The sequence below is a fragment of the Coregonus clupeaformis genome, chromosome 19, assembly GCF_020615455.1.
Source record: "Coregonus clupeaformis isolate EN_2021a chromosome 19, ASM2061545v1, whole genome shotgun sequence".
NCBI classification, from domain to species: Eukaryota; Metazoa; Chordata; class Actinopteri; order Salmoniformes; family Salmonidae; genus Coregonus; species Coregonus clupeaformis.
This window is the reverse complement of record NC_059210.1, coordinates 22,702,151-22,846,329: the sequence shown is the minus strand read 5'-3', so window position 1 is coordinate 22,846,329 and position 144,179 is coordinate 22,702,151. Positions and strand designations below refer to the sequence as shown.

The following is a 144,179-nucleotide window of genomic DNA, read 5'->3' as shown; positions in this document are numbered from 1 at the left end:
GCACCCTTGTGGGGCCCCAGTGTTGAGGATCAGTGAAGTGGAGATGTTGTTTCCTACCTTCACCACCTGGGGGCGGCCCGTCAGGAAGTCCAGGACCCAGTTGCACAGGGCGGGGTTCAGACCCAGGGCCTCGAGCTTAATGTTGAGCTTGGAGGATACTATGGTGTTGAATGCTGAGCTATAGTCAATGAACAGCATTCTTACATAGGTATTCATCTTGTCCAGATGGGATAGGGCAGTGTGCAGTGTGATGGCAATTGCAATATATCAATGAAGTATGAAGTAAAAAAGATTTTCCAGAAAGGAAAAAGCTAAAGAAATCGCTGACTAATTGTTGACAAAAATCTACTAATTGTGTTGATAAAATGTTGTTTTTCAATTTCTTTGAATCACAATATGCAATCAATTCAATTGACCCCAAAATACAAACTGCATTAAGTGCTTTGGGGTCAGTGGTCCACTCAGGTTACATTTGACATTCTGCAACAGCGCCAGTACAATGAGCTGGGGACAAACGTAGCTCTAAAATCATCTTGGTTATTTGTTCAATTTCTATTGCAAAATACTCACTCCACTTGTATCGAGGTAAGATATGTGTTTATCATATTGTGAAACCATAGGTGTGAAACGCAGTGAATGTAATATGTACAAATGCTACATTCTCATCATCGTTACCACCCTGATCCTGGCGACAGATGTTTACGCCGGCAGCGCGAGCCACTCGCTTATGTCTGGGCATTGTGCACCTGCTTTTGGTACAGTGCACGCGACTAGATGACGTGTTTTTAATATTATACACTCACTTGGCGACTAAATTCTTCAAATTGTAGCATTTTATATAAGCTTGCTAGAAAGCAAGTCTTTCAAAAAATATAGATGCTTCGTTGTTGGTTCAATTGCCTTCATGGCTGAAGAGGCTAAACTAGCTAGCTGGCTAGAATAGCTAGCATAGCAGTGATAGCATAGCCTGATAAAAAATATTATGGCGAATTTCGATTAATTGTTCAGCTACCTTCAAAGGTACACCTGCACTTGCATATCCAATGACTGCAATGAACCTATGCTAGTGTAGACTATTTTGAAACGTTATAAGCTTGAAAATGAATGACTGTCATGATATTATCTAATGACTACTGTATGTAATGATTTGGCATCAGGATGCTGTCTTTGCATTAATTGCCCTATAGATATCTATCTGTAAAAAACGTTTCAGTTGATATATGATGTATTCAATTGACATATTTTTTTCCCACAGATTTGAGTCAAATAAAATGTGCTCTTTCCAGTGAAATATATAATTTTGACTTCACCATCAATATGCTGGCCCGGAAAGGCCCACTACTACCAGATGGGTTCTTTCTGACCCGACTGGCAGAGAATGCCAACCAGCCCAACCTGTTCAAAACCAAGTCCCAACGGGCCAGGTTTATAACCAAGAATGGATCTTGTAATGTGGCCCACAAGAACATTCGCGAGCAGGTCAGGAACATTTAGAAAATGTCTACTTTTCTTGGCCAAAAATCAAGTGCCTCAGAGTAGGAATCACTCATCTAGGATCAGCCCCCCCGGAATCACTCATCTAGGATCAGCCCCCCCTGTCCATGTAATCTTATTCGTTGTGATCTAAAAGGCAAAACTGATCCTTAATGAGCACTCCTATTCTGAGATGCTTGATACATACGGCCCCCAGATCTCCATTCCACTATGATAGTAACCATCTCTAGAATGCAGGCGGAGGAAGCTGGTACTTGAGCATCATCTAACAAACCCTGTTTGATTTACATTTGATTTACAGTGGAGTTGTACCTGTAATATGGATCGTTATTTTCATCTCTTGGCGACCACAGGGCAGATTCCTTCAGGATGTCTTCACGACTATGGTGGACCTTAAATGGCATTACTCCCTCCTCATCTTCACCTCAGCCTTCCTCTGCTCATGGATGCTCTTTGCCATGATGTGGTGGCTCATGGCCTTTGCCCACGGTGACTTGGAACCCCGTGACCCAAACGGGGAGCCCGGGCCCGTGCCCTGTGTCACTGCCATTAACTCCTTCACCTCTGCCTTCCTCTTTTCCATCGAAGTGCAGGTAAGCGTCCACTTACCAAACGTTTTGACATTGGTTTAAAAAACATTTTTGCTGATAGTTTTGTACAAACATATCAAACTACACTTAATGGGACCATTAGAAAACGTTAGAAAAATAGGATAAATCCTTTTTGTGTCACATTAATGAAATTGTATTTGCTGCTGCACTGCACAATACAGTACAGTGTACACAGTATGTAGTCATTTATCTGATTTGACATATCCATCTGTCCTCCAGGTGACAATAGGTTTCGGGGGGCGAATGGTGACAGAGGAGTGTCCGCTGGCCATCATGGTGCTGATCGTCCAGAACATTCTCGGGCTGATTGTCAATGCTGTGATGCTTGGCTGTGTCTTCATGAAGACGGCTCAGGCCAACCGGCGAGCAGAGACCCTCATCTTCTCCCGGAACGCAGTGATCGCACCACGCCAAGGCCGGCCCACGTTTATGTTCCGCTTGGGTGACCTGCGAAAGAGCATGATCATCTCGGCCACTATTCAACTCCAGGTGATGCTCAGGGCCCAGTTTTTCTAAAGTTATCTATCTGGATTTCGCCAATCGGATAGGATTAAATGCATAGAAACAGAATGAATAGAACAGAAGTCCCCATTCACGTCAATGAGTCGTCCATTCTATTTAAATGCATTTAATCCTATCCGATAGCCAAAATCCAGATAGATAACTTTTTAAAAAACTGGGCCCAGGATATACAATAATTGGTAGGGCTGGGAATTGCCAGGGACCTCACGATACGATATTATCACGATACTTAGGTACCGATACGATATGTATTGTGATTCTCACGATTGTGCCTTCAGAAAGTATTCACACACCTTGACTTTTTCCACATTTTGTTGTGTTACAGCCTGAATTTAAAATTGATTACATTTAGATTTTGTGTCTCTGGCCTACACACAATACCCCATAATGTCAAAGTGGAATGATCTTTTTAGACATTTTTACAAATTAATACAAAATTAAAAGCTGAAATGTCTTGAGTCAATAAGTATTCAACCCCTTTATTATGGCAAGCCTAAATAAGTAAAGGAGTAAAAATTTGCTTAACAAGTCACATAATAATTGCATGGACTCACTCGGTGTGCAATAATAGTGTTTAACATGATTTCTGAATGACTACATACAGTGGGGAAAAAAAGTATTTAGTCAGCCACCAATTGTGCAAGTTCTCCCACTTAAAAAGATGAGAGAGGCCTGTAATTTTCATCATAGGTATACGTCAACTATGACAGACAAATTGAGATTTTTTTTTCCAGAAAATCACATTGTAGGATTTTTAATGAATTTCATTTTCAAATTATGGTGGAAAATAAGTATTTGGTCACCTACAAACAAGCAAGATTTCTGGCTCTCACAGACCTGTAACTTCTTCTTTAAGAGGCTCCTCTGTCCTCCACTCTTTACCTGTATTAATGGCACCTGTTTGAACTTGTTATCAGTATAAAAGACACCTGTCCACAACCTCAAACAGTCACACTCCAAACTCCACTATGGCCAAGACCAAAGAGCTGTCAAAGGACACCAGAAACAAAATTGTAGACCTGCACCAGGCTGGGAAGACTGAATCTGCAATAGGTAAGCAGCTTGGTTTGAAGAAATCAACTGTGGGAGCAATTATTAGGAAATGGAAGACATACAAAACCACTGATAATCTCCCTTGATCTGGGGCTCCACGCAAGATCTCACCCTGTGGGGTCAAAATTATCACAAGAACGGTGAGCAAAAATCCCAGAACCACACGGGGGGACCTAGTGAATGACCTGCAGAGAGCTGGGACCAAAGTAACAAAGCCTACCATCAGTAACACACTACGCCGCCAGGGACTCAAATCCTGCAGTGCGAGACGTGTCCCCCTGCTTAAGCCAGTACATGTCCAGGCCCGTCTGAAGTTTGCTAGAGTGCATTTGGATGATCCAGAAGAGGATTGGGAGAATGTCATATGGTCAGATGAAACCAAAATAGAACTTTTTGGTAAAAACTCAACTCGTCGTGTTTGGAGGACAAAGAATGCTGAGTTGCATCCAAAGAACACCATACCTACTGTGAAGCATGGGGGTGGAAACATCATGCTTTGGGGCTGTTTTTCTGCAAAGGGACCAGGACGACTGATCCGTGTAAAGGAAAGAATGAATGGGGCCATGTATCGTGAGATTTTGAGTGAAAACCTCCTTCACTCAGCAAGGGCATTGAAGATGAAACGTGGCTGGGTCTTTCAGCATGACAATGATCCCAAACACACCGCCCGGGCAATGAAGGAGTGGCTTCGTAAGAAGCATTTCAAGGTCTCCAGATCTCAACCCCATAGAAAATCTTTGGAGGGAGTTGAAAGTCCGTGTTGCCCAGCGACAGCCCCAAAACATCACTGCTCTAGAGGAGATCTGCATGGAGGAATGGGCCAAAATACCAGCAACAGTGTGTGAAAACCTTGTGAAGACATACAGAAAACGTTTGACCTGTGTCATTGCCAACAAAGGGTATATAACAAAGTATTCAGAAACTTTTGTTATTGACCAAATACTTATTTTCCACCATAATTTGCAAATAAATTCATTAAAAATCCTACAATGTGATTTTCTGGAGAAAAAAAATCTAATTTTGTCTGTCATAGTTGACGTGTCCCTATGATGAAAATTACAGGCCTCTCTCATCTTTTTAAGTGGGAGAACTTGCACAATTGGTGGCTGACTAAATACTTTTTTCCCCCACTGTAATCTCTGTACCCCACACTTAATATTATCTGTATGGTCCCTCAGTTGAGCAGTGAATTTCAAACACAGATTCAACCACAAAGACCAGGGAGGTTTCCCAATGCCTCGCAAAGAAGGGCACCTATTGGTAGATGGGTAAACATTTAAAAAAGCAGACATTGAATATCCCTTTGAGCATGGTGAAGTTATTAATTACACTTTGGATGGTGTATCAATACACCCAGTCACTACAAAGATACAGATATCCTTCCAAACTCAGTTGCCGGAGAGAAAGGAAACCACTCAGGGATTTCACCATGAGGCCAATGGTGACTTTAAAACAGTTACAGAGTTTAATGGCTGTGATAGGAGAAAACTGAGGATGGATCAACAACATTCTATTTACTCCACAATACTAACCTAACTGACAGAGGTCTGAGGTCTTGGCTGATTTCATTTGATTTTCCCATGATGTCAAGCAAAGAGGCACTGAGTTTTAAGGTAGGCCTTGAAATACATCCACAGGTACACCTCCAATTGACTAAAATGATGTCAATTAGCCTATCAGAAGCTTCTAATGCCATGACATCATTTTCTGGAATTTTCCAAGCTGTTTAAAGGCACAGTCAACTTAGTGTATGTAATTGGAAAAATTGTTGGAAAAATTGCTTGTGTCAATCACAAAGTAGATGTCCTAACCGACTTGCCAAAACTATAGTTTCTTAACAAGACATTTGTGGAGTGGTTGAAAAAAAAACGAGTTTTAATGACTCCAACCTAAGTGAATGTAAACTTCCGACTTCAACTATATGTGTGCTGCAGAGGGACAAGAGAGCCATGAGAAAACTATTTAAAAAGAAGATGGAGAACAATCTTTGAAGGGAACATACTGGTGTTTTGGTGCAGGTTCAGCCAACTAACGCAAAAATAATACTGCGATATTGTCAAACCGATACGATATATTGTCAAAAATAATATCCCGATATGGAACTATCATTTTTTCCCAGATCACTATTAATTGGGGCCTTCAGCGTAAATGTGAGGTGCTAGTTTTGGGTTCAAATGCAGTATGTTCATGTTCATGTTTACACTGTTATCACTGTGCAATAACCTCTTTAATCACAAAATGTACATTTATGGGTTATGTATGGTTATGAAAGTATGGTTTTAACAGATGACTGATGTCATGTGAAACCATTGAGGGGACTTGAGCTTCAGTGAGTGATGAGGAGCTCTCTAACATGTCCCCTCTTTCTCTCTCTCTGCCGGTGGCAGGTGATCCGCCGGACGGTCACCACTGAGGGTGAGGTGATCCCCGTCTGCCAGCTGGATATCCAGGTGGAGAATCCCCTTAGGAGCAACGGCATCTTCCTGGTGTCCCCTCTCATCATTAGCCACACCATAGAACGTGGCAGCCCACTCTATGAGGTCTCCGCCCAGTCCCTGGCCACAGAGGACATGGAGATCATCGTTATTCTTGAAGGTAGGATGGGAGGAGATTATGTGTAGTTCATAGGGATGTAACGATTCACCGATACGATTCACCGATACCGGTTCAAATGTTTAAGATCTAGTGCATAGGTCCCCAAACCGATTCAACTGCAGCATGAATTGTCAGAAAATCGATTCAAACGTTACGAACTGCTGTTTCACTAACTTTTATTACTCAGAAAATACCTCTAATCCTCTCCTTCAGTAGCCTATTTAACTAGTCAGATAACAACTGTGAACACATAGCGCAGCTGCTCGGGCCAACGAGAGCCTATCCCTGATCTAAAATGTGTATATCTGTGGTGCAGCTTCAGCATTCAAATGCGTGTAAAATGGCTTTTGCAATGTCAAATCATAGGCTTTATTAGTTGGGTGACAACCAATGTAATTTGTTACCAAATGTGCTGTAGAAAATGGTGTTTTACCGGCAGAGTTGTGTAGACTGGAGTGGACACAACTCAAGTCTTGCTGATTGCACACCTTCCTGCTGATTTGGGCTTTTCGATTGCCAGGTTCACCATAAGAAATAGTTTTGGTAGTTTTGTTTTAACACATTACACTCGTGGGAATTGGCCTACAGTGCATTCGGAAAGTATTCAGACCCCTTCCATTTTCCACATTTTGTTATGTTACAGCCTTATTCTAAAATGAATTAAATGAATTTGTTCCCTAATCAATATACAGACAATACCCCATAATGACAAAGCGAAAACAGGTTTTTTAGAAATGTTTGCAAATTTATTACAAATAAAAACAGAAATACCTTACTTGCATAAGTATTCAGACCCTTTGCTATGAGACTTGAAATAGAGCTCAGGTGCATCCTGTTTTCATTGATCATCCTTGATGTTTCTACAACTTGATTGGAGTCCATCTGTGGTAAATTCAATTGATTGGACATGATTTGGAAAGACATACACCTGTCTATATAAGGTCCCACAGTTGACAGCGCATGTCAGAGCAGAAACCAAGCCATGAGGTCGAAGGAATTGTCCGTAGAGCTCCGAGACAGGAATGTGTCGAGGCACAGATCTGGGGAAGGGTACCCAAAAACTGTCTGCAGCATTGAAGGTCCTCAAGAACACAGTGGACCTACATTATTCTTAAAAGGAAGATGTTTGGAACCACCAAGACTCTTCCTAGAGCTGGCCGCCCGGCCAAACTGAGCAATATGGGGAGAAGGGCCTTGGTCAGGGAGGTGACCAAGAACCCGATGGTCACTCTGACAGAGCTCCAGAGTTCCTCTGTGGAGATGGGAGAACCTTCCAGAAGGACAACAATCTCTGCAGCACTCCACCAATCAGGCCTTTATGGTAGAGTGGCCAGACGGAAGCCACTCCTCAGTAAAAGGCACATGACAGCCCACTTGGAGTTTGCCAAAAGGCACCTAAAGGACTCTCAGACCATGAGAAACAAGATTCTCTGGTCTGATGAAACCAAGATTGAACTATTTGGCCTGAACGCCAAGCGTCATGTCTGGAGAAAACCAGGCACCACTCATCACCTGGCCAATACCATCCCTACGGTGAAGCATAGTGGTGGCAGCATCATGCTGTGGGGATGTTTTTCAGTGGCAGAGACTGGGAGACTAGTCAATAATCAAGGGAAAGATGAACGGCGCAAAGTACAGAGAGATCCTTGACGAAAACCTGCTCCAGAGTGCTCAGGACCTCAGACTGGGGTGAAGGTTCACCTTCCAACAGGACAATGACCCTAAGCACACAGCCACGACAACGCAGGAGTGGCTTTGGGGCAAGTCTCTGAATGTCCTTGAGTGGCCCAGCCAGAACCCGGACTTGAACCCTATCTAACATCTCCTTTAGAGACCTGAAAATAGCTGTGCAGCGACGCTCCCCATCCAACCTGACAGAGCTTGAGAGGATCTGCAGAGAATAATGGGAGAAACTCCCCAAATACAGGTGTGCCAAGCTTGTAGCATCATACCCAAGAACACTCGAGGCTGTAATCGCTGCCAAAGGTGGTTCAACAAAGTACTTATACTTTAATTTCGTATAAATAAAAAAAAATAAAAAAAAACTGTTTTTACTTTGTCATTATGGGTTATTGTGTGTAGATTGATGAGAACCCCCCCATTTTAGAATAAGGCTGTAATGTAACAAAATGTGGAAAAAGTAAAGGGGTCTGAATACTGTATATGGATAGGGATAAATTGAAATGTTTCTTACAGAATAAATATGAAAAGCATATACATAAGCATGGTAGCAATTGAAAGGGAACAGTTTGGAGATTATGGGGAAATTATTAGACCAAAGTTGAGGACACAACCGTTTACCTGACACAAGACTGAATCCAAACATTACAGTGTTGATTTTATGTGGATTTTACATTTTCTGTACTTTTCGCTGCATTTATTAATAACGAAATCAGAAAATACTCTGAATACATTCAGTAACATGATAAGAATATTCCTGGGAAATGTGTGGTAGGTGCAACATAAGAAAAAAATGACAAGGGTTTGAGTGAGAGGTCTAACTGGTGTCTCCAAGTGGCCACACACCTCTCCAAAGTGTGTACAGTTCCTTAGTAATTTCAATGCACTTTTGTGACTCAAAGAAGAATCTTCAACTATAACCACGTTTCCATCCACAGTTTTTATGCTAGTAAAATCATACCGTATAAAACATAATCCTGAAAGCCGTGAGCTAAAAAGAAGGCAGCTATAAATAAGTATACCGACATAGAAGCTTTCAATTAAATACTGGTCGGACTCGGATCAGGGGAGCGATTTGGACAGTGGGTATTTCGACTCGGCCGACGAAGATTGCTTTCTAGAAGGATTGGATCCACTTTGAGATCTGTAAGTAAATTATTTTCATGACTTTATATAGCTCATTTACTATATGTATTTCGTTTTTAATAAATTGTCTGCTTTTTTTGCTTTGGATTTTTGCTTTGGATTTACATAGGCCTATGTAACAAGTAATTTCAATGTTATATAATTCCAAAGTAGTTATTGTCAATGTTTCATATTAGTTCACTGTTTGCTGTTCTGTTTCATCCTTGTAACTTTGGAGAGGCCCCTAAACTCTCATGGCCATTGTTTATTTGTGGTTCTCACCTCTGCCTTTGTCTCCAAAGTGTCACTGTTTGCAGTGTGTGCTTCATATCTATGTGAATCACTGTACAGATAAAGTTTAGGCTTGGTGTTTTTACTTTACAGTAAATACTTTACAGTAATGTCGTGTCTTACAACAATATATCCCTTTATTTTATTCACCACAGAGTGGAGGATGCAGAGCATTTGAATGATGACATTTGGGAGCCACTCCTCAAGGTCTTCACCCCCCACTGCTATGTCAATCACCCCATCTGATGGTTCTACATCCACTTTTCATTGACCTCTTGAAAAATAACATAGGGTCTTGTGGCACCATTCGTCCTAACAGAATCGGTTTCCCCAAGACCAAGGTAAACCACATGACAAAGACAGCGTAGAGGGGGACCATACATTGGATCAGGACTAACAAGCTGCTTTTTGTGAAATGGAAGGACACTAAGGAAGTAACCATGCTCACCACACAGCATAAGGCATTCAATAACAACTATGTGTCAAGGATGGTGAAAAAGGAAGAATGGAAAAACGAAGAATGTCCCCGTTTCTGTGAAGGACTACAATACCAGCATGGGGGGGTGTCGACCTATCTGATACTCTGATAGGCTACTACCAGGTCCTCCAAAAGACCAGGAAGTGGTATAAGACTTTTTTTTAAACCACTTTGTGGACATTGCTACAGTAAATGCTTTCATTCTCCACAAGCAGATGGCCAAAGCAAAAGGTCAAACCCCTCTCTCCCAGTTGGCCTTCCGAGAGCAGCTGGTTTTGGAAATGGCTGAATTGAGGGCCAAAAGCAACCTCACAAAACCCCCCACTCAAGGTGAGCGCCACTATCCAACTCACATGCCAAAAGACAAAAGATAGAACTGCAAGCATTGCACAAAACACGGGGGGAAAAAGGGTGAAATGCCAGATCTTCTCTCCGAAATGCCAGTTCGCTTTTTGTTTCGTGGCAGCGAGGGACTGCTTCAAAGACTATCACGACATGCACAAGCTATGTTGAAAGTGAAATCTAATCATCTACACCTGGGATGTAAAACGAACACGAATGCCATTTGTAAATAGTTCCGCTTATTTCTATTTTTGCACCTTTTTTAGCAAAGGACACGTGTGTAACCAAGTTTGTGTTTGATAAGACATTTTATATTTTCTAATGTATATCTGTTGCTTTTGATATTATTTATTTGTATGTGGGACCAATAAATTGGATATGCCTACGCTAAACGTTCAGGCACTTTGGAGAGGTTGAAAAAACACTTGGATATCCCCTATATGTCCCCCGACACCACCACAATGTTTGAGAGAGGTTGGTGTTATAGAAATTTAGTTTTTGTAGTGGACAATAACTTTCAGGCACATCCAGTGTGCAAAAACAGTGCAATTACCACATTCGGACACTTTGGAGAGGTTGAAAGGACACTTGAATGTACCCTGGATACCCCATAACACCACCAGAATGTTTGAGTGAGGTTGATATGGAAGAAATTGTGTTTTTATACTGAACAAATAGCATTTAGGGATTGCAAATATGTAATAGCACTGGAATGATCTAATTTACAGACATATGCCACTTTGGAGAGGTTTAGGGACACTTGGAAACGGTCCGTGACCACACCTGACACCACTTACTTAAACATCTGCCCATTTCTAGTTGTCAGGTCTATCAATCCCATTTTCTTCTGATATTGTTCACATGTTGTGGAAGCCATCTGATGTGTTTCCAGCTCTGGGAATCAATAATTCACTTATAGCTTGTCAATGAAAGATGACTTCCAAAATATATATATATTTTAAAATGGTTATTTTGTGTGTGCTTGATCTTGTGTATTCTGAACTATGTAACTCCTATCGATAATTTCCTCATAATCTACCAGATGTCTTTTCTCCAAATATACCAAGTTTTGGCATGTCAGAATCATGTAATTATGCATGAATAGCAGTTACTTTTTGGTATTACATTTAAGAGGTTAACCCGGAAGCCAGCCTCACCAATGTGTCGGAAGAAACACCGTCCAGCTGGCGACCGAAGTCAGCTTGCAGGCGCCAAGCCCGTCACAAAGAGTCGCTACAGCACGACGGGACAAGGAAATCCCGGCCGGCCAAACCCTCCCCTAACCCGGACGACGCTGGGCCAATTGTGCGCCGCCTCATTGGTCTCCCGGTCACGGCTGGCTGTGACACAGCCTGGGATCAAACCCAGGTCTGTAGTGACGCCTCAAGCACTGTGATGCGCAGCGGTCTAAGGCACTGCCACTCGAGAGGCCTGCCTAGTCACTTTTACCCCTACCTACATGTACATATTACCTCAATTACCTCGTACCCCTGCACATTGACTCAGTACTGGTACTCCTTGTATATAGCCTCGTTATTATTTTATTGTGTTACTATTTCCTTCGAAAATGCCTGTAACTTTATTTAGACATAGCCTATTTAAAACAAGTTGTTTTGTTTTTATTAGAATTTGATTCGAATTATAAACTGTATTTTTAGACCTTATCAATAGCCTAGTGAATTTAATCTAGTTTATTGACTACGTTTGGCATGTCCATGTCCAGACTGCAACTTATAAAAGGCTTCCCCCTATATCAGTGTGAATGCTATAGCCTATGTTTAACAATGTAATACCATATTGAAGCAATGCAATGAGAACAATGGGGACTGCAAACATGTTCAACATATTTAGAAAATATGGGGCAGGCTATTTAACCACCTAGGCTATTACGGACTAACATTCTAATTAGAGTTGATGACTACGCAATACATAAGACTGTAAAGACACAACTTGAAGCAACCACATATTTAGCCATAGAGCACATTCTGATTGGCCAGAGAGGGGCCAAGCTTCGACACACACTACTTGTTTATTCATCAAAACCCAGCCCTTTCGCACCACCGCCAGCTACTGCGGCCATAATTCCGGTTGTGAAAATAACTAAAATATTTCTGACACCACCAAACCTATAATGCTTCCGCCAGTGATAAGATTTACCATTGCGTTAGGTTTGTTAAAATAGAGCCCACAACCTTCAAGTGATAGTTCACTCCAAAATCAAAGTTTGTCAGATGTTTTCAGACCTCAAAGGTGGTCTACTGTAGCCCTTAAAATTCACGTTTTTTTTGGTATTCTATTTCATGTCCCCAGTATCACAAACGAATTTCAAACAAATAAATGATTTTTGAATTTCATTGAAAGTAATCAATAACTTGTGGTATTCTGATTTGTCAAAAACAAATGACCGATTTATTTTCTTTGTTGATTGACAGGTGTGGTGGAAACCACAGGTATCACCATGCAGGCGCGTACTTCCTACACCCCCGAGGAGATTCTGTGGGGCCGGCGTTTTGTTTCCATCATGACGGAGGAGGATGGCCGCTACTCAGTGGACTACTCGAAGTTCGGGAACACTGTCCCTGTGCGCATGCCCTCCCTCAGCGCCAAGGAGCTGGACCAGATACGAGGAGTGCAGGAGGGGGACGTGCCTGAAGGCCAGCTACAGGGCTGGGGATTGGTCAGGGCTGGCAGGGGAGGGTTCCGAAGAGGGGGCCGGACTTGTGATAGCAGCTCTGCCTCCCGGCCCTGGTATGCAGCACAGCCAGAGAAAGAGGAGCATGTGAAAGCAAAGGAGAAGAATGGGCAGAAGAAAACAGTTCAGCTAGAAGAGATTGGCCGAAAGATTGAGGTGGAAGGTCTGGGAGACTTTAGTGACAGAGAATAGTAAAATTGATGCGTGAAAATAAGGTACATGTATTGATATAATGCTCTAGTAAAATTATTACCTTTTGTTGTCATTTTATTTTTGTAGTTGTGTTGACTTAGGGCTTTATTCAGTCCACACCACGGAAGTTTAGTTTTACAGCTGATTGAAATTGAAAGGCAATGTTCCCGCTTTAGTTGGCTCAATCAGAAATTACCTTTAAATGTATATATGCGGGATCTGTAACACTTCAGCTTTAAAGATTGAACATTATTCAACAGTATTGGCATTCTTATTTTACCTTTTAACATAAATTAAGTTAAATTGTAAGAAAGCACATGTGTAGCCTCAAGGAGCTCATGATAATCACAATGGAGAGGATTCCCAGAAGCCTTTTTATAACCCACTGTATCCCACATAATACCACAGGATGTTTAAGATGTATTTATTTGTATTTATTGATAACCAATTTTTGATGTGAACATTATATTAAATGTTGTGCAAACAACTGGTGTAATAGCAACTTTCCCTACCCACATCCGTCCGACAAATTGTCATAAAAAAAAAAAAGATTAACTGTTTAAATAATTAAAAGGTGCACTTGGCCGTACTTTCAAAAGTGTGTCTTAAATTGCAGTGTGTTGATGGAGTATCCAATACTTTTGTTGCTTTTTTTTTTTTGCTAGCTAGTAAGCTAGTTGCTGGTTGGACGTTGTATTTCGAGGAAACTTAACAGTCCATTTAGGGCAGCTACAGGCTACTGTGGATAACCCCCTTGCTATTACAAACAGGGTTACAAAGAAACGTGAAACAGTCTCTTTCATATACCAGTAGGTCATTTTATTGGTTTGGGTGAGTCTTTTACAAGTGAGGATAAAACTGATTGACAATTTACAACTTTTAACATGGTTTAAAATGTTAAATGTTAATATTATTGAAACATTTCTTATCACAAAATGTAAAACACTGGGGAAATACATTTTCAATTAACATTTTTTTCCAGTCTTGACTTGGGTGAGTACGTGCCTAGGTCGGTGAATAGACTACTAGCATATCCCATCCCATCTGTGCAGCCTATCTTCGTGACTATTCTGCCTTCCAAGTAAAATTGATTAATCATCATGGTAAAATGAGGCTGTGGTAAGTGTACATAAAGTGGGAGGAAACCCTCCTTCAGACTACAGTAGCTAACACATTATTCATTATTACGGCCTCCTGTAGCTCAGTTGGTAGAGCATGGCGCTTGCAACGCCAGGGTTGTGGGTTCGATTCCCACGGGGGGCCAGTATGAAAAATGAAAATGTATGCACTCACTAACTAAGTCGCTCTGGATAAGAGCATCTGCTAAATGACAAAACAAAAAAAAATATTGGATGAACGAGGTTGTCTTAGCCTGATGCTTCTGAAGCTAATGGCCTAACCCAAATATGCACATAAAACTGTCAAGGATCAATTTACAACAACGAAAATAAATAAACATTTAGATTTCTATTTTGAGTGTTCCTCTAGGTTAGTTCACTGAAACAAAAGCATGTGAGAAAACAGGAAGACTGCAGCTAAGTCAGACATTGTTCATCCACAATTTAAACAACAAATTGAACTCGATCAACAATAACAACCTAAATTCATATCACTGACTGCAATCAATCTCCAGCTCCATTGACGGCTCTGCATGGCAGTTGGAGCTCACAGTGAGGACCACCAGAAGACCAACAGTGACCCCATCAAAGCGAAAACTGGCCATCTCGTGGCAAAAGTGGTACTACTGTTACACAGGTTGCTGTTGCAACACCGGTAGGTGAATCCGGAGACTGCAGGGAACATCTGGGACAGCCGAGAATTGTCACAGTCTGTGTATCTGATACACTGTCGAATTGTCTTCCCACCTAAACAGAATAAAACTGTTATTCAATCACAATCAAATACCGTAGACTGAAAATAGGAATATACTAAATGTGTATGAAAGTTTCAGCCAATGTCCTACAAATGGTGTAATCAGATTTCAATGTAAGATTTACCCATCCAAAAGCCTATAGCAAACATATTTACATTACATTTTAATCATATAAGACACTCTTATCCAAAATGACTTTAAAACACACCTCTTTCACTCAGAGATAAACAGGAATCTTCATAAGTGCAGTCTTGAACATTTTCGCAGCGCCCTGTGTAATCGGAACACTTGAAGCACCGAAGTGCACAGCCTAAAAAAAACAAATATTTTAGTGAGTAGGTTATTTGAAGTCAGAGATATTTTCAAACATCCAATTTATACATGAAGTTTGCATCGCTCTGAGAGTACAATTAAGTTTGCATGAATCCAAGGCAAGAAAACATTTGCAGTGATCTAAGAATTAAACTACAAACTGCTTTTTTTTTTCATGCCAACATATTAAACACATCAGAAACATATCATATATAACATGTCACAAAATGAAGCAATTCTTCGAATGAATGAGTTGTTTAGTATTCCTCATCTTTCACCAAAACATGTGATATAGTAAGTACAGTAGTAGTCAAACCTCATAAAGCAATTTAAAAGCGCACTACAGCCAAAGTGCACTTACCCAAATCGAGTATCCCAAAACAGACCACCAAGCATAGTCCAAGGGAGCGCTTCATTTTTGCTGCCTCGTAATGTCCCCTAAAATACAGTATTCTTAAGGAAAATGTGAAATCTGCAGACAAACTAGATCAAACACATGAATCATCAAGCTGTATCCTTCTTGTAGCAGTCAGTATGTAAAGTCTTAACCATTCCCAGATACCCTCCAAGAATACAAAGGGAATTAAGACAAAGGTTAAATTAAGTTGCTAACCAGGACACAATCAATACTCACACCTACTCTATTGATTAGCGTTATGCCTCCTCCAAGTTCAGCATGAAATGACCGGCAGCAGTCAGGCTGACCTATCTAATATGAAGACTTCTTTGTCCAGTACAAAGGGTCTCTGTCAAACTCTGCTCCTCCCCCAGTCCCCAGAGGAACTGTTTAATTCTGTCTTACTGGTTCTGGCATTCTTTCTATGGAGAATATTTCAACAAAACATGCACCCAGAATACAACAAAAATAAATGTATGTGCATTTTATTAATGTCATATCAAGACGTATTTTTCCTTTCCTTACTCTGCTTTTCAGGACAACCTATGAAAGGTTACCTACTTTAGCTGGAAAACAAACCTGTCTGTCAAAATACTAAAAAATTACTTCACTAATTCAAGTCCCTTGTGTTATTACAAATGTGTGATGCTCCCTCTAACACCAATGGAGCAAAGTCTAGGGCAACAGAGTACCCTGCACTATTAAGGAACTATTAAGTAACTGGTATGGAAGGTAGCCTACAAGCGATTGTCAACATTTCATATACATTTGCTGGAATATGGAGTGTTTCATATGATCTGCAAAATACCTATATACCTAAAATATTTTTAGAAATGGCATTGCCTGCCTAAAGTTGGATAGGGAACTACCAGTCACCGGGGATGACACACTGATTATTCAGACATCTTTTCAGCACGCCCAGCTGGTGTTTACAAAAGGCATACTGTGTCAGTGTCCATCTGTGTTCTGTATACAGACATCTAGAAGTCCAGTTCATGACCTCTCTATGGGTCTCGTGTGTAAGCATTTGTATGTGATTATCAGTTTGTGCTTTTGACAATATTGCATTGAGAACACTTTTTTCCTTCCAAGGGAACTGAAATAATTGTATGTGATTTATGCAATTAATGTAACAAATGGTTAGTCTTGCAGAATATAATGACTAATACAAGAAAGCCAGGCCATCTGCACTCTTTTGAGACAAAATGGACGTCATGACGACAAAATAATTGGCCCAGCCACTTATCGCTATAGATGGGCCTCAACAAAGACTACTTGATTGCCCTCTTGCTTGTAAGCATGTATACTATTCAACATGATGATGGGTTTATGTAAGACAAGAGCATTATTTTGTTAAATTACAATGAAATCGCTATAAAAAAATACATTATAAAACGATTTAAGAAATAATAAATCACTACTTCAGCTTAGTTTAGTTACCCATTGATTTCTGAACCTCACATGAGATTGAAACTAAACTAGCCAGACAAAGCTGAGCTTTGAGTACAATAAGAGTTTCTTAAAATACCATGGAAAATATTTTATTAAACAATTATTTGCGCCATATAGATATTCTTACAATGTAAATTACAGGGGGTCTATACATTTTCATATTTTCATGTATACATGTTATATGAATATATATGGATATACAGTGGGGGAAAAAAGTATTTAGTCAGCCACCAATTGTGCAAGTTCTCTCACTTAAAAAGATGAGAGAGGCCTGTAATTTTCATCATAGGTACACGTCAACTATGACAGACAAAATGAGGAAAAAAAATCCAGAAAATCACATTGTAGGATTTTTTATGAATTTATTTGCAAATTATGGTGGAAAATAAGTATTTGGTCACCTACAAACAAGCAAGATTTCTGGCTCTCACAGACCTGTAACTTCTTCTTTAAGAGGCTCCTCTGTCCTCCACTCGTTACCTGTATTAATGGCACCTGTTTGAACTTGTTATCAGTATAAAAGACACCTGTCCACAACCTCAAACAGTCACACTCCAAACTCCACTATGGCCAAGACCAAAGAGCTGTCAAAGGACACCAGAAACAAAATTGTAGACCTGCACCAGGCTGGGAAGACTGAATCTGTAATAGGTAAGCAGCTTGGTTTGAAGAAATCAACTGTGGGAGCAATTATTAGGAAATGGAAGACATACAAGACCACTGATAATCTCCCTCGATCTGGGGCTCCACGCAAGATCTCACCCCGTGGGGTCAAAATGATCACAAGAACGGTGAGCAAAAATCCCAGAACCACACGGGGGACCTAGTGAATGACCTGCAGAGAGCTGGGACCAAAGTAACAAAGCCTACCATCAGTAACACACTACGCCGCCAGGGACTCAAATCCTGCAGTGCCAGACGTGTCCCCCTGCTTAAGCCAGTACATGTCCAGGCCCGTCTGAAGTTTGCTAGAGTGCATTTGGATGATCCAGAAGAGGATTGGGAGAATGTCATATGGTCAGATGAAACTAAAATATAACTTTTTAAAAACTCAACTCGTCGTGTTTGGAGGACAAAGAATGCTGAGTTGCATCCAAAGAACACCATACCTACTGTGAAGCATGGGGGGTGGAAACATCATGCTTTGGGGCTGTTTTTCTGCAAAGGGACCAGGGCGACTGATCCGTGTAAAGGAAAGAATGAATGGGGCCATGTATCGTGAGATTTTGAGTGAAAACCTCCTTCCATCAGCAAGGGCATTGAAGATGAAACGTGGCTGGGTCTTTCAGCATGACAATGATCCCAAACACACCGCCCGGGCAACGAAGGAGTGGCTTCGTAAGAAGCATTTCAAGGTCCTGGAGTGGCCTAGCCAGTCTCCAGATCTCAACCCCATAGAAAATCTTTGGAGGGAGTTGAAAGTCTGTGTTGCCCAGTGACAGCCCCAAAACATCACTGCTCTAGAGGAGATCTGCATGGAGGAATGGGCAAAAATACCAGCAACAGTGTGTGAAAACCTTGTGAAGACTTACAGAAAACGTTTGACCTGTGTCATTGCCAACAAAGGGTATATAACAAAGTATTGAGAAACTTTTGTTATTGACCAAATACTTATTTTCCACCATAATTTGCAAATAAATTCATAAAAAATCCTACAATGTGATTTTCTGGATTTTTTTCTTTCTCATTTTGTCTGTCATAGTTGACGTGTACCTATGATGAAAATTACAGGCCTCTCTCATCTTTTTAAGTGGGAGAACTTGCACAATTGGTGGCTGACTAAATACTTTTTTTCCCCACTGTATGTACACATTATACTCATGTTTACAGACAGGTTTATATGTTTCCAGTGTTAAATGCATCCAAACAGGTACCACTTAATTGTGTTAGAGATTAATTAGTAACGTTTTACATTAAGTACCCTTTAATGGGGGTTGTGCACTGTAATCAACTACTACGGTTATTAATAACGGTACAGCGGCATCATGCACCTCAAAAATCTGAGAGGGCACAAAGTATGTGAGGACGGCTGGGGGGTGGTCCATAGGGGGGCTAGGCCCCCCCGTTTTTTTCCCTGCAATATGGAGCCATAATCATGATGCTTAATTAAATGTTTAAAAAAACATGTTTCTTTTTCTGCATATCTAAGCATACATCTTGAACGGTATGTATCCTTCTGACTTATGGTTATTATTTTTTAAAGAAAATAAATATGCTTCTCTGCAAAGATTGAAAGGAAAGTCTTATTCAGTACATTTAGTAAATGCTTGCTTTTCTAAAGTCTACCAACCTTGCCAGCAGGCATGCAAGCTAAGATAGTTAGACAAGCTAGCTACTCGAACTTCATTGATAGCCTGAAATGGCTTCTTGGTATCTAGTTATGAGGTTGGGAATCTATCTGTGCTAGCTAAAGGCAACCTCATAAAATTGCTAGGTGGCTAGTAGTATTACAGAAAAAAAAGTAATATCTTTTTGTATTAATTTTTCAACAGGACAAATCTGAGGGGGCACGTGCCCCTGTGCCCGCTATGGGCATGACACCTCTGGCGGCATAATCACACTATTTGACAAAATGACTATTCCAATCTGAATGAGTTATACACTGTATGTTTCTGATTTATCAATGATTGATGAACTACTGTTAATTAATAATGAATTGTTTTTAAACTATACTGAACAAAAATATAAAACGCAACATGCAACAATTTCAACGATATTACTGAGTTACAGTTCATATAAGGAAATCAGTCAATTTAAATAAATTCATTAGGCCCTAATCTATGGATTTCACATGACTGGGCAGGGGCGCAGCCATGGGTGGGCCTGGGAAGGCATAGGCCCACCCACTTGGGAGCCAGGCCCAGCCAATCAGAATGAGTTTTTACCCACAAAAGGGCTTTACTACAGACAGAAATACTCCTCAGCTTTATCAGCTATCCGGGAGCCTGGTCTCAGACCATCCCGCAGGCGAAGAAGCCGGATGTGGAGGTCCTGGGCTGGCGTGGTTACACGTGGTCTACAGTTGTGAGGCTGGTTGGACGTACTGCCAAATTCTCTAAAACGATGTTGGAGGCAGCTGGCTGATGGTAGAGAAATTAAGATTCAATTCTCTGGCAACAGCTCTGGTGGACATTCCTGCAGTCAGCATGCCAATTGCACGCTCCCTCAAAACTTGAGACATCTGTGGCATTGTGTTGTGTGATAAAACTGCACATTTTTGAGTGGCCTTTTGTCTCCAGCACAAGGTGCACCTGTGTAATGATCACACCGTTTAATCAGCTTATTGATATACCACACCTGTCAGGTGGATGGATTATCTTGGCAAAGGAGAAATGCTCACTAACAGGGATGTAAACAAATGTGTGCACAACATTTGAGAGAAATAAGCTTTTTGTGCGTATGGAACATTTCTGGGATCTTTTATTTCAGCTCATGAAACATGGGACCAACACTTTACATGTTGTGTTTATATTTTTGTTCATTATACATATAAACCCTTTACAACCCCCTTAAAGGGTACCTAAATGTGAAGTGTTACCGATTAAGGTAAATGTTTGTATTGTTAATTTATCCCTTTTCAAAAACAGAGTGATATAAGAGTGCAGGCATTTCAACCATTCAAAAGGAATCGTTAATTTTCCCCCTCAAAAATGTATAAGAAAGAAATACACTAATACTACAGTATAACTGATTGACTTTCATTTGGCTGCATACAATATTGTGCATACATTAAAACTACATTGTGTATATTACAATATATCAAATGGTAGGCTAAATGTAGATCTGGAATTTGAATTTTGGTACAAGCTCAGTTTGGAAAATCTGAAATAGATGACAGTATACATCTAGATGCACTAGGATCAATAACTTATTTTTCTTGGTTTTGGCTCATGAATTAACATGCACATTTGCTGTGGACCTACTCACAACCATTAACATAAAGTATACAGAAATATAAACATATAAGGTGCAAAACAATCATTTATAGAATAAGCAAAACTCTACATACCCAGACCTAAGCTAAGTAAAAAGATGATCGGCCAAGATAACACACAAAAAGCATTCCTCTGAATATTTGCATTGGGGTGGCAAATATTTTTGGTGCTGTGATTGCAGTTGTGAAGTGATTGTTGACAACTTTTCTCTCCCTCGCTCAACCCCTGTCCCATGAATTACACAGCTGCTTATCGTTAAGAGTCCAGACATTTACATGTACATTTTAGTCATTTAGCAGACGCTCTTATCCAGAGCGACTTACAGTTAAGTGAGTGCATACATTTTCATACTGGCCCCCCGTGGGAAACGAAACCACAACCCTGGCGCTGCAAGCGCCATGCTCTACCAACTGAGCTACAGGGGACATGAAGTAAACAGAGTAATGAAAGCAAAATGGTTTTTGTGACATTTCATAGCATACCTCATTGAGGTAATAGTCTATATATCCACCTAAAACACATATGAAGAATGCATGTTGTTACTTAAATTGGCATGTCATAATTTGAAGATTACAATCGTGGTGCATATACAGTACAACAACCATGCAAACAAGCAAGTGTGCGTACCACTTAAAATTATTACAGTAATTAAAAGGTGAAATCAGAGGCTTAAAGCAGTCTGGCTCAGACACGTTCACCATGAAGTGGTATGCCAGGCCGTCATTGTAAATAAGAATTTGTTCTTAATTATTTCGCCTGGATAAATAAAGGTTAAATAGATTTTAAAAGTATGCCTTTGAGTAATTTAATTGTTGACAATTTAAAACAATATTTTGAAACCAACCAAAATGTTCAATGTAATATCCAAAATGATGCTCAAAAAACTCACTTTCAATATACAAGCAAAAATATACTTTGCCTATTAATGCATGGCCACTTATTAACTTTATATAGTGAATATAAAGTATAATACATGTACAATTGTAATTACATTTTGAACAGTAAAGTCAAAAAGTCTTAGTCATGAACCAACATGAGAGAAATGATCCCATCAACCTTAGTTAACAGTTACTCATACAGTTCAGTTCATATAACACAGGTGCAAAGTTAGTGGTTTGTGGGATTTTCAACACATTTCACTCCACTTTAAATTAGCTGAGTTTCGGACAACTGATGAAGTATATTATCTCAAAAGTGTTTTCAAAAAGCAAAGCAAAGAAAGATATCATTATATTATGTCAACACATTCCAGTTTCCAAACCCTTCTGAAATCTAAACTTTGGCGTGTACGACAACAACTGTAGCAGCCACAAATAATATGCTAAATGCATTTTAGGGAAACTTTCTGTCCACTACTTAATTTGGCATTGTCATTAAGTAAATGATATAATAAGATGGGGATTATTTTTTCCCTCTAAATGGTTGTTGAATTTGGCCATAAGTCATATAATACATATTGCACTCGTTGTGAATAAATTGTAGTGACATATGTCTCTCAAAGCTGTCTTGCATACATGATTTGGCAGAAGTATTACTCAAAAATACTTAAGAATAGATGCAAGAAATGTAAAGTATAAACAATATATTGAAGAAACCTTTTGGCTAATTTATGGCTATGTAAGCCAACTTTAAGCATGTTCACCTTGCTAAACTAATATTATACTTTAATATAAAGCAATAAGGCCCGAGGTGTGGTATATGGTCAATATACCACACACCCGAGGTGCCTTATTGCTATTATAAACTTGTTACCAACATAATTAGAACAGTAAACAAGTAATTTTGCATCATACCCATGGTATATTGTCTGATATACCACACCTTTCAGCCAATCAGCATCCAAACTACCCGCTTTATAATGAATAATATAGGCCTACATTTGTTTAGGCAATTTAAAAAGAATACATTCCTCCCGATGGAATCTTTTAAGACCTATAAAAGCCACAATAGAAATATCAATCACCATAGCAGTATATACCTGTACAAAACAACATTTAAACAAACCATATAATCTCTTGTGACGATGTGTGGCATAGCACCTTGGTTAGTTGTGAACTTTCACTTTATCAAGACTTTATCAACTTGCAATATGCTCTTATGGCACAATCTCATTCAATGTCATATGAACCAAACATTTAATAAGCCAAACAAACATTTACATTATAGTAAATGTATAGAAATCAAAGACTTGTTTGAAAGAGAAATAATTTGCATTGTTACAAAAAACATATACTTTTGAGCTATTAACCTATGGCATTTCCCAAATAATGTGTTGCAGCAGATTTTAAAAGCCCCACTAAATGATAATGGTCATCTCGAACAACAGAGTTGATACCAGTGATCAGCACATGCTCTAAATAAGTGGTATATGTTATACATACTTTAAATTCAACACTCATACAAACTGATTGTTTTCACTAAGTCAACTTCGCTGATTTGCCGTCTTGCCTTTTAAGACCAGCTTTGCCTCCTGAGCTTGACATAAATGTGTGCTCAACAGAAGTACAACTCTACTAGCTATGTTTCCATTTTCTAAAGTGATGCTGATCAGGCCATTTTAGCAGCAGGGCCATTGCACACTTTTATGGCCAATCACATTATAGCCCAGATCACCCCTCCCCCTCCGGGATGGCTTTTGGAATAAAGTGAAGTAAAGCCCTGGCCCTCATCAGTCAAATATCAGGGTAGAACTCTGTGTTCACATCCATGCTGTGCAGAACATACTTTTGTTCATTAGCCGACATTCTAGTCAGCATGTCGGCTGAGAGTGAATAGCTGTTGCCAGACTTCTCTTCAAACCAGCTGTCCAATGGTCGCTTGCCATCGAAGTTTGCTATCGGCGGCCCGTTGACTGCAAGGGTCAGTAGGTCATTCATCTGGTCCAGCGTCAGCCTTGAGCGGTTGTTCTTGCGCACTTTCTGCAGGGACCCCCGGCCTTTGTCACAGCAGGCAGTGGAAGTGGGCAAGACCCTGACAACTTGGAGTATGCGGTTAAGCAGAGGGAAGCGCTGCTTGTGCCTGGAGATTTGACTGACCACCTCCTTGAAGCCATTCATGCTGTAGTAGTCGGCTTTGAGGTCCCTCCACTCCACCAGCAGGCTGCCCCGAGCGTCTGTTCTGTCCCGCGACGCCTCCCGGACAGCCGAGGGGATCGCTTCAAGGTGGTCAAAGATGAGCAGGATCTCTTCCTCCCCGAAGGCTCGTAGTTCATCCCTGTTGCGTGGCCAGGTGGTGAGGTCGAGCACACGGCACGCCTTGACCACCGTGCGGCTGTGCATGTCGAGTCGCTGGGACAAGATGCCCTGGCTCTTCTGGCAGATCTTTTCGCGGATGGATTGGAACTTGGACTCGGCGACGCGCAAGTTATTCAGGTCTACGCCATTGAAGCTTTCGCGGAAGTTCTCCTCAAACTCCTGCAGATACTCCCCAGGGCAGTCCACCAGCTGACCGATCTCATGGATGGCCTCTTCGATCTTGGCGTCTACCTGAGACACCAGCAGGTAGTCCCCCTGAAAGATGAAGGCCAGGCGCGAAAGGACAGCGATGACATCAAGGAGAAAGTATATTAGCTTGACAGACTGGTAATCCATGAGGAACTGAAGTAGGGTCAAGGCGATGGCTGCTGCATCTGCCCTCTGCGTTTGGCTGCTGATATCCTTGAGGTGTGCCACCACCTCCAGGTAATCTTTGATAAGGGCATTCAGGACGTTTGGCTCTCCTATAATCCAGCTGATGGCTCGAATATCTCCCAGGAACTCTGTCTCCTCAGACAGTGTGGGGGCGGTAGACCTGAGCTCGGCCATCATGCGAGGGGAGTACCGGTAGAAGCTCAGCAGCTGCTTCAGGTTGTTCTCAAGGTCCTCCAGGCAGGACAGCTCCTTCCCACTGATGGCATCCAGCACCTCCAGGTGAGGACGATGGATCATGACCGGCAAGCAGAGGATCCAGGGGAGTGTCTTCCGTACAGCAATGTACAGATTTGCTCTCAAACTGGAGGAGATGTTGGAGCCATCGACCCCCAGACCAGCCACCAGCATGTCCTGAAGCTTCAGACCAAGCACAGCAAAGGCCCGATCGATGGCCTGGAGGTAGCCATCCACACTGCTAACGCTCAGCCTCTGCAGGGAGAGGAACTCTGTGGCAGGGGGTCCTTCACTGGTGGTGAACTGCACATAGACGGCAACGGTGTCTGACAGCAAGTCATCATTTTGCCCGTCCATGATGACACTGAGGAAGGGCGACAGGCGTATCCTCTCCGCCAGATCTTCCTTAAGTGCCCTGGCGATATGGTGGATGAGGATCTGGCAGTCACCTTCGTTCATGTACTGGTCGACCACCTTGAGCTCGCACTTCTTGAGCAACTCAGCCAGCGCTCGCAGGTCTGAGAAGGGTCGGCCCTCCAGGGCCAGGTGGTAGGCAGCATTGAACAGCAGCATCATGTTACGACACATCTCCTCAGTCTTCTCTGGGTGCATGCGGAGCTTGTATAGCTGCAGGCACTTCTTGTGCAGGTTGCTTTGGCTGTGCAGCTTGATAGTGTGGATCTTGAACTGCTTGGAGCCAATGATGAAGGCGGAGGTGCGTGAGGACTGGACGGTGTACTGGCGGCAGACATGACACCACATCTCGTTGAGCGTTGGCGAGTAGCGCAGGAACCAGAACTTCTTGAGCCATTCCTGCTTGAAGCGGCGTATCCGTCGGCCAGGCCCAGCCAACAGCTTGGAGGAGTCGTCAGCAGCCACCATGAGGTCAGCAGTGATGGACTCATCTGCAGAGTCCACATCCTGATCATCCTCATCTAGCACCACAGGAATAGGGGTCATGGCCTCAGCTGCTGAAAATAATAGGATATAACATTAATATCATAAAAGACAACCTCAGCAATGCTATATATACTGTATCTGAATAGACAAATGTATTTTCATTCAACACCTAAGGAAAAAAATGAAGCTTTTCATCCTATTAAGGGAATTTAAATCAGATTAATATCATACCAAATCCACAGAATATCTGAAATTTCCAAAATGTGGCTAGAAATGAATCATTTAAATAATTTGTTTTAAAACTATGAAATGCCAATGATGCATGGTAATACTAACCACTGAAATGAACACATCAGTTTTTAATTCATTTAATGTGATTTGAATTTGAGACAAAGTAAAAAGACAAACATGTGCAAACACATTTTTATTTGAAATCCCCTGGAATATACAAAAAACAAACATTCACCACCGCAAAATCCAAAGCAAGAAATCACTGACATATTTCACACAGTTTCGCAAACCCTTTTGTGAGTTAATTCAATGTTAACTTAACTATTTGGGGTTTTTAATTCATTTTTAGTCTAACCAAAATAACAAAACATGCTTTTCTACTGATAATGATGAAAATTGTGATATGGGGGACTCAAATTTTTATTGAAGGTGAATATAGAATGTACAGAAAATGTCACATCTGAAATTCTGTGCTACAAAGCAGAGGTATAATCTCACCAAATAACCCATGCCACACTGCTCGATTTCTCTCTGTGACCTACCTTGGAGCTCATCTATTGGTGCCAGCTCAGAGTGGGGTGGTACCTCCACCTGCTCTCCTCCCCTCAGACGAATCACCTCTGCCTCCAGCTCCCGAATCCTCCTCTTCAGCTTCACACAGTTGGGGCAGAACGAGGTAGAAGGCTCCTCATGAATGTGACCAGGGTCGTCTTCGGAATCCTCCATCTTTAGACACCGAACATTAAAGCCCCCCTCTAGGTGCTCTGATGGGTGGAGGCCCAGACCAGCCACTTTGCATTTCTCGTGAGCCAGATAGGACTCCCCACTCTGGGAAGTGAGCGTGACGTGCTGAGCTCTGGTCCGCTTCATGGAGAAGGTGCTGTTCAGGGGGTTTTCCTGGCTCTTGGAGGCCTCCAGAGAGGCTTCAAGGACATCTTTAAAGATGAGGTCGATCTTTTTCTTCTTGGCCTGTGGTTGGCCATCCCCCTCCTCACTGGTGTGCTTGCTGAGGCTGCACCTGCCATGCAGAGCTGACCTGAGCACGGGTCCTTTGGTCTCCTCCTGGGCCTCGGATTTCTCAACAGTCAACAGCCCTGCAACACAACAGTGCAGAGTTAGCTGTGTAGAAGTACACCTGTGTATAATATAGCCAACTACTAGTACTATGATAATGGATGTGATAACATACAAAATACCAAGCAGAAAGAAAAGTAACCTCACATAAAGACAATGACTAATTCTCTATCCTATAACTAAACGTAACAGCATAAGAAAACGAGAACCTACTTTGCTTACCTGCAGAACCTATGCAGGTAAACGATCCAGAAAGTTTTTTCCTCTTGGAGAGTATTGTTGCTGGTTAAAAATGGCAACGGTTTAAACAACTGAATGGAAGTTTCAACCCTATAGAGATTGTTTTGAAATGCCGAAGGTCAAAGGAGATATGAATAAAATGTCAACTGAAATGATCCCGATGATGTCGCTTTTCATTTTATCAGACTGTATACACTACACGATTTTGCCACCCAAGGCACATTTTTATAATCAGAGTAAAATACTAAGAACGTAGGCTTGGATCTGGATGTAGGACATAGCTACTCACATAGCATGAGTGGGTCAACGGTGCACCAACTGGCTAGAGTAGACCTAATCCCCAATGCCAGATTATCAGAGACCTTTTGTCAAATAGCAGACGTTTTTCCCAATAGAGATTGTGTTTACTCATTTGTGATTTTTTTAACCTGCCCTAATCCATTCTTTAAAATACAGGCTGTTGGAGTACAGACAAACCAGTAGTGATTGTTCACGTGACTCGTTTCAGGAAACTAGGCATTTTGTCGCGGGTCACTACTACACAGGAGAGCTATTTGAACGTAAACTGTTTTTTGGCAGAAATGCCTTCGGGAACATGTGAATTTACATGTGCCTTAATAACAAACTTGTATGCCATCTGTAAATACGAATAAAATTACGAACCTGGTTGGTTTAGCCACAGAAAAAGACAGCAACTTTCCCGCTAGCCATGATTGGCTGAGATAATGAGTGGGCTGGACATGCCGAGAGATGAGTTCAGATTGGTCTGCCATATAGCACGCTTCTATCTATTTGAGCTGGTCAGTATGTGTAGGTAATCCTGTCTAACGCAGCTTTAAAAAAAAAGAATGTATTGCGTAGTAAAACTGCATAAGTGTTGCTCTCAACTTTCTGGAGGACCGAGTTTTGAAATCAGCGGAATTAGAGTATGATAGCTAAGGAGATTGAGAAAACACCGGTCTCCGGATTACATCTTCAAACTAAGGGCAACCATGGCATCCGTGAGGGTGACGCGTCCATCCATTATGTATACGGGTAAGATAGTCTTGGTAGCTACTAGTGGTTTCATTTCAAGTTAAAGTGTACTGTTGGCTAGCTAACGTTAGCTGGCTGGCTCGCTAGCTAACATTACGTGTATGATCTTATTATTCGTATCTCAGAGCCATTTGCTTTGCTAGTTATAGCTTAATGTTAGCTAGCTAACATTGAACCTGGTTAGTTAGCTACCTGCAGATTCATGCAGGGTAGTAACATCATGAGAATAGAATTATGGTTCATTGTTTAGCTAGCTACATGTCTTAACAAAAGACTCCACTATGCAAGTATCCATTTCAATAGAATGTCACTGCGACAACTGTTGATAGACGTAGCTGGTAAATTCGCTCTGGCTATCTACTCCGATTTCAGAGCACGGGTGAGATAGTCTAGCTAGCTACATTTTCAGATATTACACGTTTCTAATTTTGACAGAAAGTCGTTTTCATTTCAAGTTAAAGTGTACTGGTAGCTAGCAAGCTAACATTAGCTGGCTGGCTCGCTAGCTAACGTTATGTGTATGATCTTATTATTCGTATCTCTGAGCCATTTGCTTTGCTAGTTATAGTCTAATGTTAGCTAGCTAACATTGAACCTGGTTGGTTAGCTACCTACAGATTCATGCAGGGTAGTAACGCCATGAGTTGGGATTATGGTTAATTGTTTACCTAGCTAGCTAGCTACATGTCTTAACAAAAGACTCCACTATGCAAGTAACCATTTCGGGTGCGTTCGTAAATTCAGTCTGAGTATGCCAGAGCGCAGAATAACTGATGAATTTACGAACGCTCAACACCCGTTGAATATGGCCGGTGTCAATAAAAGTCTGCAAAGAAAATTGTAGCCAGCAGCACAGTTACAGTCACCAACGCTCTGGATAACATGAAAACAGCCTAACCAGCTTTGCTAGGGCGAGTAAAATGGTCAGTGGGGTGTTCTCAATTGTAACTGGAAGTAGCTAGCCAATGTTAGCCAGTTAGCTTGGGTGCTTGACTGCCGTTGTGAGGTCAGAACGCTCAGATCAACCCTACTCATCGACCAGAGCGTCCAGAGTGTGCTCCGAGAGCGAAACGAGATGGGTGGGGCTAAAGCTTAAGAGGGTGTGAACGATGCTGAATGGGTGTAGACAAAGAAGAGCTCTCCTGTAGGTACCAAAACATTCAAAGGCCATTTTCTCAGAAATGAGATGACAAGTTTATCAACTTTCAAAGCAGAAATACTTTCCCCATTGTTCCTCAAATGCAGTGTATGATATACCATTTTGTAGCTCTATGTCTCTGCTTTTATCCAATGTAAAAAAAAGACCGAATCAAGGCGGTCAGTCACAATATTGTCATGGATGTAAGGCATACCCCCTCAATTCGAGCCCTGGATGTAAAAGTCGAGCTTGCTGACCAAACTGGCCGCGTAGCGTGCACGAGCGTTGCAAAATAAATGAACACATACATGTTATTCAATCATTTCATCCAAAATCCTTGCGAGCGTCAACGGGTGTCTGCGTAGCCAGGGGCTACAGAGGGTCGTGCATACTGCCCAGTACATCACTGGGGCCAAGCTTCCTGCCATCCAGGACCTATATACTAGGCGGAAGGAGGAAGGCCCAAAAAATTGTCAAAGACTCCAGTCACCCAAGTCATAGACTGTTGTCTCTGCTACAGCACGGCAAGCGGTACCGGAGAGCCAAGTCTAGGTCCAAAAGGCTCCTTAACAGCTTCTACCCCCAAGCCATAAGACTGCTGAACAATTAATCAAATGGCCACCCGGACTATTTACACTGACCCCCCCTTAGTTTTTTACACTGCTGCTATTCGCTGTTTATTATCTATGCATAGTCACTCTACACAAACCTACATGTACAAATTACCTCGACTATCCTGTACCCCTGCACATTGACTCGGTACCGGTGCCTCCTGTATATAGCCTCGTTATTGTTATTTTATTGTGTTACTTTATTTTATTTAGTAAATATTTTCTTAACTCTATTTCTTGAACGGCATTGTTGGTTAAGGGCTTGTAAGTAAGCATTTCACGGCGCATACGACAAATAAAACTTTGATTTGAAATTTCTGTTTGCTGATGAGCTGGTGCCTTCAGCAGCACCTACAGTGAGGGAAAAAGGTATTTGATCCCCTGCTGATTTTGTACGTTTGCCCACTGACAAAGACATGATCAGTCTATAATTTTAATGGTAGGTTTATTTGAACAGTGAGAGACAGAATAACAACAACAAAATCCAGAAAAACAAAATTAATTTCCATTTTAATGAGGGAAATAAGTATTTGACCCCTCGACTAACTTGTACCCCCGCACATTGACTCGGTACCAGTACACCCTGTATATAGCGTCATTATTGTTATTTTATTGTGTTACTTTTTATTGTATTTTTTACTTTAGTTTATTTAGTAAATATTTTCTTAACTTTATTTATTGTACTGCATTGTTGGTTAGTGTCTACACGTGTTTTATTCAGCGCATGTGACAAATACAATTTGATTTTATTTGAAATAGAACTTGGTTCTATTTTAGACGATTGACGCGCTGCAAGTCCCCCTCTCCCATCTACTCATTGTTTTTTACAAGCATATAAGCCTTTCTATAAACTCGGGTACCAGTGAGCATTTCTTGTAGTGGACAACTGTTTGGAGCTGTTATAAAGTTATAAATTATAAACCTGTTTAAACCCTTTCTCATGCTTGGAGTCATCACAGATTTGGTAGAAATCATGTGACATAAAATGTTACCTTTCTTTCCTTACATTTATGATACCGCTGTTGGTCATATCATATACTAAGCATTTAACAATTGAATTACACATTGAACTTGATCCTGTAAAATTCCTGGATATTGCTGTCGGACTCTTTTGTATGGCGATCTCGGAAGTGCACTGTAACCTCGTAACATTTCGTATCTCCCTATATTACGGTGTGAAAAAGTTTTAATGGGCACACATATCCAAAAGAATGTATGGATTGCAAAATCAAATGCTTCTAACAGAAAGAGTAACTTTAACAAGATGAATCAAACCAAAATTTATACTTTCATTAATGGGGTTCTTCAATAATTATGCATAATAGTTGTTGGATGCGCATTTGATGTCTAGCTGTTTAGTTATGTGGGGAAATTATCATGCATAATTCAGGTTTCAGGAAAGGATTTTCTGAGTGACAGTCAAGTGATAAAGAGCTGGTGTGATACTGCACGCAATTGAACCGCCAAAGTGCGGAAATTAATGTTGATCTGTTTTTTTAAATGGCTTGTTTTTTGTGTGCATATAAAACCAAAAGAACTACTTGAGATTTTGATTTTCACATGTGGGTAAGTTAACCATTTATTTTTATTTATTTATTTTTAGTCATTTAGCAGACGCTCTTATCCAGAGCGACTTACATGCACGGCATTCCACATTTAAGTCCACAGCCAACACTTTGTGTCCTTTCAAAGTAGGAGTTAACCCTTCGCAGTGCCAAGATAAAGTACGATTTCTCAATTTCAGAATATGATTGTGTATAGACTGATTAATGAACTGCGGTTACTGTAAATGGTTAGCTGACTGATGCTTGTCAAACATCTCATTCTAAAATCATAGACAGTAATATGGAGTTGGTCCCCCCTTTGCTGCTATAACAGCCTCCACTCTTCTGGGAAGGCTTTTCCACTAGATGTTGGAACATTGCTTTGGGGAATTGTTTCCATTCAGCCAACAGAGTATTAGTGAGGTCGGGCAATTAAGCCCGGCTTGCAGTCTGCGTTCCAATTCATCCCAAAGGTGTTCGATGGGGTTGAGGTCTGGGCTCTGTGCAGGCAAGTCAAGTTCTTCCACACCGATCTTGACAAACCATTTCTGTATGGACCTCACTTTGTGCACGGGGGCATTGTCATGCTGAAACACGAAAGGGCCTTCCCCAAACTGTTTCCACAAAGTTGGAAGCACAGAATCGTCTAGAATGTCATTGTATGCTGTAGCGTTAAGTTTTCCATTCACTGGAATTAAGGGGCCTAGCACGAACCATGAAAAAACAGCCCCAGACCATTATTCCCCCTCCGCCAAACTTTACAGTTGGCACTATGCATTCGGGCAGGTAGCGTTCTCCTGGCATCCGCCAAACCCTGATTGTCCGTCTGCCAGATGGTGAAGCGTGATTCATCACTCCAGAAAACGTGTTTCCACTGCTCCAGAGTCCAATGGCGGCGAGCTTTACACCACTCCAGCTGACGCTTGGCATTGCGCATGGTGATCTTAGGCTTGTGTGCGGCTGCTCGGCCATAGAAACCCATTTCATGACGCTCCTGACGAACAGTTATTGTGCTGATGTTGCTTCCAGAGGCAGTTTGGAACTCGGTAGTGAGTGTTGCAACAGAGGACAGACAATTTTTACGCGCTTCAGCACTTGGCGGTCCTGTTCTGTGAGCTTGTGTGGCCTACCACTTCGCGGCTGAGCCATTGTTGCTCCTAGACGTTTCCACTTCACAATAACAGCACTTACAGTTGACCAGAGCAGCTCTAGCAGGGCAGAAATTTGACGAACTGACTTGTTGGAAAGGTCACATCCTATGACAGTGCTACGTTGAAAGTCACAGAGCTCTTCATTAAGGCCATTCTACTGCCAATGTTTGTCTATGGAGATTGCATGGCTGTGTGCTCGATTTAATACACCGGTCAGCAAAGGGTGTGGCTGAAATAGCCGAATCCACTAATTTGAAGGGGTGTCCGCATACTTTTCTATATATAGTGTATATCCTAGCTACCTAACCATTGGTAATCTTATTCAATGATGACTAGAGATATTATCCTAGCTATAGTTAGTCAGTGGTTGCACATCTAACTCGCTGGAATGAAACAAAGGTGTGAATAGTAGACATGTAAATAAAAAAAAGAAACGTCCTCTCACTGTCAACTGCGTTTATTTTCAGCAAACTTAACATGTGTAAATATTTGTATGAACATAACAAGATTCAACAGACATAAACTGAACAAGTTCCACAGACAGGTGACTAACAGAAATGGAATAATGTGTCCCTGAACAAATCAAAAGTAACACCAGCTGCATTAAGTACTGCAGTGTATCTCCTCATGGACTGCACCAGATTTGCCCGTTCTTGCTGTGAGATGTTACCCCACTCTTCCACTAAGGCACCTGCAAGTTCCCGGACACTTCTGGGGGTAATGGCCCTAGCCCTCACCCTCCGATCCAACAGGTCCCAGACGTGCTCAATAGTATTGAGATCCGGGCTCTTCGCTGGCCATGGCAGAACACTGACATTCCTGTCTTGCAGGAAATCATGCACAGAACGAGCAGTATGGCATTGTCATGCTGGAGGGTCATGTCAGGATGAGCCTGCAGGAAGGGTACCACATGAGGGAGGAGGATGTCTTCCCTGTAACGCACAGCGTTGAGATCGCCTGCAATGACAACAAGCTCAGTCCGATGATGCTGTGACACACCGCCCCGGACCATTATGGACCCTCCACCTCTAAATCGATCCCACTCCAGAGTACAGGCCTCGGTGTAACGCTCATTCCTTCGACGATAAACGCGAATCCGACCATCACCCCTGGTGAGACAAAACCGCGACTCGTCAGTGAAGAGCACTTTTTGCCAGTCCTGTCTGTTCCAGCGACGGTGGGTTTGTGCCCATAGGCGACGTTGTTGCCGGTGATGTCTGGTGAGGACCTGCCTTACAACAGGCCTACAAGCCCTCAGTCCAGCCTCTCTCAGCCTATTGCGGACAGTCTGAGCACTGATGGAGGGATTGTGTGTTCCTGGTGTAACTCGGGCAGTTGTTGTTGCCATCCTGTACCTGTCCCGCAGGTGTGATGTTCGGATGTACCGATCCTGTGCAGGTGTTGTTACACGTGGTCTGCCACTGCGAGGACGATCAGCTGTCCGTCCTGTCTCCCTGTAGCGCTGTCTTAGGCGTCTCACAGTACAGACATTGCAATTTATTGCCCTGGCCACATCTGCAGTCCTCATGCCTCCTTGCAGCATGCCTAAGGCACGTTCACGCAGATGAGCAGGGACCCTGGGCATCTGTCGTTTGGAGTCAGTAGAAAGGCCTCTTTAGTGTCCTAAGTTTTCACAACTGTGACCTTAATTGCCTACCGTCTGTAAGCTGTTAGTGTCTTAACGACCGTTCCACAGGTGCATGTTAATTAATTGTTTATGGTTCATTGAACAAGTATGGGAAACAGTGTTTAAACCCTTTACAATGAAGATCTGTGAAGTTATTTAGATTTTTACGAATTATCTTTGAAAGACAGGGTCCTGAAAAAGGGACGTTTCTTTTTTTTGCTGAGTTTATATCCTTTCAGTTTACAGCAGGTCTTCAACTACCCAGAACTGTCTGATCAGCCTGATAGGGTACAGAGGGTGTGTCCAGCTTACACCTATGCAAATCCATGTGGAATGAAACATCCAACCAATGCTGTAGGTCCACTAGAGAGTTGTGGGGTCCAGAAGCAACCCCCTACCCCTAGACACTTGAGGAGATCTGAGAGGATTGGACAGGAGTAAGCAATACCGCCAAAATTCCACCAACCCTTTCAGAGGGTAAGGTGGAGCTCTCACCATGTCACCACCCATCAATCCCTCTCAGATCTCCACAAGTGCCTAGACTCTGGGCGGTAGGGGCTAGGAGCCTACCACTTCTGGACAGGATATGGGTATTATGGCAGCGCAGTCAGTCAGTCTGGCACAGTCTTAAAATGTTAAAGGGGCAGTGCAGTTAAAAACGTAATGTAGCTTTTTTTTGGTATGATATTTCCACACACACGCTATCAGTAGGGCCGGGACGATATCAGTATCACAATATTTTTTCCATGGCAAAAATAAAAACACGAAACAGACCAAACTCTTTGGTCCTTTAAAAACCTGCTGTATGTAAAATAGTGTGCTATAGCTTGGAAAATAAATACATGTGACACTGGATGACAGCATGATGTTTGTTTTCAACATTAAGGCTGATTTCCTAAAGAAGTGAAACCCGCTAAATGTTTTGTTTCCTTGCCACGATGCTAACGAGTATCGCGATACTGGTATCGTCCCGGCCCTACTATGAGGTCGAAATAACTCTCTGAAATTGTGAAAATTATGATAATGCCCTTTTTGTGTAAGAGCTGTTTGGAAAACAATGCCTGGAATTTCAGGCTGTACATCACAATGTGATCTGATTATAATAGACCAATGACTGTTAATCTGGGTAAGGGGGTGGGCTTTAGACCATCTTATCAGCCAATCAGGGCTGTGTATGTAAATATCTTCAAATTTGTTTCCTAACGCCCATACGATCAGACTGAGCATTTCAAGAGCTGAAGGAGGCTCAGGGAAATAAATGATTAAAAATATTTTGTTATTTTCATTAAATAAACTGATTTATTAGATGATTTAAAAATGACAAAGACTGCATGGGGGCTTTAATAGCGGTCAAATACTTGCTTCCTCTGTCCTTGGGTGAATCTCAATTGCATTTCCTTGATTCGTTGCATCCGCTCTCCTGGTCTCCTTCTCAAAACCCATTGGATGAGGTCAGAGGTCCTTCCCCTTTCACCTTCTTATCCAATGGGTTTTGAGAAGGAGGCAAGGAGAGAGGAATCATGGAAATGCAATTGAGATTCTTCCCTTTGTTTCCCCCATTCCTCACCTTCCTCTCAAAGCACATTGGGAGAGAGGAGTGAAGGTTCATCCCCTCAGGCTTCAATGCACTTTCAAGGAGAGGCAAGGAGTGGAAGAAACAAGGACAGAGGAAGCAAGAATTTGATGGCTAGTTTTCAGACACACACACACAATACCTGAAGAGTTTACGGATTATATTGATTTCATTATTGGTTATTGTCAATGATTTTGTTGGCAAAAACACACTATATTTATTATGGTTTTATATTATTATATCAACTATTAAAACATAGAAATGCTGTTGTTTATCTTTTTCATTCTTCAGGAATGTTTAGCATGGTTATAAATGATAGAGAAGTTGACTAAAGCACAAAAAGACCTGGCAACAAGGCATGACAAAGAAACATGCGGTGTCCATGTTTCTTGTGACATTTTGAATTACATGTAGATGTTTTGTTGTTGCTACGTGGAGTTATGGTCTCATTATGCCTACCTAGACTTTTATTCCTGTAACTACACATGTGAAGCTGCAAGAAAATCATATTTAAATGTATATCAAATCATTTTGAAATGTTTACCCTGATGTCACACATTGGCCCCTTCATTAATAGAAAGACCATAATACACAAGTTGGTGATTGAAAGATGAACGAGGTCCACACTCCAGTCCAGTTGGTGGCGGTAATGCACCTCAAAGTTGGTTGCCAACAGCCATATAAAATCCACAGAAGAAGCAAGATGAACTAGGCGAGATTAATAAAAGAAAACTAACTAGGTTTCCCCTCTTTAATTGTCAGAGTAGAGAACACACGATTTTGTATGACTCAAAATGGGTAAAAATTCAACAAAGATCCAGCAAAAAAAGGACCATTGCATTTTAGATCAAATAACAACCCAAGGTTTTTCTCCAAAGTCAAATTAGCAAGCAACAGCAAGCTAGCTAGCTAAATGTCCATGAATGTTTCATCTGTGTTTTTGACCTGTCCTCGAATGTACAGTTGGTTCAGGTATTTTAACCTGCGTGTCATGAACAAGTCTGGTGTGGATAGACAAAATCAACATGCATACGATGGCGCACGCAGATGCACGCGTGGAGACGGTTTGGTCAGCATGTAGGAGTCAATAGCACCATCACGTGGTGAAGTTATAGAATCCCAGGATGCTCAAGGAGTGGATAATAACTGGCCTTCAATTGAGCTTTGAATTAGTGACATTTCATGTTTTGTAGTTTAAGAAAAGACTATTCAATGGGTGTTTAAATAATGGGTCAATGAACTGAGCTTGAGCATCGGATTAAATCATTGTACTGACCGAGACAGGATTTGCCTCCATCCAAGATTCAAATAGCAATGAAAAAGAAAAAAAATATTGTGCATTGTTTGAATTAGAAATCTCCCTCGATCCATACTAGCCGTCATAATCGCTCCAAAAGAAGTCAAATGGAACACAAACAACACTAGTTTTACTAGTGCTGGATATTTCTTTCACAAAGTCAGTCATTTTGAGCAGCGATATGAGAAGCAAATTGAAATACATTTCAGGGGGACGTCTCACCTGTGTCCAGGTTGTGGTCAATGCTGTCCTGCGAGACACTGTGCAGCCGTCTCATGTAGTCATCGCTGTACCACACACGGAGCTTCTCTCCTGCTGACAGCTGCCGACACACACGGAAATATATGTGTTCTCCATGCTGGAACGCAGTCATGTTCCTCTCATTCTCATCCGACGAATTACGTACATACCTGGTGGCAACAAAAATTCATGAATATCGTTCAGTCGCATAAGGCATTGATACAACATAGGTTGTAGCATCAATATGTTTTAAGCAATGCACATACAGTCAACCAATTCAATTATACCGGATCTTCACAACCCTCATATATGCTGTCCTCTCACATTCCTTGAATACTCATCACTGATGTCAAAGTATCACAGCTGATTAAATTAATCTGTCTCTGTTCAATTCTAATCTCAAAACTGAGAGGCTTATGTATGATCAACATATAAATTGTACCTCATCCAGTTGGCTTTAGTTTCATCACTGCCATCAATGGATTTGTATGTGTTGTTCTCATCAACGATCTAAGAGAGTAAGGAAGATAAAACACCAGCAGTAGCAGAATGGTGTGGTTGATGCTTTAGAATAGATGAGAGCTCAAGGATGAGATAAATTCTCTGGAGAAAGATAAGATCCCTGACATTTTTAACCCTTTATCACAAATGTATAACATGCAAAGTTGGTTTAGGACCACTGGTAACAATTTTATAATAACTTTAATGAATAAACATTAATGAAATTAATAAGCTATTATAAATGCTTATAAACATTGACAAATAATGAAATACTTATTTATTAATAGTTCATTAAAATGCTTATTCGTGAAAGTTACTGGACGACTTTCAGGCACTACATGCTGCGCCTAAGAGAGTGGGGATGATGCTCGACTCACCATCCAAGAGAAAAACCCTGAGGAATAGTCCTTAGACACCAGCTCCCCCTGATATGGGCCAAAGAGCGCCCCCTTGGGGATGCCCGCATCTATGCAGCACACATCCACCTCCTCCTCCTCCCGGACGAGCTCTATTCCCAAGGGCACTGTGAGGGCAGCCCGGTTGGGCACCCCCAGTGCCACTGGTGTGTCTGGCACAAAGACCGGAGGACCATGGTTGGGGCATTCCTCCAAGAAATACTCTTTGCACTCCTCACAGACTGTAAAAACAAAGTGGACATTGGGTATATCCATTTGAATTCAATCATTTTTTGACAGCATCCCTTTTATTTGAAAGACCATACAGAATCAGAACCGGGAACGAAAATGATCTACACTGTTCCAGAACAGAACCGTTATTTTAAAAGCATGGGAACCGATTAATAACGCTCTTTTACATTCCGGTTTCTCAGTCCCACAAAAAAACACAAAGCGCCTATGCAAAGCACTCTCTCTGTCAATCAGAAACTTCTTCCAGTGTCTAACTGCCAGCTGAAAATCTTTGCCAGTGTGTGTGTGCAGGCTACCTGGCCCTCCCCCGCCAAAGCATACCTGTAGCCTACTGATGTTACAAGCGTGATTCAGAAGATAGGGAGAGATTTTTTTTATTAGAGAAGAATGGATTAACTTTTTCAATGCTAGTTAGGGATACTATAGTTATCACATTTCACATTGGATTTATTAACTACAAAAAGGTAAGACGTGTTTTTAAATCTGGTGCTGCTCTGTACACACAAGCTTGTTAGCTAGTTTCTCTGGTCCAAAGTTAAGCCAACTCTGAAGTTCAAAGACATTCAAAGTTCTTCCATAGAAACCACTCCTCCGTAAGTATAATTCTGTTGGCCTAATTCAGATAATGCATGTCATCACAAGATGCCCAGCGCTTCAAGTCAAGCCTCCTCTTCCACCCTCTATCCCCTCTAAGCTGACCTTCTAGGGAGAGTTACAAAGAAAAAGCCATATCTCAGACTGGCCAATAAAAAGAAAAGATTAAGATGGGCACTGAGATATGGCTTTTTCTTTGCAACTCTGCCTAGAAGGTCAGCATCCCGGAGTCGCCTCTTCACTGTTGACATTGAGACTGGTGTTTTGCAGGTAATATTTAATTAAGCTGCCAGTTGAGGACCTGTGAGGCGCCTGTTTCTCAAACTAGACACTAATGTATTTGTCCTCTTGCTCAGTTGTGCACTGGGGCCTCCCACTCCTCTTTCTATTCTGGTTAGAGCCAGTTTGCACTGTTCTGTGAAGGGACTAGTACACAGCGTTGTACGAGATCTTCAGTTTCTTGGCAATTTCTCACATGGAATAGCCTTCATTTCTCAGAACAAGAATAGACTGACGAGTTTCAGAAGAAAGTTATTTGTTTCTGGCCATTTTGAGCTTGTAATCGAACCCACAATTGCTGATGCTTCAGGAAAAAAACTAGTCTCAAGAAGGCCAGTTTTATTGCTTCTTTAATCAGCACAACAGTTCTCAGCTGTGCTAACATAATTGCAAAAGGGTTTTCTAATGATCAATTAGACTTTTAAAATGATTAACTTGGATTAGCAAACACAACGTGCCATTGGAACACAGGACTGATGGTTGCTAATAATGGTCCTCTGTACGCCTATGTAGATATTCCATTTTAAAAGAATCAGCCGTTTCCAGCTACAATAGCCATTTACAACACTAACTATGTCTACACTGTATTTCTGATCACTTTGATGTTATTTTAATGGACAAAAAAAATGATTTTCTTTAGAAAAAAATGAAATTTGTAAATGACCCCAAACTTTTTAAAGGTAGTATATATATATATATATATATATATATACAGTTGAAGTCGGAAGTTTACCTACACTTAGGTTGGAGCCATTAAAACAAACATTAAACATTAAAATCGTTTGTTCACCATTCATTTTTCCCATAGGGGATTTTAGAAACACTTCAAATGGCTATCATAAAGAACTACAAATGCCATGATGATCTGGACAAGAATATCTGGGTTAACTATCTAATGTTTGCTAAATGTAGTAATGAATAAATTGGCTACATTTCTTTAAATGGACAATTCTGTCAACTGTACTGTGCAAGTTTTAAATAGACACAATATCTGTTAGCAAAGGCGTCAGCTAGAGATGACGTGCAGGAGCTTGCAGGGATTTGTAGTTTTGCATGATGTCTACTTTAATGCTAATTTGCATTTTCGAATCGGAGAGTAAATAGAGCCAAATATATTGATAATAGTCCGAGAGATTTACATGGTTATCAAAAGCCTACCCGAAACACAGCCCTTATTTTAAATGTTTCTAAAATCCCCTATGGGAAAAATTGATGGTGGAAAAACAATTGGAACCATTTCCCTGTTTGACCGCTAGGTTTTATGGGTATTATGACACCTCCACTGTGGGGCTCTATATGTGGCCTCTGTCATTGTGTTTTTGTATGCTCTGATGAAGGTCTGACAACTGAAAGCTCAGCCTAAATAAATGTAAAATTGTGCATCGATCCTGAGTGTGTGGAGATTCCTTTTCATTTCAATGTTTCTTTTTATCTCCTGCACCTCGGGATGTGTGACAGAGTCTCAAAAATGTTTTGCATTTGAAAGTTGACATTTCGATTGTAAGCTTTTAAAAGATATCAATCTCAAGTGTTTATATTTTCCAGTGATGAGTGATGAAGACATGGATGTCTCATGGTATTACATTTTACATTTAAGTCATTTAGCAGACTGGCCCCCCATGGGAATCGAACCCACAACCCTGGCGTTGCAAACGCCATGCTCTACCAACTGAGCTATACGGGTATGGTGGGGTATGCAAAATGGGTCAACATTGAGCACCTTTATCTCTTGAATGTTTTGGCATTCAGATCCAAAAAGGAACTTTCTGTGCACTCCTACGATGGGCAAAATATGTATGGAAGGTTTAAATCAAATCAAAAGGGTACTGTCAAAAAGTGATTGAATTAAAATGGCTTTACCTCATTACAATTATTACCCTATGGATCCCTTTCTGATGGGAGTATAAATCAATGTTCAGCATGAGAATTGTTGGAAAGATATGATGACACTTACACCAGAAGTCTACTTTTTGGTGGCTCTCACTGGCTCTGTGCTCGTGATCAACCTTGAGTTTCTTGCTTGGTTCCTCGGACTCACACTCGTCTTTGATTAGGCTGTGGTAAGACATCACATAGAGTACATAATTATTTATGATACACTACATTGGGTTGAAAAGTTTCTCTTCAACATTGCATGCAAAGAACAATGCAACACTGCATAACTGAATAGTAGTCAACTTGGTTGCTGCCTAATCCCAAAACCTTTATGAGCAACATGACAAGAAGTGGCTGTCAATGTCTGCATATCAATGGCGCATATTGTGTCATGATTGCAAGGTGTCCCAATATAAATATATTTTACAACTGTCCCGTTATCTGGTTTTAATGACCATTCTAGAATGCCCTTCTAGCCAATCAAAAACAAGTACTCAACAATGTGGTATAAGGGGAGTATAATGTACAGTTACTCTGTTGATGCTGATGTGAATGTACACTGAACAAAAATAAACGCAACATGTAAAGTGTTGGTCCCATGTTTCATGAGCTGAAATAAAAGATCCCAGAAATTTTCTAAATGCACTCAAAGCTTATTTCTCTCAAATTTGGTGCACAAATTTGTTTACATCCCTGTTAGTGAGCATTTCTCCTTTGCCAAAATAATCCATCCACCTGACAGGTGTGACATATCAAGAAGCTGATTAAACAGCATGATCATTACACCTTGTGCTGTGGACAATAAAAGGCCACTCTAAAATGTGCAGTTGTCACACAACACAATGCCACAGATGTTTCAGGTTTTGAGGGAGCGTGCAATTGGCATGCTGACTGCAGGAATGTCCATCAGAGCTGTTGCCAGAGAGTTGGCATTCCCCTGTAGCTCAGTTGGTAGAGCATGGCGCTTGCAACGCCAGGGTTGTGGGTTCGTTTCCCACGGGGGGCCAGTATGAAAATGTATGCACTCACTAACTGTAAGTCGCTCTGGATAAGAGCCTCTGCTAAATGACTAAAATGTAATGTAAATGTAGTTGAATGTTCATTTCTCTACCATAAGCCACCTCCAACGTTGTTTTAGAGAATTTGGCAGAACGTCCAACCGGCCTTACAACCGCAGACCACGTGTCTGGCATTGTGTGGGCGAGCGGTTTTCTGATGTCAAAGTTGTGAACAGAGTGCCCCACGGTGGCAGTGGTGTTATGGTATGGGCAGGCATAAGCGACGGATAACGAACACAATTGCATTTTATCGATGGCAATTTGAATGCACAAAAATACCGTGACAAGATCCTGAGGCCCATTTCTTTTAAGATATATGTGACCAACAGATGCATATCTATTCGCAGTCATGTGAAATGCATAGATTAAGGCATAATTTATTTATTTCAATTGACTGATTTCCTCATACTGTATGAACTGTAACTCAGTAAAATAAAAAAGAAATTGTTACGTTTATATTTTTGTTCAGTATCTATAAAATCAGTCAGGACATCTTGTTTGTCTGTGAGGCTGGAGGTTGGTGAGGAGCATCAGCCTACCTGGTGCTGCTGTTGGGCCCGGCTTCTGAGGACGGCTTGGTTTGATAGGCAGAGGATGCTGCCATTGTGGAGGGAAGTGGGCCCACTGAGTGCAAATTCAGTCCCACATAATTAATCTGCAAATAACACAAGGAAAAACATGGTGACCTACATACAAACCTCATACAAAGTATACAGTCAGAGCTCACCAGCTTAGTCCAAAAAACGGAAATGATTTACCTCTGCTTCCTTCAGCCATTCTTATGGGCAAAATGAATAGGGAAAGAATAGGGTTTTGGAATAAATGCAGAAAATAAGGTCTGAGGTTAACACATGTTTATGAGATCTTATACGTTTTGTTCTGAGATAATATCAGTCAGTTCACATGACCTTTATGAATTATGAAGCTACGTGCTTTGTGGTTGTTATACATAAATGCTTCAAAATTCACAAAAAGTGGCGTTAGTGGATGAAGATTCTCATAGAACAAGCCTCACACAGCAAATTAGCAATTAAAAATATGCGTTGACCAAATTCGAAACTCATTGACCTCCATTCAAATATTCCTCACTTGGTGGTGTATTTTTCGTGGACAGATTTTAGACAGAGTAAAGAGGCTTTCAAGACAACTGGTGCTGCGTTCAAAACAATTGGGAGCTCAGACTCGGAAAACTGATTTAAGACGTCAGTGCGTTCAAGACCCTGGCCACTCGGGAAAAAACGCGCTCCGACAAGGTAAAATCGTTTTAAATGGTCATCCATCTCTGAATTCCAAGTCGGGAACTCGGGCCTCTTTCTAGAGCTCCGACTTTCCGACCACGGGAACTCGGAAAAAAAACGAGGTCAAATCATGACGTCAGCGATCTTCAGGTCGGAGCTCTAGAAAGATGCCCGAATTTCCGACTTGGAATTCTGAGTTGGATGACCGTTCAAAACTATTTTTCCCTGTCGGATCTCGTTTTTTCACGAGTCCCCAGTTGTCTTATACTCACTGAAGTTGGATATCTCCGAGTTCCCAGTTAGTCGTTTTGAACGCGGCATATATATCCCAGCCCCCGTCCCCGCAGGGGGCCTTTTGGTAGGCTGTTATTGTAAATAAGAATTTGTTCTTAACTGACTTGCCTAGCTAAATAAAGGTTAAACAAAAATACCCTTTCGCTTCACCTCTTCCACTCTGACTCAATGCAATAGGGGAAACTAATTAACATCCAGTCTTTGAAAAAAAATAATATATATATATATATTTTTTAAATTAGTAAACAGTATTACATAATGCAAGCTGCACTCAAAGGCAAAAATCATTACAGACCAAGCAAATATGGTTACTCTGCAAACATCTCAAAAGGCAAAATGTGTATTCTGAGAACAACGCAACCGGGGCAATCTGGACATCAAACGTTCGAAGTGACCGTGAGAAACCCCTGTCCGATCCACACGGTTGTTGAGAATGCTCCTTCCGGCACAAATCCTCACTTCAAAATATTTCGGCAGCAAAAATTATTTCGGCAGCGAATCCAGTGCTGATTGGTCGGAAAGACTGCCGCTCTGAGGGGGCTCGAGTTCAGTGAGAAGAGACACGGAAAACAAACGGGGCTACAATGATTACAAAAAAAAAAAACTTACACTTATCGCCAAAGTTTGTTGTTCCTACACAATAACAAGGAAAAGCACAGCAACATGTATGCTATGTGACAGACTCCAGCTGTGTCTTGCACTGCGCTATTCCCAGATATTTCCTAGATTCCCGTCTGCAGGCAATTGGCAATTTGCCTAACGCTTTCGGAAGCCATTTTTCATTGGCCACATTGGCTAGTAAAACAGACTCACCTTCTACAGAATCTGCAGGGCTTCGGACGGTCTGCGATGAGCACGTTATCTCCCGACCCCAACTCAAGCCTCTGTAATCCCCGCCGTTGACGGACCGCCACTCTTTGATTTCACTAGTCCAGGGCAATGCAAAGTGTTTATTAGAAATAATTGCTACGAGAGTCAGCCGCTTCTCTCGGCTTTGACCACCATCTTTTTATTACAGGAAATGACATGCAAAACGGAAGAAAGCTACTTGAGTTCAGAGATGAGAGGCGCAGTACAAAAATATAAATATCTCAGGTGAAAAATTACTCACCTTTTGTGCAACGCGCATTGCTTGAGCTGCTGTCTGGCCCGTGAGAGAAACAACCTTGAGACGGAATGCTCACTAACTAAACTATAGAATTGTTCCAAGCTAAAAGTTAGTTTTACAGGGTACACGGAGAAACGGACCTCAATTATGTTTTCAAATAGCGCTGAAATCAATTTACAGTCTATGGCTGAAATAATTGGAAAATGTACACAATCAAAACAGACCTCATCATCAGTTCTCATGGACAATCACAAGACGAGATTGAAATGTATGTAGATTAAAGTAGAGTAAAACTAAAGTTTAACTAAAAAGTTTAAGTAAATAGTTAAATTGTAGAACAAAATAGAAAATGTAATTCTGCAGAAACTATTGTATTGACTATTCCCTCTCCCACTAGCCTAGGCAGCCGCTAGTGGGCGCTAGATCTAGCTCCCATTATTTTATTTTTTATTTTATTTCACATTTACATTTTAGTCATTTAGCAGACGCTCTTATCCAGAGCGACCTTTATTTAACCAGGTGAGAACAAGTTCTCATTTACAACTGCGACCTGGCCAAGATAAAGCAAAGCAGTGCGATAAAAACAACAGTTACATATGGAATAAACAAAACGTACAGTCAATAACACAATAGAACATCTATATAGTGTGTGTGCAAATGTAGTAAGTTATTTTAAATTTTAGTCATTTTAGCAGACGCTCTTATCCAGAGCGACTTACAGTTAGTGAGTGCATACATTTTTCATACTGGCCCCCCGTGGGAATCGAACCCACAACCCTGGCGTTGCAAGCGCCATGCTCTACCAACTGAGCTACAGTTATGGAGGTAAGGCAATAAATAGGCCATAGTGCAATATAATTACAATTTAGTATTAACACTGGAGTGATAGATGTGCAGAAGATGATGTGCAAATAGAGATACTGGGGTGCAAATGAGCAAAATAAATAACGTAAATACCAATATGGGGATGAGGTAGTTGGGTGGGCTTAATAACAGATGGGCTGTGTACAGGTTCAGTGATCGGTAAACTGCTCTGACAACTGATGATTAAAGTTAGTGAGGGAGATGTGTCTCCAGCTTCAGAGATTTTTGCAGTACGTTCCAGTCATTTGCAGCAGAGAACTGGAAGGAATGGCAGCCAAAGGTGTTGGCTTTGGGAATGACCAGTGAGATATACCTGCTGGAACGCATACTACGGGTGGGTGTTGCTATGGTGACCAGTGAGCTAAGATAATGCGGGGATTTGCCTAGAAGTGATTTATAGATGACCTGGAGCCAGTGGGTTTGGCGACGAATATGTAGTGAGGGCTAGCCAACGAGAGCGTACAGGTCACAATGGTGGGTAGTATATGGGGCTTTGGTGACAAAACGGATGGCACTGTGATAGACTACATCCAATTTGCTCAGTAGGATGTTGGAAGCTATTTTGTAAATGACATCGCCGAAGTCCAGGATCGGTAGGATAGTCAGTTTTACGAGGGCATGTTTAACAGCATGAGTGAAGGAGGCTTTGTTGCGAAATAGGAAGGTGGTTAGGCAACCACCAACCCTAACACACACACCAATGACAAGGCAGGTTGCTTTTGACAATTTATTAACAAAATAAAATAAATAAATACAAATTGATCAAATGCTCCTAATATCAACTTCTTCCCATGTTCCCTACAGTATTTCCTAAACACTGCATACAAATTATTAATCACAGAATTGGCTCAATACAGGAGAGAGGTAAGAAACCCAACGGACCACTCAATGTCAGGCGAACAAACAAAATATCTGTAACAGAAGATAAGTCAAATACACACTTTTAAAATTATGAAAAATACTAACAATTTGACAAATATTCAGTTGTGTAATTAACAATTTACACATAATTCAGCACACCAGGTGAACCTTTTCGTTTATTTGTATCGCTACAATGAATCATCTTTCACCAAATGGAAGCTTCTTTTTTTCCATGACACTTTTTGCACTCTTAAAAAAGAAACTCCTCCAATTGAATTTACAGTGGATGAGGTAAGAAGCTCAAGGTGTCACAACAGGGAAGTCACAACATATGAATGATGAGTATTATGGATTATGAAATGTATCAACAATACTAGAAGGCCACGATCATGACTTGGTATATCAAGAACAAAAAAAATCCAGACTATATTAAAAAGCCATTGACAGAATATAATGCACTTGTGAGAATTTACAAGTGAGCTACTCTACAGGATAATTCTGTGAAGATTCACTCTGGAATGAACGGGAAATGTCATTTTTATGCATAAAATAAACTCTACTTTCACTTTCAACCCACTAGCCAAATAACATACATCCGAGTGTGTCTCTGCTGCAAACTACTTTTTCCTTCACATCCGTGAACTTACGCACTATACTGAAGCAGAAATTAACATAGCCTCACTATGAACTGATATGTCTCAAATGCATAATGGCTTCCAAATATAAATGCACATTTGCAATATTCTTTGGGTATATTTGTTTTAGAGCTCGAGTACTTTAACAGAATATGTATTTAAAAATAAAAAAAATTACAGGACAACACACTCAACAATTTTAGACCACTTCCAACTATCCCACCCCATGCCCCGAACAATAACATTCAGCATGGTGCATTAGCGAAGGCAAACATTTTAGAGAAAATAATGGTCCTTGAGAAGAATGAGCCAAAAGACACTGCACTTTCATTACATCTTATATGTTTTTTCCTCAATTACACAGAGACTTCACAGTTCATGGCATTAAAATCCTCTGCCATTAGAGAATTCCAAATATAACACACTATTGCCAGAGATGCCACATCAAATGGTGTTAAAGACAATTTTCAATGTACTTCTATTGAGATGTCTATCTACTGTGTATACTATAGTTATGGCATCATGTATGAAAAAAGTATGAAAAATGTATGCACTCACTAACTGTAAGTTGCTCTGGATAAGAGCATCTGCTAAATGACTAAAATGTAAAAATGTAATGTTGCCAGAATGTAAAAAGAAAAGTGACTTTAATTTCACATAACCTTTAGAAAATAAACAGAAGGTTAATGCATATTAAAAAAGTTTGACAAACATTTGTATAAAAAAAACTTGCATAAGAAGGCATGCTTTCTGTTGGACTGATTGGAAAGATGGTGCTAAGGGGGTTTAAGAAGTCTATTCAATCAAGGTGCTGTTTTGTTTGTTCAAACACACACAGACCAAGGCTCAATTCATACAGTGCCTTGCAAAAGTATTCACCCCCCTTGGCATTTTTCCTATTTTGTTGCATTACAACCTGTAATTTAAATTGATTTTTATTTGGATTTCATGTAATGGACATACACAAAATAGTCCAAATTGGTGAAGTGAAAGGAAAAAAATTACTTGTTTAAAAAATGTCAAAAAAATACATAACGGAAAACTGGTGCGTGCATATGTATTCACCCCCTTTGCTATGAAGCCCCTAAATAAGATCTGGTGCAACCAATTACCTTCAGAAGTCACATAATTAGTTAAATAAAGTCCACCTGTGTGCAATCTAAGTGTCACATGATCTGTCACATGATCTCAGTATATATACACACCTGTTCTGAAAGGCCCCAGAGTCTGCAACACCACTAAGCAAGGGGCACCACCAAGCAAGCGGCACCATGAAGACCAAGGACCTCTCCAAACAGGTCAGGAACAAAGTTGTGGAGAAGTACAGATCAGGGTTGGGTTATAAAAAAATATCAGAAACTTTGAACATCTCACAGAGTACCATTAAATCCATTAATTCAAAATGGAAAGAATTTGGCACCACAACAAACCTGCCAAGAGAGGGCCGCCCACCAAAACTCACAGCCCAGGCAAGGAGGGCATTAATCAGAGGCAACAAAGAGACCAAAGATAACCCTGAAGGAGCTGCAAAGTTCCACAGCGGAGATTGGAGTATCTGTCCATAGGACCACTTTAAGCCGTACACTCCACAGAGCTGGGCTTTACAGAAGAGTGGCCAGAAAAAAGCCATTGCTTAAAGAAAGAAATATGCAAACACGTTTGGTGTTCGCCAAAAGGCATGTGGGAGACTCCTCAAACATATAGAAGAAGGTACTCTGGTCAGATGAGACTAAAATTGAGCTTTTTCGCCATCAAGGAAAACACTTTGTCTGGCGCAAACCCAACACCTCTCATCACCCCGTGAACACCATTCCCACAGTGAAGCATGGTGGTGGCAGCATCATGCTGTGGAGATGTTTTTCATCGGCAGGGACTGGGAAACTGGTCAGAATTGAAGGAATGCTGGATGGCGCTAAATACAGGGAAATTCTTGAGGGAAACCTGTTTCAGTCTTCCAGAGATTTGAGACTGGGACGGAGGTTCACCTTCCAGCAGGACAATGACCCTAAGCATACTGTTAAAGCAACACTCTAGTGGTTTAAGGGGAAACAATTAAATGTCTTGGAATGGCCTAGTCAAAGCCCAGACCTCAATCCAATTCAGAATCTGTGGAATGACTTAAAGATGGATGGGTTCCGCTGGTGTACAGCAAACTTGAAGGAGCGGGAGCAGTTTTGCCTTGAAGAATGGGCAAAAATACCAGTGGCTAGATGTGCCAAGCTTATAGAGACATACCCCAAGAGACTTGCAGCTGTAATTGCTGCAAAAGGTGGCTCTACAAAGTATTTACTTTGGGGGGAGGGGGGGGGGGGTGGGTGAATAGTTATACACGCTTCAGTTATTTCTTGTTTGTTTCACAAGAAAAAATATTTTTTTGCATTTTCAAAGTGGTAGGCATGTTGTGTAAATGAAATGATACAAAGCAATTTTAATTCCAGGTTGTAAGTCAACAAAATAGGAAAAATGCCAAGGGGGGTGAATATTTTCACAAGCCACTGTATGCCCTGATTTGATAAAACTTACAGCAAGACAAATACAAAAGAATGAGTAAGAAAAGCAAACGCTGCACAAGTGAACAAAAAGAGGACAAGTAATGATCACTGGCACTGTACTGACTGAGTTTTAATGCCGACTAGACTAGAATGCATTGGTAGAATCTCAACAATAGGGAGGTAAATTCAGAGTAAGAAGATATAATCCAGATTTCTATTTCATATTATAAACACATCACATCTTTTGGGGTGGAGGGGACCATATAAAAATAATACTGGGTGGGAATTCAACCAAAAGTGCATCACAACAAAACATATTATTCTAACAGTCACACCTGTTCCATTTTCTATACAAGATCTTGTGAATAATCCTCCACAAATATCGTACCAGTGCCTGTGACACTTGAACAAACTACTGAGTGGTGTACATTATGAACAAACCACAGATTTGCCCATGTTTTACAGGCGTTACCCAAAATAAACTGAATTCACCTTTTAAGAGATAACAAAAAATAAAATACATTTAAGGCAGCTGCTATACAGACTACTTGTAAAAAATAAAAATAAAACAGAATCCAATATAATTAAACAGTGAACCTCACATAGTTAACTTAAAGTCCAAAGTATTAGAATTACTTTTTTTTCATTATGCGGATTCAATTGTGCTCTATAATTCAGATACATATGTTTGCTGAAGATTCAGAGTTTTGTGGGTGGATATGAAATCACATGGGGATAACATAGGAGCTAGACCAGTGTGTTTGTGTAATAAGGTAATAATACAAGCCACAGTGCAAGTCAAGAGACAAACTATACTGTTGGAACAAAGGCACTCGAGGTACCTAAAAAGGGGGAAAGGTCAAGTTTCTCTGTAACATAAGTTCAGGCTTAACAAAGACAAAAACATATTAATGTGAAGTGGATGTCTGAATACTTTGTTCTATTCAAGGGACACAGTATGAAACATGTTTGACACCCAGCCAATCTATGTAGTGTTTTCTTGGTGAAGATATATCCTTAAGAGTACAGTGTGAGACTCAGAAGGCAAATAACCCCTTTCATTCAATCTATGAGAAAGCACAAGACAAGAAAGTATAGCCATTGCAGTTGATTGCATCTCTTGGTCAAACTCTTCCTGTTCAATTAAGATGGGTTTAAAAAACCACAAAAAAATTGACTTGTATAACAACTCATCATTTATCATGAGATTCTTTTTTAACATAGCTAAGAAATACAAATTGCAATGTTGAGAAAATTCGGTCCCTTGAATGTAGAATTTCTGGAATTTAAACTCCCTGTTTTCAAAACAGCAAACATTCTCCAAAGACATGTCGATTGGTCAAGGATTGAAGTCAACATGATATGTATGTTGCCGTCTGTGCACTCTACAATGCAACAGTATAGCATTAAAAAAACATTTTCATTTCAATTGAGAAGACATGACGCATGCTCTAAAAATATCTATCACAGGTCTCCTGAATGGTCCCAACCTCAAAAGTTGCTGAACAATTCATGAACAACTTGGTCGAAAACAAATGGGAAAAAACTGGATACTGGCCCCACAAATTATAAAACATTGGACAGATATGTTGATGTCGCATTAAAAAACAAATACCAGTGGAAGCACAAATCTATTGAGTATTTAGTGATAGGTTCGTTGGTTAGTTCTGTTATCCAAGCATGTTCCAACGGTAGGAGAGAGAGACCATTTCTGCTGCACAAGGCCTGTCTCACCCTCAAAGATAAATTGGATCATACAAAAATATTGGCAAGTTGGGGATAAATTACATGACAACAAACAAAATGCACTGTTTTGTTCCATATGTAACATACAAAAAAGCTTTTCAGCACTTATTTGTTATGCAGAAGCTTGTGCTTTAATCTCAGGATTTGTGGTATGTTCCTTACCACCACCAAAATGGGTTGATGCCCAGGAAATAAATATATTTTGATGAGATTGTTGAATAAGCACTCATGCTTATTTACCAGGTATTGCCAATTGCTGAGATGGTTTTGAATATTCCATTTCTTCCTTGATCTTTCCATACAGTTAGTGGACATGTCCCTGCTATATTTGGATACAATAGCATTTTGGCAGTTCAGAATTCAACAAAAACATACATTTCATAATATGCAAAGGTCACCTCTTTTTAAAAGATAGACTTGCATAAACTATGCCAGTTAAACACATTTAATAACAAACTGTTTTATGAAACAGAAATGCACTTATTTTTTAAGACTAGGAAGACCTGAATATCTTTTCCTATAAAAGAAGAAACACACCCCAGATAGATATTTTTGTGTGTTTGTTTTTGACATTGCAAGATTATTGCAATTTAACATTTAGCGCTCACAGTTGACACCGACTCACGAATGAAACTCAATCACTGCACTGGACCTACACCATTTTAAAACTTTAAGCTACCATGTGTGATCTGACTCCACTGTCTCTTGAGATGACTGTCTTTGTTACCTGGGTCTTCCTCAGCAAGGCCCTGGTCAGCAAGTTCTATTAGCAGTCTGCCTCATACTTCCAAACCACGTGGACGTAGCTTTTTCTTTGTTGCCTGAGGTGTTGTGTAAATGGGTCCATAGTTATTGGTCGGGTGAGAATGGGAAAGGGGAGGAAGGTATTGGGATAACTGAAGGCTCTCTTGTTTTACCTGTTTGATTTTCAATGACGCTCAACTGGTGCCTCAATGTTTCCCACTGTTAAATACTGATGCTTTAGAATTTTTCAAAGCCCTGTCCTCAGCTGTTTTGCCAATCTTTTGGTTTTATGTTTCTCTCAGTTAATGCCAGAGAAACACGTTCTCGGTTCAGCAGTCTTTGGAGATCTCTAACCTGCCTCCCCAGGAACAAAAGACAACCTAAAAAAACAACCCCCACGAGAGTTCTGAGGGCAGCTGTTGCAGGCACACAATGGTGTGATGTTATAAATTATCTTACTTTTACCATTACAACTATTATTTTCTATCCTTAAATTGGCATGACACTGGTACACAAACCACCCTTTCACCCATGTTTGGGGTATAATAGCCTACAGCATCCAAGAGCAATCTCAGACTCGGGCTGTAGATTTACTATTGACACAGTCTGACAATACATTGAAAACAAGTAACATTTATATAGATTGGCAACTTCAGGCACCTTTCAAAGGTGAAAGCAAAAGTCATTTTCTTATGTGGGAGTGGAGGGGGGTTGATCCAAGAGAGCATTACTCTTTATTGTCCAAACTGTCGAGAAGAGCTGGCAAAGATTTCTGGGAAGGTTCTGAGGTTTTGCTGTTGTTGGTGCTGCTGCCATCATCGTTTGTGTTCTCTTCCTGTTCCTCTTCTACCACCTCCTCTGTGCTGTTAGTGGTGGTGACCTTGTTCTCAGGGTTGGTGTTTGTGTTGTTAGTACAGCTTTCGTCCTTGTTGTTAGTACGGTTCTCGTCCTTGTTGTTAGTACAGCTCTCGTCCATGCCCGCGTCAGTACACACAAGGTCAGTGGTGCCATTGGTTGTGGCCACAGTAGAGTCCTCTGCGCTGACCACTGCTGTGGCTTTCGTCTCGGCCTCAGTCACTTCCTCAGCGTTGTTGACCTCAGCCACGGGTTCAACACTGCTGTCCACTGTAGCCACGGCGCTGAAACCGGCAACAGGCTCAGCGCTGACTCCTGATACCGTCTCGGTGGTAACATTAGCTACATCCTCCTCCTTTCCGGCTTCAACATCGCTGATGTCCTGTGCTGTGACCTTCACCACATCCACACACTGGATATTGACTTCTGCTACAGCCTCTGTGTTGACTGTGTCCACAGCATTTTCAGCTGGGACAACTGCATCCTTGGCCCTTGTGATGTCTTCTGTGATGGCACCAGTACCCTCGGTCTCCATGGTTAGACTGAAACTGAAAGCCTGAATGAGGCGGACCAGGTGTTTGACCTTCTCCAACGAAACTTGCATTTCTTTCTGTCGAGACAGGATGATGTTTTTGGTCTCCATGCATTTCTATTTGGAGGGGAGGAAACAGGGTTAAGTAATAATACATGAACACACTTAAATTAATCCAATAAAGTCACTATAAAAAGAACAGTTTCAAAATACTCTATAGACCATTATTTTACATCACTGCACTTTATGCACCTTATCTGGTGTCAAATGGATTCTTCATTTGCTTACACAAATATTTTGCTGTCAGATTAAGATTCCCAAAAACGAGTTCTAGCAGTATCTTTTATCATGTTGGTTCCTGACAGATCCACATTTGCTTGCTAACAAGCGAGATATCAAGCTAGCTTTGTCTCCATCTCTGCCAATTACTGAACTCTAACTTTATCACTACTAGTGCTGTTATTATAAATGTAAAGTTTTTAGAAATCAGCTACAGTATTAGGATAGCTAATTAACTGCAAACTGTAGGACTTTAGCCGATTAGCTAGCATTTGGCTATGTAGCTAGAAAGCTTTGTTAACAGTGTGCAAACTTATTTTTTTATGCAGTTCTATGAAAATGTAATTTAACGTCAGCCATCAGTATCACTGGGCATTATCTGTTTCCTCAAGAGTTATCATCACTAATCGAACGTAAGCCAGGAGAGCATCAGACAGGGATCCAAAAACGTAAAATGTTTTTCGCACGGAAACATGTGAAAAATCTGCATTAACTGCAAGAAAATGTGCATATTTTTAGAGTGGGGTTGTCATAATACCAACATTTTACTAACAATGTGATAACAGGCCAAGTAGTATCATGATACCACAGGGTTTGCCCCCACCCCCAGGATGCATGTTCCCGTTTTTGACATGTTCTGCACGTGTGCTGCACAAAGACCTGTCCCTGATATTCACACCTCTACTCAATACAACACATTGAATTTAACTTCACACTTTTTACTCTATAATACAACAGGTTACTGCAGAAAATAGATGATTCGCTATTATACAAAGGCCTACCTGTGATTGGGCAAAAGGAATGTAGTAAGGGATATAAATACATAATGATCTGCATTTTCATTGTGGCAGTAAGGGGAAAAGACACTAGGCCTATATGAAACCACACACACACACCCCCCTCCCAAAAGTTAGGCACCAAACAGAATTTAAGGAACACCAGAAAAATATATATTTTTTTAAAATTCAAATTTAGCTCTGAATTACATTGATTAGGCATATGCATCCTAAAGTTGAAGCAGCTCTTTCAGTAGGCTCTCTCAGTGGTTCACAACCTTTTTTGAACCGTGGCACATCTTGATGGGATAATTTTTTTAAATCTGTGGCACACCTGAAAATGTCCCTATTAAATGTATTGTGGTAATGACCTCCATCTCATCTGATACCGCAAATCATCTATTTTCTGTGACAAATTATTTTTATAGATTAATAATATAATAATAATCTGCCATTTACAGACGCTTTTATCCAAAGCGACTTAGCCATGTGCGCATACATTTTTACGTATGGGTGGTCCCGGGGATCGAACCCACTACCCTAGCGTTACAAGCGCCATGCTCTACCAATTGAGCTACAGAGGACCACCCTATTTTTATAGATTAAATATGGTTTATTTGAACTATTTTCATTGTTCCTTACTCATGATGATTAATTTGTGTGTACCCATTAAAGAGCATCCTGTGAATCCGCACTTTTACACCGGTAAAATAGGTATTTAGTTTAAAATGGTTTGGGCTAGAGACAACCGGTTTTCTGCATTGTAGAGGTGCAACCACAGACACAAAACCATGCTCCGTTTGTTTCTATGGCAGAGGCTGTGGTACACAGTTAAGCATAATCAGACTTGCCTGTGCTAATGGTTCTTACAGGCGAAGTAACATTTTACAAATTACTTTGCTCGTGATGCACGCCCCTAAAATGATACAAATAAAACAACAGCCTGAGCGCACCGGACTTGAAACAACGATACAGATGTAACCATGTGCCATTTAACGTATTATCTGAGCGCACTGGTGCTCCCAAGTCAAAATTCCATGTGCATTCCACAGGACACATTTAAATAAGTGTTCCAAAAAATCTAGATTAGGAAAGGTTTCTCTGTGCGCCTCTCTTTTATAGCTCAACGGTTGATACACTGCATCTGCACACTTTTCGTCAGCCCCCTACACAATTCACCTGGATTACCTATTTTGAGATCAAAACGGCGAATATCGCAGAAAAGACGAGTTTGCATCCCTGATCCGAGCAATATGGGTAGTTAAGTGAAATACCTAGCTCACACTATTATTACAGATCTCAGCCACTTCCGTCTTTTCCAGTATGGCCACCTGGAAACAACTCACTTAAAGGGGATCTGCTGTTACTATGGAGCTTACCGTTATAGAGTTGCTCAGTTGTTTGACCCCTTGTTCCAACTGCTCCCGTTCCAGTTTCAGCTCAGTACTCCACTTCATTAGCTTTTGTTTCTCCTCTTCTTTAGCTGTTAGGAAACAGAAACAACACACCGACAACAGTGAGATTTAAAAAGGCAATCTGGTTGTTTGAGATGCCAGTGACGGAACTGTTCCATCTACCACCGCTTCAGCTGAATGAAGCAGAACCACACATTTCATGTTTGTCGAGGCACAAGGTCTTTGGTGTGCTATTCCTACCTTCTTTATAGGCGATGTAGGAATGAACAATAGCCAATGTTCCCGGCCATTCAATTGCATCTTCTTTTTTCAATATCTGGAGAGAAGAGCACAGCTTTGTTGTATTGTGATTGTGAAGTCACGACATTACCTAGACATGGAAGAGAACATTGCTCTGGTCACCCTCTGGTGATGTCACGATGGACAAACAAACAAAATCAGATGGGAGTGTAAGATGCCATCATCCACTAACAAAATGAATGGGAAAGAATTACATAAAACAATACTGAATCATGTTGACGTTTGCAGTTCCTTCTTGAACAGTCATATCTTAATGTTGTCGTTTAGGAAAAAGGGCTAGCTGATGACAGCCTAAGGGGAAGATTACATTTCTGGATAACCTGTGGACAATTCTGTGCCAATTGGCCACTTTGAAAAGGCAACCCATTTTTCTGATCTAGACCACTGAACCACTGGACTGCTGGGCCAAGCCCCCCCTGATCAGTAGGTTGGGTGCTGTGTTTACCTGGTCTTGACATTTGGGACAGATCCACATGCCTTTAGGAATGGTTTTCAGGGGTGGGTCCAGGCAGTCCAGGTGATAGACACGTGAGCATGTGTCACACATGAGCAACTGGCCACTGCGTCTGCACACAGTGCAGAAATCCTCATGGATGTCTCCCTGTCAGGAAGAATTGCACCAATCAGTTTCACTGCCCGTCTAGGCCTGACCAATCAGGTGTGCAGAGGCAGGGCAGAAGGGAGGTGCCATGTTTGTTGATTTGAGGATTATCCAATCATATTAGGGTCTTTGTGGTGTTTTAGTGAGAACACTTAAAGCGCGACTGAAGACTGTCTATGTGGCGAGTCAGAAACATTTATTCTAGTGTCAAAATTGACTACAAAGTGTAAGATAATTTTGGTCATAAAGTCAGTCCTGTCCAAAACTGAGATTTGCGAGATAGTTAGGAAAAAAGGAATGAAGGGTATGTAACACTTTTCCTTGGGTTGCGTTTATTTAAATCCTGCCCACAGCACCCAAGTAATCATCAATTCGGAGCACAACGGCAAGCGACCCGATCGTAATGACCAAGAAATTTGGTTTGGATATCCCTATGGGGCTAGTCAGTAAATTGGACAATCCGAAACATTTCAATAGCTCCAAATTTCTATTAATAAAAAAACTCAAACCAACTATGAATTGTAAGACAAACTGATGTATCAGTTGACCAATATTGTTGGCTGATATTTACCTTTCACTGATGTAAACTCAGCAAAAAAAGAAACGTTCCTTTTTCATGACCCTGTCTTTCAAAGACAATTCATAAAAATCCAAAAAAACTTCACAGATCTTCATTGTAAAGGGTTTAAACACTGTTTCCCATGCTTGTTCAATGAACCATAAACAATTAATGAACATGCACTTGTGGAACGGTCGTTAAGACACTAACAGCTTACAGACGGTAGGCAATTAAGGTCACAGTTATGAAAACTTAGGACACTTAAGAGTCCTTTCTACTAACTCTGAAAAACACCAAAAGAAAGATGTCCAGGGTCCCTGCTCATCTGCGTGAACGTGCCTTAGGCATGCTGCAAGAAGGCATGAGGACTGCAGATGTGGCAAGGGCAATAAATTGCAATGTTCGTACTGTGAGACGCCTAAGACAGCGCTACAGGGAGACAGGACGGACAGCTGATCGTCCTCGCAGTGGAAAACCAATTGTAACAACACCTGCACAGGATCGTTACATTCAACCTGCGGGACAGGTTCAGGATGGCAACAACAACTGCCCGAGTTACACCAGGAATGCACAATCCCTCCATCAGTGCTCCAACTCTCCGCAATAGGCTGAGAGAGGCTGGACTGAGGGCTTGTAGGCCTGTTGTAATGCAGGTCCTCACCAGACATCACCGGCAACAACGTCGCCTATGGGCACAAACCCACCGTCGCTGGACCAGACAGGACTGGCAAAAAGTGCTCTTCACTGACGAGTCACAGTTTTGTCTCACCAGGGGTGATGGTCGGATTTGCGTTTATCGTTGAAGGAATGAGCGTTACACCAAGGCCTGTACTCTGGAGCGGGATCGATTTGGAGGTGGAGGGTCCATCATGGTCTGGGGCGGTGTGTCACAGCATCGGACTGAGCTTGTTGTCATTGCAGGCAATCTCAACCCTGTGCGTTACAGGGAAGACATCCTCCTCCCTCATGTGGTAACCTTCCTGCAGGCTCATCCTGACATGACCCTCCAGCATGTCAATGCCACCAGCCATACTGCTCGTTCTGTGCGTGATTTCCTGCAAGACAGGAATGTCAGTGTTCTGCCATGGCCAACGAAGAGCCCGGATCTCAATCCCATTGAGCACGTCTGGGACCTGTTGGATCGGAGGGTGAGGGCTAGGGCCATTCCCCCCCAGAAATGTCCGGGAACTTGCAGGTGCCTTGGTGGAAGAGTGGGGTAACATCTCACAGCAAGAACTGGCAAATCTGGTGCAGTCCATGAGGAGGAGATGCACTGCAGTACTTAATGCAGCTGGTGGCCACACCAGATACTGACTCCCTCCCCTTTGTTCAGGGACACATTATTCAATTTCTGTAGGTCACGTCTGTGGAACTTGTTCAGTTTATGTCTCAGTTGTTGAATCTTATGTTCATACAAATATTTACACATGTTAAGTTTGCTGAAAATAAACACAGTTGACAGTGAGAGGACGTTTCTTTTTTTGCTGAGTTTATTTGTATCTGCATTTAATCTACCGAAAAGGACCAATATAAAATGTGAAGAAAAAAGGCGTTCTTCATAGAATGTGACTTTTTTGGTGCATTTCCTTATATGTCCTGAACAGGGTGCTGTTTACATGGCTATAAGCCGATCTTGCCTTGGCTGGACACTATCACCCAATGCAACTATACCGGTCCGAGAGGAGAGTGAACTACTGTGAACTAACTGTTACTGCTTCTATGGTGAGTGCTGAGTAGATAGAAGCTTGCCAGCTCAATAAAGTGTAAAATGCGCACTGGTCACATACAGTGGCTTGCGAAAGTATTCCCACCCCTTGGCATTTTTCCTATTTTGTTGCTTTACAACCTGGAATTAAAATTGATTTTTTGGGGGTTTGTATCATTTCATTTACACAACATGCCTACCACTTTGAAGTTGCAAAATATTATTTCTTGTGAAACAAACACAAAAAAACAGAACTTGAGCATGCATAACTATTCACCCCCCCCAAAGTCAATACTTTGTAAAGCCACCTTTTGCAGCAATTACAGCTGCAAGTCTCTTGGGGTATGTCTCTATAAGCTTGGCACATCTAGCCACTGGGATTTTTGCCCATTCTTCAAGGCAAAACTGCTCCAGCTCCTTCAAGTTGGATGAGTTCCGCTGGTGTACAGCAATCTTTAAGTCATACCACAGATTCTCAATTGGATTGAGGTCTGGGCTTTGACTAGGCCATTCCAAGACATTTAAATGTTTCCCCTTAAACCACTCAAGTGTTGCTTTAGCAGTATGCTTAGGGTCATTGTCCTGCTGAAAGGTGAACCTCCGTCCCAGTCTCAAATCTCTGGAAGACTGAAACAGGTTTCCCTCAAGAATTTCCCTGTATTTAGCGCCATCCATCATTCCTTCAATTCTGACCAGTTTCCCAGTCCCTGCTGATGAAAAGCATCCCCACAACATGATGCTGCCACCACCATGCTTCACTGTGGGGATGGTGTTCTCGGGGTGATGAGGTGTTGGGTTTGCACCAGACATAGCGTTTTCCTTGATGGCCAAAAAGCTCGATTTTAGTCTCATCTGACCAGAGTACCTTCTTCCATATGTTTGGAGAGTCTCCCACATGCCTTTTGGCGAACACCAAACGTGTTTGCTTATTTTTTTCTTTAAGCAATGGCTTTTATCTGGCCACTCTTCCGTAAAGCCCAGCTCTGTGAAGTGTACGGCTTAAAGTGGTCCTTTGGACAGATACTCCAATCTCCGCTGTGGAGCTTTACAGCTCCTTCAGGGTTATCTTTGGTCTCTTTGTTGCCTCTCTGATTAATGCCCTCCTTTCCTGGTCCGTGAGTTTTGGTGGGCGGCCTTCTCTTGGCAGGTTTGTTGTGGTGCCATATTCTTTCCATTTTTTACAATGGATTTAATGGTGCTCCGTGGGATGTTCAAAGTTTCAGATATTTTTATATAACCCAACCCTGATCTGTACTTCTCCACAACTTCGTCCCTGACCTGTTTGGAGAGATCCTTGGTCTTCATGGTGCCGCTTGCTTGGTGGTGCCCCTTGCTTAGTGGTGTTGCAGACTCTGGGGCCTTTCAGAACAGGTGTATATATATATTGAGATCATGTGACAGATCATGTGACACTTAGATTGCACACAGGTGCACTTTATTTAACTAATTATGTGACTTCTGAAGGTAATTGGTTGCACCAGATCTTATTTAGGGGCTTCATAGCAAAGGGGGTGAATACATATGCACGCACCACTTTTCCGTTTATTTAATTTTTTTCATTTCACTTCACCAATTTGGACTATTTTGTGTATGTTGATTACATGAAATCCAAATAAAAATCCATTTAAATTACAGGTTGTAATGCAACAAAATAGGAAAAACGCCAAGGGGGATGAATACATTTGCAAGGCACTGTACTGTTACATGAAGTGTCATGTTGGGTGTCGTGACAATCAATGGATGCTATGCCCAAATATAAAGCAAGTGCCGTGCTAAGAACATTAAACTCTGTGGTAACGTTAAAGCCTTATGGTGTGCGAAATCTGGTGGGTTATATTACCTTTTTGCGAAGGGTATTCCTCAAGCTGTGTCATAATTAGTTTTTCAGAGGCACAAAAAATATAAACATAGCCGGTTACAAAGTAACGCTTCGTAGCTACGTTTTGATGCATGGGTTGTCACTTGTCAGGGACCGGTCTAAATTCACGTTTGCCACCCCCATCTAACCAGAGAGTACTTGACGCAATTCACTGAGGGTTAGTGCTATCAGGGATCCTTGGGATGTCCCCACGCTAAACCCTAACCATAGCCCCTACCCTACCCATAACCCTTACCTACCCTGAACCTTAACCCTTAAAGCTAATTTATGCTTGATCTGGAAGTGGTCAGGAGGCTCAGTACGGAGGGTATGACACAATTGCGGAACCTCCGGAGGCCAAATCGAGCTTGGTACGCCGATGCCATGCGTTTCCCAAATTTTATAACAATGCGCAGGGCTCCGCATAGCTCCGTGCAGCTCCGCATTGACATGGTTGGTTGATGGAAAATGGGGGCGGTACATCCTGTATAAACACCAACTCACTTTCTTGACAACAAACATGGAGAACTTTGACGAAAGGCTATCAATAAAAAATCTCTTTATGATACTTCGTGTAGGGGTTTCAAAGACACAAAAATGAGTTTGAACTCCTGGAAAGAGATCGGGGAGGTAATGGGGATAGATGCGGTAAAGAGGTCAATGGAATGCAGACAGTGGGGGGATAGAAGGATTGCCGCATATTGAACAAATCTGATCTAACAAAGTGGATATTTGTCATATCCGTATTGTAACAGGCCCACAATGTGGTTACTAAAATCCGATTTGGATACATTTGGCTGTTTTCACTGCATAACATTTAGAAGTTGTCCTTTTTCAGGTTTAGAAAAAGTGACTGCTAAATGCTAACTCCCATTCGTATAAGCTGGTAGCATAGATAGCATACAGAAATCGGTGGTGGTAGTCAAAGTAGTTGAATTGTAATGCAGTTGATTGATGACGATGACATGAACATGTATTGGAGTTGACATCCATACAAGCATTATACTCCGATTGTTTACCTCAACATAGTGTTAAATACACATATAAACAACAGCCTAAAGGTAGGCTAGTATTGCTGGGAGGCCATGGGGAGATTCAGGATGGAGATGCAGGTTGGAAAACTGTTTTAGTTCATCCTATCTTGGCCTATGTCAAGCACCGGGAAACAGACTCAAACATCTCAGAAGAGGTAAGGTCTTGTCTTTTCGTTTAGCCAGTTGTTTGTAATTAGCTGGATGGCTATAGAGATTAGCCTTGAATCACTGCAAGTGGTGCAGTGCAGACGCATTTATTGGATGCGTATGACAACAAAAAGTATGAATGCTCTGACTTCTTCGAAAGCCGCATCGCAGTAAATGCTGTACGGCCACTGCAATAGCCGGATTGACCACAGAGCCTTTTAATGTAACCATTTAAAATGTCAAATTCAATAGGGTAGGGACGTCCCAAGGATCCCAGATAGCAAGGACCGTTCACTGAGGCAACGCTTGGGGCGAGAGGCAGTGCTCTGCCAGCGGAAAATTTTGTGATTGATGTTTTTTCTTTCAAGTGACAACAACCAGAATTTAGTGGCTACAGCCCTACAAAATCGATGAAAACATAGCTAAATACCAATACATTGAAAATGTGTCCTAATTCGTTGTCTTCCAGCTGGCTAGCATGAGGCAGCTCAGTCGTCAGAGCATACGCAATTTTTTTGCTGGAATCAGTGTAGTTTATCCTCCTTTCACTAGAGTGTAACAGTTTTTCCATGAAAGCTTCCATTAATGTTCTTTCATCAAATTTAAGAAATCAGCTTTCTGAGTATCATTGTAGGGCTGTTTTACATACATAATTATTTTTTTATTTGTTTTATTCCAGCTATAATAATAACAACAATATCGGTAGATACACTCCATGGCCAAAAGTATCTGGACACCTGCTTGTCAAACATCTCATTCCAAAATCATGGGCATTATTAATATGGAGTTGGTCCCCCCTTTGCTGCTATAAACAGCCTTCATTCTTCTGGGAAGGCTTTCCACTAGGGACTTGCTTCCATTCAGCCAACAGAGTATTAGTGAGGTTGGGCACTGATGTTGGGTGATTAGGCCTGGCTCGCAGTCGGCGTTCCAATTCATCCCAAAGGTCTTCGATGGGGTTGAGGTCAGGGCTCTGTGCAGGCCAGTCAAGTTCCTCCACACCGATCTCGACAAACCATTTCTGTATGGACCTCGCATTGTGCACGGAGGCATTGTCATGCTGAAACAGGAACGTCTAGTATATCATTGTATGCTGTAGCATTAAGATTTCCCTTCACTGGAACTAAGGGGCCTAGCCCGAACCATTAAACACAGCCCCAGACCATTATTCCTCCTACACCAAACTTTACAGTTGGCACTATGCATTGGGGCAGGTAGCGTTCTCCTGGCATCCGCTAAACCCAGATTCGTCTGTCGTACTGCCAGATGGTGAAGCGTGATTCATCATTCCTGAGAGCGCCTTTCCACTGCTCCAGAGTCCAATGCCGGCGAGCTTTACACCACTCTAGCCGACGCTTGGCATTGCGCATGGTTTCCGCCATGGCTGCTCGGCCATGGAAACCCATTTCATGAAGCTCCCGACGAACAGTTCTTATGTTGACGTTGTTCCAGAGGCAGTTTGGAACTCTAGTGAGTGTTGCAACCGAGGACAGACGACTTTTACGCACTTCAGCACTCGCCGGTCCCGTTCTGTGAGCTTGTGTGGCCTACCATTTCACAGCTGAACCGTTGTTGCTCCTAGACAATAACACTTCACAATAACAGCACTTACAGTTGACCGGGGCAGCTCTAGCAGGGCAGAAATTTGATGAACTGACTTGTTGGAAAGGTGGCATCCTATGGTGCCACATTGAAAGTCACTGAGCTCTTCAGTAAGGCCATTGTACTGTCAATGTTTGTCTATGGAGATTGCATGGCTGTGTGCTCGATTGTATACACCTGTCAGCAACGGATGTGGCTGAAATTGCCAAATCCACTAATTTGAAGGGGTGTCCACATACTTTTTTATATATAGTGTATTTCGGTTATCTGTGAATATTTCCACTCTAAAATCGGATCCAAAACTCCCTCTAACAAATTGTAGAACTTCATATACAAGTATTTAAAGCATTTAAATGAGAACTAAAAGGTGTACAACATGAATTACAATATAATGTAATATATTGACGGTCCCCAACTAGCCCCACAGACAGGCTATTCAAAGTCAAATCAATTTTGCCACGGTTGCACACAGTCTGGCTGAAGCTAAATGGCTAAAGAAGTTGGCTAGCTTGCTAGCTAGCCTACTTCCAGACACAAGACTTGTTAGATTGTTTCAAATGATCTAGAACGGTGAGTGACTGTGTACTGTTTTGGCAGAGTGAATGTACAAACGCTTCCCAGCCAAGAGACACCCACATCAAAGCACGCCGCCAAGACCCAAATCTCGTTATCAGTCGCATTTCCTAATGAGGAAGATCGAAACCGTGGCTAAATAAGTTAGTTCAGCCCCCCTTTAAAAAGTGAACACTTAAGGAAGTAATGTGTGTAACCCCAACACTGAAATGGGTAAAGGCCATTCTAAAAAGCCACTGTGGATACCATTCTGCATTTCTTATAAAAAATTATAGTTTAACGTATGTAATAAACTGCAGTATATTTTTTATGTCATTTAAGAAGAGGATCTAAACTAACTGACCCTACTTAAAAAATTTGTAAATTATCAATTTGACAGACTATCACTTGTTCCTCTGAGAGTAGGGGGTACTGAATTTAAGGAGGGGTACTGTTCACTTTAATGCATAAAAACAATTAAATAAAAGATGGGATGAAGGATCAGACAGTAGGGAGTAAATCAATAAACAAGTGTCCGTACTTGTCTAGGTCTTTTGACGTGAAGGAACTGGGAGATTTGAACTCCACTTAAGTATTTGTGTGTGTGTGTGTGTGGGGGGGGGGTTATTTACAGCCTGTGGATAATACCACCGGTATAAAAAGGGAGGGGCGACAGTAGGTGAGGTAAGTAAGTAGGGATAGAGTCCCAAAGGTCCAGGCTCCTGTTCTGCTCTCTCCAGCTGCTACTTACATCCCCAGAGCTGGGGCTGGGCAGGGGGAGAGTGTGGTGGGGGTGGACATGGAAGGGGAAGCTCCCCCCTGTGTTGGGCCGCTCGGGGACCAGGGAGGCAGTGAGACAGCTGGAGGGGGAGGTTGGGGTGTGGCTGCCCAGTTCCGGAACACTGCTGTATTTGGGTGGGCGACCTGGGTGAAATGAGACAGACGAAAAACAAAAAAAGATGGAGGTGGGAGGGAAACAAACAAACAGTCTGTCCAACATACCTTTGACAGGCGGTCCTCGTTGGCTAGTGTGAAAAAGGGAATGGTGTTGAGTTGAGGGTGGAGGAGGAGAAGCACAGAGCGGAGTTAGTGCACTAAGAGACAGAAGCTACATGCAAGTGCGGTTCAAAAGAAGAAGCAGCGCAATACGTTGGCAGGGTGGAGGGAAGCTGACAGTTGAAGGGAGTGAGCGATCTCTCCCTATTCACTAGGACGTCTACAAATCAACCTCAAAAAGGGACAGTTCAAAGTGAAACACAGTTTGTCAGATGCTTTCATACAGCAAAAAGTGGTGTGTAAGTGCAATTGGATGGTGCCAATCTTTCCCATTTATTTGGGGTTGAGACCTACAGATTTCCTTGTGCTCGGATCAACAAAATTGACTCAGCTCCACTTGATGCATGAAAACATCTGACAAAGTTACATTTTGACATGAACTATTATCCCTCTAACCAAAACCCGGTTTTCACAAATGACAATTGGAAAAAGTCAAGGAATTTCTACAGTTAGGGATAAAGAAAAGGCAGTCTTCATAATGAAGTCTTCAAGGTCAGAATAGCAGTCTCTTAGTAAGTGTCCCTGCACGGGATTCGGCCAGCAAGCAAAGAGGTGTCAGCAGAAAAGTTTTGTGTGTGGTGTGTGAGAGAGACATTCACAGCATTTCGTACCATTTACATTAAGTAGATTAAAACATACAAGCATCAAATATAGGCTAGCTCAGTAATCTATACATCTATATGTCCCTGGGCATTGGAACAGGTGTATGTGCAGGTGTTTACAGCCTCCAGTGCTGACAGCTTGTTGAGTGGATACTGACCTCTCTTTCTGGTTCCCTGGTGGAGCGGAGTGTTTAGGTAGGTCACTGCACTCTTCTTCCTCTGCACGGCGTCGATAGGAATACATATGGGAGAATAAATCCAGCTTTGATTTGACTGCAAAGTCCATGTTGCTCACTCAAAAGGACACCCGTTTTCTTTTCATATGCTACACAGGGCCAGATAACTCTGAGTACATGCATTCAGATATTCACATGCAAGGAAAATGGTGCGTATTATGGTCGCATTTTAAAAAGCATGTGCACTGGCAGTCAACCTAATAAGAAACACATTGTGTACAGGGTTGGGTAGTAACAGATTACATCATATCAAATTTGATTTGTCACATGCGCCGAATACAACAGGTGTAGACCTTACCGTGAAACGCTTACTTACAAGCCCTTAACCAACAATGCAGTAGAAAAAATTGTGTTAAGAAAATATTTACTAAATAAACTAAAGTAAAAAAATTAAATCAAGAAAATGACATAACAATAACAAGGCTATATACAGGCGGTACCGGTAGAGTCAATGTGCGGGGGTACAGGTTAGTCGAGGTAATTTGTAAAGTGACTATGCATAGATAATAAACAGTGAGTAGCAGCAGTGTAAAAACAAAGGGGGGAATCAATGTAAATAGTCTGGGTGGCCATTTGATTAATTGTTCAGCAGTCTTATAGTTTGGGGGTAGAAGCTGTTAAGGAGCCTTATGGTCCTAGACTTAGCGCTCCGGTACCGCTTGAGAACAGTCTGTGACTTGGGTGACTGGAGTCTTTGACAATTTCTTGGGCCTTCCTCTGACACTGCCTAGTATATAGGTCCTGGGTGTCAGGAAGCTTGGCCCCAGTGATGTACTGGGCCATACGCACTACCTTCTGTAGTGCCTTACGGTCAGATGCCGAGCAGTTGCCATACCAGGCGGTGATGCAACCGGTCAGGATGCTCTTGATGGTGCAGCTGTATAACTTTTTGAGGATCTGGGGACCCATGCCAAATCTTTTCAGTCTCCTGAGGGGGAAAAGGCGTTGTCGTGCCCTCATCACAACTGTCTTGGTGTGTTTGGACCATGATAGTTCGTTGATGATGTGGACACCAAGGAACATGAAACTCTCGACCTGTCAGCAACGGGTGTGGCTGAAATAGCCAAATCCACTAATTTGAAGGGGTGTCCACATACTTTTGTATATATATAGTGTATTTCGGTTATCTGTGAATATTTCCACTAAAATCGGATCCAAAACGCCCTCTCTGCCAGGTCTCTGACCTCCTCCCTATAGGCTGTCTCATTGTTGTCGGTGATCAGCCCTACCACTGTTGTGTCGTCAGCAAACTTAAATGATGGTGTTGGAATCGTGCCTGGCCATGCAGTCATGGGTGAACAGGGAGTACAGGAGGGAACTGAGCACGCACCCCTGAGGGGCCCCAGTGTTGAGGATCAGCGTCACAGATGTGTTGTTGCCTACCCTTTCCACCTGGGGGCGGCCTGTCAGGAAGTCCAGGATCCAGTTGCAGAGGGAGGTGTTTAGTCCCAGGGTCCTTAGCTTAGTGATGAGCTTTGTGGGCACTATGGTGTTGAACGCTGAGCTGTAGTCAATGAACAGCATTCTCACATAGGTGTTCCTTTTGTCCAGGTGGAAAAGGACAGTGCGGAGTTCGATTGAGATTGCGTCATCTGTGGATCTGTTGGGGCGGTATGCGAATTGGAGTGGGTCTAGGGTTTCCGGCATGATGGTGTTGATGTGCGCCATGACCAGCCTTTCAAAGCACTTCAAGGCTACCGACGTGAGGGCTACGGGGCGGTAATCATTTAGGCAGGTTACCTTCGCTTTCTTGGGCACAGGGACTATGGTGGTCTGTTTGAAACATGTTGGTATTACAGACCTCAGTCAGGGAGAGGTTGAAAATGTCAGTGAAAACACTTACCAGTTAGTCTGCGCATGCTTTGAGTACACGTCCTGGTAATCCGTCTGGCCCCGCGGCTTTGTGAATGTTGACCTGTTTAAAAGGTCATGCTCACATCGGCTACGGCGAGCGTGATCACACAGTTGTCCGGAACAGCTGGTGCTCTCATGCATGCTTCAGTGTTGCTTGCCTCGAAGCGAGCATAAAAAGGCATTTAGCTCGTCTGGTAGGCTCGCGTCACTGGCAGCTCGCGGCTGGGTTTCCCTTTGTAGTCCGTAATATTTTTCAAGGCCTGCCACATTTGACGAGCGTCAGAGCCGGTGTAGTAGGATTCAATCTTAGTCCTGTATTGACGTTTGCCTGTTTGATGATTCGTCTGAGGGCATAGCTAGATTTCTTATAAGCGTCCGGTTTATTGTCCCACTCCTTGAAAGCGGCAACTCTAGCTTTTAGCTCGGTGCGGATGTTGCCTGTAATCCATGGCTTCTGGTTGGGAAATGTACGTACGGTCACTGTGGGGACGACGTCATCGATGCACTTATTGATGAAGCCGGTGACTGAGGTGGTATACTCCTCAATGCCATTGAATGAATACCGGAACATATTTCAGTCTGTGCTAGGAAAACAGTCCTGTAGCGTAGCATCCGCGTCATCTGACCACTTCCGTATTGAGCGAGTCACTGGTGCTTTAGTTGTTGCTTGTAAGCAGGAATCAGGAGGATAGAATTATGGTCAGATTTGCCAAATTGAGATTACGTTACCCAATTACAAATATGAAGTATGGAGTTTCTGTATCCCAATTTTTTCTGAATCCCAGTTTGCCCAGGCTAAAAATACGGATATTTCTGCACATGTGCAGGATAGTTTTCCACTGCCTACGTAGTTGCTGTGCTGAGTGCTCCGCTGCCGCTCTCCCCTCTTTGATTTCCTTTGTCTGGTCACTAGTATAGCCTACAAACTTCATGTTGTATACAAAACTGTTTGAACTACTGCATTCCATGCCTCAGTAAGCATAAGAACGATTTCATGTTTTTTTCAGGAGGGGAGTCGGCTACATGCAGCTATTTACATGTTTTACACAAAATACATTAAAATCGACATGTTCGTACAAAATGTGTTGTCACTGTTGCAAACATAAGCACGACAAACAGGCAGTCTAGCGATTTCATGTTCTTCTTAGCTGCCGACTTACATGCAGCTATTTACTCTCGCCACGATATCAACATATGGCATAACTATGGCACTGGGCGATGCAAAACGAACTTGACCATTCAGTCTCTTTTTACAGGTCCGGATACATGCTCGGCTGCCTAGAACGTTCGGCTGCCCAGAGGTGGAACGCAGCAAGACACAGACACGCAGTCTAATTAGCGATTGAATGTTTTTTCTTTATCATCATTGCAAATATTGGCTAAACTGCACAGGAGACAGACAGGCAGTCAAGTGGTGTTCTTTTTTCAGGAACTACGATATGGCAGTAACTATAAAGACTAGCCTACATCATCACACAAAATGCTGACTGTTTTGCTCCAAAGTGTAGGGACTGTGTCCTGCTTGTGCAACTGCAATATCAGTTACAACAGACAGACAGAAGGTTGTAGCCTTGATAATATATATGTTTTGGAATGTTCGTTCAAATTGCCTCAGGGTTTTTATTTCAGCTGTTCAGAAATATGAGGCAGAGACATAGGCTACATCATCATGGTTCAGAAGGTGAGTAAATAGCGAAACTCGAGGGGAGGTGGAGTGTGAGCAGCAGCTACAAATGTGTGTGTAAAATAACAGAATGTGATCCGGATCCTTAACATTAAGAAAGAGGTCTCTGGAGGGGCCGGCGAGGGCGTGGCGTGGGTGAAAACTCTATCCGTAGCCTATTAAGTAATTTATCAGCCTGGATTAAAAATGTTTAAGTGTCATCAGATTACAGTTACATTATTAAAAAGAGCTGATTACATTTGGGATTACTTCCTCTAATATCAAGAGGGAAAATGTATAATACTTCTCACATGCTCTCAAAGATGTTAATGTTGTTCTGCTGATCGCCCATCAAGAGTAGATGGCTTCTTTTGTATTCAAATAGATGAATGAAAAGGAAAGGCTTCTAAAACATTTACACCTGGCCCACTGGTCAGAGAGTCGTCTGGACTCCACAGAGTTCCTGCTTTGTAGCAGTGCACTTTCACTCTCTCTATTTGTCTGCTCCGTAGCAGGAGAGATTTTTTGTAATTTTTTAAAATGCTGAACACAATGGCAGCGAAACACTCTTGAAAGCAACCACTGTTGTTCCTGTAGAAGAGCCGAGGGTCCAAGCTTTCTGTAGGTCTTTAATAGATCCAACTCTTAACATCGAACATGTCGGCCATTTAAGGTGAGTGCATAGGCCTATTCATTCAATTTCTTACTGATATCAATTACACAGCTTAGTCTCCTATCAGTAACCTGAATATTAGGATATATAATTTAGAGTTAGCAATCTAGCTACCACTCCTCAGGTGGTGAATTAGCCCCAAACGAATTAGCCTGGGCTATTTGATATTAGTGCCCATGTAGACAAATTAATCTCTATTGAACAAAAAAATTATAAATCGGAAAATTCTGGAACCCCATTTTGACAGTCAAATAATGGCAACAAAATTCACGACAATCACAGAAAAAAATCTGGAATCATGCCTTCCTGCTTGGACATGTTAGATTAAACAATTAATTTCTTGAATCATACCATCTTAGTCTAGTACACTTCTTAATTAAGCATGTTGAATGATTTTACAAGATGATTTGGCTACACATTTTGTCTATTGCGTGACCACGCCACAAATTTTTGGTGCGACCCAATCATGGGCTGAAAACTTTAGTATGGAGCCCTGTGACAATGCTCTCACACATAGAATAAAGAACATGTGACTACTAGAACCTTTATGATCGCGCACATCCCAATTTGGAAATACTCATTTTAGGCTACTAAAACGTGCACGTTTTTAAAACGTCTGGGTGGTAGAAGTGAAAGTAATCAGATTACTTTACTCATTTGGATTACGCGAATGATTACTTTATTTTTCATGTAAGTAATCGGTAACGGATTACATTTTTCAAGTAATCCGCCCAACACGGATTGTGTAACAGTTGTAGTAATGTGTGGTTACACTATATAAAAAAAAAAAGATAAGTAGAAGAACAGACATACCTCGGGCTCAAACACAGCTCCACTGTACACCGGGTTCGCCGTTGTTCTTCGCTTACGCTCCTGCCTCCTGCTTTGAATTTCTATAAACAAAGAGCAGTATTTCAATACAGCCATTGCAGTATGAACTTCTAGGGAACGCAGGAGATTGTAGCAACTGGAATTTAATTCAGGCCTAACTGGCAGCACTTACCTTCCAAATGGTCATGGGTGACAAGTCCGAGGGCAACCATGAAGGCAAGTTTCTGGGGGAAACAATGAAAGGGTATTAGGACAACCCCCTACAAAAATGGTGCCCTGTGTGAGGAGAATTCCTAAAATCATCAACACACATACAAACAGTCCATTCGGAAAGTATTCAGACCCCTTTACTTTTTCCACACTTTGTTACATTACAGCCTTATTGTAAAATTGATGAAATAATTTTTTGCCCCTCAATCTACAAACAATACCCCATAATGACAAAGCGAAAACAGGTTTATATAATATTTTGCTAATTTGAAATACCTTATTTACAAAAGTATTCAGACCCTTTATTATGAGACTCGAAATTGAGCTCAGGTACATCCTGTTTCCATTGAGCATCCTTGAGATGTTTCTACAACTTGATTGGAGTCCACCTGTGGTAAATTCACCTGTGGTAAGTCCACCTGTCTATATAAAGGTCCCACAGTTGACAGTGCATGTCAGAGCAAAAACCAAGCCATGAGGTCGAAGGAATTGTCCGTAGAGCTCCGAGACAGGATTGCGTCGAGCACAGATCTGGAGAAGGGTACAAAAACATTTCTGCAGCATTGAAGGTCCCCAAGAACACAGTGGCCTCCATCATTCTTAAATTGAAGAAGTTTGGAACCACCAATACTCTTCCTAGAGCTGGCCTCCCGGCCAAACTGAGCAATTTGGGGAGAAGGGCCTTGGTCAGGGAGGTGACCAAGAACTCGATGGTCACTCTGACAGAGCTCCAGAGTTCCTCTGTGGAGATGGGAGAACCTTCCAGAAGGACAACCATCTCTGCAGCACTCCACCAAATCAGGCATTTATGGTAGAGTTGCCAGACGGAAGCTCCTCCTCAGTAAAAGGTACAAAATTACGTATTTACCTGATTTGTTTAATATTAATAGTTAACAATTATATGCTTAACAATAAGTAAGACATTTATATTCTACCAATGCTGTGCTTCTGAGAAAGGATGGTTCCTCTCTTCCACGTTCACTCCCTGCAGCTGGTCTGGGCATAACGTCAAGGACATGGTGCGACGACCTGTTATTGGTTCCAACCATCTGGGCTTCTGTTCAACTTGGTCACACGGCACAAGAGAAAGAGCCTCAGAGTGACCACAGTGTCTCAGTCTATCCTGTTCTTCTCATATATTTCAAGGACACAGCTGTGTGGAGATATGAGGTGAACAGAGGCTGGCTTGAACAGAGAGGAGTAATGGAACTAATGTTATCACTTGTTTGTGCGCTCCGATACACATAGCCACAAGAAGAAAACAAGGTAGCTTATGATGCCCTGATCTGAAGGGGAGGGGTGGAACCAGCCATGACTAAGCATTTTTAGGTCCACTATTTAAGACCTCAGCATTTCCTGTACTGTCGGGCTCTCTGCAACCACCTATGGGTGGTCGTTGACCAGCTCCATTATTGCAATAATTAATTCGATATCAAATAAAGATAAAATGACAAAGTCTCTCCTTATTGGTTAGAATTTCCACGACACAGCTCGCTTGGAGTTTGCCAAAGGGCACCTAAAGACTCTCAGACCATGAGAAACAAGATTCTCTGGTCTGATGAAACAAAGATTGAACTCTTTGGCCTGAATGCCAAGCGTCACGTCTGGAGGAAACCTGACACCATCCCTACAGTCAGGTCAAGACACTGGTGAGGACGACGAGTACGCAGAAGAGCTTCCCCGAGACGGTTTCTGACAATTATTTGGTTGTGGAAACCCAGTTTCATCAGCTGCCCGGTTGGCTGGTCTCAGACGATCCCGCACGTGAAGAAGCCGGATATGGAGGTCCTGGGCTGGCGTGGTTACATGTCGTCTGCGGTTGTGAGGCCGGTTGGATGTACTGCCAAATTCTCTAAAATGATGTTAGAGGCAGCTTATGGTAGAGAAATTAACATTCAATTATCTGGCAACAGCTCTGGTGGACATACCTGCAGTCAGCATGCCAATTGCACGCACCCTCAAAACTTGAGACATTTGTGGCATTGTGTTGTGTGACAAAACTGCACATTTTAGAGTTGCCTTTCTTCTCCAGCACAAGGTGCACCTGTGTAATGATCATGCTGTTTAATCAGCTTCTTGATATGCCACAACTGCATTATCTTGGCAAAGGAGAAAATCTCACTAACAGGGATTCACTAACAGGGATGTAAAGAAATTGGTGCCCCAAATTCTTAGAGAAATAAGCTTTTTGTGCATTTTCTGTGATTTTTTATTTCAGCTTATGAAACATGGGACCAACACTTTACCTGTTGCGTTTATATTTTTGTTCTGTATATATACACAGTGGCTTTTGTTGTGGTACAGCCTGAATTTTAAATTGATTATATTTAGATTTTTGGTCCCTGGCCTACATACAATACCCCATAATGTCAAAGTGAAATTGTAGTGTGTAATATTTTATTTTTATATATACACCTCACATGTGACTCATAATGAGACTATGAAATTAGCCCATTAAAATGTTGATCTGACTCCATAAAGATAAATAGCAACATGCAAGAACACTATAGTTGAGTTACAGTAATAGGCAATGAAGAAATGTCTGAGAACGGCATTTTAAACACAAGTGTATTTAATTACTATGTAAAATGAATGGATTCACATACAAAGCTTAAGTTACAAAGCATTATTCCAAGCATGGTCAGAGAGAGCGAGAGAGTAGCCAGCAGAACAGCCCACCACAGACGCGGACCACAACCTCAACACCACAATGGGACAGACAACCCCACCCCCACATATCCATTGAGGACACACAAAAGCCAGAGATTGTGCTCATTATTGACTCAAATGGCAAATACATTCAAGAGAATAAACTTTTTCCCAAACACAAAGTGGCTAAACTCTGGTGCCCAAACACTAGGCTGAGAGAGCTGTTGCTAGAGCTGTTGTCAGAGGACAGACTAGGGTCCCCCAGCCAAATCATAATTCACATGGGCACAAACGACCTGAGGGCCCAGCATGAAAGGGTGGCCACAGCACTCGAGGGAGTGATTGAACAAGCTTCTTCCACTTTTCCCAGGGGTCATCGCCACCCTGACACCATACAGCGAGTGAATGCAAGCATTTCCCAGGACTGTGCCTCTAAACCTAATGTCTACCTGGCCCACCACTCCACCCTGGACTTGAACAGCCTTTGCGACCAGGTCCACAGTCTTTGCAGCAAGGACCTCAACATGACAGTCACACATATGCCCAGGCCGTGAGCAGAGAAACAGGTCCAACCCTCATTATACACCTGCCCAAGCCCCATCCTGCGACCTAAGAGGCATGTATCAGATGCTCAACATGCTCTGCTCACACCTGCTGTAATGGTCTGAGCCTAATCCACATGAAAACAACACTAGACACTATGGAACACAAAGATTTTACTACCTCATCCTAGAATATACAAGGTCTGAGGTCATCTGAAGGTCATCTGCAGGAAGAGCAGGAACCCAGACATTGTCATCCCATCCTACAAGAAACATGGTATAGAGGAGACGGACCCACGGGTTGCCCTCTAGGTCACAAAGAGCTGGTAGTCCTAGCCACCAAACTACCAAGTGTGAAACAGGGAAGAGACTCAGGAGGTGCACTAATTTGTTATAGATCAGACATAACCCACTCTATTAAATTAGTCCAAACAGGAATATTTTACATCTGGCTAGAAATGAATAAGGAAATTATCTCAACAGAGAAAAATGTCCTCATGTGTGCTACCTACACTACCGGTCAAAAGTTTTACAACACCTACTCATTCAAGGGTTTTTCTTTATTTTGACTATTTTCTACAATGTATAATAATAGTGAAAACATCAAAACTATGAAATAACACATATGGAATCATGTAGTAACCAGAAAAGCATTAAACAAATCACAATATATTTTATATTTGAGATTCTTCAAAGTAGCCACGCTTTGCCTTGATGACAGCTTTGCACACTCTTGGCATTCTCTCAACCAGCTTCATGAGGTAGTCACCTGGAATGCATTTCAATTAACAGGTGTGCCTTCGTAATGTGTTTGAGCCAATCAGTTGTGTTGTGACAAGGTGGGGGGGGAACAGAAGATAGCCTTATTTGGTAAAAGTCCAAGAACAGCTCAAATAAGCAAAGAGAAACGACAGTCCATCATTACTTTAACACATGAAGGTCAGTCAATCCGGAAAATTTCAAGAACTTTTAAAGTTTAAATGCAGTCGCAAAAACCATCAAGCGCTATGATGAAACTGGTTCTCATGAGGACCGCCACAGGAATGGAAGACCCAGAGTTACAGAGGATAAGTTAATTAGTTACCAGCCTCAGAAATTGCAGCCCAAATAAATGCTTCACAGAGTTCAAGTAACATACACATCTCAACATCAACTTTTCAGAGGAGACTGTGTGAATCAGGTCTTCATTGTCGAATTGATGCAAAGAAACCACTACTAAAGGACACCAATAAGAAGAAGAGACTTGCTTGGGCCAAGAAACATGAGCAATGGACATTAGACCGGTGGAAATGTGTCCTTTGGTCTGGAGTCCAAATTTGAGATTTTTGGTTCCAACCGCCATGTCTTTGTGAGACGCGGTGTGGATGAACGGATGATCTCCGCATGTGTATTTCCCACCGTAAAGCATGGAGGAGGTGGTGTTATGGTGTGGGGGTGCTTTGCTGGTGACACAGTCTGTGATTTATTTAGAATTCAAGGCACACTTAACCAGCATGGCTACCACAGCATTCTGCAGCGATACGCCATCCCATCTGGTTTGGGCTTAGTGGGACTATCATTTGTTTTTCAACAGGACAATGACCCAATACACCTCCAGGCTGTGTAAGAGCTATTTTACCAAGAAGGAGAGTGATGGAGTGCTGCATCAGATGACCTGGCCTCCACAATCCCCCGACCTCAACCAAATTGAGATGTTTGGGATGTGTCAGACCGCAGAGTGAAGTAAAGGCAGCCAACAACTGCTCAGCATATGTGGGAACTCCTTCAAGACTTTTGAAAAAGCATTCCAGGTGAAGGTGGTTGAGAGAATGCCAAGAGTGTGTAAAGCGGTCATCAAGGCAAAGGGTGGCTATTTGTATATTTTGATTAGTTTTAAAAAAAAATGGTTACTACATGGTTCAATGTGTTATTTCATTATTTTCATGTCTTCACTATTATTTTACAATGTAGAAAATAGTAAAAATAAAGAAAAACCCTTGAATGAGTAGGTGTTCTAAAACGTATGACCGGTAGTGTATATCCCCCAAATAGAATCCCCATGCTTTAACGATGACATCTTCTCCATCCAAGCCCAGGGACAAGTACTAGTCTGCGGCAACAGAAATGCCAAAACAGGACAAGAACCTGACACTCTCTGCACACAGGGGGACAAACACCTACCTGGAGGTGACAGTATTCCCTCCCAAATATGTCCCCCTTGACAGGACTATGACAAAACAACCAACAAAACGGGTCACAACTCCTGCAGCTCTGTCACACGCTGGGTCTGTACAAAGTCAATGGTAGGCTTTGAGGAGACTCCTATGGTAGGTACACCTATAGCTCATCTCTTGGCAGTAGTACTGTAGACTACTTAATCACTGACCTCAACCCAGACTCTCTCAGAGCGTTCACAGTCAGCCCACTGATACCCCTCCTATCAGATCACAGCAAAATCACAATCTACTTGAACAGAGCAATACTCAAAGCCAAAGGAACTGCACAATATGAAGAAATGCTATAGATGGAAGGAAAGTAGTTTAGAAACCTACCAAAAAACTATTAGGCAACAACACATTCAATCCCTTTTAGACAACTTTCTGGACAAAACATTTCACTGTAATAGTGAAGGTGTAAACTTGGCAGTAAAAAGCCTAAAAAGTATATCTGACCTTTCAGCTTCCCTATCAAATCAAAAAATGTCAAGCAGACAACCTAACAAAATGTAAAACAATGACAAATGGTTTAATGAAGAATGCAAAAACCTAAGAAAGAAATTGAGAAACGTATCCAACCAAAAACAAAGAGACCCAGAAAACCTGAGCCTACGCCTTCACTATGGTGAAATCACTAAAACAATACAGAAATGCACTACGGTAAAAGGAACAGCACATCAGAAATCAGCTCAATGTAATTAAAGAATCCATAGAATCAAACCACTTCTGGGAAAATTGGAACACACTAAACAATAACACGAAGAGTTATCTATCCAAAACGGAGATGTATGGATAAACCACTTCTCCAATCTTTTTGGCTCTATAACAAAGAACAAACTGCAAAAACATATACATGATGAATTACAACTCTTAGAATAAGCTATTAACCTTTTCACATGTGAGTTTCAAATATCTAACGGTCACCCCAGCATGAGTTGTTTTATGCCCGTGATGTCAGAATGCACTCACTGTTCCAAAATGTGATTGTTACGCAACAGAACAGTTAACACACGCTGCCTGCTAATTATCTATAGGCTGTTTCAACTTGTCAATTTCATATTATCTTCTAACGAATTTAATTTTTTAACAACAATTTGAATTGAGGTTTCCGCCTCCTCATTAATTCACATAGAAGTAGCCCATTTCAGTGCTGAGGACAATTTATGTTTGAGGCTTTACTGAGCCGGACAAACTTCTCTCTTCAAGGAGAGCCCAAGCACGTCACCAATGTTTCCGCAGATCAAGTATGCAGACATTTGCACAGTCTTGCACGAACTGGCACATTGTCTGGCTGGTGCTCGCATTGCCTTCCTTGTTGTTTTCCTTACAAATAACAACTTTGGACATGTGTGCATTCCTATCAAAGTAAGTGCCTTATTTTCTGTATATCGTGTTGTCGTTTCTGTATGCATGCATGTATGTACAGTGAGGGAAACAAGTATTTGATCACCTGCTGATTTTGTATGTTTGCCCACTGACAAAGACATGATCAGTCTATAATTTTAATGGTAGGTTTATTTGAAAAGTGAGAGACAGAATAACAACAACAAAAATCCAGAAAAACGCATGTCAAAAATGTTATAAATTGATTTGTATTTTAATGAGGGAAATAAGTATTTGACCTCCTCTCAATCAGAAAGATTTCTGGCTCCCAGGTGTCTTTTACACAGGTAACAAGCTGAGATTAGGAGCACACTCTTAAAGGGAGTGCTCCTAATCTCAGCTTGTTACCTGTATAAAAAGACACCTGTCCACAGAAGCAATCAATCAATCAGATTCCAAACGCTCCTCCATGGCCAAGACCAAAGAGCTCTCCAAGGATGTCAGGGACAAGATTGTAGACCTACACAAGGCTGGAATGGGCTACAAGACCATCGCCAAGCAGCTTGGTGAGAAGGTGACAACAGTTGGTGCGATTATTCACAAATGGAAGAAACACAAAATAACTGTCAATCTCCCACGGCCTGGGGCTCCATGCAAGATCTCACCTCGTGGAGTTGCAATGATCATGAGAACGGGGAGGAATCAGCCCAGAACTACACGGGAGGATCTTGTCAATGATCTCAAGGCAGCTGGGACCATAGTCACCAAGACAACAATTGGTAACACACTACGCCGTGAAGGACTGAAATCCTGCAGCGCCCGCAAGGTCCCCCTGCTCAAGAAAGCACATATATAGGCCCGTCTGAAGTTTGCCAATGAACATCTGAATGATTCAGAGGAGAACTGGGTGAAAGTGTTGTGGTCAGATGAGACCAAAATCGAGCTCTTTGGCATCAACTCAACTCGCCGTGTTTGGAGGAGGAGGAATGCTGCCTATGACCCCAAGAACACCATCCCCACCGTCAAACATGGAGGTGGAAACATTATGCTTTGGGGGTGTTTTTCTGCTAAGGGGACAGGACAACTTCACCGCATCAAAGGGGCGATGGACGGGGCCATGTACCGTCAAATCTTGGGTGAGGACCTCCTTCCCTCAGCCAGGGCATTGAAAATGGGTCGTGGATGGGTATTCCAGCATGACAATGACCCAAAACACACAGCCTAGGCAACAAAGGAGTGGCTCAAGAAGAAGCACATTAAGGTCCTGGAGTGGCCTAGCCAGTCTCCAGACCTTAATCCCATAGAAAATCTGTGGAGGGAGCTGAAGGTTCGAGTTGCCAAACGTCAGGCTCGAAACCTTAATGACTTGGAGAAGATCTGCAAAGAGGAGTGGGACAAAATCCCTCCTGAAATGTGTGCAAACCTGGTGGCCAACTACAAGAAACGTCTGACCTCTGTGATTGGCAACAAGGGTTTTGCCACCATGTACTAAGTCATGTTTTGCAGAGGGGGCAAATACTTATTTCCCTCATTAAAATGCAAATCAATGTATAACATTTTTGACATGCGTTTTTCTGGATTTTGCTGTTGTTATTCTGTCTCTCACTGTTCAAATAAACCTTCCATTAAAATTATAGACTGATCATGTCTTTGTCAGTGGGCAAATGTACAAAATCAGCAGGGGATCAAATACTTTTTTCCCTCACTGTATGCATGTATGTACAGTGGGGAGAACAAGTATTTGATACACTGCCGATTTTGCAGGTTTTCCTACTTACAAAGCATATAGAGGTCTGTAATTTTTATCATAGGTACACTTCAACAGTGAGAGACGGAATCTAAAACAAAAATCCAGAAAATCACATTGTATGATTTTTAAATAATTAATTTGCATACTTGTTTTACAGTTTTATTCACGTTTTCAAGTACTGGTGACAAATAATGCATTCAGATTATTGCATAGATTGTAACGGACACCTATGACGTGTGCAAAATACTTTTTTTGAAGGTTCTACTGATTATAATGAGCTAATGCTAAGCTATTTGCCAGCTATGTTTGTTGACATTATACAATGTATTCTGGTTGTCACGTAAACATCTGTCAGACCAAAGATGTTATAATGAGGTGAAGGGTAAACTTCCGGAAGTGAATGATCGTAGACGACACACCCCCTTCAACATGCATTCTGCAAACAGACCAAACTCATCGTCTCCTCTTATCTTTGGTTGACACGAAAAAACAAAAACATGGCGGCGCGCACAAGCAATTATTTAGATCAATGGTGAGCTCACCCGTGATGTGATGAAGTATAAATAGTAATTGCTATTAGCTAATTCATATTGTGGTTTCTGACAGCCGAGAGTTATCTAAATATGACCGCTTGTGTTACGTCAATTTTTCCTCAGTTAGCACTAGGACTAATGTAGCCTACATTTTCTGGTTTGGATGATTGTGTATGCTGTCGCTATTTCTGTGAATGTCTGAACATTGCATCCAAAAATAAACTGGTCACATTCAGGACATAACTTTGTAAGGACTGTTTGTGCAAAATGTTTCTGTGAAAAAACAGTGTGGCTAGCTCAAATGCTGACTGTTGCGTCAATCGAAACTGGACGTTCTAAATAAGCGTTCTAATCATGTGTTTGATCGTACGCTGTAGGGACCACTGTATAATGATCACACCCGTTTGTTGGTACAGGACAAAATACAAACCCTCCAACCTAAAAAGGCAAGTGGTGTTGATAGTATCTTAAATGAAATGATAAAATACACAGACCACAAATTCCAATTGGCTATACTTAAACTCTTTAACATCATCCTCAGCTCTGGCATCTTTCCCAATATTTGGATCCAAGAATTGATCAGCCCATTCCACAAAAGTGTAGACAAATTTGACCCCAATATCTACCGTGGGATATGCATCAACAGCAACCTTGGGAAAATCCTCTGCATTAACAGCAGACTCGTACGTTTCCTCAGTAAAAACAATGTAATGAGCAAAAGTCAAAATTGGCTTTTTACCAAATGACCGTACGATAGACCACGTATTCACCCTGCACACCCTAATTGACAAACAAACAAACCAAAACAAAGGCAAAGTCTTCTCATGCTTTGTTGATTTCAAAAAAAGCTTGAGACTCAATTTGGCATGTGGGTCTGCTATACAAATTGATGGAAAGCGGTGTTGGGGAAAAACATACGACATTATAAAATCCATGCACACAAACAAGTGTGCAGTTCAAAATTGGCAAAACCCCCCACATTTCTTTCCACAGGGCCGTGGGGTGAGACAGGGATGCAGTTTGAGCCCCACCCTCTTCAACATATACTGTATATCAACGAATTGGTGAGGGCACCAGACCAGTCTGCAGAACCCGGCCTCACACTACTAGAATCTGAAGTCAAATTTCAGAAGTTAATGCGAGCAAGACAAAGGAGCTGATCGTGGACTACAGGAAAAGGCGGGACGAACAGGCCCCCATTAACATCGACGGGGCTGTAGTGCAGCGGGTCGAGAGTTTCAAGTTCCTTGGTGTCATCATCACCAATGAACTATCATGGTCCAAACACACCAAGACAGTCATGAAGAGGGCACGACAACACCTTTTCCCCCTCAGGAGACTGAAAAGATTTGGCATGGGTCCTCAGATCCTCAAAAAGTTCTACAGCTGCACTATCGAGAGCATCCTGACCGGTTGCATCACCGCCTGGTATGGCAACTGCTCGGCATCTGACCGTAAGGCGCTACAGAGGGTAGTGCGTACGGCCAAGTACATCACTGGGGCCAAGCTTCCTGACATCTAGGACCTGTATACTAGGCGGTGTCAGAGGAAGGCCCAAAAAATTGTCAAAGACTCCAGTCACCCAAGTCATAGACTGTTCTCTCTGCTAGCGCATGGCAAGCGGTACCGGAGCACTAAGTCTAGGACCAAAAGGCTCCTTAACAGCTTCAACCCCGAAGCCATAAGACTGCTGAACAATTAATCAAATGGCCACCCGGACTATTTACATTGACCCCCCCCCCTTTGTTTTTTACACTGCTGCTATTCGCTGTTTATTATCTATGCACAGTCACTCTACCCAAACCTATATGTACAAAATTACCTCGACTATCCTGTACCCCTGCACATTGACTCGGTACCGGTGCCTCCTGTATATAGCCTCGTTATTGTTATTTTATTGTGTTACTATATTTTATTTAGTAAATATTTTCTTAACTATATTTCTTGAACTGCATTGTTGGTTAAGGGCTTGTAAGTAAGCATTTCACGGCGCATACGACAAATAAAATCTGATTTGAAATCTCTGTTTGCTGATGATCTGGTGCCAAATGTATGACCATATTAAAAGACATCTTTTCCACAGATTACACAGAGAATTCAAAAACAAATCCTATTTTGATAAACTCCCATAGCTATTGGGTGAAGTACCACAGTGTGCCAATAAAGCAGCAATATTTGTGACCTGTTGCCACAAGAAAAGGGCAACCAGTGAAGAACAAACATCATTGTAAATACAACCCATATTTATGTTTATTTATTTTCCCTATTGTACTTAATATGCCATTTAGCAGACGCTTTTATCCAAAGTGACTTACAGTCATGCGTGCATACATATTTTTTGTGTATGGGTGGTCCCGGGGATCGAACCCACTACCTTGGCGTTACAAGCGCCATGCTCTACCAGCTGAGCTACAGAGGACCACAACTATTTGAACTATTTGCACTTCATTATAACACTGTACATTAGCCATAATATGACATTTGAAATGTCTCTATTCCTTTGAAACTTTTGTGAGTGTAATGGTTACTCTTAATTGTATGTTTATTTTACCTTTGTTTCTTATCTATTTCACTTGCTTTGGAGAGAGAATCTCACCGCAGCAAGTCAGGAACACAAGAGAGAGAGACAATGAATCTATGACCCTTTTATAACATCCGAGTTGTTTGGATTCGAAATCTAAGTTGTTGATCAATATAATTACTGTAAAGTTAACCTATCCAATAGGATATCAGACCTACAGTGCATTCGGAAAGTATTCAGACCCCTTGACTTTTTCCAAATTATGTTATGTTACAGCGTTATTCTAAAATTGATTAAAAGGTTTTTTCCCCCTCATCAACCTACACACAATACCACATAATGATCAAGCAAAAACAGGTTTAGACATGTGCAAATGTATATAAAAAAAAACTGAAATATGACATTTACATAAGTATTCAGACCCTTTACTCAGTACTTTGTTGAAGCATCTTTAGCAGCGATTAAAACATCAAGTATTTTGGGGTATGATGCTACAAGCTTGGCACACCTGTATTTGGGGAGTTTCTCCCATTCTTCTACGCAGACCCTCTCAAGCTCTGTCAGGTTGGATGGGGAGCATCGCTGCACAGCTATTTTCAGGTCTCTCCAGAGATGTTAGATCGGGTTCAAGTCCGGGCTCTGGCTGGGCCACTCAAGGACATTCTGAGACTTGTCCCGAAGCCAATCCTGCATTGTCTTGGCTGTGTGCTTAGGGTTGTTGTCCTGTTGGAAGGTGAACCTTCGCCCCAGTCTGAGGTCCTGAGCGCTCTAGAGACAGGTTTTCATCAAGGTTCTCTCTGTACTTTGCTCCGTTCATCTTTCCCTCGATCCCGACTAGTCTCCCAGTCCCTGCCGCTGAAAAACATCCCCACAGCATGATGCTGCCACCACCATGCTTCACTGTAGGGATGGTGCCAGGTTTCCTCCAGATGTGACGCTTGTCATTCAGGCCAAATTGTTCAATCTTGGTTTCATCAGACCAGAGAATCTTGTTTCTCATGGTCTGAGAGTCCTTTAGGTGCCTTGTGGCAAACTCCTATCTCCACAGAGGAACTCTGGATCTCTGTCAGTGACCATTGGGTTCTTGGTCACCTCCCTGACCAAAGCCTTTCTCCCCCGATTACTCAGTTTTGCAGAGCAGCCAGCTCTAGGAAGAGTCTTGGTGGTTCCAAACTTCATCCATTTAAGAATGATGGAGGCCACTGTGTTCTTCTTGACCTTCAGTGCTGCAGAAATGTTTTTGTACCCTTCCCCAGATCTGTGCCGACACAATCCTGTCTCGGAGCTCTAAGGACAATTCAATTGACCTCATGGCTTGGTTTTTGCTCTGACATGCACTGTCAACTGTGGGACCATATATAGACAGGTGTGTCCCTTTCCAAATCATGTCCAATCTATTGAATTCACCACAGGTGGACTCCAATCAAGTTGTAGAAACATCTCAAGGATGCTCAATGGAAACAGGATGCACACCCTGAGCTCAATTTTGAGTCTCATAGCAAAGGGTCTGAATACTTATGTAAAAAGGTATGTTTTTTTCTTTTTAATACATTTGCCACAATTTCTAAAAACCTATTGTTTTCGCTTCGTCATTATGCGGTATTGTGTGTAGATTGTCGAGGATTTGTATTTATTTAATCAATTTTAGAATAAGGCTGTAACGTAACAAAATGTGGAAAAAGTCAAGGGGTCTGAATACTTTCCGGAGGCACTGTATGTAAGTGTTTAACATGTTTTTGAATAACTACCTCAACTCTGTACCCCAAAAATACACTACATTAATAAAAGTATGTGGACACCTGCTCGTCAAACATCTCATTCCAAAATGATGGGCATTAATATGGAGTTGGTCCCCCCTTTTCTGCTATAACAGCCTCCACTCTTCTAGGATGGCATTCCACTAGATGATGGAACATTGCTGTGGAGACTTGCTTCCATTCAGCCAAAAGAGTATTAGTGAGGTCAGTCACTGATGTTGGGCGATTAGGCCTGGCTCGCAGTTGGCGTTCCAATTCATCCCAAAGGTGTTCGATGAGGTTGAGGTCAGGGCTCAAGTTCTTCCACACCGATTGACAAACCATTTCTGTATGGACCTCGCCTTGTGCAGGGGGGCATTGTCATGCTGAACCAAACTGTTGCCACAATGTTGGAAGCACAGAATCGTCTAGAATGTCAATGTCGTTGGACTGCCAGATGAAACGTGATTCATCACTCCAGAGAATGCGTTTCCACTGCTCCAGAGTCCAATGGCGGCGAGCTTTACACCACTCCAGCCGATGCTTGGCATTGCACATGTTGATCATAGGATTGTGTGCGGCTGCTCAGCCATTGAAACCCATTTCATGAAGCTCCCGATGAACAGTTATTGTGCTGACGTTGCTTCCAGAGGCAGTTTGGAACTCGGTAGTGAGTGTTGCAACCGAGGACATACTATTTTTACACGCTACATGCTTCACCACTCGGCGGTCCCGTTCTGTGAGCTTGTGTGGCCTACCACTTCGCGGCTGAGCCGTTGTTGCTCCTAGATGTTTCCACTTCACAATAACAGCACTTACAGTTGACCGGGGCAGCTCTAGCAGCGCAGAAATTTGACAAACTGACTTGTTGGAAAGGTCACATCCTATGACGTTGCCATGTTGAAAGTCACTGAGCTCTTCAGTAAGGCCATTATAATGCCAATGTCTGTCTATGGAGATTGCATGGCTGTGTGCTCGAATTTATACACCTTTCAGCAACGGGTGTGGCTGAAATAGCGGAATCCACTAATTTAAAGGGGTGTCCACATACTTTTGTATCTATAGTGTACAATTATTTGTAAGGTTCCTCAATTGAGCAGTGAACTTCAAATACAGATTGAACCACAAAGACCATTGCCTCGCAAAGAAGGGCACCTATTGGTAAAAATTGAATAGGCCTATCCCTTTCAGCATATTGAAGTTATTAATTCCACTTGGATAGTGACTGGGTGTATCAATACACCCTGTCACTACAAAGATACAGGCGTCCTTCCTAACTCCATTGCCGGATAGGAAGGAAATCGCTCAGGGATTTCACCATGAGGCCAATGGTGGCTTTAAAACAGTTACAAAGATGAATGGCTGTGACAGGAGAAAATTGAGGATGGGTCAACAACATTGTAGTTACTCCACAATACTAACCTAACTGACAGAGTGATAAGGAAGCCAGTACAGAATAAAAAATATTCCAAAACATGCATCCTGTTTGCAATAAGGTACTAAAGTAAAACGGATTAAAATGTGGCAAAGGAATTATCTTTATGTCCTGTATTCAAAGCATTATGTTTGGGAAAAAATCGAACACAACATCACTGAGCACCACTTCTCATATTTTCAAGCATGTTATGGGTATGCTTGTCATCAGAAATGAATAGGGAGTTTTTTTTATGATAAAAAGAAACAGGATAGAGCTAAGCAAAGGCAAAATCCTAGAGGAAAACCTGGTTCAGTCTGCTTTCCAACAGACACTGGGAGAAAGATTCACCTTTGACCAGGACAATAACCTAAAACACAAGGCCAAATATACACTGGAGTTGCTTACAAAGACGACATTGAATGTTCCTGAGTGGCCTAGTTTCAGTTTTGACTGAAATCGGGTTGAAAAATCTATGGCAAGACTTGAAAATGGCTGTATAGCAATGATCAACAACCAACTTGACAGAGCTCAAAGAATATTGTACAATCTAGGTGTGCAAAGCTCTTAGACTTACCCAGAAAGACTCACAACTGTAATCACTGTCAAAGGTGATTCTAACATACATTGACTCAAAGAATACTTATCAAGATAGTGTTTAATTTTGTATATATTTTTTGAAAATGTTATAATCTTTCTTCCACTTTGACAGAGTATTTTGTGTAGATCGTTGACAAAAAAATGACAAATCCATTTGAATCCCACTTTGTAACAACAAAATGTGGAAAAAGTCAAGCGGTGTGAATACTTTCTGAAGGCACTGTATCTATAAATTACTTGATATGTTTATACTGTATATTTGGCAGAGCCTGCCTCATTACAGAATGTTATCTGTGAAGGATTGTGTACAACTGAGGTTCTATCAGTAGGCTGATATTCACAAAAATTATTAGTTATACAGGTTTGACCCCAAGTTTACAATGAAGCATAAACGCTAACTCCAGTGTACCTGAGGATTGTCCTCTCTCTTCGTCCTGGGTGCTGGAGACAGAGGAGGGGTGCTGCTCGCCATCATTTTCTGCTCCAATCCCCTGTGAGCTTTAACAGCCTGGAAACAAGTGAGAGGGAAAACAAAGCTCTCAAATCACGAACCACCAAAGTAACATAGTTATAAGTGTAGAATGACTTCAATTCTGAAAGTCGCTTTCCCCATCCCCAATCTGTGGTACTGACCTTGGTGTCTGAGGCGAGGCTGCTGATCTGCAGTTTCTGCTTGGGGGTGGCGAGGCGCGCCGATGCCGGGGCCGTGATAACGATGCCTGTCACCGTGCCTGTGTGCTGGCCGCTTTTGGCGCCAGTGGAACCGCATGCCTGGCCGTTGACAATGCGCACCTGGTGGATGGGCCCGGCACTGGAGGGCAGTAAAGAGGAGCTCAGCTTGGTGGTCAGCATCACCGGGCCCCGCTGTAGCAGCTGGGGCGCCGCCATCATGGGCGGAGGGGGTGCCGGGGCGATTGGCACGTTGTTGTTGGGCGTGGCGGGCTTCGGCCGGACCTGAGTCGGGAGGATAGGGGTCAAAGATTAGTCGATAAGGAATTAAGTGTCATATTGGAGCTTAGGGGTCTTCATAAACGTGTGTAAAAGGGACTAACCAGGAAAAGGTCATGCCAATGTGGTGCTCTGAGATATCACTGACTGTAGATGGAGGCATACTACAGTCGCCAGTTAACTATGAACACTTAGGTAAGTAAGTAAAAGTGACACCACAGATGTGAGCAGTCATTCATTTTTAAAAGGAACACAAGCAAAACCAGCAAAAATACTGGTGACCTTGGTGGTTTTGCTGACGTTCCTTTTGGCTTTGCTGGTGTTCCTAATCCATACAAGCATAAATGTTTTGCAGGAGTCGACATGGCTTGTTAGAGTAGAGCCGCCTTGTTATTTCCTAGGAGTTCAATACACCATAGCCCACCACGTTTTAGTTGAACCCCCTGGTTGGATGGACTTTATGTGAGTCACGCTGGACCGGAATGCCTAAAGCGTGACTAAGAATGAGCCCACTGTTGAGGGATGCTGAGCTCCCAGTGGCATTACATTACCCAGGTTTAAAAATAGGTTATGGGCAATTCCATGGTAAACGAGTGATACAGAGACTCAGATTTTTCACTTCAAAATGTCAAACAAAAATCTATAATTGCAAATGTAATCCTTTAGACCCCAATACAATTCTAGAATGCTGCTGTAGATTGAGAATGTAAGATAAAGCAAATTCTCACATTTCAAAACAGACATAGCTCAAAAACAAAGAACAAATGACAATTACATGTTAACTTACACTAAACAAAAATATAAAAACGCAACATGCAACAATTTCAAAGATTTTACTGAGTTAGTTCATATAAGGAAATCAGTCAATTGAAATGAATTCATTAGGCCCTAATCTATGGATTTCACAGGACTGGGCTGTTGATTGTGGCCTGTGGAATGTTGTCCCACTCCTCTTCAATGGCTGTGCGAAGTTGCTGGATATTGGCAGGAACTGGAACACGCTGTCGTACATGTCGATCCAGAGCATCCCAAACATGCTCAATGGGTGACATGTCTGGTGAGTATGCAGGCCATGGAAGAACTGGGACATTTTCAGCTTCCAGTAATTGTGTACAGATCCTTGCGACATGGGGCCATACATTATCATGTTGAAACATGAGGTGATGGTGACGGATGAATGGCACGACAATGGGCCTCAGGATCTCGTCACGGTATCGGTGGCATTGTGTTGTGTGACAAAACTGCACATTTTAGAGTGACCTTTTATTGTCCCCAGCACAAGCTGCACCTGTCTAATGATCATGCTGTTCAATCAGCTTCTTGATATGCCACACAAAAAAAATCTAAATGCATCCACACAAAGTAGGCTATTGTATTGACAAATATTCTCACTTCTGTAACAATGTTAAAATGCAAACAACTATTCAGAGACTATTTCAAAATGTAGTTTACCTCTCTCAATAAGATTTAGTACAGACTGGGCATGAAAATGTTTTGAAATAGTAGCCTACTTTGACAACAATTCAGTGAATTGTATGTGGTGGCGGACAGGTTGATGTTAAACACCAGATTAAAAATAAAAAATACCACTTTTAAAAGCAACTCCAAAACCCTGTCACCGTCACTTCAGGCCCAGGCTGTGTGGTACAAGGGTGAATGGTGGGACTTGGGGCAGACGCACTCCATGGAAACGAAGGCTCCCCTCTCGGGTGTGCTCTCCCTCTTCCGCTCCCTCTGCTTCCTCCTCCTCTCCCTCCGCTTCCTCCTCTCCATGTTCCTCTCCCTCCACTCTCATCAACTATTGTTTATTTATTTAGGATGTTGAAAGAAAAAGATAACAAAGATGACACTGTGCAATTTAGCCAAACAGGTTTAGAATAATACCTTATCTATTTCGATGGGGGCATTGTTAGATGTTTGTCTTTGTAGGGAGGGAGTGAGATGATCAAGTGACAGCATTGTGAGCGAAGCACAATGTTGCCTCCAACTTTCGTTTTCTTGCCTGACAGACTAACTATAGAGTTTGCCAATGTTAGCTAGCTGATTATTTACGAAGCTGGGACAGTTATCAAATGAATTGCGTTGGTAGAAACAGGACAAAACAAGCAAGTTGTTAGCTGGCTATGTAAACAAATATCACTGCAACACAATATCATGAGCTCAACTGCGCGGGCATCTATCTTAACACGACAGCTAAGTTGTCAAATAATAGGAAAACGAGGCAATGTATAGCATATGAATATCTGCACCTAGCAAACATAATAAACCATGACCTAAGCCCAACAGATAAACACAAATTACTATATTCTCCATTTTGGTGGCTAGTTAGCTGGTCTGTATGGCTAGCTAATGAAAGTGATTGCTGAGGTTGACGCTTCCCAAGCGCAGCCCAAATTTACCGCCACACACAACTTTACTTGTCTGACAAACTAGCAAGCAGCTTCGGCCGTTTCCATATGAATTAAATCGGTAGAAACAAGACAAAACCACCAACTAGTTAGCTGACTATATACAGCTAAACACTGCAACTTTTTGCAACTCAACAATTTCCATGAGACAGAGAGCTATCATTCGAGCTCCTGCTACACTGCTGGTGTGCTCATTATGACAGGATTTGCTAATCTGAGCGCTATTCCCCAAATTCCACAGCATCAAACATCAACAACACCAAACATATCTGCCGTTTACTTATTTCACTCACCGAAACATCATCGCTTTCAAAGTGCAAGGACGTGTCCGAATCTGTATCACCAACCAACATAGATACAGCCTCTTCCACAATGAAAAGTCGTGGCCGCTCTGCGCCATCATTTTGAGTAATTAAGTGATTTTTTTATGACAGCATACCCCATTTCTGGTTTCTGGACAACAGCCACGCGAATACAATAACAGGTTGTTAGCAAGTACATTTTGCGATATTGACACAGACATTATTGTTAGAAAAACAAGACAGTTCGCAGCCACTATAGTCATTTAAAGAAAGACCGTTGACGGCCACTATGGGTTCTAAAGGGTTTTAAACAAACCATACAACTCTATGCACAATGACTACTTTTAATAATTTCCACAGAAAATTTTACAAAACACATTTATTTGAAGAACAGTGCAGACACAAAGTTTGGTAACAGAATGATGGCACAAACAGAACAAATCGTCATTCTGTTATCAAACTTTGCACCTGCACCAGGGTTTCTGTAAGCTGGCAAAATAACCAAAAGAAAATACAAAATCCCGATGCAAAATAATGCTTTTTATTAATTGATGGAAAAACCAGTCAATGTAAATACATTTGACCGTCATGCTTATCAGTCTATAGGTAAATTAGCATAAATTAGTGGAATTAAATTGCCCTGGAATTAAAGTGCCTTCAGAAAGTATTCATATTTTGTTGTGTTACAGCCTAAATTCAAAATTGATTAAATATATTTTTTTCTCTCACCCATCTACACACAATACCCCATAATGACGAAGAGAAAACATGTTTTTAGAAAAGTTTGCAAATGTATTTAAAAGGAAAACATTTGCATAAATATTCAATACATGTTAGAATCACCTTTGGCATCTATTACAGCTATGAATCTTTCTGGGTAACTCTAAGAGCTATGCACACCTGGATTGTACAATATTTGCACATTATTCTTTAAAAAATTCTCCAAGCTCTGTCAAGTTGGTTGTTGATCATTGCTAGACAGACATTTTAAGTCTTGCCATTTTTTACCTGATTCACGTCAAAACTGTAACTAGGCCACTAAGGAACATTCAATGTCGTCTAGGTAAGCAACTCCAGTGTACATTTGGCCTTGTGTTTTAGGTTATTGTCCTGCTGAAAGGTGAATCTGTCTCCCAGTGTCTGTTGGAAAGCAGACAACCAGGTTTTCCTGCTTAGCTCTATTCCATTTATTTTTATCCTAAAAAAACTCCCTAGTCCTTGCCAATGTAAGCATACCCATAACATGATGCAGCCACCACCATGCTTGAAAATATGAAGAGTGGTACTCCGTGATGTGTTGTGTTAGATTTGCTCCGAACATAATGCTTTGTATTCTGGACATAAAAGCTCATTTCTTTGCCACATTTTTTGCAGTTTTACTTTAGTGCCTTATTGCAAACAGGATGCATGTTTTGCAATATTTTTTATTCTGTACTGGCTTCCTTTTCACTCTGTCAGTTAGGTTAGTATTGTGGAGTAACTACACTGTTGTTGATCCATCCTCAGTTCTCCTATCACAGCCATTAAACTCTAACTGTTTTAAAGTTACCATTGGCCTCATGATGAAATCCCTGAGCGGTTTCCTTCCTTACATTTACATTTTAGTCATTTAGCAGATGCTCTTATCCAGAGCGACTTACAGTTAGTGAGTGCATACATGTTTTTTTACTGTTGTTTTTTATTTATTTTATACTGCCCCCCCCCGTGGGAATCGAACCCACAACCCTGCTGTTGCAAGCGCCATGCTCTACCAACTGAGCTACACAGGGCCTTCCTCTCCGGCAACGGAGTTAGGAAGGACGCCTGTATCTCTGTAGTGACTGGGTCTATTGATACACCATCCAAAGTCTAATTAATAACTTCACCATGCTCAAAGGGATATTCAATGTCTGCTTTTTATATTTTTTACCCATCTACCAATAGGTGCCCTTCTTTGCGAGGCATTGGAAAACCTCCCTGGTCTTTGTGGTTGAATCTGTGTTTGAAATTCACTGCTCGACTGAGTTACCTTACAGATAATTGTATGTGTGGGGTACAGAGATGAGGTAGTCATTCAAAAATCCTGTTAAACACTTATTGCATGCAACTTATGTGACTTAAGAATTGTTTTGGTCCTGAACTTATTTAGGCTTGCCATAACAAAGGGGTTGAATACTTATTGACAAGACATTTTAGCTTTTCATTTGTAATTAATTTGTAAAAATTCCTAAAAACATAATTCCACTTTTACGATATGGGGTACTGTGTGTAGGCAAGTGACACCTCAATTTAAAATTCAGACTATAACACAAAATGTGGAAAAGGTCAAGGGGTGTGAATACTTTCTGAAGGCACTTATTTATCCAACACAACGATCACACGCGCACAGCATATAGAGCCTATTTTGAGCTGGATTTCCCCTGCAGCTCCTCAGGCTGGTTGCTACAGGAGTAAAACGTGTGCTTTTATAAGCCCATTAATTGTGCAACAATTCTAAATGCAATTGCGTGTTAAAAACAGTTTTGGTGCACGATTACAAAGAGCATTTCTCAACTGGTAATTGAAGTGCGTTTCCCATTCACCATTCAAGTACCCAACACCTTACAATGTGAGCTAGAGGATTTTGAAAACATACTTAATTGTTTGAAACCTGAATGTTTTATTTCATATTAAGAGGCTTGCTTACCTTGCTTCAAAGTAGCCTATAGGCAAAATCCAACCATGGAAATGTGGAGGCAATTCTTTTATAAAGACTTTATAGGTGGCGTGTGAGTTTCAAGTTTGGGGAAGCTTACAATTGATCTTACCATTTCTACTGTTCTGTGTGCCAGTTATGATTTTCATATGCGCATTTTCCTTGAACAGTTTCATTTCAATAATAATGATTACCGAGGGGGGAGATCGTTGGAAAGATTTTTTTTAAATAGCTTACTGTGAGGAACTATAGTTAATATATTATCATTCGCAATGGATGTAAAAAAAAAAAAAAAACATCCTACATTTCCACGCAGTAGGCCAGGTACGTCTATGCGTTCTCAGGCGCACGCATTCCCTCAACATTATCATGACAGAGAAACCAGATATACTCATTGCTCACATTGAGCACTCCAAACAAAAGACAATGAAAAAAAACAGACAAATCTCATAAATGATGGTTATGAAATAAACCTAAACTTGTTTCTCATAAGTGTAGCAGGTTGTGAACGCTGCAAACATTTCCACTCCAAGAATGATAGATGATTGTAATTAATACCTGCATGAACATAAATTAATGTAACCAATTTACAGGGATTAACAGTACATTTACTACTGGTGACATATGTAATGGCGAATAGATTTTTTTTTTTTAATCAAAGGGCAAACAATTCACTCAAACAATGAATGCGCAAGAATTTGCGGGAGACAGCTGAGCCATTCTGGAGAGAGACTCACCTATATCTTCGCCACACACCCCTCCCCTTCTTCTTGTCTCAACATTTGTAATTATACTCAAGACACATTATATTCACACATATTTTAGATGCTTTTCACTGACAGCAGCAACTCAATAATCAGCTAGGCCTATTGCCACGCGCAATGGCCAAATTGCGGGGTTCCCCAATAGGCATAGGCCTACAATCTTGTGATTTGAAACAATCCACAGCTATTTTTTTTTAATAAGCTAATGATCCTCGATTCCTCTGTGGCAAAGTCATGCTTTCTGGTGAAATATTTTGAATGATTATATTTATTTCTGTATAGACAGGAGTAATTATATCATTTTGGCAAATGTATATCCATTTACTTCCCCATTGGTCCCACTGCTATGCCATTTCTCTCCTGTTCTATTGGTTTTCATATCAACTTTCTTTCATTGTCCAGAAGCCAAAGGAACAATCCTAGTTATATTAGCAACCCATCCTAGTTGTCGCATCTTTAGATTCCCCCTCTTTCTAAGTTTCTAACAGAGATTTTCATCTCTGTGACATATGGAACCACTATCAGGTGCGCTGTTTGGAATGGTATTTTCCCAGGTGAGTGGTTTAGAATGATATTTTCTGTCATTCTGAGCACCGTGGGTGGACACCCTAATGGGTTATGCACCCAATGCATATGGGTCCCGTAAATTTCTCAAATGGCCGGTAAATAATAATCTTTCCGGTCACGTTGTCTGGCGCCACATTTTCCTAACGGAAACCCTGATCTGCACTGTTCTTCAGGTAAATCTGTTTGTCAAATGTTGTGGAAATTGTTAAAAGTAGTCCTTGTACATCACGTTATCGAGTTGTATGGTTTGTTTAACTTAGCAATCATTGGTTTTTGTTTGACATACATTCTAAAGTGAAAAATCTGAGTCTCAGCATCACTCTGTTACCGTGGAATTATTCTTATCATACCAACAGCCAAAACACAACACATTCAGAAGCTGCTGGACAACAAGACATTTCACCATAAAGACAAAGACACACAACAGCAGCAAAGGAATGTATTAACACAGACAAACGCAACAATATAAGCACACATCACTCTGAAAGCAATAGAAGACAAGAGGAAAGGTTATGAAAAAATAAACGCAAAATAGCTTGGAGCCATGACTGGCTGCATTGGGTTCATATCCTTGTGTACACTGTCGCCCTCTAGTGACTGCTGAGTTAAAAGCCTAATGTCATGTGGCCACTCACACATTGGACTGTTTTGGTGGCAGAGAGGAAGAGGCAGAGCGAGAGGTTTTAATCTGCCCAAAATCTGTCCACGAAAATGTACATGTAATTGTATTTTTTATTTTAGTCATTTAGCAGACGCTCTTATCCAGAGCGACTAACAGTAGCGAGTGCATATATCCTCATACTAAAATAACCCCACGAAGTGAGGAATTTTTGTATGGGAGGTCAATGAGTGTCAAATTTGGTCAACCAAAAATGGAATTCCTAATTTGCTAACTGGCTTATTTGATTGAATATACGTTTTGTAATGGTTAGGTTGTTACAATGCACTGATATACGTGGACACACATGGCCTCCTCCCACCTGTCTTCCATATTTGAGGACATGTTTTTCCATTGTTAGAGCGGTCACTTCACTATCTTGTCAATATAATAGAAAATCTTTGTTGGTGGGGATTAAGGTTAGGGGGCGGGTCTTACTGGGACGCACCTGTGGTTGAAAGGTGGGTCGAGGCGTCAGTCTAGGAGGAGGGACAAACTGAGGAACTTTGATTGGCTGTGCTGAGGAGGGGGTGGTGGTGGCCTGCACCTGAGACAAAACCACAGCAAATACTGTATTCTCTCTACCTGAGCTGCAGACAACAATTATATCTAAACTCTTTGACTTCTGCAGGTAGTTTTACAGAGAGAAAGATTACTTTGTACCAAGCGCCACCACACACCACCGCCTCAAAGCACCTCCTCATTAAGAGACATGGTTTTCAATAAAAAAACATTCAATTTTGACCATGCATATTTCCATACACATCTACACAGGAAACACGTTCAACCCACTTTGCGCTAAGAGTCTTTGTAAGAGGCCGAAAAAAACATTTTGAATCTTTACTGCTTAATTTGAAAACACTTTGGGGTCACCACCAGTTATAAGAGAAGTGTTTGAAAGAGTTGAACTAGAAAGGATGACAATGATAGTACAGGAAGTGAATGACCCTTACCACAAGTGCATTCTTCGACACCAGTCGGACGGGCTCGAAACCCTGACTGGTCAATTTGCTAGCCACCTGAAGGTTCACTGGTGTGTTCTGGGAGTTGGAGTTGTCGGAACTAGGCTTGGAGGCGTGGCTGATGGCAGTGACCATGGCAACGGTGGCGGGGCGCTGCGCCACAACAGAGGAAGGCATGGTGGGAGTGGCAGCTTTCAGCACTACAGGTAGAGTCTTAGTGGGGATGACTGGGGTGACTGTCAGCGTCTTCTGACAGAGAGAGGAGAGAAAGAAGGAAATAGTTGATAAATCGGAGCGCAGAGAAAAATAGGAGAGAGAGTAATGAGATGGGGTTGAAAAGGGGAGTGGAAAAGTGAGAATGCTTAAGGTAGATACAACGAATGTGAACTAATGTGAAGCCTGGGGACTCAATACTAGGGCTAACTTCAATAAACCATTCCCTGGAGGGAGTTCCCTCCCTTTCTCCAATCCCCTACCCCACCCCCTCAACAGGACCCAGAGGAACAGGGCCTAGTCAGCGTTTCTACCGGCCAAGTCGTTTCCCATTGCCATCAAGGCAGACTTGGGCCAGAGGAGCGCCGCAGACGTACGCAGCTTTGATTATATCAAACGCCACAAGAAACCTGCCAGCTGAGCACTTCCCATCGCACTAAGAGCTAGAGATAAATCTACAGAGCCATGAATGACGTAGGTTTTAGGTTTTACAGCTGTGTCCGTCTAGTGGGGACCGGGGTTTGCAAGGTCTGAGAACAAAGCAGTACTGCCAAAAAGAACTGGCATCACTGAAGGACATCTCATACCGTAACTAATATCAGTACAAGGAACCATCCAGAATGTCAGACACTTTGACCAGGGGCCTCTGAGGAAGGTGTTTTTTAGGGTGATTCTTCACTCTCTCTCTCTCTATAGCAGGGGTATTCAACTGGGGGTCTGCGGCCACCTAAGGGTCCGCACAGGCACTGCGTCCGCGGAAATATTTTTAAAAGAAAAACATTTTTTGGAAAATGTTTTTATGAATACTGCTAGCAACAACAGAAAACACATTTTTAATTACATACCTACAGTAGAAGAGGAGAATATCTTCTAATGATGTCAACTTTATTTATTAACTCCTAATATTGAGCAAATTACACTCACTGGAGCCAATTACACTCACTGGAGTATCTGACATAGGTTTTGAAAAAGCACCTGCGAATAGGCTACCTGTGCGGCATGTGCCGCTGGTAAGCTTTCTTGACTTTGGGGGGGGGGGGGATTGAGTGTTACATAGGCGGATGCGGAGGATTGAGATGCATCCAATGCAAAATAAACATCTAGCTTAAACTGACAGATTTTTATGGGATTTTTGTATTATGCTAATTAGATTTCATCGGGGGCGCGGACATCGACTTTAGTGGGTTAACCAGCTAAACAACTGCTCTAAGTGAAAATGTGTTTGGAGTTACCTTTCTAGAAAACAGGCTGTTAGAGTTTACACTTCCTCTTCGAATTATAATGAGGGGAGGTCATTTTAAAATATGTTAATTACTTCTCCTTGCCATTATCATTCACCTAATGATAAGACAAGACGTGGGCCTTTTAGTTTTTTGCTAACGTATGATGGGGTTCCCTGGGTCGCCATTTTCCTAGGAGGGGGTCCCTGGGTCGCCATTTTCCTAGGAGGGGGTCCCTGGGCAAGAAAAGGGTGAAGACCCTTGCTCTATAGTAGTAAAACTTTGTGAACACTGACAAGTTGCAAAATTCCACAAACTTTCCCCAAAAATCCAAGGTCTCTCCATTGCAACATTCCACCAACTGGGATTACTGAAAACCTGGGAATTTTGGGAAAACTTCATGAATTTTGCAAACATTGTGTAGGCTACTGCAAAGTTACAACAAGCCTTTGTGCAACATAACAAGCAGCTGAGTTGAGATAAGGTCGACAGTGTCTGTGGACTACCTGCTGCAGGGCCTGGGTGTGTGTGGTCTGCTGTAGGGCCTGGGTGTGTGTGGTCTACCTGCTGCAGGGCCTGGGTGTGTGTGGTCTACCTGCTGCAGGGCCTGGGTGTGTGTGGTCTGCTGCAGGGCCTGGGTGTGTGTGGTCTACCTGCTGCAGGGCCTGGGTGTGTGTGGTCTGCTGTAGGGCCTGGGTGTGTGTGGTCTGCTGCAGGGCCTGGGTGTGTGTGGTCTACCTGCTGCAGGGCCTGGGTGTGTGTGGTCTGCTGTAGGGCCTGCAGAGTGGTGGAGGAGGGGATCTGGAGGACGTGTTTGTCTGCAGCCGGCACCTTCACTTCCGGCTCCTGTTTCACCAGCAGGTCCTTCCTCAGCTGCTCCACCACCTTTTTCTGGAGGACAGAAGGGGGGGGGGAGAGAGAGAGAGAGAGAGAGAGAGAGAGAGAGAGAGAGAGAGAGAGAGAGAGAGAGAGAGAGAGAGAGAGAGAGAGAGAGAGAGAGAGAGAGAGAGAGAGAGAGAGAGAGAGAGAGAGAGAGAGAGAGGGGGGAGAAGAGAGAGAGAGAGAGAGGGGGGGAGAGAGAGAGAGAGAGAGAGAGAGAGAGAGAGAGAGAGAGAGAGAGAGAGAGAGAGAGAGAGAGAGAGAGAGAGAGAGAGAGAGAGAGAGAGAGAGAGAGAGAGAGAGAGAGAGAGAGAGAGAGAGAATAAGGGTGTACAGGAAGAAGAGGGGAGAGAGAAGGGGGGGGTGAAGGAGAAGTGTAGAAGATGGGGAGAGGAGTGTGTCAAGAAGTCGCAGTGACTTGGTCTTTATAAGACTAAAACAAGATGAAGGGAGGCGGAGCGAATAAAACTCTACTTGAGTTAATTGTGTCAATGTTCCTCTAAATGTTCAGTAGCCATCTTTTTGGCCATGACTCCACCACTCACTCAAAATGTATTTGAGTAACTAAACAAGACTCTTTAACATTTGCAAACAATTGGATGTCAAATTAAATCACTGCACATTTAGAACTTTCTTTAGTTTCACGTTGACAAAGTTGGTTAATTCATGTTGAGAATACCGAAATGTGATGATGGTTCCTCGGCTTCAGATCAAACAGACTTCCATGACTTAAATTCGAGGGGACTCTGACCTTTCGCCTTGGCATCAACTGCAGTTCTCACAAGAGCAAATTAACCTCCACGACACTGCCAAGTCATTTCAATGGCTAATTCCGCTACTACGAAGACACATAATGCTCTTCCGGACAGGGAATTAGACCTGCTCTGAGGAAGGGTAGAGACTGGGGAGCAGAGGAGCAAGCAAGTATGAAATAAGTACTGTTGCATTGCACATTCATTCTTTCTGATAAATATTTACCCATGGAACCTGACTTAGGCCATTGAATATGCATTTACTGTGTAAAAATCAAGAAGTGCGCTGGCCTGGAGCAAGCAACCGCACCGTCCTTGGGGGGAAACTTGTACTTCCAGCTGCTTCTCTTTGCTCATCATATTATCCGCATAGAGATTTTGCACTTTTTTTCTGCATTTTGGAGGGTTTCCCTTGAAGAAAGGGAAGTGGGAGATTCAGCAAATCCCTTTGCTGCCTTTCATGCTTCAGGCTGTTGGCTGTTATTTTTCAGAGAGACATGGATTGGTGTTCTTGCCAAGAAGCCAATTTCCATGTTAATCAAGTCACTTAAGCAGCAGCCCAAAAAAAAAAAAAAAAAGGACGATTTACTGTGTGTTTATCCTTTTTATGGGACCTGGCAGGGGATAGCCCTAAATACTGTTAATCAAATAGGGTTATAGACCAAGTCTGACATCCATAGTTGGCCCTATTACCTCAACTGCAAGCAAGACAGACGTTGTAGGAGAATCTGGGTAAAGAGCATCTTTATGGTTGGTATAAATAGCCTACTAGCCCATCAAAGGGCAACCCTCAAAGATGCGATTGAAACGGGCTCGTCCTGTGGACACTTGAGAGCTACACTTGAGCTCTTAGTACTCTTTGTTAGGCCCCTCCATTTGGAGGGAGTCAGCCAGGAGCGCTCAGCTGAAGGCAGAGGGAGGGAGGTTCTTATATGCCCCTGGGAAGCAGGGAAAAAACGCATCACATGGGCCATACAGCACATACAGTGGCTTGCGAATGTATTCACCCCCCTTGGCATTTTTCCTATTTTGTTGCCTTACAACCTGGAATTAAAATGGATTTTTTGGGGGTTTGTATCATTTCATTTACACAACATGCGCTACCACTTTGAAGATGCAAAATAAAAAAAGTGTGAAACAAACAAGAAATAAGACAAAAAAAACTGAAAACCTGAGCGTGCATAACTATTCACCCCCCCAAAGTCAATACTTTGTAGAGCCACCTTTTGCAGCAATTACAGCTGCAAGTCTCTTGGGGTATGTCTCTATAAGCTTGGCACATCTAGCCACTGGGATTTTTGCCCATTCTTCAAGGCAAAACTGCTCCAGCTCCTTCAAGTTGGATGGGTTCCATTGGTGTACAGCAATCTTTAAGTCATACCACAGATTCTCAATTGGATTGACTAGGCCATTCCAATACATTTAAATGTTTCCCCTTAAACCACTCAAGTGTCACTTTAGCAGTATGCTTAGGGTCATTGTCCTGCTGGAAGGTGAACCTCCGTCCCAGTCTCAAATCTCTGGAAGACTGAAACAGGTTTCCCTCAAGAATTTCCCTGTATTTAGCGCCATCCAGCATTCCTTCAATTCTGACCAGTTTCCCAGTCCCTGCCGATGAAAAACATCTCCACAGCATGATGCTGCCACCACCATGCTTCACTGTGGGGATGGTCTTCTCAGGGTGATGAGGTGTTGGGTTTGCGCCAGACATAGCGTTTTCCTTGATGGCCAAAAAGCTCAATTTTAGTCTCATCTGACCAGAGTACCTTCTTCCATATGTTTGGGGCTTCTCCCACATGCCTTTTGGTGAACACTAAACGTGTTTGCTTATTTTTATCTGGCCACTTGTCCGTAAAGCTCAGCTCTGTGGAGTGTACGGCTTAAAGTGGTCCTATGGACAGATACTCCAATCTCCACTGTGGAGCTTTGCAGCTCCTTCAGGGTTATCTTTGGTCTCTTTGTTTCCTCTATGATTAATGCCCTCCTTGCCTGGTCCGTGAGTTTTGGTGGGTGGCCCTCTCTTGGCAGGTTTGTTGTGGTGCCATATTCTTTCCATTTTTTAATCATGGATTTAAAATGGTGCTCCGTGGGATGTTAAAATGTATGCACACATGACTGTAAGTCGCTTTGGAATTATATTATGTTCAAAGTTTCAGATATTTTTTTATAACCCAACCCCGATCTGTACTTCTCCACAACTTTGTCCCTGACCTGTTTGGAGAGCTCCTTGGTCTTCATGGTGCCGCTTGCTTGGTGGTGCCCCTTTGCCTAGTGGTGTTGCAGACTCTGGGGCCTTTCAGAACAGGTGTATATACACTGAGATCATGTGACAGATCATGTGACACTTAAAGTCTACCTGTGTGCAATCTAACTAATTATGTGACTTCTGAAGGTAATTGGTTGCACCAGATCTTATTTAGGGGCTTCATAGCAAAGAGGGTGAATACATATGCACGCACCACTTTTCCATTAATTATTTTTTAACTTTTTTGAAACAAGTAATTTTTTTTCATTTCACTTCACCAATTTGGACTATTTTGTGTATGTCCATTATATGAAATCCAAATAAAAATCCATTTAAATTACAGGTTGTAATGCAACAAAATAGGAAAAACGCCAAGGGGGATGAATACTTTTGCAAGGCACTGTATAAGCCTACTAGTCTGGCTTCTTCGGACATTGCCAATTCAGGGCTGCCTTTCTGTTTGCAGGCGATTTTTAATTTGGCGTCACTAAGACACGTGATGCCCAACTTCCAACAACACGTCTCCAGCTAGCGCTGATTGGAATATGTTGAGACTTTATTCGAAAAAGCATCAGCAACGTTGTACCCACGGTGAGGATTCGCTGCTTCCCCAATCAAAAGCCCAACAGCGAGGTTGGCGCTAAACTAATGAACAGGGCTACTGCACACAGAGCTGAGAGTTGTAGACAACCCTGATGCTACGGCCGACGACAGGAATAAGTACAAGAAGTCTCGCACTGACCTCCGCAGAGTCAGCAAACGAGCCAAAGGACAATATAGGAATCATATTACACAGGCTCCAACGACCGCTGCATGTGGCAGGGGCTACAGTCCATTACAGATTACAAAAGGAAGACCCAACCGTGATCTGCCCAACGATGCCTCTCTACCAGACAAACTCAATTCATTTTGTGTACGCTTTGACAACATCATCGAGCCGGGTGTGAGGGCCGTCACCAAACCAGAGGATTGGGTGATCTCGCTCTCTGAGGCCGACGTGAGAAGGGTCTTAAAATCAGGCCAACACCTGCAAGGCCACGTGCCCCGACGGTATTCCAGGGCGCGTTCTCAGAGCATGCGCAGAACAGCTGGCAGGCTTATTCACAGTAATTTTCAACCTCTCCTTGTCCCAGTCTGTAATCCCCACATGTATTAAGGTGACCAGAAACATTCCTGTTCCTAAGAACTCTTAAGGTTTCATGCCACAATGACTACCACCCTGTAGCACTCACTTCTGTAATCATGAAGTGCTTTGAGAGGCTGATTATGCACACTAACTCCATCCCAGCCACCCTAGACCCACTCCAATTTGCATTCCGCCCCAACAGATCCATAGACGATGCAAACTCAACTGCTCGCCACACTGCCCTCACCCACCTAGATAAAAGGAATATCTATGTGAGAATGCTGTTCATTGACTACAGCGCAGCGTTCAACACCATTATCCCCTCCAAGCTCGTCACCAGGCTTAGGACTCTGGGTCTGAACACCTCCCTCTGCAACTGGATCCTGGACTTCCTGATGGGCCGACCCCAGGTGGTGAGGTTAGGCAACATCACCTCCGCCACGTTGACCCTTAACACAGGGGCCCCACAGGGGTGTGTGCTTAGTCCCCTCCTGTACTCCCTGTTCACCCATGACTGCGTGGCTAAGCACGACTCCAACACCATCATCAAGTTTGCTGACGACACAACAGTGGTAGGACTGATCAACAGCGACGATGAGTCTGCCTACAGGGAGGTGGTCAGTGACCTGGCAGTCTGGTGCCGGAACAACAACCTGTCCTTCAACGTCAGCAAGACCAAGGAGCTGATCGTGGACTACAGGAAATGGAGAGGTGAGCACGCTCCCATCCATATCAACGGGGCGGCAGTGGAGCAGGTAGACAGCTTCAAGTTCCTCTGTGTCCAAATCACAAAATACTTAAAAATGGTCCAAACACACACACGCACAGCCGTGAAGGAGAGGCAACAGTGCCTTTTCCCCCTCAGGAGGTTGAAAGAGTTTGGCATGGGCCCTCACATCCTCAAAAAGGTTCTACAGCTGTACCATTGAGAGCATACTGACTGGCTGCAACACTGCTTGGTATGGCAATAACACCGCCCTCGATCGCATGGCACTACAGAGGGTTGAGTGGACAGCGCAGTACATCACTGGGGCCGAGCTCCCTGCCATCCAGGACCTCTATACCAGGACAGCCTAGTACACCACTGGGGCCGAGCTCCCTGCCATCCAGGACCTCTATACCAGGACAGCCTAGTACACCACTGGGGCCGAGCTCCCTGCCATCCAGGACCTCTATACCAGGACAGCCTAGTACACCACTGGGGCCGAGCTCCCTGCCATCCAGGACCTCTATACCAGGACAGCCTAGTACACCACTGGGGCCGAGCTCCCTGCCATCCAGGACCTCTATACCAGGACAGCCTAGTACACCACTGGGGCCGAGCTCCCTGCCATCCAGGACCTCTATACCAGGACAGCCTAGTACACCACTGGGGCCGAGCTCCCTGCCATCCAGGACCTCTATACCAGGACAGCCTAGTACACCACTGGGGCCGAGCTCCCTGCCATCCAGGACCTCTATACCAGGACAGCCTAGTACACCACTGGGGCCGAGCTCCCTGCCATCCAGGACCTCTATACAGTGAGGGAAAAAAGTATTTGATCCCCTGCTGATTTTGTACATTTGCCCACTGACAAAGAAATGATCAGTCTATAATTTTAATCGTAGGTTTATTTGAACAGTGAGAGACAGAATAACAACAAAATAATCCAGAAAAACGCATGTCAGAAATGTTATAAATTGATTTGCATTTTAATGAGGGAAATAAGTATTTGACCCCCTCTCAATCAGAAAGATTTCTGGCTCCCAGGTGTCTTTTATACAGGTAACGAGCTGAGATTAGGAGCACACTCTTAAAGGGAGTGCTCCTAATCTCAGCTTGTTACCTGTATAAAAGACACCTGTCCACAGAAGCAATCAATCAATCAGATTCCAAACTCTCCACCATGGCCAAGACCAAAGAGCTCTCCAAGGATGTCAGGGACAAGATTGTAGACCTACACAAGGCTGGAATGGGCTACAAGACCATCGCCAAGCAGCTTGGTGAGAAGGTGACAACAGTTGGTGCGATTATTCGCAAATGGAAGAAACACAAAATAACTGTCAATCTCCCTCGGCCTGGGGCTCCATGCAAGATCTCACCTCGTGGAGTTGCAATGATCATGAGAACGGTGAGGAATCAGCCCAGAACTACACAGGAGGATCTTGTCAATGATCTCAAAGCAGCTGGGACCATAGTCACCAAGAAAACAATTGGTAACACACTACGCCGTGAAGGACTGAAATCCTGCAGCGCCTGCAAGGTCCCCCTGCTCAAGAAAGCACATATACAGGCCCGTCTGAAGTTTGCCTATGAACATCTGAATGATTCAGAGGAGAATTGGGTGAAAGTGTTGTGGTCAGATGAGACCAAAATCAAGCTCTTTGGCATCAACTCAACTCGCCGTGTTTGGAGGAGGAGGAATGCTGCCTGTGACCCCAAGAACACCATCCCCACTGTCAAACATGGAGGTGGAAACATTATGCTTTGGGGGTGTTTTTCTGCTAAGGGGACAGGACAACTTCACCGCATCAAAGGGACGATGGACGGTGCCATGTACCGTCAAATCTTGGGTGAGAACCTCCTTCCCTCAGCCAGGGCATTGAAAATGGGTCGTGGATGGGTATTCCAGCATGACAATGACCCAAAACACACGGCCAAGGCAACAAAGGAGTGGCTCAAGAAGAAGCACATTAAGGTCCTGGAGTGGCCTAGCCAGTCTCCAGACCTTAATCCCATAGGAAATCTGTGGAGGGAGCTGAAGGTTCGAGTTGCCAAACGTCAGCCTCGAAACCTTAATGACTTGGAGAAGATCTGCAAAGAGGAGTCGGACAAAATCCCTCCTGAGATGTGTGCAAACCTGGTGGCCAACTACAAGAAACATCTGACCTCTGTGATTGCCAACAAGGGTTTTGCCACCAAGTACTAAGTCATGTTTTGCAGAGGGGTCAAATAATTATTTCCCTAATTAAAATGCAAATCTATTTATAACATTTTTGACATGCGTTTTCCTGGATTTTTGTGTTGTTATTCTCTCTCTCCCTGTTCAAATAAACCTACCATTAAAATTATAGACTGATCATGTCTTTGTCAGTGGGCAAACGCACAAAATCAGCAGGGGATCAAATACTTTTTTCCCCTCACTGTATCAGGCAGTGTGAAAAGAAGGCCCGGAAAATTGTTTCAGACTCCAACCTCCCAAGCCATAGAGTATTTTCTCTGCTGCCGCACGGCAAGAGGTACCGGTGCATCAAGTCTGACACCAACAGGCTCTTGAACAGCTTCTATCCCCAAGCAATACGACTGACAAATAGCTAACAAAATAGCTACATGGACTATCTGAGTTAACCTTGTATCTTTATTGAAATATTTGTAAAAAGTCAGTTCCAATACCATATTTACAATGTGCAGGGACACTGGAGTGATGGAGGTAGATACACTACATGACCAAAAGTATGTGGACAACTGCTCGACGAACATCTAATTCCAAAATCATGCGCATTAATATGGGTTTCGTCCCCCCTTTGCTGCTATAACAGCCTCCACTCTTCTGGGAAGGCTTTCCACTAGATGTTGGAACATTGCTGTGGGGACTTGCTTCCATTCAGCCACAAGAGTATTAGTGAGGTCTGGCACTGGTATTAGTATTAGTGAGGGCGCAGTCAGCGTTCAAATTCATCCCAAAGGCGTTCGATGGGGTTGAGATCAGGGCTCTGTGCAGGCTAGTCAAGTTCTTCCACACCAATCTCGACAAACCATTTCTGTATGGACCTCACACGGGGGCATTGTCATGCTAAAACAGGAAAGGGCCTTCCCCAAACTGTTGACACAAAGTTGGAAGCACAGAATCGTCTAGAAAGTAATTGTATGCTGTAGCGTTTTTATTTAATTAATTGAACCTTTATTTAACTAGGCAAGTCAGTTAAGAACAAATTCTTATTTACAATGACGGCCTACCAGTGTTAAGCTTTCCCTTCACTGGAACTAAGGGGCCTAGCCCGAACCATGAAAAACAGCCCCAAACCATTATTATTATTATTCCTCCTCCACCAAACTTTACAGTTGGCACTATGCATTGCGGCAGGTAGCGTTCTCCTGGCATCCGCCAAACCCAGACTAGTCCGTCGGATTGCCAAACGGTGTAGTGTGATTTATCACTCCAGAGAACGCGTTTCCACTGCTCCAGAGTCCAATGGCAGCAAGCTTTACACCACTCCAGCCAACGCTTGGCATTGCGCATGGTGATCTTGGGCTGTGTGTGTGGCTGCTCGGTCATGGAAACCCATTTCATGAAGCTCCCGACAAACAGTTATTGTGCTGACGTTGCTTCCAGAGGCAGTTTGGAACTCGATAGCGAGTGTTGCAACATTGGACAGACGATTTTTACGTGCTTCAGCATTCGGCAGTCCTGTTTTGTGAGCTTGTGTGGCCTACCACTTCACGGCTGAGCCGTTGTTGCTCCTAGACTTTTCCACTTCACAATAACAGCACTTACAGTTGACCGGGGCAGCTCTAGCAGGGCAGAAATCTGATGAACTGACTTGTCTAACAACACCGCTATAAGGTGGCATCCTATTATGTTGCCACGTTGAAATTCACTGAGCTCTTCAGTAAAGCCATTCTACTGTCAATGTTTGTCTATGGAGATTGCACAGCTGTGTGCTTGATTTTATACACCTGTCAGCAACGGGTGTTGCTGACATAGCGGAATCCACTAATTTGAAGGGGTGTCCACATACTTTTGTATTTACAGTACAAGTCAAAAGTTTGGAAACACCTACTCATTCAAGGGTTTTTATTTTTTACATTGTAGAATAATAGTGAAGACATAGAAACGATGAAATAACACATATGGAATCATATAGTAACCAAAAAAGTGTTCAACAAAACATATATTTTAGATTTTTCAAAATAGCCACCCTTTGCCTTGATGACAGCATTGCACACTCTTGGCATTCTCTAAACCTGCTTCACCTGGAATGCATTTTTCAAGAGTCTTGAAGGAGTTCCCACATATGCTGAGCACTTGTTGGCTGCTTTTCCTTCACTCTGCGGTCCAACTCATCCCAAACCATCTCAATTGGGTTGAGGTTGGGTGATTGTGGAGGCCAGGTCATCTGATGCAGCACTCCATCACTCTCCTTCTTGGTCAAATAGCCCTTACACAGCCTGGAAGTGTATTTTGATTCATTGTCCTGTTGAAAAACAAATGATAGTCCCACTAAGCGCAAACCAGATGGGATGGCGTATCGCTGCAGAATGCTGTGGTAGCCATGCTGGTTAAGTGTGCTTTGAATTCTAAATAAATCACAGACAGACAGCGTCACCAGCAAAGCACCCCCACACCATCACACCTCCATGCTTCACGGTGGGAACCACACATGCAGAGATCATCCGTTCACCTACTCTGCATCTCACAAAGACACAACGGTTGGAACCAAAAATCTCACATTTGGACTCATCAGACCAAAAGGACAGATTTCCACCGGTCTAATGTCCATTGCTCGTGTTTCTTGGCCCAAGCAAGTCTCTTCTTCTTATTGGTGTCCTTTAGTAGTGGTTTATTTGCAGCAATTCATCCATGAAGGCCTGATTCATGGAGTCTCCTCTGAACAGTTGATGTTGAGATTTGTCTGTTACTTGAACTCTGTGAAGCATTTATTTGGGCTGCAATCTGAAGTGCAGTTAACTCTAATGAACTTATCCTCTGCAGCATAGGTAACTCTGGGTCTTCCTTTCCTGTGGCGGTCCTCATGAGAGCCAGTTTCATCATAGCACTTGATGGTTTTTGCGACTGCACTTGAAGAAACGTTCAAAGTTCTTGAAATGTTCCGTATTGACTGACCTTCATGTCTTAAAGTAATGGACTGTCGTTTCTATTTGCTTATTTGAGCTGTTCTTGCCATAATAGGGCTATCTTCTGTATACCACCGCTACCCTGCAAAGCTGTCATCAAGGCAAAGGGTGGCTACTTTGAAGAATCTCAAATATATTTTGATTTGTTGAACACTTTTTTGGTTATTACATGATTCCACATGTATTTCATAGTTTTGATGTCGTCACTATTATTCTACAATGTAGAAAATAGTAAAAATAAAGAAAAACCCTGTAATGAGTAGGTGTGTACACCAGGTCAAGGCTTCTTGCATGCATGGCTTTGAGATGTAAGTTAACAATAATTCACTTTGGATTTTTTTTTGGGAATTGCCATATCAGCCATAACTTTGATGTTGCTTTTCTTCCACCCAAGCCTTATACACCTGAGCAGGAAGAAGAGACGAGTAGTAACAACTGGCTCTTAATGATGAAGTCCCCAGTCTAGATTGAAGATCATAATTAGTTAATTAGTTTGAATCAATTGTGTTGAGGCTTGGCTGGAGAAAAATCGTGTATACAGTAGCTCTCTAAGAACAGTTGGCCATCCATTTAAAAGGTAGATTTAGTTGGCCTAAGTCCCAGTTTATGCTAGCTACATTTTTTGTTTATATAGCATTTATTCAAGGCAGAAACCTTATTTCCTTGCTAAGGCAACTTCGTAACAGATAACCCCGTTTTTCCAAAGCCCATTAGCTGCCGAGTCTACCTTTTAAGATGGCAAAATATAAAATGTTTTCAGTAATTGTTATTCGAACGGTTATTACAGAGACCATGGTCATTTGGCTGGCCAATTACCATCATCCAAAATTCCATGACCGTCACAGCCCTAGTAGCTAGTTAGCTGTAAAATTGCCTAAACAAACTGCACTATCAATTTAGGAGTCTACAATCTCACCATGTTCAACCTGCAGATTCGCAACGGCCATGGAACGGCACCATGCAATGCACCCTGGTCTGAAGAGACATAACAATAGGAGAAATATGGTGGAACCTCTTAAATTACATATTTCTAGAGGTAGGAATATTGCAAAAATATGATCAACGGCTCATCCGCGAGAAGACATCCTCCCGCGTTATGACATCGGTCAGTATTTAAATGGCATATATGGTAAGACGTTTTCGTGATCTAAAAGTTGTATTCCTATTAACTTCAAATCATATGTTTTTATATGTCGTTTTTACATCAGCAGATGTCACAAAGTGCTTATACAGAAACCCAGCCTAAAACCCCAAAGAGCAAGCAATGCAGATGTAGAAGCACTGTGGCTAGGAAAAACTCCCTAGAAAGGCAGTGTAGTGAGAGCGGCTTTATCACAATGCTAAGTCATACCGGCTACATTTCTGAGCTCATATACACATGAAAACATAAAATGACCCTGGGAATCGATAGAACATCGCTCAGAGATGCCTAAAGATTAAATAACATTCAAAATGGGTGAATATTCCTTTAAAAGACAAACTGTTAACATTTAAACATGTATGATTAATTTGTGGGTTTCGTCGAATATGATGTTAAAGGTCCAATACAGCCGTTATTTATCTCAATATCAAATCGTTTCTGGGTAGCAATTACGTACTGAAAACTAGCTGTTATTGGTCTATTAGCGCAGACAAAAACGCCATCCCACCAAAACAGGCTGAGATTTCAGGCGGTCTTTTAAAACAGCTCTTAAACTAAAAAGAGCATTATCAATAGTTTCCACATTATTATTCCAACTTCAGTGTGGAAATATATATAACACACAGGGAAATCTCGTTTTTGACACTACTGGGCCTTTAAAATAAACAAATGAATAAAAGGACCAACTAGTTACACATTTGAATTTTCATTTTTAAATCTCCTGTTTATCAAATGCATGGCATGCGTCTGCGCTCATATAGGGCAACCTGGGATATCCTTGTGTTGTGTCAGCAGGGTGTCCTGAAATACCTGCTTCTCGCTAAGCGCTGTGATCTTAGCCTGAAGTTCGTGGAGCTGCTTCTTCAGATCAGCATTCTGCAAAGGAACGCAAAGCTCTTTTTAGGGCACTTTCATTCCAAACTCAAGCAATTCACATCCAGGTTCACTTGAAAAGGCAATTTGGTTCATTTAAACCTGACCAACGATTTCCAACTGAATTTGAATACTTTTGTCACATTCGCTACACTGATGTTTCACATGCACATACATCTCCAAATGAATTGAATCTTATCAGTAAGAAATGTATATTGGGCAGCAGGTAGCCTAGCAGTTAAGAGCGTTGGAATCGATCCTCGACCCGACAAGGTTAAAAATCTGTCCATGTGCCCTTGATCAAGGCACCCTAATTGCCCCTGTAAATCGCTCTGGATAAGAGCGTCTGCTAAATGACTAAAACGTAAATGTATTGTATCAAACTATCCAGGTGTCAAAATGCCATTTGTTCGCAGCATTTCCACGTCTACTAATAGCAAAAACAATTATTAATGAAAAATGTCTTTACCTGTGGGTCCTGTTTCATTTGGGCGACTAGTTTCTGTAGAAGAAAGGATATAAATGTCAGTAGGATAACAAATGCATTCAGGGACATTCCACCAGACTCTACTACAGCCTGTGGACGGTGACACCTACAGGCACTGCATTGAACCCAGTGCATCTTCATCATGAAGTGCTTCGAGAGACTAGTCAAAGACCACATCAACTCCTCCCTTCCCGACACACTCGACCCTCTCCAATTCGCCTACCGCCCCGACAGATCCACAGACGACACAATCGCCATTGCACAGCACACTGCCTTCACCCATCGGGACAAAAGGAATGCATGTGAGGATGCTGTTCATTGACTACAGATCAGCCTTCACACGATAGTGCCCTCTAAGCTCAATACAAAGCTCAAAAGCCCTGGGAATGAACTCCTTCATATGGACTTCCTGACGGGCAATCCCCAGGTGGTGAAGGTAGGCAACATTACCTCCTCCACACTGATCTTCAACCTGGGGGCCCCACAAGGGTGCGTCCTCAGTCCCCTCCTGTACACTCAGACTGTGTGGTCTCACACAGTTCCAACTCCATCTTCAAGTTCTCTGATGACACGACAGTAGTAGGCCTGATTGCCAAAAACTTTGAGACGCCCTACAGAAAGGAGGTAGGCACTATGACTCCGTGGTGCCAGGTAAACCACCTCTCGCTCAACATCAGCAAAACAAAGGATCGGATTGTGGACTTCAGGAGGAACTAGGCTGGGCACGCCCCCATCCTCATCAACGGCGCCGCTGTGGAGACGGTCAAAAACTTCCAAGTTCCACCCCGAGGAGCTGAAATGGTCAAACCACACGTACACCGTGGTGAAGAAGGCACGACAGCGACTCTTCAACCTCAGGATGCTAAAGAGATTTGGCCTGTCCCCGAGGGCCCTCACAGTGTTCTACAGGAGCACCATCGAGAGCATACTGTTACGGCAACTCCACCGCTACCATCCGCCTATGGACATTTATCATTGTTACAGTTGTAAATATGTATATATATTATTATTACTTGTATTATTATTGTTTCATTCACTTCTCTTTTTGACCTGCACTGTTGGTTGGAGCTCAGAGCTTAAGAACTTCACTGTACCCTGCAATTACATCTGCGACCCTGTGCATGTGACTAATACATTTATCTAATCTAATCCTGCCCCATACCTAATTGTGACAGTGGCCATCATTCAGTTTGAGCAGGCATAATAGTTAAATATATGACTTCTTACATAAGAATTACATACCCATTCACTTTACATATTTACATCCAATTACATAAAGAAAATGCAGATATTCAAATTGCCTCCTCATCCCGCAGAGAACAATTAACACAAACGGATTAAAAACAAACAAAAATACATTTACAAAACTGTGTGGATAAGGGCTGTAATAAAAAACGACATATAAAACTAACCCCACATGCCAAGGTCACCCCAGACCTTCATAAACTGGGTGCTAAACTCTGGCTCCTATCGCTGTGAGGTGATTGGGGACATTACTAAGCAGGGGACCTTACTTAGCTGGCCTATCAAAGCGCTGATTCCAGGTCTACTCTACGTGGCTGACCACTCCTCTGGGAGATGCCTGTTCAATGTGCTGAGTGTGGTTATGGGACTTTAGGGACTGAGCTCACTATAAGATGCTGACCTGCTAGTTGCTCAACAGCAAGGAGGCTGAAGACCTGGCCTGCATCCCAAATGGCACCCTATGGGCCCTGGTTAAAAGCAGTGAATAGGGTGTCATTTGGGACGCATCCCTTATCATAGCACATACAGAGGAGAGAACCTCCATTACACTCATGCTTACTCACTAACGAACATGGAATTCAAATGGATGCCTGAAGTTGAAACATAGGAGCAAATCCTAACTTCCACTTGAGTCAAATTTGAACCTAGTCATGCATTGACGTCAATGGGAGACTAAGTGAAAATTCAGCTTAAGTGGAAGTTTGGAATTGCCCCATAATGCAATGGTCTTCGGTGGATCTTCTCAATAGCACTCTTCATAATAGTGGTGACCCTCAACATTTGACAGTTAGCCCAGTTGATTAGAAGTATTTTGTTATCATTTGCAGGCTTAACAAAGAGCCTGAACACAGAGCAGATGAACAACAGAAGAAGAAGAAAAAAAAAAACCGGAACACCTTGGGATGTTTTCCTCCTACCTGATGGACTTGTATTTCCATTTTCAGGGCCTCCTGTAATGTTTGTAGTTCCATCATTGAGCCAGTCAGTGTGCCAATCAGTCCGGGGAAACGTTCAGCCTGTGTACAGAGAGAGGGGGAATGGGGAACACATTAAAATAAATCCCCTTTAATTCTCACAATTACTACGTTTTGTTAGATGGTGAATATCTGTAAGAGTTGAATCAGTGGTTTCAAGCTTGCAGTAATAGCAACCAGAAATGATTAAACATTTCCAATCAGGGTCCAATGTTAACTTATTTTCTCAATGGCCCGAATGGGCCAGTTGTCCAGAAATCTACTGGCCCGAACAAAATGTATACTGGTCCAGACATGGTGTAGTTTTTAAAGGCACTGGGCTTATATAGGCATGCTTTCTCTCTATATTCAGCTATTAAAGACATGCTCCGGAACTTTGGTGACTAGTAAGTATTTTTTGGGGCTGGATGTGTCAATGTGTACTTTATATATGCATAATCTATGAGAAGAATTACTGTCCTACCTCCATTAGCCACGAAATCCCTAGTTTGAAAGCGACTGTTTACTTGAACCATTTCCCCTACATTTTCCCCCATGTGGGCCAGCCCCCTAGCAATTAGAGTTCCTGCCATTTGAATGACCGCTAGCAAGATGCACACACAGCAGAGCGTGAGAGAGCAATGACATGATGCATATATCTGCACATTCAGTATGTGATGTAGTATGCCATTTTCTGGGACCACTTTTGGCTTGTGAGCGCTACTTTCACCACTACTAAAAAGTATACAAAAAGGTACCAGATAATCTCTAATAGGCTACATTTGGTTACTATGACGTGTATAACAAAACTGTGTAATATAATTTAGAAATGTAAGTCATTACTCTATTCTTTAGAATGCCATTTTATTAATTGCATTCATATTTGTTTCTATAGTATGCCATTTTACATCTCAAAAAAGGACACGGTGTTGAAAAGAGATAGACCTGGCTAGAGTAGGCTAGCCAAGACAAATGTTAGGTGTCTTATTGTAGTGCTCTTTGTAGACTATCAATAGTAGCCAGCATATTGCAAGTATGTTCACTATTGAAGGTTTACTTTTGTAAATCACTTTCCCTAGCTAAAATAAATCAGCTCAGCAAGTAGATTGATGGGTGCTTCTTTTTGCTCTGGACAGCTTGCGTGTGCTGTGTGAAGGCATCAATTCATGTACAGTCGTGGTCAAAAGTTTTGAGAATGACACAAATACTAATTTTCACAAGGTCTGCTGCCTCAGTTTTGATGATGGCAATTTTGCATATACTCGAGAATGTCATGAAGAGTGATCAGATGAATTTCCATGAAAATGAACTTAATCCCCCAAAAACATTTCCACTGCATTTCAGCCCTGCCACAAAAGGACCAGCTGCCATCATGTCAGTGATTACCTCATTAACACAGGTGAGAGTGTTGACGAGGACAAGGCTGGAGATCACGCTGTCATGCTGATTGAGTTAGAATAACAGACTGGAAGCTTTAAAAGGAGGGTGGTGCTTGAAATCAATGTTCTTCCTCTGTTAACCATGGTTACCTGCAAGGAAACGCGTGCCGCCATCATTGCTTTGCACAAAAAGGGCTTCACAGGCAAGGATATTGCTGCTAGTAAGATTGCACCTAAATCAACCATTTATCGGATCATCAAGAACTTCAAGGGAGAGAGGTCCAATTGTTGTGAAGAAGGCGTCAGGGCGCCCAAGAAAGTCCAGCAAGCGCCAGGACCGTCTCCTAAAGTTGATTCAGCTGCGGGATCGGGGAACCACCAGTGCAGAGCTTGTTCAGGAATGGCAGCAGGCAGGTGTGAGTGCATCTGCACGCATAGTGAGGCAAAGACATTTGGAGGATGGCCTGGTGTCAAGAAGGGCAGCAAAGAAGCCACTTCTCTCCAGGAAAAACATCAGGGACAGACTAATATTCTGCAAAAGGTACAGGGATTGGACTGCTGAGGACTGGGGTAAAGTCATTTTCTCTGATGAATCCCCTTTCCGATTGTTTGGGCATCCGGAAAACACCTTGTCCAGAGAAGACAAGGTGAGCGCTACCATCAGTCCTGTGTCATGCCAACAGTAAAGCATTCTGAGACCATTCATGTGTGGGGTTGCTTCTCAGCCAAGGGAGTGGGCTCACTCCCATTTTTGCCTAAGAACACAGCCATGAATAAAGAATGGTACCAACACATCCTCCGAGAGCAACTTCTCCCAACCATCCAAGAACAGTTTGGTGATGACCAATGCCTTTTCCAGCATGATGGAGCACCTTGCCATAAGGCAAGAGTGATAACTAAGTGGCTCGGGGAACAAAACATCGACATTTTGGGTCCATGGCCAGGAAACTCCCCAGACCTTAATGCCATTGAGAACTTGTGGTCGATCCTCAAGAGGCAGGTGGACAAACAAAAACCCAGAAATTCTGACAAACTCCAAACATTGATTATACAAGAATGGGCTGCCATCAGTTAGGATGTGGTCCAGAAGTTAATTGACAGCATACCAGGGCGGATTGCAGACGTCTTGAAAAAGAAGGGTCAACACTGCAAATATTGAATCTTTGCATAAACTTAATGTAATTGTCAATAAAAGCCTTTGACACTTATGGAATGCTTGTAATTATACTTCAGTATACCATAGTAACATCTGACAAAAACACTGAAGCGGCGAACTTTGTGAAGATCAATACTTGTCATTCTCAAAACTTTTGACCATGACTGTACTGCTCGAGAAGTTGTGACTCGCAGGAGCGTGGTGGTGCTTGAATGAATGGCCAATCATATTACTCAAATATAAATAGCATGACTTTTCAGCGTGTAGTCTTCAATGGTAGACTGCGACAGAGCAGGTAAATGTTGAATGCAAAAATGCACGGAGAAGTTGACCAGGCCAGTAATGTCGGACCCGGTTTCCAATATTGTCACACAATCCATGATAGCAACCATTTTGTTGGCAATATGTGGACAGTTCAAACAATTACACTGTCCCCATCTGACTCTGAACATACAGTGGGGAAAAAAAGTATTTAGTCAGCCACCAATTGTGCAAGTTCTCCCACTTAAAAAGATGAGAGAGGCCTGTAATTTTCATCATAGGTACACGTCAACTATGACAGACAAAATGAGGAAAAAACATCCAGAAAATCACATTGTAGGATTTGTAATGAATTTATTTGCAAATTATGGTGGAAAATAAGTATTTGGTCAATAACAAAAGTTTCTCAATACTTTGTTATATACCCTTTGTTGGCAATGACACAGGTCAAACGTTTTCTGTAAGTCTTCACAAGGTTTTCACACACTGTTGCTGGTATTTTGGCCCATTCCTCCATGCAGATCTCCTCTAGAGCAGTGATGTTTTGGGGCTGTCACTGGGCAACACAGACTTTCAACTCCCTTCAAAGATTTTCTATGGGGTTGAGATCTGGAGACTGGCTAGGCCACTCCAGGACCTGGAAATGCTTCATACGAAGCCACTCCTTCGTTGCCCGGGCGGTGTGTTTGGGATCATTGTCATGCTGAAAGACCCAGCCACATTTCATCTTCAATGCCCTTGCTGATGGAAGGAGGTTTTCACTCAAAATCTCACGATACATGGCCCCATTCATTCTTTCCTTTACACGGATCAGTCGTCCTGGTCCCTTTGCAGAAAAACAGCCCCAAAGCATGATGCTTCCACCCCCATGCTTCACAGTAGGTATGGTGTTCTTTGGATGCAACTCAGCATTCTTTGTCCTCCAAACACGACGAGTTCAGTTTTTACCAAAAAGTTCTATTTTGGTTTCATCTGACCATATGATATTCTCCCAATCCTCTTCTGGATCATCCAAATGCACTCTAGCAAACTTCAGACAGGCCTGGACATGTACTGGCTTAAGCAGGGGGACATGTCTGGCACTGCAGGATTTGAGTCCCTGGCGGCGTAGTGTGTTACTGATGGTAGGCTTTGTTACTTTGGTCCCAGCTCTCTGCAGGTCATTCACTAGGTCCCCCCGTGTGGTTCTGGGATTTTTGCTCACCGTTCTTGTGATCATTTTGACCCCACGGGGTGAGATCTTGCGTGGAGCCCCAGATCGAGGGAGATTATCAGTGGTCTTGTATGTCTTCCATTTCCTAATAATTGCTCCCACAGCTGCTTACCTATTGCAGATTCAGTCTTCCCAGCCTGGTGCAGGTCTACAATTTTGTTTCTGGTGTCTTTTGACAGCTCTTTGGTCTTGGCCATAGTGGAGTTTGGGGTGTGACTGTTTGAGGTTGTGGACAGGTGTCTTTTATACTGATAACAAGTTCAAACAGGTGCCATTAATACAGGTAACGAGTGGAGGACAGAGGAGCCTCTTGAAGAAGTTACAGGTCTGTGAGAGCCAGAAATCTTGCTTGTTTGTAGGTAACCAAATACTTATTTTCCACCATAATTTGCAAATAAATTCATTAAAAATCCTACAATGTGATTTTCTGGATTTTTTTCCCTCAATTTGTCTGTCATAGTTGACGTGTACCTATGATGAAAATTACAGGCCTCTCATCTTTTTAAGTGGGAGAACTTGCACAATTGGTGGCTGACTAAATACTTTTTTCCCCCACTGTAATACTCAGTAGGTGGTAATAACAACTTGGTTTTATACTTAACAGTCTACATCATAGAGAATCATGTCCATTGAGTACATTGCATTACATAAGTCCAGAAGGGAATACATCCTGGTAACAAAGCAAGGTTATGAGTCAAACGGCCTGAAACAACAGCTATTCACTTTTTGTTTGAGTCTTTTAGGATATTCATCACCATAGCCTTGGATGTACAAAAACCAGAATGAAGTAACCTTGTGAATGTTAAAAGGGAATGAGCTAATTAACTCCATCTCTTACCTTCACACCGTCTCCAGGTTGAATACCATCCAATTGAAGCATTAAAGAGCCGCTGCACGCAAAACAGAAAACTACAAAGTTACTGACTTTTTACAATTCACATTTCAGTAACAAAACAAAATGGGTTGTCTATTAGGTTACACGGTTTCCAAAAGAAAACAAAAACTAGCCTCTCTTATTGGATAAGTCCAATAAATTATTTCTGTGTTGAAGTCCATTTTTCAAAGAGGGTAGCCTATGACGTAACGTTATGATTATAACCAGGGGTTGCATTAGCTTTCAGAAATCTGTATTTTCAAAACACAGACCATCAAAAAACCTGTTATAAACCATTAAACCTGCATTTTATATTGAAAGTAGAGTGATAAGGGGCGTGCAACTATAGCTTTTCTTCAAACAAAACACATTAGCGCAACACATTCGGCATCTTTTTCATCAGATGACAACAGAAGTGCAACACTTTTTGGCTACCAGCATTAAGTACATTTGCTTAAAATAAAAAATAACAATTTGTTGCAAAAATGTAGCCAGCTACATTTCCTAATGTTTTGCTTGAAGTTAATCTTGCATTTTAACCTGCCACTTGAGAAAAACTACACCAGAGGAAAGTACCGGAGAAAAGTAGCCTACACAGTCAGAGTGCTGTCTGGTGATCCAATGATGAGAGCAAAGACATTTCATCCGAGCAGAGAACTGCAACTGAAGCACGAAATTAGTCCTTTTACATTCATGATTTGGAGCGAACCCTGACTGAAGCCGAGCAGAATTTACAATAAGAAGCATTTTAGATCTGCGTTTACAAAACGCAGCAAGATATAAACGCAGAAATCATTTTTCCTTTTCTACGTGATAAACGCATTATCCTGCGTTAACGTGACCCCTGCTATAACTACTGTTCCCTGAAGGAGGGAAACGAGCTACAACACAACTATGGGGAGTCACACTCTCGCGACTTCGATTGAAGAATTAGAATCATGCCTGACAAGGCCAATGAAATCCACACATCGCTTGAAGCCCTGCCTTTCACAGGTGATAACCCTGAGGCTCGGATTCATTCTTTCAATTCAGTACCGCTCCTCACCGAGCCCAAAACCGGGCGGCGCCAAACAGGTGTTGTACCTCGTTTCCCTCCTTCAGGGAACAGTAGTTAGTCATAACGTTACATTCCCTTTCAGTCGGTACAACACAACTATGGGGAAATGGAATCCCGCCTCAAGCCGGCCCCAACAAAAACCAAATGAAATGGCCCATGGCAGACCATCCAGACAAGATGCGGTAGTCTGGGTATTGGGCACACTGCACGATGCCTAATGACCCTCTCCTGTCCCAGCTGTAAGCACACTGTAGGCTACACTGAGAGCAGTGACATCCAAGCGATAAAACCTCACAAAATAAAGTGTGTGGTGATGCCCAACACGACGCAGCACAAATATCCCCTACAGTCAACCCTTTAAATAGCACCCAAGACGCTGCCAGACCCCTTGGTGGAGTGGGCGTGTTTCTGTAGCCATAGGCGGTGCGTGAGTTTCAAGTTAGGGGAAGCTAATTTTCAACATAAAAATTCAGCTTTATAATAAGGCATTCCATGCATCATCGCATTTGCAAACTTATGTAAGATAGCCTACTATTCCTAATGTGATGAATAGATTGGAGTCATAATTTAGGCTAATAATACAACTCAATCACTGTTTGCAAAAAAATACTGCATAGTGGCGTAGAGTGGGCATAGGCTATATCAGATATGTTTCTTGGCCTTTTATAAACACAATTCATGCAATTCTACTACACTTTATGGGACTGATAGAAATCACATTTAGATCACAGTAATTCATATTAACAGAACATGCAAGTTGAGGGTGCAATGATGTGCGGTCCTTCTTAAAGAATTCTGATAGACAGTTATTCTAACGTCTTCAAAGTGCCTACATTTACTTTTCCTCAGCGAACAAGACGAGTAACGAACAGCAAAATCACTAGCCTTTGTCAATCTACTATCCCCCATAGTAGAAAAGTTCACATATTCTATTGGTCAGCTTGCCGTGAAAGAAATAGCCTATTCTAAACAGACTCTGGGACAGTTGTGGGACAATAGATCGCAAATTCGTACAACCAGTAGGCCTAGGCTACATTTAAAAAAAAACTGGAAAAGCAAATGAGTCTGATGCAACAGATCAGCTTAAAATGTTGATAAACTATTATTTCTTCACATTATAAGTGCAGCAATGCACACAAGGCAGTAGGCTACCCGCGAATGTTCGTTCCATAATGCAATTAGCGGGAAAACACACAGATGTCAAAAGCACACTGTACATGCGAGCGGTTTCATGTGACAGAGATGAAAATATCCATTTGAAACAGATGAGATTACATTAGAAAGAGGGAAGATCTTATATGCAACAACTAGCATGGGCTGCCAATATGACTAGGATTGTGCCTTTGCTAACATTTCTAAAAACCTGTTTTTGCTTTGTCATTATGGTGTATTGTGTGTAGATTGAGGGAAAAAAAACAATTTAAATCAATTTTAGAATAAGGCTGTAATGTAACAAAATGTGGAAAAAGTCAAGGGGTCTGAATACTTTCCGAATGCACTGTACATAACGAATATACTGTACACGCGCCAATTTAATTACACTAGATTTAGCAAATTAACCTATAGACAGATAACCATCTTGTGGTGCTTTCAAGACAACTGGGAACTCTGAAAAATACGAGGTCAAATCATGACGTCAGTGATCTTCAGGTTCCCCAGTTGGAATTCCGAGTTGGATGACCGTTCAAAAATATTTTTCCCAGTCGGAGCTTGTTTTTTCCCCAGTTCCCAGTGGTCTTGAACACACTGAAGTCGGAGATTTCCGAGTTCCCAGTTGTTTTTAACGCGGCAACGGAAGGCAGGCTTCATCAGCCCGTCACACACCACTTTGCAATGAGCTGGAGGCATTTTGAAAATATATACCTAATTGTTTGAAACCTGAACGTTTTAATATATGAGGCATGTCTTACCTTGCTTCAAAGTCGCCTATTAGATCTCCTCTCTAACGGATATTTTCATCTCGTCACATGAAACTGCAATGCTCTTTTGACAAGTGTTTTCCTGCCAATTGCATTATGGAACGAACATTTGCACGTAGCCTACTGCATTGCTGCACTTATAATGTGAAGAAATAATAGTTTGTCAACATTTTCAGCTAAAAGTTCTGATCTGTTGCATCAGACTCATTGCTTTTTAACGTTGTTTTTTTAATGTAGCCTTACTGGTTGTATGAATTTGGGTTCTATCGTCCCACAACTGTCTGTTTGGAATAAGCTACTTCTTTCTCGACAAGCTGACCAATAGCATAGGTAGCCTAAACTTTTCTACTATAGTCGATTGACATAAGCTAGTGATTTTGCTGTTCGTTACTCGTCTTGTTGACTGAAGAAAAGTAAACGTGGACAGTTATTCTAACAAGTTCAAAGTGCACATCAGAATTCGGTAAGAAGGACTGCACATCTTTGCATCCTCGACTTACATGTTCTGTTAATATACATTACCATATTTTAAATGTGATTTCTGTAAATCTGAGCACCGTGGGTGGACGCCATAATCAGATTATGCACCTTATGCATATGGGTGGGTAAATTAAAATGTTGCCTGTCAAATTTAATTATATTTACTTTAGGGGAAGCTTAGCTTATGGGACGCGCTGCCTATGTCTGTAGCACACTTGTGATGGCCACTGGATTGATGCAAATAATTAAAATTCTGCCAGGTAGGCATAGGCTACTTTGTAGTTACCTTTTAATTGCAATTCCATCTACCCGAAGACAGTTAGGCTATCATTAGCATATCCAACAGCTACACAAAGTGACAGACATATAGGCCCTACACACACACACACACAGACAGGGGCATTCCTGTGCTGTGGTTTCCTCTTCAGAAAGTTGGTTTATTTTTGGGTCAATATCACATTACGGTTTGAATAAATCATGATAATAAAAAAAACTAATCGTGAACCAAAAACAAATGTGACCATGTACATTATTTTCACTGGCACCTTTGCGACCAATTCTAAATGTGTGTCGCACTGCCAAGTCAAACAAACCCTGTGAGAGACGCTGCTTAGAGAGCACCCTGGCACGAGCTGGATTAGCAAAACAGACAAAACGTTGGTCACATAACCAGATATCTCGGGTCCGTTCAATGCGGAAAGCTTGTTCTGGACACAGAAGCAAAAGGAGGTGGTGAAAAAGGAAATAGCTCAAAAGCTAAAGACCTGAAGGACATGAACATGACTCAACGTCACCTTCAAGTTGACTGGTGCGAACTGAGTACAGGAAGGGTGTACGGTCGACAACACGTTTAGCCAAGGCCAATGCCACGAGCAAGGAGGTTTTGTAGGAGAGGATCTTCAGATCAACAGACTCCAGTGGTTCAAAAGGGGGCCTCAAAAAGCGCATCCAAATCCAAAGCTAAATCCCAAGTAGGCACAATAGGTTTAGAAACTGGTGGCGCACACCTTTTAGGAACCGCACCGACAATGCACAAGCCCTGGCGTGGCGCCATCAATTCCCACATAACACACTGAAATAGCTGTCATGTACACTTTCAAAATGGAGAATGAATGACCCTGCTCATTAAAGTGTCCCCCAGAGCATTCTTAAAAAGGAATAATTCCTTTATTTTGGCACCAAAGCACCAACGCCTGCCACTTATACAACCCTCCCTCGCGGACGAATAGTTCTGATCACATTCCGAGGTAAAACTTCATCCACAAGATTGGACCGCTCAGTGGCCAAGCCCACAAATCTCCAGCCAAGGGTGCTAAACCTGTCCGTGAGCCTGGGATAACCGATCTCTGTGCAGCGGGAGTTGCCACAGGACCACGCCCAATAGGCGGACGATCTCCACGAACCAAGGTTGCTTGGGCCAACGGGGAGCCACAAAAATCAACGACAAGCCCTCCAGACGCACTCTCCCCAACGTCGATCAGTTTAATCAACGTTTAATCAGCTTCATGGGGGGACATGCATAAAGGAGGGTCAAACACAGGCGCAGGCACTGACAAAATCGCACTGTGTGACCCAGACGAAATTTGGCTAAGCAGAGCCCGGACACCCTCTGTAGGGATAGAAAAGCTTGACAGGCGAGTGAGTCTAGCTCGAGATCCAGAAGCGGAAAGCACTGAGATGGAGTGAGACAGCCCTTTTTCTGGTTTCTTATTAAGCTTAGAGACAATACAGGACAGTAGCATGGATGTGTGTAACACTGCTTGTTCCCTTGACTCCGCTGCCACCAGCCAATCCACTGTAATAGCCGGCGGCTATTCTGAATTTGTAGACTGAGGTGCCTGTTGGGGGCACATAGGTCTAGAAGGGGACGCAAAGTCCAGTCCCTTTTCGGAACCAGCCGTCCTGGATCTCCGACATAGGAACCACACGGATTGCATGCTTCTGGAGAAGGGAGGATATTTCCTCCCTCAAAACGGGTGCAGAGGCCTCAGGAACAGTCGACGTGATAACGCAGCAGAAGGGCGGGGAACGCATAACACATTTTAGCCCATACCCCGACGTCACTGCTCGCATTGGTCGGAAAAGACAGCAAACCTCCCGTGAAGTGCCATCTGAAGGGGCGAGATGCCACATTGTGGACTGGGAGAGAGTGGTTATTTTTCATTTCCACCACTCTTCACAACCGTGTGTCTGGACGTGGAGAAGGGACACTTAATTGAACACAATGCGGGAGACAACACATGACATCAATTAACACTGTGGAACTTGGAGCTGAAACTGTTCACGTGCCAAGGTTTGCCTAAAGCCTACTCTGGGTACAAGGGCTCTGGCGATCATTGACGTACCCCGATTGGCAGTGTCACTTGGGGGTACTGTTGTCACAACAAACCTCACTGAATTTAGGCGGTAAGATGAGTTCTGGTAACCATCTGGCACCCAGCGCTGGACCGCATGCAAAATAGACTTTATCATGGAGATTACCCTACCGACCAGTCATAGATACAGGCGACAAAGCGCCTTGTAACCTAGCTGACAGGTCTAAAAAAACCGGACCCCTTCTGTGGTAACAGATAGGGGCGATTCGTTTTGAATGTAATTACCAGGAATGAAAAGCATTTTGGGGTGGGATGTGGGATAATAGCATGATCAGGTCAAGACCCTAGTAAGGACGACGAGCAAGCAGATGAGCTTCCCTGAGATGGTTTTTGACAGTTTGTGCAGAGGTTCTTCGTTTGTGCAAACCCACAGTTCCATCAGCTGTCTGGGTGGCTGGTCTCATACGATCCCGCAGGTGAAGAAGCTGGATGTGGAGGTCCTGGGCTGGCGTGGTTACACGTGGTCTGCGGTTGTGAGGCCAGTTAGACGTACTGCCAAATTCTCTAAAACAACGTTGGAGGCAGCTTATGGTAAAGAAATGAACATAAAATTCTGGCAACAGCTCTGGTGGACATTCCTGCAGGCAGCATGCCAATTGTACGCTCACTCAAAACTTGAGACATCTGTGGCATTGTGTTGTGTGATAAAACTGCACATTTTAGAGTGGCCTTTTATTGTCCCCAGCACAAGGTGCACCTGTGTAATTATCATGCCGTTTAATCAGCTTCTTGATATGCCACACCTGTCAGGTGGATGGATTATCTTGGCAAAGGAGAAATGCTCACTAACAGGGATGTAAACAAATTTGTGCAAAACATTTCAGAGAAATAATCTTTGCTTATGGAACATTTCGGGGATCTTTTATTTCAGCTCTTGAAACATGGGACCAACACTTTACATGTTGCGTTTATATTTTTGTTCGGTGTACAATAAACATAACATTTATTATCATCATCCAGTAGAACTGTAAAAAGTGAGAAAATTTGAGCTTTGGAAACAAGTGCTTTCATAAATGCATGGCGCGGGCCTCGTTTCAAAGGTGCATTGTAAAATAAGCTTACTCTCAATTAACCAGCCTTAACGAATTTTGTTTATTTACATATTGAATTTTATTGTCCATCATCAATTTAATAATTTCTTCATTTTGTGGCTGCCTAGAGTGGACTTTTTCCACTGCTGTGGTGCTGAATCACAGCAGAAATGGGGAGTGGGGCAGGCCGGCCCTGGAGTTCGTAGACAGACATGTTTTGTTATTTATTAGGCCTAATTAAAATGTTCATGCCTAAGCTAAATTAAATTAGAGAGGCCTAGATTGTATTTGAAAACAGCTGTGTTTTGTTATTGATTAATTAAAATGTTCATACAAATAGCCTATTGGACAGGTCATTGGCAAATTATATTATACAAATATACTTAGAAGTTATGTTTATTTCTGTGTAGGCGACTTCTTCAAGGCAATTTTGCAAATTTTTGTTTGATATTCATTTATGATTTATAGCAGGGATGAAGACGCAACAGGCAATGTTTTGCTTTTCAATAAACCCTGTCACGTTGGTATAAGAACATCATTCTACTTTATTACAACTTTACAGGCTCATTTCTATTTTGTTAAGATGAATTACAATAATATAAATGTGATTTTGAGCACCGTGGGTGGACACCCTTATGTGATATGTATATCCGGTAAATTTCTCAAATGTTTCCGTAAATCAAAATCTTGCCGGTCACATTGTCCGGAGCCAAATGTTCCTAACCGAAAACCTGACCAAGAGGACCGAATGAAAGGGAACTTGTGTTTACGCCAACTGCCCCCCTGACAGATCTAAAGGGACTTTAATTATGATATGCATCTGTGTAAAGTTCATTGATTCAAAGGCCCAGAGTATTACTATGCCAAAGGGACGGCACTTTAAATCCTGCATGACCGCCTCGGTTTATGGATCTGCGGGCAACGTCAAAGAAAGCCAATAATTCCGTCTTCCTCTGAATTGGGATTTTTGTTCTCAGCATGCACAAGAGTAAATAAAACAACTTGGAAATGACATTCGCAGGGCACTGACTTAAAGCCAAGTTCACAAAAGCATCCATTTGGCTGGTTCCATTGCTCAACCATTAATAGACAGTGAGAACCAGGAAACCAGCGAGTCTGTCCGAGGCGATGTTACAGCCGTCCAGTCCGATTGATTTCCGGGCCAAGGATGTGAGCCAAGAGAACAATTACAACGGGAGCTGTTGCAGTACTCACCACCTGGCAGAGTGACTGGTCTCCAATCTCTCCCGACTCCCTGCAAGACAGGACAAGCAGAACCCATTAGGCGTACATGAGATTCCCCACCACCACAAATGGGACTTTCAGCATGTTTAAGTCACCCCAATGTTGGAAAACCACCAGAGCAACCAAGCCAAAGTCACTTGTAAGGTGACAGTACTACAGCGATGTCATACTGAAGTCTGTCATGTTAAACATGAGTGGACAACCTGCAGTACAATTCGCAACCAAACGTGGTTTGACGAAACATGAATTCTCATGTATGGTTGTGGTAATCATAACAGACAGTAATAGCAGGTATAACAGTCAGTCGGTAGCAGTGGGTCACAATACTAGCCCTTGGCCCCTTTCGGTTTCCCTACTTCTGATTTAAACCACCTGTACAATCCAGTACCCATGCTTCCTAATGACACAGATTGGTTTGAAAGCTACTAGTGTGAAACATAATCAGGAAATCTCACTTAGTTCATTAGGTGGGCTACAGTTACTTTACATGGAAGCATTTTCTTTCATGAATAGAGGTTGATTTTATGCAGATAAAAGAGCTGAGTAAGTAACAGTGTATGTGTAATTTAAAGCTTGAGTCACTTCATAAAAATTCCAGTGGCCATTCTACAGCATGGAGCCATCCTACAGACCAACAGCAGAACAGAAGAGTTAAAAAAAACATTACTTGGCTTACAATTAGATGTATGATTTCGCCTATCAAATTTCGCTTTCACACGATCTAGGTAATCTGAACTTCATCTAATGGGTTAGTTTACAAGACCATTTAAACAGGTAGCCTATATCAGAGTAACGGCATGCGGTTCAGTCTAGTAATTAACCTGCCGAGGTGAAACGCACAGAACGACAGCCACCTCATCTCCTATCCTGTCCTGTCAGTGCCAACAGATCAACCTCGCTCTCTCCCATTCAACACTATTTCACTTCATTAACGCTAGAAATAGAAGATTACAATCTCACAGTATTGTTTTATGGTTTGAGGTTATTTTTAAAACCAGCATAGGGGATTGATCTAAATACACACTCACAGGCCTAGGCCTACATACACCCACACATAAAGGGACAATCCACTTTTGTTCAGTTCTGTGAAGCGTAAGGATTTGGAACCTTTATGATGCTTTGATGAGGACCTCATCGCACTTCTCCTAGTTAAATAAGGCTACTACCTTTATAATAGACTGTCCTGCATAGACACATGACCTTACACAAACATCCTAAATGGCCCTCACTTTGGCCATTTTAAAGTATTTTTGGGGGCAAACACAGTAGGCTACATTTTCCATAATGATTAATATGGCGTGCAGTCTATAAAATTACTCCATGAGCATATTGATTCGTTTTCATAACATAACGGGCCCAAACTCATCTTTAGCACTACTTGGCCCTATGCACAATGCCATGCAACCAGTTGCATTGTCTTTCTCTGTCTGAAATGGATACCAGTGACTTCTATTAGTCTTGTTTTAATACCATTATCTAGGAAGACTGCTTTCAAGGCGCAGTCTCTTTGGATCTGAATAAGTTAGGTAGCTAGCTGGTTAGGTAAAGTTCAGGCACCATCACATACCATTGAACGCTAGGCCTAGGTAAGATATGTAGCAAATAGCAATTTACCTAAGACATTTGAAATGATGGGTTTCGAATTGTAATGTTTTCATACTGAGCTAATATGTTATTATATACTATTTTATACTAACAGTATTTCAGCGTCAACAAAACAAGTGTTTCATAACTTTCATTTATAAGAGTACAAACAGCTAGCCATCTTGCGCTGTTCAGCCGCTTCGCGCACGTTTAATTCGACTTCGTTAGCCAGGTAGCTAGAAATTGCTTATTACATAGCTAGTTGGTGCAAACTAGAGAGAACAACATCACGTTGTTAGCCAATGGGATCGAGTCAGACTTCATTAGTTAACTTTCACGGTTTAAAACTCGTTTCAAAATCAGATATCACTAACTACAATAGATATACATTGACATCCTCGTCAACTAGCTAACGTTAGCTAGCCTCTTCGCAAGCTAAAATAACCGGCTAGTACAGGTCGAGCTTTCAAAGCAGCCAGTCACTAGAGCAAGCTAGCTCGCTCGCTACATAAGCCACATAAAACTGTCTACGCTAACTGTACGTTAGAAAACATGCTAGCTGTCAATATAGGTAGCTAAGTAATTATATAATGAAATAAACACCGGTAGCATAACAGTATGAACAATATTTTTAGGGATAGCTTCAAATATAGAATTTGACTAAATTATCACAAATAGGCACGCGCTAGTGGTTACAAGTTAAAATCAACCCTTTTCTAGCTAGCCATGTCCGCTGCCCTCCAATAGCAGTGCACTTCGCTAGCTAGAGTATCATCCAACTCCTATCATAAGAAATAGCTATGAACAAAAACGGTATCCTTCAAACGGTCCTGCCTATAATAACACACGACGAATTACGGGTATAGGGATCAAATGCATGTGAAAACAATGAAAGTTTCTTAACAATGGAAATGAAACTTCAAATAATAATAAAAGATCCCAACGTGCACTTACCCTCCACTCTACCCACTTTAGCAGCAGCAGTCCTCCTCTCCTCAGAAATGAATTAAATAAATATTTACAAACAACCCAATACCTCTCCACCGAATCTCCGATACAATGATGTAAATATTCAAATACCCTCCATTGATTAGAGTCTGAGATCTCCGTAGTCTTTTTTTATTTGTTTAAATAAAATTTGTCCAAAAAAGAGAGAAATTGAGATACAAAACAAGAACTCTTCTTCAATCTCATTCACCACAGCCTGAGCACAACAGTTATCAATGCGCTCAAGAGAAGGGAGAAGAAGGGGGTAGGTCAACTATTTCTTAAATGTGATAATTGTAGCCGTTGTACCCCAAATCGATTAATTCATTAACAGTATATTGTACAAGTTATTAATTTTGAGACGATGTTCGTGACAAGGTGAAACGAAAATGTGTTTGAAAAGCGAACTATTTTTTTGTCACGGTGCTGCGAATTTATTTCACTTTGCCTAAGGAACAGGGGTACTATGCCTTTCATTGCCTAGGGAAAAAACCCGGATGTAAAGTCGGTGAAACTCATCTGAAGAGAAGTAGCACTCGGTTCATAGAAATACACGGAGCAATTTGTTGCTGCTTGGACTTGCCACGGTCCCAATCCTGCGCATTTACCCTCATTGTCGATTGAGGAAAAAGCAGCACTTACTTTCGTCTCTTTTTAATAGCCTGCTAATCTGCATTCATTTTCAGCGTTAAAGTGGCGCTCGACGTAATAAAACGGTTATGCCAAGTATTAAAAATGTATGCGGAACCGCTGCTTATGATTTATGGTGACGGTTGCTGTGAATATGAGACGTGGGCAAGCGGCCCTTTACAAGTGCGCCATGTTTTTATTATAATTTGAGAATAGTTCTTTATGATACAGTGCCTTCAGAAAGTATTCACACCCTTTTACTTTTTCTACATTTTCTTGTGTTACACCCTGAATATAAAATTGATTAAATTGAGTTTTTTGTAACTGGCCTACACACAATACCCCATAATGTCAAAGTGGATTTATGTTTTTAGAAATATTTACAAATTAACACAGCATTACTCTGTTATTCCGAGATGAGCTAAAGCTGCAGCAAGAGGGGAGAAATGGTCTACAATGCTGGCCATATCACTATTTTAGACGTTTCTGAAGTGATATTTGTAAGACCATGAGACATCCCGAAAATCAGTCTTCTCACAAAAACGTCTGTAGCGTCCAAACGATGGTGTTCTCCGTTTTGCTCTACAAACCCCACAAGTGTCACGGGACTTGTCTGAAGGGTATTATGGAAGTATGGAGGTAGTTTTGAATATGCTGTTTTCATTAACATTTTGTTGGCTTTATAATCGTGATAGAAATGTAACTAGCTTAGCTAGCTAGTTAGTTATACATACAGTTGAAGTCGGAAGTTTACATACACCTGTCACGCCCTGACCTTGAGAACCTTGTTATTCTCTAGTTAGTTTGGTCAGGGTGTGAATGTTGACATATCTACTTTATATATTTCTATGTTGGACGGGTGTGGTTCCCAATTAGAGGCCTACCTGGACCCTCCCCTATTGAGTCAGGTTTTTGCGGCCAGAGTCCGCACCTTTGGGGGGGTACTGTCACGCCCTGACCTTGAGAACCCTGTTATTCTCTAGTTAGTTTGGTCAGGGTGTGAATGTTGACATATCTATGTTATATATTTCTATGTTGGCCGGGTGTGGTTCCCAATCAGAGGCAGCTGTTGTTCGTTGTCTCTGATTGGGGATCATACTTAGGCAGCCATTTTGCCTACCTATGTTGTGGGATCTCTTTTTGTTTAGGCTTGTTGCTGTTAGCATTTAGAACTTCACGGTCAGTTGCGTTTGTTATTTTGTCAAGTGTTTATTTAATAAATTAAACATGTACGCATACCACGCTGCGCCTTGGTCCGACCATTTATACAACGAACGTGACAACACCTTAGCAAATTACATTTGAACTCAGTTTTTCACTATTCCTGACATTTAATCTTAGTAAAAATTCCCTGTTTTAGGTCAGTTAGGATCACCACTTTATTTTAAGAATGTGAAATGTCAGAATAATAGTAGAGAGAATTATTTATTTCAGCTTTTATTTATTTCATCACATTTCCAGTGGGTCAGAAGTTTACATACACTCAATTAGTATTTGGTAGCATTGCCTTTAAAATGATTAACTTGGGTCAAATGTTTCAGATAGCCTTCCACAAGCTTCCCACAATAAGTTGGGTGAATTTTGGCCCATTCCTCCTGACAGAGCTGGTGTAACTGAATCAGGTTTGTAAGCCTCCTTGCTCGCACATGCTTTTTAAGTTCTGCCCACACATTTTCTATAGGATTGAGGTGATGGCCACTCCAATACCTTGACTTTGTTGTCCTTAAGCCATTTTGCCACAACTTTGGAAGTATGCTTGAGTTCATTGTCCATTTGGAAGACCCATTTGCGACCAAGCTTTAACGTACTGACTGATGTCTTGAGATGTTGCTTCAATATATCCACATAATTTTCCTTCGTCATGATGCCATCTATTTTGTGAATTGCACCAGTCCCTCCTGCAACAAAGCACCCCCACAGCATGATGCTGCCACCCCCGTTCTTCACGTTGGGATGGTGTTATTCGGCTTGCAAGCCTTCCGCCTTTTCTTCCAAACATAACGATGGTCATTATGGCCAAATAGTTATATTTTTTGTTTCATCAGACCATAGGACATTTCTCCAAAAAGTACGATCTTTGCCCCTATGTGCAGTTGCAAACTGTAGTCTGGCTTTTTTATGGCTGTTCTGGAGCAGTGGCTTCTTCCTTGCTGAGCGGCCTTTCAAGTTATGTCGATATAGGACTCGTTTTACTGTGGATATAGATACTTTTGTACCTGTTTCCTGCAGCATCTTCACAAGGTCCTTTGCTGTTGTTCTGGTATTGATTTGCACTTTTCGCACCAAAGTATGTTCATCTCTCCGCTATACCTCGGCCACCTTCCACCGAGATGCGGAAGGCTGCCATATGCGGTTGAGGTGGATTGAGACGCAGCCCATGCAAAAAGACGTATCTCTAGCTTAAACTGACGGATTTTGATGGGGATTTATTCATTGTGTTACTTAGATTGCGTCAATAGACTCTAGGGGATATTATTGACCTAAAAGGTTAGCTGTGTTAGCCCAATCGCTAGCTTATCCAGGATCAGTGATACATAGAGCAACCATGTACTGTCTATCTATGGGAACAACTGCAGTCATTTTGCAAGCAACATTGCTAAAATGAATTAAACTAAATAAAATGAACCTCATAAAATGTTACCTGTAATGCTTATCTCCAGTAGCCTGATTGTCATCTCCTTATTTTCACACTGTACCTAACTTACAAGGGTTGGATTTGCACTAAACCGTTTTATAAGTCAGCACTTAAAAGGCATGTAAAAAATCTGGTATATGGTTTACTTCATATACATTGTCTACTAGGATCATTTTAAATTGAGAATATATAGCTGTCATGACTGTCCACGAGAATCCAAATAGGTCAGATCAGGTTTGCGATTAATAACTTCAATCAGACCCCCTTTCACCCGTAGAGGGGGGTTAATAGCTCACACCCTGTTGTAAATCAACAAAGAAGGCCAGGATCTCCCTCTCAAGATCCACCCAAGGAATGTCTTTGTTTCAACATACTTTTTCCAGCTGAAACACTAACACGTTCAAAAGCGAATACTGGAACAATATTTCTAACATAGAATGTGGGGAATGGTGAACATTGCTCCCCATTTTCCCAGAGTTAAGTCCAGCCAGTCCCAGGCATGTGCGTCCTGCCCAGCATTGTTCTTGACTTCTTGTCTTAATCCTTAATCCTTAATCCTCAGTGAATGTTCCACCTGGGGCAGTATTGTTTGGAATAAAAGTGCAGCACTCGCTTCCAAACATAACACATACTCCACCTTTTTCTGCTAAGAGCCAATCTAAAGCCTGCCTATTCTGCCAGGTCATCCAACTTGTTGCCTCTACTTGCTCTTCCAGGGCTGTCAGTGCAGAGTCTGTTAGGTGATATCCAGAGAAATATTGATTTGAATCCTGATGCGATCTCATCCCTTGCCTTATATTCATTTGGGATCCCTCTTGGTTGTCCAATCACATCCAGATAAACTTTTGGGTCAGCTTTATACGCTCTTCTAACTCTTTTTGGAGTAATGTCTTGATTGTCATTTTCCAAGGGGACCCAGTCTACTATTACTGCTTGTTGCACCAGCTGCACCCTAGCACAAAGTCCTTCCCATTCCTTCGGTAATGTTGCTCTAAGTTGTCGTCCCTGACAAACCTAGAAGAAATCTGCCACTGCCACTGTCTGATTCTCATATGGAGCAATCAGGGGAAATGCCAGGGTCTGATTCTGACAATGTTCTGGCGTCACTACTTGTTTTCTGCTTGTTCCTGCTGCCTGATACACAGTCCTTTTTGGTGTATCCGCATTCCAAGAGGTATTCTTGGTTAGATGCCAGGTAACGCAACACTCGCCCTTGAATTTCCCTAGGTTGTGTTTGCCATTTGTTCTATTAAAACACTCATATGTCTGCTTATAGTCTATGTGATAATTATCAGGAGTTTCCATTCTTTTAGGGTCTATCTTTATGTCCAGCTGGTTGCACCCCTCTCCCCACCCTGTTCGACTGTAGTATTTTCGATATTCCGAGCTGCCCAGATATGACAAACATTCTGCTGGACAGTACAGTCTCTCCCAGTCTTTTAGATGACATAAGTTGTGGTTAAAGTCAGCACATTCCTGGTAACTGTGGGGGTTAAGCATAACTACCAATTCCTTCAGTTGAGAGGGAGTGCATACCAGACAATTTTCCCTCTTCAGGTTTAATGTAGTATATTGTGTCCACTTATACCAGCCATTACCCAGCGCTTCCCTCCATGCCCTTTCTTTTCCGTCTGTTGTGATCCTTATCTCTGGTTCAGTTCTAGTTGCCCAGGGAATAATTATTTCAGTATTGCCTCCTGGGTCTTCCGTGCTTGCAATTACTACATCATATTGTTTATCTAGGTATAGGGCTGCTGCTCTTATGTCTATGATCCACTTGTCTCCTTCTGTGCTCATCTTGATATTACAGTTATTATCACCGTCCCATGTGACTTCCCCATGTTCCCGGTGACGGGCCCACCCACACAGTCGTACTTCTGACCCTCGCTCTTTAATAACAACTCCTTTCTGTACTTCCTTCTTGGTTCTTGCTTGTGAAGGAATGTACATTCTAATCCTGTCTGTTTCTCTTCTTTGTCTTGTTCCTGTGCCTTTCACTCTTGCCAGTATGTCATTTTCCTTATTCAGCTGTTTTGGTTTCCAATTTCTGTTAGGGGGACCAGCCAAGGGTAGAGAAATCAATGGTGGGGAAGTCTGGTGACTCTTGGAGGTCTGGGATGTCTTGAAGGTCTGGTAGGTCTTGGAGGTCTGTAGGGTCTTGGAGAACTGAAGAGTCTTGGAGGTCTGGAGAGTCTCGGAGGTCTGTCCCTCTACCGAGGGAATCAGCCAGAGTACATAGCTGATCAACAGCATTCCCACTGTCATCCTCCCCATCTCCTGATTCTGGCCAGCTCCAGCAGAGAGTGACGATTCTGCTCGAGCCTCCATCCCTTCTCCTTCTTCTTCTGTTTCTGTTTCCTCTTCTTCCCTCTCAGGTGTTTCAGCATCCTCAGCTTCCTCATCTCTAGGTTGTTGATTTCCATGTGGTACTCTGGTGCAGTGATTTAGGTGATACCAGGTCGAGCTCCCCTCTCTCCGTATGGCCGTTGGTGTAGCCTGGGTGACGATGTATGGTCCCTCACAACTCGGTTTGTTCCACTTCCTTCTGAAGACCCGGACGTAGACCTTGTACCCTGGCTCTACTGGTCATGGTGGATTCACTTCTGGTTCTGGAACTCTGCTTTTCTCCTATAGGTAGATAACTTTATGTATAGCAGTTAGTTGCCTGATATACTCTTCTAATTCCCTTTCCAACTGTTTTAAAGGTGCACCCTCATATGCTCCTCTAAGAACTGGCACTGGCATGGGTCAACCCGTAAGCATTTCATGCGGTGTTAGGTGCATTATTCTGTTAGCTTGCATGCGATAACTCATTAGTGCCAAAGGTAAGGCATCTACCCAGTTCAACCTTGTGCTCTCACAGATCTTTCTAATCTTCGCTTTTATAGTTCCATTGACCCTTTCCACCATTCCCTGAGATTGGGGGTGGTAAACACATCCCAATCTTTGTTTTATGTGCAACTGCAGCATCACTAGTTTTATCATTTTCTGTATAAATGCTGAACCATTGTCTGAACTGATTTCCGTCTGAATTCCAAATCATGGTATCACTTCTCTTGTTAAGAATTTTACTACTGTTTCTACCCCTAGAGTTTTGGATGGAACTGCTTCCACCCATCTGCTAAATCTGTCAATTATTACTAGCATGTACCTTTTCCCATTAACTGGTCTTATTATATCCACATAATCTATTACCAAATGTTTAAATGGTCCCTCTGGTACTGGAATATGTCCAATTGGTTCCGTTTTCTAATATTATTTTGCGCACATGTTTCACAGTAATGTCAAATGCTCCAATACTCTGGTATTGGTCAGTACAAATTTTCCTTGCTCAATTAATTCTTCATTGCAACTGTCAGGACCGACAGGGTGAGTGGGCGAGGTTTCTTCCCTGGGCAGAATATGCCCAGAATATGCCCTCGTTCACTCCTCCACGGGAATCACTCCCTTCCAGTGTGTCCTGGGGTACCAGCCGGCCCTGGCCCCTTGGACACCCAGCCAGACCGATGCGCCCACTGTCGACGAGTGGTTCCGCAGGGCCAGACAGGTCTGGGACACCGCCCATGTCCATCTCCAGAGGGCCATTCGTCAGCAGAAGGACCAAGCCGACCACCACCGCAGTTAGGCCCCCGTATTCCAGCCTGGTGATCGTGTCTGGTTGTCCACTAAAAACCTCCCTCTCTGCCTGCCCTGCAAGAAACTGAGCCCCCGGTTTGTGGGGCCGTTTATGGTCCTCCGGTGGATAAATGAGGTATCGTACCGGCTGCTCCTTCCCCCTCACTACCGTGTCTCACCCACTTTTCATGTGTCTCTCCTCAGGCCGGTGGTTCCTGTTCCTCTGGCGGATGCCGTCCCCCAGGGTACACCCCCCCGCCCCTGGACATTGATGGGAGTCCAGCATATGAGGTGAGGGACCTGCTGGACTCCAGGTTCCGTGGGGGAAGGCTCCGTTACCTGGTGGACTGGGAGGGGTATGGTCCTGAGGAGAGGAGCTGGGTTCCGGCTGGGGACGTTCTGGACACCAACCTAATTCGGGACTTCCACCGTCGCCGCCCTGACCGGCCCGCTCCTCGTCCTCGGGGTCGTCCTCCTGGCCGGCGTCGTCCAGCAGCGGGAGCCGCGCATCCGGGGGTGGTTACTGTCATGTCACCTCCCGTTGCTCCCCTCCGGCACTCTGATTCGCCGGTCTACTGAGCCTCCGGTCTGAGCGCACCACCTCGGCAACTTCGGAATGGAAACCCAACATACCCTAATCACCTCCAGCGCACCTGCACCTGCACCTCATCTCATTACCACCCCTATATAGCCCTGGACTGTTCAGTGTTGTGTTGTGTGTGATTGTTAGTGTCATGTCGTGTACTCGCTCTTTGTTGTTCTCTTGCTCAGTGTTAAGTAAACCTTTACATTGTTGATCCCTGTGTCTGCGTCCTGCCTCTTCGTATCCTCAGTACTCGTCACACTGCCATTTCTATTCCTTGTATTCTTGCTCTTCCTGTTGCTAGCCTTATGTTTGGTTCAGTGTCTATGTTAGGATGTAGGGTCAGCAATATTTTCCTTACTGTTTTCCTCGTGCCTATTTGTTTCCTTAGTATTGTTACTCGTTTTGGAATAAGCCAATGAACTTCTTTCAACTATAGACACCTCTAGTTGAGGTTCTTTTATTGTCTTTCCTGTCTGTCCTTTCCCTCTTTCAAAACCTTGCTCTTCTCCTAGTGTCAGCCAAGGTTCAACTTGTTTTATCTATTGGGATTATTAGAAAATATAACCTTTTTTGATCTGCTAACTCTTCAAGAGTTTCACTAATTTTCTGTACTGTCCAATTCCTTCCTACTATCCCAGCCCAATCCATATATGGCCACCCTTCTCTTGTTTCTGCTAAATTCCCTATTTCTGTTAGCGATCTCAACTGAACGTTTTTATATTCCTCAATCAATGGTATCCTTCTCCCTAATATATCTTCATTCTCTGATTCTTTCCAAAAATGCGTTTTTATCCCTTTTAATATTATTTGTATTCTTTGATCCCTTGTCTCATCTCCCATTAAGAAACCACTGCCGCCCTCCTGTCCTTAGGTATTTTCCCAGTGGTCTGTTCAGCCTTGGTCTATTCGACCACACCCTGTTTTCCCCTATCAGTATCCACGTTACTTCCTCCTCTAATGTTCCTCCACTTGTATTACGTACTCTATGTTTCCCGTATCTAAATTCTTATATCTGTTTTCTCTTTTAATCGTTTATATCCGGAAGGCTAGTCCATATCCTCAATTCTCCTGCCCAGATTTCTATTATTACTATTTCCTGTGCCCACCACTGTTTAATCAGTTGTGGTTTAAATGTTATATTTTCTCCTGGTCTACGTCACCACCTTTTGAATGTTGTATTGGGGTGTTCTTATTTGTACCCACCTTACTCTTAATTCTAACCCTCCTGGTAGTGTGAATTTTTCCACACTTAGTACTTCAATGGGCATTCACGCACCGTTCACTCTTCCTCAACTAGTGCGAGATTGGGTGCGTCCCCTCTGCCGGGTTACACTTAAGCAACGGTCCAGGAGAGGTGCGCAACCCCTTCCCCACGAGAGACAGAAGTTTTCACACTTCTTACTTTTAGTACTTTAATCACACCTGCATTCACACTCTTCCTTATGCTTTCCTAAGCGACCTGCAAATTCAGCCTTTTTCCTGATTCACTTCCTCAACACAGAAAAGTGATATTGTACAGGATTTCTGCCTGTCTAAGCAGCCCTTTATTGTTTCACTTCCTCAATATCATACAGCGATATCCGTAGGGCTTCTTATTTATATTCTGATCACCCAAACAGATGGGCAGCCGCTCGCGCCAGAATGAATCGAACAGAATGATCAGCAGGATGAACAGATGAATAAGACGAATTGAACAAATGCACCAGATGAACAACTGAGTGACCCCGATGAATTGAATGCCCAAATTGAGTCAGACTTGATTGAATAAGATGAACGGATTGCATTCACAAACTCGAACAGGTTGAACAAAGCAAGTCTGAACAAAACGAACAGATAAAACAACCAGATCAACCAGATTGATTCAAACTGATCAAATGAGCAACCTGAATGAGACAGGTGAACAATCCAACTTAACCGAACTGAATGAAACAAAGCCACCCAGCAAACTATCCACCCGCATGGGCTGAGCAGATCTACTTCTACCTAGGCTTTTTCTACATATTGCAGACCTCTTGTTTTTATACCAGAGCGGTATCCACGGTTCTATTTATGCTGCCCGTTCAGACCCCTAGTATTACACACTAAGGTGGTATCCACAGAATCTATTCTTCCCCTTTCAGACCCCTAGCACTGTACTAAAGCGGTATCCACAGAATCTATTCTGCCTGTTCAGATCCCTAGCACTGTACTAAAGCGGTATCCACAGAATCTAACCTGCCTGTTCAGACCCCTAGAGTTCTACTTTCTTAGTTCTCCAGAGCGGTATCCACAGGTACCTGTCCGTTCAGCCCTTTAGTACTATATTTCCTTGATACACCTAGAGCGGTATCCACAGGATTTTTGCCTACCCGTGCAGTCCCCTAGTGATACACTTCCTCAACACACTAGAGCGGTATCCACAGGACTTTACTTATGGTAACATACATGCATGCTTTTTTCATTTTTTCAACACACTCAGTACTTTTCCTAAATTTAGCCTGTAATTCTGGAGAGACCCCGGTACCTGACCTCCGAATCAGCTGATCCGAACCACACAAATGTCTATGCTAAAAAGTAAGAACTCTGCTTACCTCTGTTACAGTGGCCACTGTGTTTTGTGTGGTTCGTTCAGTCCCATCAGTACCCATCTGATCCCTTTTTCCAGTCCCTTCGTGGTCGCCAATTATGTTGTGGAGAATTGTCCTTATCCTCAGTAAAAAAAAAAAAAAGTACTTCCAGAGTTTTTATAGAATCAAGATATACTTTATTCAACAAGCAATAGAGTTCTCAGTTTATATACAGTTTCATTCTTGCTCATAGTACAAGCCTTTTTAGTTCCTCCACCATTGTTTCCAATCTTAACACCTTGACCGCCCCGCCCACTTCCTTAATCTTTAATAGTGGCACAAACTGGCTTCTCCTCCTTCTATTCATTCAGTTTTTTGAAACAATAGTGGCACAACCAAACTTTATTATGTAAAAAATAACAGAGCCATTTCCTGGCTCTGTTTTAACCCTTCAATCTTAATAACAGGTCAATTTCCTGGCTCTGTTTTTCTGTTTTAATTCTTTAATTGGTTTTACTCCATATGTGTATAACAGACATTAACAGACATTTCCTGTACTATTTAGGCCTCTTTCTTTTGCACCATACTTAGCTTGTCATGTTTTCTATCCTTGTATGAGATAGTGGTTAACTGCGATTAACTATGATTAACTATGATTAACAGAAAAATCTCCAATATTGACTGTTTATAGATGTGATAGGTAAAGATCTTTTCGAGTTTAATTAGGAAGATGGTAACTCTTTAAAGAACTGCTCTCGTGGTGCCCCAGATCCTAATGAGTTAATTGTTACATTATTAATTTAATCGGGTAACAATTAAACATAGCTAGTTAATTAGAGATAACAGTCTTCAGATTAATGAAGCTTCTGATAGGCTAATTGACATCATTTGAGTCAATTGGAGGTATACCTGTGGATATATTTCAAGACCTACCTTCAAACTCAGTGCCTCTTTGCTTGACATCATGGGAAAATCAAAAGAAATTAGCCAAGACCTCAGAAACAAAATTGTAGACCTCCACAAGTCTGGTTCATCCTTGGGAGAAATTTCCAAACGCCTGAAGGTACCACGTTCATCTGTACAAACAATAGTACGCAAGTATAAACACCATGGGACCATGCAGCCGTCATACCGCTCAGGAAGGAGATGCGTTCTGTCTCCTAGAGATGGACGTACTTTGGTGCGAAAAGTAAAATCAATCCCAGAACAACAGCAAAGGACCTTGTGAAGATGCTGGAGGAAACAGGTAGAAAAGTATCTATATCCACAGTAAAACGAGTCCTATATCGACATAACCTGAAAGGCCGCGCAGCAAGGAAGAAGCCACTGCTCCAAAACCGCCATAAAAAAGCCAGACTACGGTTTGCAACTGCACATGGACAAAGATCATACTTTTTGGAGAAATGTCCTCTGGTCTGATGAAACAAAAATAGAACTGTTTGGCCATAATGACCATCGTTATGTTTGGAGGAAAAAGTGGTGGCTTGCAAGCTGAAGAACACCATCCCAACCGTGAAGCACGGGGGTGGCAGCATCATGCTGTGGGGGTGCTTTGCTGCAGGAGGGACTGTTGCACTTCACAAAATAGATGGCATCACGAGGAAGGAAAATTATGTGGATATATTGAAGCAACATCTCAAGACATCAGTCAGGAAGTTAAAGCTTGGTCGCAAATGCATCTTCCAAATGGACAATGACCCCAAGCATACTTCCAAAGTTGTGGCAAAATGGCTTAAGGACAACAAAGTCAAGGTATTGGAGTGGCCATCACAAAGCCCTGACCTCAATCCTATAGAAAATGTGTGGGCAGAACTGAAAAAGCGTGTGCGAGCAAGGAGGCCTACAAACCTGACTCAGTTACACCAGCTCTGTCAGGAGGAATGGGCCAAAATTCACCCAATTTATTGTGGGAAGCTTGTGGAAGGCTACCCAAAATGTTTGACCCAAGTTAAACAATTTAAAGGCAATGTTACCAAATACTAATTGAGTGTATGTAAACTTCTGACCCACTGGGAATGTGATGAAAGAAATAAAAGCTGAAAGAAATCATTCTCTCGACTATTATTCTGACATTTCACATTCTTAAAATAAAGTGGTGATCCTAACTGACCTAAGACAGGGAATTTGCTACTAGGATTACATGTCAGGAATTGTGAAAAACTGAGTTTAAATGTAGTTGGCTAAGGTGTATGTTGACTTTCGACTTCAACTGTATATAACAACTACCAATAGACCTACTAAATTATAAGTGTATAGTCAATCAAATAATACTCTGTAAAATGAGGAATGCATTTACTCAATTCAACTAATATAATGTATTAGTCATGAAAGAATTAACACTCAAACAATTACAGTGTACATGAGATACATGATTGTCACGACTTACTCCGAAGCTGCCTCCCCTCCTTGTTCGGGCAGGCTTCGGCGTTCGTCGTCACCGGCCTTCTAGCCACTACCGCTACATATCTCATCATTTGTCTTGTCTTGTCAATTACACACCTGGTTCATATTCCCCTCATTAGTATGTGTTTAAGTGTTCCCTCTGCCCCCTTGTCCTTGTGGGTGATTGTTCATTGTGAGAATTAGTAGCACGGTTGAGCTCAGTATTTTGTATTGCCGGGGTATTTTCCCTGTGTGCATGTTTGTTCCAGTGCGCACTGGACTGGTTATGCTGGATTACAGAATAAACTCTGTATACTGTGATTTACCCTCCTGACTCCTTCAAATCACGCATCACAGAATCACCCACCACAAATGGAGTCAGCGGGAGAGGAGCCCATGCCTGGAGTCGTGGAACGGGTCCAGGAGCATTCAACAATGCTAGCCAGCTTGGGAGAAGCGATGGATCGGGTTCTCCAGGTCGTCCAACGCCTGGAGATGAGAGGACCCGATCTGTCGAAACCAGCTGGGCAACCGGATCCAGCCACCTACACCCCAGCACCCAGAGGGATCAATATATTCCGACCACGGGAGTTAGACGGGACAGCTGCTCTCTGCCAGGGATTCCTCCTCCAACTTGAGCTCTACTTCTCCAGCATCAGCCCGGCCCCATCAAAGCGGGAGAAGGTGTCCGCCCTCGTCTCCTGCCTCTCGGGGAAAGCCCTGGAGTGGGCCAACGCAGTCTGGAACGAAGGGGAGTTTGCTTGCCTCTTTCGGGCTGTCTTCGATCACCCGCCCGAAGGTCGAGAGGCGGGCGAGCGGCTGGTCCACCTGAGGCAGGGGACGAGGACTGCGCAGGACTTCGCCTTGGAGTTTCGGACTCTAGCAGCTGGGTCCGGGTGGAACGAGTGGGCCCTTATCGACCACTTCCGGTGCCATCTGCGGGAGGACGTCCGAAGGGAGCTAGCCTGCCGGGACACCATGTTGTCCTTCACGCAACTGGTGGACATGGCCATCCGTTTGGACAACCTGCTGGTGGCCAGAGGACGTCCTGGAAGGGGTCTGCCCGTTCCAACCCCGGCCGACTCGGATCCCGAGCTGATGGAGCTGGGTGGAGCGGCGATCCGAAAGAGCGGAGGACGACATTACACCGCACAATGTCGTCAGCGTTCTTTTGGATCTGGAGGCGGCAGGCAGGGCACTCTCGCATCACCCCAGGTATTGAACACCCACACTTGTTCAGAGCCCTCTGCTGCGCACTGTACCCTACCCATCTACTTCCCTGATCACATTGTAGTTCCCCAGTGTAAGGCGCTAGTCGATTCAGGCGCAGCTGGGAACTTTATGGACAGGGCATTCTCACACAGTCTAGGCATTTCATTGATTCCCCTATCCATTCCACTCCCCATCAGAGCACTTGACAGTCGGCCATTAGGGTCCGGGTTTGTTAGGGAAGTTACCGCACCAATCACCATGGTTACCCACGAGACTCAATGCGAGCAAGTCACTTTTTTTTATTATTGAGTGTCCTGCTTTCCCTGTGGTACTAGGTATCCCTTGGTTAGCATTCCACAACCCCACATTCTCATGGCCGCAGAGGGTTCTCACGGGGTGGTCGCGAGAGTGTCAGGGTAGGTGTCTCTGTGTTTCCGTTGGTGCAACCACGGTGGAAAGTCCAGACAGTACCTCCACCGTGCGCATTCCCCCCGAATACCTCGATTTGGCGCACGTTTTTTCCAAAACGCAGGCGACCAAGTTACCACCCCATCGGGCGGAGGATTGTGCGATAAACCTCTGGGTAGACGCTGTGCCTCCCAGGAGTCATGTGTATCCCCTGTCACAGGCTGAAATGGAGGTTATGGAAACATACGTCACCAAGTCCCTGCGCCAGGGGTTTATCCACTTCACCCACCTCCTCAAGTTTCTCTTTTGTGAAAAAGAAAGACGGCGGTCTGCGCCCTTGCATTGAATATCGATCACTGAACAAGGAGACGATACGATTTAGTTATCCTCTCCCCCTCATTCCTTCAGTGATCGAGTCAATGCATGAGGCACGCTTCTTCACCAAATTAGATCTCCGGAGTGCGTACAAACTGGTACGTGTCCGAGAAGGGGGACGAGTGGAAGACAGCATTCAGCACAACCACGGGGCATTATGAATACCTGGTGATGCCCTTCCAGTCCTTTGTGAACAAGGTGTTTCGGGACATGCTTGGTCGCGGTGTAGTGGTCTACATCGATGACATTCTGGTGTATTCCACTACGCGCGCCAAGCATGTGTCCCTGGTTCGCAAAGTGCTGCCCCTCCGCCTGCCCTGCCAGAAGCTGAGCCCGCGGTTAGTGGGGCCGTTCAAAGTCCTGAGTAGAATCAACGAGGTTACCTATAGGTTATTACTCCCCCATGATTACTTATTAACCCCTCGTTTCCTGTGTCTCTCCTCAGGCCGGTGGTGGCTGGTCCCTCCAGGAGTCTGAGGTGCGGGAGGTCCCTCCGCCTCCTCTGGACATCGAGGGGCCCCCTGCGTACTCCGTCCGTTCCATCCTGGATTCGAGGCGTCAGGTGGGGGGCCTTCAGTACCTTGTGGAGTGGGAGGGGTACGGTCCGGCGGAATGGTGCTGGGTCCCGGTGAGGGATATCCTCGATCCCTCCCTGTTGCGGGATTTCCACCGTCGCCATCCGGCTCGCCCTGCTCCGCATCCTCCTGGCCGTCCCCGAGGCCGGGGTCGGCGAGCTGCTGGAGCTGCGCGTCAAGGGGGGTACTGTCATGACTTCCTCCAAAGCTGCCTCCCCTCCTTGTACAGGCAGGCTTCGCCGTTCGTCGTCACCGGCCTTCTAGCCACTGCCGCGCCATATCTCATCATTCCAT

At 42.5% G+C, this 144,179-nt stretch overlaps 4 protein-coding genes across 16 annotated transcripts; 1 reads left to right on the top strand and 3 right to left on the bottom strand.

Annotated features, from left to right (window-relative positions):
• The first annotated feature begins 454 nt into the window (after positions 1 to 454).
• On the top strand, positions 455 to 13,562 carry kcnj11l (potassium inwardly rectifying channel subfamily J member 11, like). Of its 2 annotated transcripts, none has more exons than XM_041837787.2 (6): positions 455 to 585; positions 1,287 to 1,479; positions 1,848 to 2,087; positions 2,325 to 2,594; positions 6,068 to 6,275; positions 12,624 to 13,562. In XM_041837787.2, the coding sequence occupies exons 2-6, from the start codon at positions 1,318 to 1,320 to the stop codon at positions 13,073 to 13,075; spliced, it is 1,332 nt and encodes a 443-aa protein (XP_041693721.1). In that variant the 5' UTR covers positions 455 to 585; positions 1,287 to 1,317; the 3' UTR covers positions 13,076 to 13,562. The 2 variants fall into 2 exon arrangements, with proteins under 2 accessions (XP_041693721.1, XP_041693720.1); XM_041837786.2 differs by having other exon boundaries at positions 1,256 to 1,479.
• A 789-nt stretch (positions 13,563 to 14,351) lies between these two features.
• LOC121532095 (CD59 glycoprotein) lies at positions 14,352 to 16,003 on the bottom strand. Of its 4 annotated transcripts, none has more exons than XM_045227108.1 (4): positions 15,901 to 16,003; positions 15,622 to 15,698; positions 15,157 to 15,258; positions 14,352 to 14,940 (listed from the first exon to the last, which is right to left on the bottom strand). In XM_045227108.1, exons 2-4 carry the CDS (start codon positions 15,674 to 15,676, stop codon positions 14,741 to 14,743), a joined length of 357 nt encoding a protein of 118 aa, XP_045083043.1. In that variant the 5' UTR covers positions 15,677 to 15,698; positions 15,901 to 16,003; the 3' UTR covers positions 14,352 to 14,740. The 4 variants fall into 4 exon arrangements, with proteins under 4 accessions (XP_045083043.1, XP_045083044.1, XP_045083045.1 ...); XM_045227109.1 differs by having other exon boundaries at positions 15,622 to 15,743; positions 15,901 to 15,967; XM_045227110.1 differs by having other exon boundaries at positions 15,895 to 15,925.
• A 6,810-nt stretch (positions 16,004 to 22,813) lies between these two features.
• On the bottom strand, positions 22,814 to 45,057 carry prdm11 (PR domain containing 11). 5 transcript variants are annotated; one of them, XM_041837762.2, is made up of 9 exons: positions 44,868 to 45,057; positions 43,281 to 43,300; positions 43,062 to 43,177; positions 41,544 to 41,644; positions 38,447 to 38,706; positions 38,011 to 38,078; positions 37,551 to 37,738; positions 26,581 to 27,132; positions 22,814 to 25,878 (listed from the first exon to the last, which is right to left on the bottom strand). In XM_041837762.2, the coding sequence occupies exons 3-9, from the start codon at positions 43,124 to 43,126 to the stop codon at positions 23,717 to 23,719; spliced, it is 3,396 nt and encodes a 1,131-aa protein (XP_041693696.1). In that variant the 5' UTR covers positions 43,127 to 43,177; positions 43,281 to 43,300; positions 44,868 to 45,057; the 3' UTR covers positions 22,814 to 23,716. The 5 variants fall into 5 exon arrangements, with proteins under 5 accessions (XP_041693696.1, XP_041693695.1, XP_041693697.1 ...); XM_041837761.2 differs by lacking the exon at positions 43,281 to 43,300; XM_041837763.2 differs by lacking the exon at positions 43,281 to 43,300 and having other exon boundaries at positions 22,814 to 25,875.
• A 5,059-nt stretch (positions 45,058 to 50,116) lies between these two features.
• phf21ab (PHD finger protein 21Ab) lies at positions 50,117 to 129,181 on the bottom strand. Of its 5 annotated transcripts, none has more exons than XM_041837768.2 (19): positions 128,889 to 129,181; positions 126,321 to 126,360; positions 118,208 to 118,259; positions 113,325 to 113,423; positions 111,145 to 111,177; positions 110,613 to 110,678; positions 98,562 to 98,714; positions 96,382 to 96,636; positions 95,877 to 95,975; positions 87,741 to 88,061; positions 87,517 to 87,615; positions 71,807 to 71,858; positions 71,617 to 71,696; positions 66,536 to 66,596; positions 65,471 to 65,643; positions 57,107 to 57,262; positions 56,602 to 56,677; positions 56,326 to 56,429; positions 50,117 to 54,008 (listed from the first exon to the last, which is right to left on the bottom strand). In XM_041837768.2, the coding sequence occupies exons 3-19, from the start codon at positions 118,247 to 118,249 to the stop codon at positions 53,232 to 53,234; spliced, it is 2,646 nt and encodes an 881-aa protein (XP_041693702.2). In that variant the 5' UTR covers positions 118,250 to 118,259; positions 126,321 to 126,360; positions 128,889 to 129,181; the 3' UTR covers positions 50,117 to 53,231. The 5 variants fall into 5 exon arrangements, with proteins under 5 accessions (XP_041693702.2, XP_041693700.2, XP_041693704.2 ...); XM_041837766.2 differs by having other exon boundaries at positions 96,382 to 96,639; positions 128,889 to 129,180; XM_041837770.2 differs by lacking the exon at positions 57,107 to 57,262 and having other exon boundaries at positions 96,382 to 96,639; positions 128,889 to 129,180.
• Positions 129,182 to 144,179: the final 14,998 nt, after the last annotated feature.

Excerpts from the sequence above, each read along its gene's own strand:
- phf21ab (XM_041837766.2), bottom strand. The coding sequence starts at position 118,249 with ATGCTTCAATTGGATGGTATTCAACCTGGAGACGGTGTGAAG. Across the intron at positions 56,430-56,601 it reads CTACATCGCCTATAAAGAAG|CTAAAGAAGAGGAGAAACAA; the intron begins GTAGGAATAGCA and ends GTTTCCTAACAG. Across the intron at positions 54,009-56,325 it reads AACTGAGCAACTCTATAACG|AAATGCATGGAGACCAAAAA; the intron begins GTAAGCTCCATA and ends CCCTCCAAATAG.
- prdm11 (XM_041837762.2), bottom strand. The coding sequence starts at position 43,126 with ATGGCAGCATCCTCTGCCTATCAAACCAAGCCGTCCTCAGAAGCCGGG. Across the intron at positions 41,645-43,061 it reads GGGCCCAACAGCAGCACCAG|CCTAATCAAAGACGAGTGTG; the intron begins GTAGGCTGATGC and ends GTCTTACCACAG. Across the intron at positions 37,739-38,010 it reads ACTAAAGCCAACTGGATGAG|GTATGTACGTAATTCGTCGG; the intron begins GTACAATTTATA and ends TGTTGCCACCAG.
- LOC121532095 (XM_045227108.1), bottom strand. The coding sequence starts at position 15,676 with ATGAAGCGCTCCCTTGGACTATGCTTGGTGGTCTGTTTTGGGATACTC. Across the intron at positions 15,259-15,621 it reads TTTTGGGATACTCGATTTGG|GCTGTGCACTTCGGTGCTTC; the intron begins GTAAGTGCACTT and ends TGTTTTTTTTAG. Across the intron at positions 14,941-15,156 it reads TTTATCTCTGAGTGAAAGAG|GTGGGAAGACAATTCGACAG; the intron begins GTGTGTTTTAAA and ends TATTCTGTTTAG.
- kcnj11l (XM_041837787.2), top strand. The coding sequence starts at position 1,318 with ATGCTGGCCCGGAAAGGCCCACTACTACCAGATGGGTTCTTTCTGACC. Across the intron at positions 1,480-1,847 it reads ACAAGAACATTCGCGAGCAG|GGCAGATTCCTTCAGGATGT; the intron begins GTCAGGAACATT and ends TGGCGACCACAG. Across the intron at positions 2,595-6,067 it reads CGGCCACTATTCAACTCCAG|GTGATCCGCCGGACGGTCAC; the intron begins GTGATGCTCAGG and ends TGCCGGTGGCAG.